Genomic DNA, 144,179 nt, shown 5'->3' with positions numbered 1-144,179 from the left:
CACTCAATAAATGTTAGTTGTTGTTATAAAGAATTCCCTAACTCTTTTTTAAAATTTAAATTCCATTTATTAACATACAGGGTATTATTAGTTTCAGAGGTAGAATTTAGCGGTTCATCACTTGCATACAACACCCAGTGCTCATTCCCACCAAGGGCCTTCCTTTAAAGCCCATCACCCAGTTACCTAACTCTTAAGTGAGGGCAAAGAAATGGAGAGACACTGCAGAAGATGGGAGAATTTAATGTCTTTGGTGATTGGTCCTGAACAGCTGGGTCTGTCTTAAGTATTTGATGAAGATCTATACACATTCTTAAGGAACCGTGTTGTCAAAAACCACCTTGCAGAAATCAAAGAAAACCTTGAGTAGGATCCTTTTTGTGATCCTTATTCACTTTTTCATCACCAATGAATTTTTACTTTACAATGCAAATTTAATAAACATTCCTTATTTTGTTTTATACATCCCACTTAAAAAAAAAAAAAAGAATTGGCCACATGTTCTAAGAAGAAAACCTGATTTTGTACTCTGTATGCAAAGCTGCTAACATAGTCACTGGTTTTGCCAATGTTTATTATGCATTATGTTTTGCTTCAGTTGGCATAATTTCATGCTACATTAGCCATATAAGCAGGATTTATGGTGAATGATATCTAACAGTTTCAATTAGCAAAGATGCCAGGTGTGTGGTGTTGGAAAATTGTAATGGGGAGATTCTAACCTTGTTCACAGAGCATCCTACTTACTCAAAACATTATTTTAACATCTGTTCAAGTCATATTCATTAGCAGTCATTTGCAGTATTGTGAATGGAATACTGATTTCCAAAGACAAGGCAATCAACAGTTGCTTGATTTGGAAGCGAAATGGTTCCTGTTATTTTGCATGACAGTGTCAGAGTGTGGCTGCAAAGCTTGCTGTTCTGGTTTGACTAAGAGAAAATGGAACTGACTGTGGGATTCTCTAGAAGTCTGGTATGCTGAGGGGAGAGCTGGAGAGGGTCTCCCCCTCCCCTCTGCATCCCATCCTTCACAAGTTCAGCGGTCACTTGCACATGGCCCCGGCTCCCACCTGTCCATCCTCTCCGAGGCCTCTGCGGAGTGTGGTCGGCCTGGGCTCTCTTAGGACTGTCGCACAACTACCTGCCGCTCGTCCCCCTCCAACCTTGTCCCCTCTGGCGGCTTGTCCACATGGCTCCTGCCCGTATGATTTTCCTAACACACAGATATGATTATTCTACTTCCCCTGTCAAAGTTGTTCAGCAGCTCCCTGCTCACCAGCCACATGATACAATGATAAGTTTTGCCCTTGACCTACGAAGACCATCAGGCTTGCCCCTGCCGTCCTGCTGAAACTCATCTCCCTCTGTTCCCTTCCCTAAGCTTCATCCTCTGGAGTATGGAGCTGCCTGTGGCTCCCTTTACTTGCCCTTCGTACTTCTGCTCAATTGCTTTCCTCTGTAAAGATTTCCCTGATCCTGCCGGCAGACCTAGGGAGCCCTCCCCTGTGCCCATACAGACCTTCTACCTAGCTTCATAAGAAATAAAATATTTTGGGGCGCCTGGGTGGCTCAATGGGTTAAGCCTCTGTCTTCTGCTCAGGTCATGATCTCAGGGTCCTGGGATTGAGTCCCACATCAGGCTCTCTGGCTCAGGGGGGAGCCTGCTTCTCACTCTGCCCTCCCCCCTCCTTGGGCACATTCTCTCTCTGTCAAATAAATAAATATAATCTTTAAAAAAAGAAAGAAAGAAAACATTACGTTGTTACTGGTTGTCTAGCAGCTCTCTCCACTGAGGAGGTAGCTCCTTGAAAGCAAGGGCGATTTCTTCCATTTTCATCTTTGAATTCCCAGGGCCTGGCATGTCATGGGCAATTTCACAATGATTTAATTAAAAAATAAGTAAAAATGTTTTTAAAATAGTTGCTATCTTTCACCACGTATTTACTCCTTGCCAGATGCTTAGGCAAATACTTTTGATTTTGTTACATGTTTCCCAAATTCCAATGCAGACTATTTTATTTAGTTTGACTCGTTTCTGCTAAGATGAATGCATTTTATTTTATTTTTTATTTCATTTTATTTTTTTTAAAGATTTTATTTATTTATTTGACAGGCAGAGATCACAAGTAGGCAGAGAGGCAGGCAGAGAGAGAGAGAGAGGAGGAAGCAGGCTCCCTGTTGAACAGAGAGCCCGATGCGATGTGGGGCTCAATCCCAGGACCCTGGGATCATGACCTGAGCCGAAGGCAGAGGCTTTAACTCACTGAGCCACCCAGGCACCCCAAGATAAATGTATTTTAAAGGAAATTTTATATTATTACCGCATGTGGAAAGCGAGTATTACTGTCATAAATGGAAATAAAGGAGTAAGCAATGTAATATAAACAGTAGTGTATCTAATTAATTTGCCAAAATGTTCTCCAAGAGAAGAAGAAAAGTATTTAAGATCAGTTAGGAAATAAGGATATTCAGCTCAATTTCACATAGCTTAAGAAAAATTTATGAGAATCTACATTAATGAGAATGTTTTAGTTTTGATGTAAACTTGCACCAAGATTTCTAATTCACGTGTATTCATAGCTTGAGAGGTGATTACATATAATTTACTCTTTTGATAGTTCCTAACAAAAGTGATGTAAGTGATTTTTGTTCAACAAATTTTAGTTAAAAGAAGCCATCTGAGGAGATTGGCAGAATTCGTACTTGTGTTATTTGGTAATGATGCCCAAAATGATGGGGAAAAAAATTCCTTATTCAGTCGAGGCCGCCAATGAGGTTGGAAAAACACTTACAAGAACCTTCTTTTTATGAAGTTGTTTGAATCTCTTTTTTGTTCAAAATTTTCTTGGCAACATCTTTGGGTGAGCTCAAAGCGAATTTGTTCACCTAACAAAAGGGATCAATCATGTCATAATGAAAGAGTGACCCTCCCTAGGTCTAAATTTACAGCCATTGTGTACGCTCTGCCTCTCCCGTGGCATGCTACTTTGTAGGAATACATTCAAGTTGTTCGGACGACCAAACGTGACTGAAATTATGCTAATTGGCGAAGTTACCCAATCACAGATATTAACTTGGAGAATAAAAGTTTCTTTCAGAATGACTTTGTCCTCATGGTTTGGATGGACACTGGGGAAACCAAAAAGCTTCAATGGGAACAAGTCGCTCTTTGGAGTCTCTGCCTTTCCCTACACAAGGCTGAAGAAAAGCTCAGAATTCAGTTAAAATGGACAAATTTAACAATTTAAACAGCTTTTAAAAATAGCTAAGTCCGGGGCACTTGGCTGGCTCAGTGGGTTGAGCCTCTGCCTTCGGCTCAGGTCATTATCCCAGAGTCCTGGGATCGAGCCCCACATCAGGGTCCCAGCTCAGCAGGGAGTCTGCTTCCCCCTCTCTCTCTGCCTGCTGCTCTGCCTACTTGTGATTTCTCTCTCTGTCAAATAAATAAATAAATAATCTTAAAAAAAAAATAGCTACGTCCTTCCCTTTCTCTTCACACAGTGGAGGGCTTCTCTGTGTTTCTAACAGTGGGTAGAGTTTTGATTTGACACCTGGAATAGTAGCTTGAGAAGACAGAACAAGTCCTCTTGGCTTTAGCCGTACGTGCGTTCAACATGGCATCGCTAACACTACAGTCCACACTGCTGTGCCAGCCCCACTGTGCTCCACACTCACACTTGTAAAGGATGATGGCGAAGAGTCAGTTCTTGAAGGTTCAAAATGTGTCATGTGTGGTAGGCAGAATGATGATCCTCCAAAAATGTCCACTTTCTAATCCCTGGAACCTGTGACCTTGTCTTCTTTTGGCCCAGTCTCTAGGCAAGGGCAGGGGCAAGGAAGGCGTGTGTGGGGGCAGGTGCAAGCCGTTCTGAAGGGCAGGGGAATGGACAGCCGGAGCTCATGCCCAGAGACCCCATCTTCTGCATGCAGGAGAGCTAAGTTCCGGTTAGACCGCTGCCGGGTCGTGAGACAGAGGGGAACGGCGGAGTAGGAGCCGCAAGTAGGATCGCGGAGCAGTGCTGGGCACGCAGCTGAGGTCGAAAACCGTAGATGGGAGGTGTGTACACGTCCGTCAGCAAAAGACCGTTCTACGTAAGCAGCCTCACACTTCCGAGGAGGTGGCACCTGTGGATGTTTTAGGGAAATGATGAGACTTTGATACACGGGGGTCATGATGGCCTCGAAGTTGCTGCTGACTCAGCACTCTTACCATACAAAACTGGACGGCAGCTACAAAACAGGTGGGAGGAGCAGGAGGCTAGCTCGCGGGAGAAGGGGCGTTTGCATCAAACACCCCGGAGAAGCTCCAGAGCTGGGGTGCAAGGGACCAGGGGTCTGTGAATGCCGGAGGGGCGATGGGGCGGCTCTGGCAGGTGGTGGTGTGGGCCTCAGCAGTGCAGGAGGTATTTTTTTCATAAGGCTGTCATCAGCGGTTGTCATCAGCGGTTGGGAGATACTGACTCATGGCTGGCCCCCTGACAGGAGGAATGGAGGAGGAGAGTAAATTATTTTCTTTTGGAGAATAAATATTTTTTGGCTAGTGAGTCAGAGGGAAAAGAATGCTATTTGGCTCTTCTTGTTTTCCTCTAAAGAAGTATCCTAATTTCTCGCTGTACTAAGTAGCTTTTCGCTAAGTCAAAAAAAGCTTCCATGATACAGTATATGGCGAGAGAGGAGAAGAGCCCTAGAAGGCGAGCTGCTGGGGAGATGGCCGTAAATCACACGCTATCCAGAATTTGCAGGTATCTCTGATATTAAGCAAATTTGTGCCCCAAAGTGAGAACTTATGCAGAACCCCGCCAACAGAGCTGGTGTCCTCAGCTGGCCCCTGGGCTACTCTATGAAAGCATACATTTTCCATTTGGTAGTTTCTTTCTGTTTCCATCTATGTACACAATGAGTTCCTTGCTCTTTTTCTGCTTCTTTGGGGGAATCCTTGCCAGGTCTTTTTTTTTTTTCCCCCTATCTTTGAGGTAGTGTTTGTCCTCAAGGTTATAAAATACAGTGTAAATTTTTTCTTCATCCTGATTTCCTTTTGATACTGTTTGATACTGTTGATACTTTCCTTTTGATACTGTTTTGTCATTTCCTATTTTCGGGGGGTGGATTTCTGTCGTGGGCATATCTTTCATATCTTTCACTTGAGAGTGCATAATTTAACAACTCTGTTTTTTGTTTGAGACCCATTCTTGCTAGACTGGTGGGAAATATATCACAGCCATTTTTAGGCTTTTATCAAGGTTCCTGGGGCTTGTTAGGATCTGTAAAAGCTTTGGGTAGAGTCTGACTGGTCCTCAAGTCACTGGTCCACACAGCGGACTGGGAGGTCCACTGTCCAACCCCACCCGGGCTTTTCAGCCTTTGTGTCTCTGAAGATTTTGTGCCTTACTTGTAATCAAGACTTGCCTCAGGCCAACTTGGCTCATATCTGCTATGCTGTAGCCTATGGCTCTGTGTCTCTCAGAGTTTGCTGCCTCTCTTCCCTGCTTTCAGGAACTGGGGCCCAGATCCCTCTGCTCTGGGAAGCATGGTCCCTTTGCTCTCATTTGCCCAGCCAGGGAAAATACCATTCTTGGATTAGGATGTCATTCACCCTTTGTGTTTCCAGTCATAAGGCTTATCCATGCTCTCCAACTCTTTCCAGCCTCAAACTTTTGAAAACAAAGTCAGAAGGAGAAAGTTACTTTTCTAGGCCTGGAATTTTCTCTGTGGGAAGGTGTTTTAGCTATGCACTCAATTTTTTCACTAGATCTAGGGCGATTCAGGTTATGTATTTCCTCTTGAATAAGACTTTGGTTATCTGTATCTTTCAAGGAAGTGCTTTGTTTTACTTAAATTGTCAAATTTATTGGTAAAAATTTGTTTATATATCTCCTTAATATTCTTGAAATATTTGTAAGTTCTTTAGAAATGTCTCCACTTTCATTTCTGAAATTAACATTTTTTTTGCCTTCTCTTTGTTACTTGATAATTCCAGCTAGCTGTTTATCAATTATCATTGATTGTAAAAAGCCAGCTTTTTTTTAAAGGTTGTATTTATTTATTTGACAGAGAGGGACACAGCTAGAGAGGGAACACAAGCAGGGAAAGTGGGAGAGGGAAAAGCAGACTCCCCACGGAGCAGGGAGCCCAACGTAGGGCTCAGTCCCAGAACCCTGGGATCATGACCCGAACCAAAGGCAGATGCCCAACGGCTGAGCCACCCAGGCACCCAAAAAGCCAGCTTTGTATTTTATTGTTTTTTCCTGGTTTTCTATTTTACATGTACTGATTTATATTGATTTTCACTGTTACCTTTATTTCCTTTATTTATTATTTATCTTTATTTCCTTCTTTTTGCTTACTTTGGGTTTACTCTAACTATGCTTTTTCTAGTTTCTTAACATGGGAATTTAGACTACTGATGTAAGAGATTTCTTCTTTTCCGGTATAAGCTTTTGATGGTATAAAGTTCCCTATAAGTCTTATTTTACTCATACTCCACAAGTTTTGATAGATTGTGTTTTCATTTTAACTCATGAATTTGTAATATTTTGTCATTCTTTGCTTTGATCCAACGGTAATGTAGAAAGCCTATTATTTAATTCCCAAATATTTGAGGGATTTTTTAGATATCTTTCTGTTACTAATTTCTAATATAATTCCATTGTGATCAGGAAATATATTTTGACTTCTTTCGTGTTTATTGAAACTTGAAATAGAACATGATCTTGCTCTATTTTTCATGTGCATGTGAAAGAGGATTCTGCTGTTTTGTGGTGGAGTGTGATGTCCATTAGGGCATTTGGCTGACACTGTTTTTCAGGTTTTCAATATCCTGATTGATTTTTTACTTGTTGGTTTACAACTGCTTAGAGGGGAGTGTTGAAATCTCAACTGTCCTGGAGAATTTGCCTGCTTATCCTTTCAGTGCTATCAGGTTTTGCTTCCTATATTTTGAAACTATATCATTAAGTGCATATAAACTTAGGATTGTTGAGTTTTATTGATGAATTAAGCTTTTTATCCTTATAAAATGTGCCACTTTGGGGGCGCCTGGGTGGCTCAGTTGTTAAGCATCTGCCTTCGGCTCAGGTTCCTGGGATCAAGCCCCGCATCGGGCATCTGACTCCCTGCTCAGCGGGAAGCCTGCTTCTCCCTCTCCACTTCCCCTGCTTGTAGTTCCCTCTCTTGTATCTCTCTCTGTCAAAAAAAGAAATAAAATCTAAAAAAAAAAAAGGTGTCACTTTTCCCATGGTAACATTTCTTGTTCTCTCTTCTATTTTGTATGATAGTTATATAGCCATCCAGCTTTCTTTCAATTAGTTTTAATTTCAATTAGTTTTCAATTGAAATTTGTTTCATTTGTTTGTTATTTTTATCTACCCTTTTATCTTGAACCTATCTGTGCCTTTTTTATTTAATATCAGTTATTATTGGGCCCTGATTTTTTTTTTTGATCCAATGTGAAAATCTCTGCCTTTTAACTAGAATGTTTAGACAATTATAGACAATAATTAGTAATTATTCGTATAGCTGGGCTCCAATCCACCATCTTTCTACACTTCTAAGTATCAATCACACCTGTTCTTTGTTTCTTTTCCTTTTTTTCTTGCTTTTCTTTGGATTATTTGAGTATTTTGTATAATACAATTTTATCTCCATTATTGGCTTATTAAGTTATAGCTCTCTTTATTTTTTAAGGTTCATAATATACATCTTTCACTTATCACAATCTACCTTCAGGTAATATTATATCACTTCACATATAGTGACGAATTTCCAACAGCATATTTTATTTCTTCTTTATCTATTGTATGATTGCTGTCATGTCATTTGCCTCTACCTGTTATAGTCCCAAAATACATTGCTATTGTTTCTTCTTAAATACTCTGTTATCTTTTGAAGAGATTAAAAATGAGGGGGGAAAATCTTTTATATCTGTATATATATAATAGAAAATACTTTTATATATATTTGCCATATCCTATGTTCTTCATCCCTTTGTTCATATTCAGATTGCCATATAGAACTATTTTTCTAAGTCTAAATAATTGCTTTAAACATTTCTTGTAGTGAAGATCTGCTGGTGATCAATTATTCTATCTTTTCCTTATTTGAGAATTCTTTATTTCACCTTCAAATTGAAATATATTTTTTCTGGTTATAGAATTCTAGGTCTGTTTTCTTATTTTTTTCTTTTCTCAAGATTTTATTTAAATTCAAGTTAGTTAAAATATACAGTGTCATATTAGTTTCAGGTGTTGAATTTAGTGACTTATCACTTAAATACATAAATGCAACACCCAGTGCTCATCACAAGTGCCTTCTGTAATCCCCATCACCCATTTAATCCATCCCCCCACCCACCTCCCCTCCAGTAACCCTCAGTTTGTCCTCTGTAGCTATGAGTCTGTTTTCTGATTTGCCTCTATTCCTTGCCCCTATGTTCATCTGTTTTGTTTTTTAAATTCCATACGAGTGAAATCAAATGGCATTTGTCTTTCTCTGTAGATCTGTATTTTAAAAAAAAAATATTTTTAAACATTGCTTTATTATTTTCTTATCTGCATAGTTTTCGGTAAGAATTCTGCTTTCCTTTTTATTTTTGTTGTTCTGCCGATAGTATCTTCTTTTTCCTCTCTGGCGGCTAATGATTATATTAAAAATTAGGTCCAAAACTTGTAGTGTGTCAGAGTTACTTGGAAACTAAATTCATAGCTCCAGGAAGTCTCCTTGACTAAAATAAGGATCCAGAGACGTGGGATGGCTACATTTGCAGCCGAAACATTAAAACACCTGAGTCTTTTCAGGAAGTCTCCTTGACTAAAATGAGGATCCAGAGACGTGGGATGGCTACATTTGCAGTCGAAACATTAAAACACCTGAGTCTTTTGTTTTCTTGCTGGAGAAGAGTAGATTCCTACTGCTTGTAGGTCATGCAAAGTTCTCATCCGAAGCAGGTGTATTACAAGATGATTCATGCCCTTCTCAAATCTGCCTGTGTTTAACCTCATTGCATCTAGACAAAAAACTAGGTTTCAGCCTCTGAATGAACTGAACAGAGAAGTACTGTCCCCGAAACGAGAGACAATGGATTATTTCCCCCATCCCCAAACCTGCAGGACTTGGCAGGAATCAGGAGAGTGAGTCTGGGAGTGCGTATGAAAAGTATTGTTTGACAGAGCAGGGAATGGAATATAATCTTGATGGGGAGAGTTTATCGATATGGGCGTTTCCATCAGATGAGTATCCCATGACTGATGATTTGACCTCCTGGCAAGGATGCCTAACATGCTGTGAGAATGGTTCCTTGATCTTTGGAGATCATGATGGCCCATGGTAGTGGAGTTCCCAAAACTTCCCTGACAGTATATTAGGAAGCATTTAGAAGGTTTAGAAAACTGGTCATTCTAGAATAGATCCATCATGTAGGACTAGAGGGAACACCCTTGTCTGTTTCCTGAAGGGACACTCCCCTCTCTGAAGTGGTAAAGGATGAAAAGGAATTATGAATAGCCAAGGTATGAAAATATACTCAGGCTATACACATTAAGGGCACAATAAGACACAACCTTATATTCATAAAAAGCCTGACAATTCCTTTCATCAAGCTGAGATGGTGTACTAGACATCATTTTCAATTTTCTTGAGGTCTTAACAAAGAGTCTTTATTTTATTTTATCTTAAAGATTTTATTTTTTTGTTTGACAGAAATCTCAAATAGGCGGAGATGCAGGCAGAGAGACAGAGAGGAGGAAGCAGGCTCCCTGCCGAGCAGAGAGCCTGATGCGGGGCTCGATCCCAGGACCCTGGGACCACGACCCAAGCCGAAGGCAGAGGCCTTAACCAACTGAGCCACCCAGATGCCCCAACAAAATGTCTTTAAAGTGACACTTTTCGGTTTGTGCTTTACACTCAAGGCATTCATTCTTTCTTGCAAATCTTTGTCAGATGTATTGATGTTTTCACTTTACAAACCAGGAAGTACTAGTTCCTCCATATTTTCTCCAACTTGTGCTTCTAGACACAATTTAGCTCATTTCTTGTTTTCCATACCTTTCAAGATAGTGTAGGAGACACTCTGGCTGATTGCTGAGCTGCTGCCTGACACAGGTCCCTATTTTTCTTGCTGTTATAGAGCAGTTTTCTCACTGCTTCTTCAGCTTCCATTAACAGTTTGCTCGCCATTTTTAACTCCCCTCAGAGTTTTCCACTACATTTCTAGCCTCTACCCACTGCCCAGTTTCAAGGCCATAAAATTTTTTAAAAAAGATTTTATTTATTTACTTAAGAGAGAGTGAGAGAAAGAGCATGAGAGGGGAGAGCGTCAGAGGGAGAAGGAGACTCCCCGCTGAACACGGAACCAGATGCAGGACTCGATCCTGGGATTCCAGGATCATGACCTGAGCTGAAGGAAGTCGCCTAACCAACTGAGCCACCCAGGCACCCAAGTCCATAAATTTTAAATTTGTGTTATAACAGCACGTCATTCTTGGTACCAGCTTATGTAGTAGTCATTCCTTATTGCATAACAAACACCCCCAAAATTAGGGCCTTCAAGCAACAACCATTTTTACTTAGCTCACAATTCTGCAGTTTAGCAACTGTACCTGAAGGGGCTTCCTGGTCTGGGCCAGGCTTGGGCTATTCCCAGGTAGGCTTCTTTGTATGTCTGGGATGGCTTGGATAACTGGGATGTCCAGAGCCTTCATTTTATAGCCTTCATTCACACAGTCCCTCATCTTCCATTAAACTAGGCCAAGCTTGGGCGCCTGGGTGGCTCAGTGGGTTAAGCCACTGCCTTCGGCTCAGGTCATGGTCTCAGGGTCCTGGGATCGAGTCCTGCATCAGGCTTTCTGCTCAGCAGGGAGCTTGCTTCCCTCTCCCCCCCTCTCTCTCTGCCTGCCTCTCTGCCTACCTGTGATCTCTCTCTGTTGGATAAATAAATAAAATCTTAAAAAAAAAACAAAAACAAAAAACTAGCCCAAGCTTGTTTCTATGTTAGTGGAAATATTGCCAGGAGCAAGAAAGGAAGTCCCAATTCACAAACTATTCATGTTGCTGCTTCCATAACACGATCTATTGTCCATGAGCCAAAGGAAGTCACCTGGCTGATAGAATTAAATACAGGGAGGGGAATTACAGTGGCCATGTCTAAACTGTAAGACACACTTTTCCTTTGTATTCATGTATCATCTATGGGATGATTCCTGGAAGTCATGTGAATCTTGTACCTCAACTTTTTTAACCTGAGGGTTTCATTTTATTTTAAAGATTTTTAAAAAAATTATTTATTTGACAAAGAGACAGAGAGTACAAGCAGGGAGAGCAGCAGAGGGAGAGGGAGAAGCAGGCTCCCTACTGAGCAGGGAACCCAATGTGGGGCTTGATCCCAGGACCCCAGAATCATGACCTGAGCTGAAGGCAGATGTGTAACCGACTGAACCACCCAGGTGCCCCTACCTGATGGTTTTAGTATCCATTGATATTACGCTGGGAGATACAGAATGGTGGTTTTCTATTTTATCATTCTTCCTGTATTTATTAACTGGCATGCAGTAAAGAAAAATTCTTTCCCCCCTCTTTTCTGTGTCTGTTTTTGTGACTATCCTTATGGATTCATGGATTGTTAAAGTTCAATAAGTTGTAATCAATAAACTTAATTATTCATTCTTCCTTCTTTCTGTCTCAAATTGTCTCAGATTTGGCTTACAGGATCTCCATCAAACCAACTTCTATGCCCTTTTTGACATGACCTTATTAGTCTTTGAGCCCTTTCTTCTTTTGGGAGCAAGATGTTGATGTTTCATGCTTACCTTCCACTTTCCCTGTCTCAGAGTCTGGAGTAAGTCAGAGGATTCCTAATTTCTCCAATTCCTTTTAATGGGCAATGGTATTTAGAAATCAAGAAATAGACATTAGATATGTTCAATGTTCTATAATGTTGTTGTTTTAAGACCATTTCTATGGACAGAGCGAGGAAATAAACACAAACAGATAGACACCTACACAAAATGTGAATTTATAGAAAAAAATGTATATTCTTAAGGATAGAGAGCCTTTTTCAGAAAGATAAAACTCAGAAGTTATAAAGGGAAGGTTGACATGTTTGACAATGAACAGCTCTGCACAATATGCTTGCAAGTTCAAGAAGTGATCATTGGATCACACTCCTTGTGAGTTTCCAATTTTGAGACATGGTGGAGGAGGAAAACTGTCCCAGAATTTGTTGGCTGCCCTTTAGCATTTTTGAAATCTTACACCTGATTTCAGGCTTGGTTACCTCTAGAAGTTTGATTTCTCTTTATTGAACCTGTTCCTCTTCCCTTGGAGGGAAAAGGGAAGGTTCCATCATGGACATATCTGGGTGCTGAATGGCCACTCAGTGGGCAGTACAGAGGAAGGATTAGAGATGCTAAATATTTTAGAGATAAAGTGATAAAATTCTCCCTTTGTCATTCTGCCAGGGTCAGCCCTGGGTTGAGGTGTTATGAAGTGGCCTTGGTAGCACCTGTTGGCATCTGTCCTTGCTCAGGAGTCTAAAGGACATAAGACAGTTCCTCAAAAGATTAAGCATAGAGTTGCCATTTAATCCAATTATTCCATTTCCAGATACATACATAAAAGAACTAACAACAGAGATTCAAACAGATACCTGGATGCCCATGTTCATAACAGCATTATTAGCATTATTCACAATAGCCAAAAGATGGTACAAACCCACATGTTCGTGAACAGATGAATAAACAAACAGTAGTATATACATCCAATGGGATGTTATTTGAGCTTAAAAAGGAATGAAATTCTGATCCATGCTATAACATGGATGAATCCTGAGGACATCATACTACACAAAATAAGCCAGGCATAAAAGGACAAATATTGTTTGTTTCCTCTTAGATGATGTTACAGACTGAATGATGTTCTACAATTCATATGTTGAAGCCCCAACTCCCAACGCTTGGTGATAAGACCTTTATGAAAATAATTGCAGTTAAAGGAGGTCGTAACAAACCATAAGAGACTCTTAATGTCACAAAACAAACTGAGGGGGGTTGGGGGACCGGGGGAGGAAGAGGGTGGTGGGGTTATGGACATTGGGGAGGGTATGTGCTATGGTGAGTGCTGTGAAGTGTGTAAACCTGGCAATTCACAGACCTGTACCCCTGGGGCTAATAATACATCATATGTTTATACAAAAATTTAAAAATTTTTTAAAAAGGAGGTCATAATAAATCTGACCCGATAAGACTAGTGTCCTTGTGAACTGGTCACGAGCACTGGGGTTTGTATAGAAATGTTGAATCACTATATTGTACACCCAAAACTAATATCACACTGTATGTTAACTAACTGGAATTTAAATAAAAACTAAAAAAAAAAAAAAAGACTTGTCTTCTTATAAGATGAGACACCAGAGAGTTATCTCTTTCTCCGTCTTCCTCTCTCTCTCTCTCACTCACTCTCTTCCTCTCCTTTCCTCCCTTCCTGCCATGTGAGAACAGGTGAGGAGGTGGCCATCTGCAAACCAGGAAGAGAGCTGTCACCTCAACCATCCTGGCACCCTGATCTCGGACTCCCAGCCTCCAGAACTGTGAGGAAATAAATGTCTGTTGGTTAAGCCACACAGTCTCTCCTATTTTGTTATGGCAGCCTGAGCTGACTGACATCTGAGGGACCCAGAGGAGTCAAATTCATAGAGATAGATTGTAGACCAGGGGTTAGCAGGGTGTAGGAGCGCTGCCAGCCCTGACGCCATCATGTTCTTCTGTCAGGCACGTGGATCAGACACCATTTTTGATAACTACCCTGTGGCCTCACCACCACGCTCCTCACTCTATAAAAGCTGTGGGTTGAGGTCTGGGCTGGGTGGGAAAGAGCTGTGCGGTACCACCTGGATTGTCCATCCATCTCCCCGCCCGCCTGATGGCTCCTGTCTGTAACTCACCCTAAAACAAAACTTGGTGTGAATGGTATGGAGCGGCTTGCTTCATTTTTCCACATTAAAGTGCCTTACTGATTTTTCTCTACCTTCTAACAACCGGAGTAGTCAGCAAGATACGGAAAACAAAATGAGAGTGGATAAAGGGGCTGTGCCTGGGGAATGCCCATTGTTCTTGGGTGAAGGAGGGGGGAAATCCATTGAATTGGAATTGGAGCTCTTGAGTTGCTTGAGCAAAGGGGCTGAGGAGGGTTGGCAGCTTGGGTGTTACAACTATGGGATACGGGTTGGGGGGGGTTGAAATGTTAGAGATGGGTTTGAAATGTTAGAGATGGCCTCAGTTGCTGCTTGGCCTGTCTCGGACACAGATACAGAGATTGTGTGCCTCAGGCAGGAGTGAGAATTGCAGGTGCTTAGCTAATTTAATTGACTAGATAAATGTTAGCATTGAGATAACCTAGACTAATGAAGGGGATGCTCCCTCCCCTCCATTACCCTGCACCTCTATGGAAGAACTACAAGAAATTGAACGTGAACTGGGAATGAAGTGCACCATTTATGCCCAGCATTTTAGAGGCCCAGACGAAGAATTAGTTTCCCCGGGGATGAAAGACGCTATGTTACATTCGGCCCTGGGGTCATGTGCGGGACGTTAGCATCTGTCATTGCTGCAACCGCTTGTGGAGGCCGACTTGAGTGAAACTGAAAGAATCTGTCGTTAAGGAAAATAGACAGATGGAAAAATGGAGAAGAACAAAACACCCTGCCACAATAAAATGGTGGAAAAGGGGCCCATTAAGGTCTCTCATAAACAATTATGGCAAGATCTAATATTATCTCGGACCTGGAGAGACAAGGTAAAGAAATAACCCAATGAGGTCTTCTAAGCTTATGGAAGGCATTGCCTAAGAGAAAGTTCTCCTTTGAAGGCAGGCTCAAAAAGCCAGATGCATCACCAAGTGCCCTTCCACTGATGGAGGGATTTCAGGATTGGCTATTCCCACCCCTAGAGACTGGGTGTCAGGCAGCATTGTCCTCTAGGGCCTGCAACAGCAGGTGACCGGAGGCCCCATGTTGAGTTAACCATTCACTGGTCTTGCACTAACAACCAGACTATACTAGCTCTAACAGACACTGGAGCTAAATGCATACTTATTAGGGAAAGCCCTCAAAATTTCAGGGAGAAATAAAGGCTTTCAGTGCTTATGGGGGAGGGGGGGATGCAAATTATCAAGGTTTGACAAACTAGTCTGTCCCCTACAGATTGGCAGGCTTCGTCCTGGATGTTTCCTAGTGCATATTTCACCCATTCTGAGTGTATTTTGGGCACAGATTTTTGAATCTAACTACAATGACTAGTGAATTCCGGTTGTGTATCCAAGTAGTGAAACTTGTCTTCACAGTTCATGCAAAATGGCAACCTATATAGCTGCCTATTCCCAGAGAGTAATAAACATAAAACAATATAAGCTGTGGGGTGGGGTGGGAAGGGCATAATGAGATTATGGCCATTAAAGAATTAGAAAAGGCAGGGGTAATCAGGACTACTCAAGCCCATTCATTAGTCTAGTTTGGCCTATAAAGAAATCTAATGGGACCTGGTGAATGACTATAGATTATAGGGAACTCAATAAAGTTACTCTGCCCATCTTTGCAGAGGTGCCTCATATAGACTTGTTAGAAGAAAATCATGGCATCCATTAAGACATATCATCATGTATTGGGTCTATGAAGCCCTTTTCAACATTCCAACGGGACTTGAACCTGGAGACCAATTTGCCTTCATGTGGAAGAGGAGACAATGGATCTTCCAGGCATTGCCCCCAAAGGTAAATCCATAGTCCCACGATTGGTCCCAGGACCGCAGCCAGAGTTTTGAAACAATAGATATTGGCAGAGGAGATGGTGCCTTTATCATTAGGAAGATGATGTCATGTTAACTTGGGATGATATTCTCCTTGTCTCAGTAGCTGTGTCATTACAGGCATACTGAAAGTCAGGAGGAGATCCATGGGCTGGACTGTTCAGGGAAGGCCCTAGTGTCATCTGGTTGGGTAAGACAAAGTGATGCCAGATGCGGTCAATGATGGGATACAAGCCTTCCCCACAGACGCTCACTGGTTTAATAGGTTACTGGGAAACCTTTTGTTCCCTATCAAGAGCAGATATTAAGACTTTCATACACCTTGGTTAAGAAGGGAAGCCGATGGGATTGGGGTACTGACCAACAAGAGGCTTTCTTAAAGGCAGAAATGGTAGTAAAACATATCGATGGGGGTACTGATGCCAGAGGTGAGCTGTGAATTCGATGTGGGTTCATACCCGGAAGGGTCTAGCTGGGGCTTGTGGCACTGCATGATGGGAAAGGAATCCCATGAGGATTCGGGTCTCATTTACCGAAGGGAACAGAAACCAGGTATCGTCCTCTCAAGAAGCAACTGTTAGTTGTCTATCCTGCACTGCAACAGATGGAAGGACCGACCACTGACCTGCCCGTGACGACAGGAACCTCCTTGCCAGAGCGAGAATGAATTAATAATACGTTTAGCGGGCCGAAGACTGCCTGTGCCCAGAGGAGCACCTGAGAGAAATGGTACATTTACCCCCCACAGCAGAGGAGCACATACACGCCACTGCCTGCCGTCTTGTGCCCTGGTTGCAGGGCCGGTCACTTATGGCCACCCCAACCTAGCAGTATGCCTGCCCCACGTAAAGGAAGGGGAAGGCTGGCCCCTGGGGAAAACGTGGCACGCTGATGGCAGTGCCAGGAAAGCCACCTGTCTGGCGTTTCTTGGTCACTGACTGGATCCTGATGATCCTGGTGTACTTTGCTTGGAAAAAGGAACTCAAAGTAGGAGCAGAACGGAAAGCAGTAAGGATTGTGTTGACAGGTGAACTTGTGCCCATCAGCGTGACCGCCGGCAGCCAGACAGTGTGGAAGGGCTGAACAACACAGCTGCTACCGTGGTGCAGAGAAGGCTGGGCTACATGAAACACACTCCTGTGGGGAGCAGGACTACGGAAAGGTACTGGGGAACATGCACCGAACCCGAGGCCGCTTTCCAAACAGGGCATGTGTCCGCTCGCTCTGCATCCATGCTGCATGGCCGTCGAGAGTCAGAGGAGTTAGCCTGAGCCCGAGCCCTTCTGCTGGAGGAAGGGCTGATCCCACCTGATGGAGCAGAATGGGCCCACTGTAAATCAGGACACTGCGATCCTAACACGACTCGGGGAATAGTAAAAGGATTAAGTTTGCCTTTAAAATCTGCAAGCTGGGGGCGCCTGGGTGGCTCAGTGGGTAAAGCCTCTGCCTTCGGCTCAGGTCATGGTCTCAGGGTCCTGGGATCAAGCCCCGCATCAGGCTCTCTGCTCAGCGGGGAGCCTGCTTCCTCCTCTCTCTGCCTGCTTCTCTGCCTACTTGTGATCTCTGTCTGTCAAATAAATAAATAAGATCTTTTAAAAAATATATAAATAAAATCTGCAAGCTGCTGACAAGGACTGCCCCCAGTGCCCCGCCACGGCGGTGGCTGTGGTGGTATATACCTGGGGTGTAAGGGGGGGGGGCTCTGTGCCCTGTTTCTCGCTGCAAATAGACAATATAGGCCCCTTTGCTGGTATCCCAAGGACACAAATAGATGCCGACCTGTGTCACATTGCCACAGGAGTTTACAGGACTTGGCCTGGAGAAGAGTGCATCAGGCTGCCCCTACAGAGGCTTGAACAAAACTAGAGGGCATGGGCCAACGCCAACTCAGATAATGACCAAGGGACATGGTCTACCAGCCATGATGCCCAAGCCTAGGCTGAGGCCCCGGACATATGATGGACTTTCCACTTGCCCTCCAATCCCACTGCTGCCGGCCCGATGGAAAGGACGAAGGGACTAATGAAAACCATGTGAAAGAACCGCTCTCCCAGAGGACGGTCTCCAAGACTAACACAGGCTGTTTGACTCCTTAACCTCAGCCGGGGCATGTGAACGTCTAACCAGCCACAGCCCCTCAGCTGGCTCCCTCTGGCCGCAGGTGCCGTGAGGCGGCTCAAGGCCTGTCCCTGGAGGGGGGACTCACTTTGCAATGGCCAGGAGACCTCACACATGGTAAGACTTCAGTGCATCGGAAATTAGTTTGGAGTGTGCCCCCCACCCAAACCAGGTGGCTTGGTGTCTTAATCCCTTGGGCCCAGGGCTCACGTCTGGTATTAACCCCTTGCTGTACATTGGTCAGGGCCCAAGACACACACAAATAACCGTTGTTGAACCTCTGATCTTGGCACTGAGGTAGGGTTGTCAGTACAGGTCCCAACTGAAATGCCTCTCGATATAGACGTATCCTCTGATAATATTAAGGGGCAAACTGCATGGTATTATCGTCCAGGGGAACTACCGAAGCCAAGGGTGGTGTTGGCTCAAGGGGACCAAACCACTACCGTGCTGTTGCTCAATGAAGATTTGCCGTCTCTGTGGCCTGTGAGCTGTTTGTCTTCTCACCTCCAGCCTCGCAGTGTGGATGCTCCCGATCCTGTCACATCGGGAAGCACCTTCTGGTCACAAGCCACCATTTACGATGAAGTTACAATTGCCCTGACTGTCGGGTCTGAGGAGACGACCTGTGTTTCAGGCCGCTGGGAAATCTCCGGTTGCTGTTTCTGTTGCTGCGGTAGCAAAGGGAGAGGGATGTAGACTGCCTCCTGCTATCGGGCCATTGGGTCATCGTGGCAGAGCTGTGCGCAAAGATTGTACAGGCCGCGAAGATGTTGGGGGTGGCACGTGGGGGCGCTGCCAACACTGACTCTGTCTTTGGCTCTGCAGCTCGCTCTCCCCTCTGCGGCACAGGGGCTCCCTCTGGAGATAACTATCCTGTGACCTCATCACCGGGCCCCTCCATAAAATCGTGGGCTGAGGGCCGAGCTGGGTGGAGAATGGCTGTGTAGTACCACCCGGATCATCCGTCCATCTGCCCGGGTGCCCCTGTCAGTAAGTTACAGTGAAACGGGGTGTAGGGCCTCCTGGGCAGCTCTGTCGGTTAAGCTTCTGCCTTTGGCTCAGGTCATGATCTCGGGGTGCTCCCTGCTCCCCTCTCCCTCCTCTTTCTCCCTCTGCCTCTCCCCCTGCTCTCGTGTCTTTCTACGTACCTCTCTATCTCTCTGTCTCAAATGAATAAATAAAATCTTTTTTAAAAAACTCAGCGTAAACCGTGTGGAGGGGCTTGCTTTGTTTTTTGATATCGAAATGCCTTCTCAGTCTGGAGGACACTTTACTGACACTCCTCCATCACAGGGTCGGGGGGAGCGGGAATGAATTTGGTACAGAGTTTTAGCGTAGGATGATGGGCGGTGGTGATGGTTGCAAATGATGAGAATGTACTTAATGCCACTGAACTGTATACTTAAAAATGGCTAAAATAGTAAATGTTATGTTAGGCATGTTTTACCACACTTTCTTAAAAAAGGGTCTTTAAAAATATATATATATTATTTATTTATTTGAGAGACACAGAGAGAGGGCATACAGGCAGAGGGGCAGAGGGACGGGGAGAAGCAGACTCCCCACTGAGCTGGGAGCCCCATGAGGGGCTTGATCCCAGGACCCTGAGATCATGACTTGAGCAGAGGGCAGACGCTTAACTGACTGAGCCACCCAGGTTTTTGTTTTTGTTTTTAATAGGAGAAAAACTCCAAAACAACAAAGAATGTAAGGCACATTTGGCCCGTCTGAAACCCCAATACTGCATGATCATCCTGGCCACAGTGTCGCCTTTCCCATCGCCTCACCATGGGCACAGTGAAGATGTCCTCCTACCAGGGCCTTTGGAATCACATAGCTCAGCAGATGACAAACTGGAGAACATTTTAAGTTCCTTCTAAATGAGCTCTAGAGCTCTGCTGTCACTGAATTTAAAAGTCTTTTTCCCAAGAGGGAAAGAAACATTGAGAAGAAGAAAATGTTTGCAGCTGGAGCCTGAATTAGCAGTTTTGTCTCCAAAGACCGGAAAACACCTGGTCCTAGCAGACTTTCTATTGAATTTTATATGGTTTTCAAAAATAGACTAATTCTTAGCTGACTGGCAAGATTGAGTTATGTTAGGTTGTCTAACACAATTTTATCTGAGCTCGAGCATCACACAATACTTTATTTTTTAGCAGGGAGAAGACTACACAAAATTACTGTCCTATCTTTCCTAGATCAGGTTGTAACTTTGATAACTCAGGAAGCTTATAACAGAGCAAAGCACATATTATTGAAGAACCCCCGAGGGCATGCAATTGATTTAAAAAAACCTTCAAACTCCGGAGCCTTGCTACTCTGAGCCGGTTCTCAGACCGGCAACGTTAGCAGTTTCTCTGAGCTTGTTAGAAGACCCACCAAGACCCACTGAATCGGAACCTGCATTTTAACAAAATTTCTAGGAATGCTCATTAAAGTTTGAGAAGCCTTGCTATCGATCACTGTTTCTCAGAGAGTGGTTTTTAGACCTCCCTCAGCAAAATTGCCTGGGAATACTTATTAAAAATGCATGTTCCTGGGTCCTGCCCAAGACTCATGAAAATCATCCCATATGATTCTTGGGCAAACTAGCTTGACAACCACTGCTGTAGCTGTAAAAAAAAAAAAAAAAAGTGGTTTAAAAAGCTACTCTGAGGGGTGCCTTGGTGGTTCAGTCAGTTAAGCTTCTGCCTTTGCCTCAGTTCATGATCATGGGGCTCTGGGATCAACTCCCACATGGGGCTCCCTGTTCAGTGGGGAGTCTGCTTTACCCTCTCCCTCTGTCTCTCCCCAACTCTTGCTCATGTGCTCTCTCTCTCTCTCAAAAAAAAATAAACAAAATCTTAAAAAAAAAAAAGCTACTCTGGCGATTCAGATACTCTCCCCCACCCTCCAAAACTCCCTCTTCTGGGAACTACTCTTAAGAACATGAGGTTTCTCAGTGAGCCTGCGATGGGGGTAGAGAGAAGCAAAACTCCCCGTGCTAGTGGGATCTGAGGGGCTCTGACTCCACCCACCCAGTGTGAATGAATTTTTAAGGATATTTCTTGGTCTGAGTCCATTTTCTCAATCTCAACTTCTCTCTCTCTCTCTCTCTCTCTCTCTCACACACACACACACACACACACACGCACACACACACACATGCCCGCGATGGGGTTAAGGTAAGACTGAGAGTCAGAGGCAGACGACCTTTGCACATGAACCCTCAGAGGGGTAATTCTAGGCTGACGTGGGGTTCAGCCCTGTCACCCCACTTGTGTCTGAGCAGCTGCCCAATGCCTTGTGAGGACTCGGTGTGGCCCTAATCGCCTTCCTCTCCCCGCGTTAGGCTGCAGCCTTCCTGTTCCTGATGTGGCAGCTTCTCCCTCATCACGTGTGTGATGAGACCTCATGAACACGAGGCAGCATCTCCCGCCAGTTTGCAGTCATGTCCATGTCACCATTTGGGGGTTGCTTTGTGCCTCACGTGGGGCACACGCGCACATCCGGGGAGCCGTCCTGCACAGGCCCTTTCAGCCAACGCTGCAAAATTCATTTGTTGACGCAGACCTTTCCGAGCCAGTCACCCCATTGTGAGCATCATCCTATTGGCCTGAGATAAAGGCCAGGAGCCTGGGAGGAGAAGGGCCTGTGGCCTCTGGACACAGCGGCGGTCATGTGGAGAAGGGGGACATGGCAGAGGTCGCTTACTTCGAGGGTTGGGAACCTTAGAGGAAGGCCTACGCTGGCCATTATTTCTCACCCCAGAACTCCAACTAGCTATGGGGCCTGGATCAAGGTGACAGAAAGCTGACTGGATGCTGGAGCCGGAAGGGACCATGCAGAAGGTCTGTCGGGCCCATCTTGAGCACAGGAGCACGCCGACAGCCTGAGGGGCCGGGCAACCGCAGTGAAGTGGGCTGCGGGAGTGTGTCGGAGGGGGTCATCCGGAGGACGTGCCCTCCAGTGGACCCGAGAGCTGGATGTGGGCAACCGGAGTCTCACCCCCTCCCTCATCCTTGGAACATATGTTCAGCCTCCTAGTCCCACCCCAGCAGCTGCTTCAAGGACATAGTCTTGAGAGAGTAAAGTGTTGAGACCATCTGGACACAATGCATGACTGAAACCAGTGAAGTCCTCTCTATAAACTTTTAAGATCCGGGTGCAAAATGTGGGTGCAAAAACGTACTCATTTTGTGACTACCCAAGACATGCCCCACTTGCAGGTCCCCTTGCTAAAACTGCCGCATACCTCTTGGGAGTGGTCTGCCTCTTCAGTCTCTCCTTGCCTCCTGGGTTTCAGATTTCATTCATCCAGTTCCAAACTGACACATGGGCAAAGAGTGACCAGAGCTGTGACACTGATCTCACAGGGCTGTGCGCCCTGAAACATATCTGCCTTCACGTGGAAGCCGGAAGACTGGCTCAGTAAGCATTGAGTCCTCGTCTCGCATATAACAGTAAATGTCATATCTACAACAGGATGGCAGTAGCACTTTGGGAAAATGGGCTTTAACGTTAGACATGGGTTCACATCTGGCCTTTCTAGTCATTTGCTCATGGGACAGAGGGCAAGTGACAATTCTGAGAGTTGCAGCCCCCACATCTGTAAAATGGGGCTAATACTGTTGTTGGAAAATAGTGTTGTTAGAAGAGTTAATGGGGTACTGTGTATAAACTTTGGTGTTTTGCAAACATGAATGAGCCTATGAATTACCTGCATTCTGGTTCCGTGCTGCTTTGGGGTTACCAAGAATCTGCAGTGCCGACAAGTTCCCAGGTGCAGCTAATGCAGCTAATGTACCTGGACACTCCAGGTAGCAAGGCTATAAAGCAATTACCAAGTGGGAGACCCAAGTTTCTTTTTAAATTTGTAACTTAAAAAATTTTGGAATAATGATGTCCTTGCAAAAAATAAAAATGAAAGCAGCACAAAGAATTCCCAAAAACCCTTTACCTAACTTCCCCAAATGTGAGTATCTTCTGTATCATCATGGCACTATTATCAAAACAAGGAAACTGACCTTGAAACAATACTATTAACTAAGCTTCAGGTATTTTTTAAAATTCCTTCAGTTGCCTCACTCGTGCCTTCTTTCTGGACCGGGATCCATTCAAGGTCACAAGTCCTAGGTCACTGTCTTGTCTGTTCGGTCTCCTTTGACGTGGGACAGATTACATGAGAGACTTCCGGTGCAGACAGCCATCACGACAATGACAACCCACCTGAATTTCATACTCATCTTTGAATTCAGCTGGTTTTCAGATATTAGTGTTCGTAAGAAGCACCCAGGGAGATTGTTTTACGTGTTTGTTCCCAGAGAAACGAAGTCTGTAAGGTTTGGCTCATGTTTGGGAATCCGCCTCTGGATGCTCCCACCGGGTAACGGATGCAAGCATGTGGACGACCAGATTCTGCGAAACTGCGCCCAGGAGCCGCTGGCTCTGCTTTACGGAGCACTTGCCGTGGGATCGCTGCTGATACAAGGACAAGCTGTCTCTGTTCCTTTAGAATATATTTTTAAAAGATTTTATTTATTTATTTGACAGAGAGACAGCGAGAGAGGGAACTCAAGCAGGAGGAGTGGGAAAGGGAGAAGCAGGCTCCCCACGGAGCAAGGAACCCCATGCAGGGCTCGATCCCAGGACCCCGGGATCATGACCTGAGCCGAAGGCAGAGGCCTAACTGACTGAGCCACCCGGACACCTCTTTAGAATATTTTTTAAAGCCTGACAGTGATATAGTAACATTTTTAGCAATGATATAGACCTCCTCTCCCCATTCTGCTTCCTTTCATAACAAAAGGGGAAGCCCAAGGGCGTGCCCTGTTTTGCACTTGCCCCCTCACTTGACAGGCCCTTTGGTTTTTTCCCTGTTTTCTGGGCAGTTCTGGGTTCGCACCTCCTCAAAGTTTGCCACAAGGGGGCACCAGTGACTTCCTCCCAGAACTCAGACTGCTAATCAAAATGGCCAAATTGGCAAGCAATTAGCAAGAGTTTGAAGAGTCATGGGATGTTTTATCAGGCCGTCTTTACTACCTATGGCCTTCAAGATCTGGATCTTTCCCCCACGGAACACACTAGGATGGATCCCAGAACTGCTGACTTCGGGCCACGGCTCCGTTGATAATGATTAAAGAGGTTATGTACATGGAGATGTGGGGTGTGCCACGTTGGGCTGGGCCTGGGGACTTCAGCCTGCGGGGTTTGGTCTAGGCTGTGCCGGGCAGAAAGGGTAGTTGTGAATAACGCGGCCGTTGTGTAGATGCTCAAATAAAGAATTGTGGGTTTGACACACTGTCTCCATCGAGTCCTAATGATCTTTTTTATACATTCTTTCTCCCTGAGACCAGGGAACAAAAATAACACTCTGCGTGGGATCTCAGCACCCACCTTCATCAACCCCTAGCACCGTCCAAGGGCCTTAGAAAAGAAGGGCCTAGGTCAGTGATTATGTCAGGCCATAGTCACCCTATGTCAGTAATTAGTGTGTTTTTAAGTGGCAGAGAGGGCCCAAACCTACCTTGGGGAATGTTGGGGTGTGCTGGGGAATGTTCACCAACCAGCACTCCAAACAAACGACTAACGATTTTTAGCCTTTATCTATTTCTGTGGGGATAAATACCTTCCTCCTGGCTGATTTCAAGCTGTCAAGGCGCCCTTACTAAATGCCAGGCTGAGAAGAGATGCAGAGAAGTCCCCCTGTATAGAGCGTGTTTTCCACAAAAATATAAGAGATGTAACCCCAAGGGCACATATTAGAGTAAAAACAGTAAAATAACTACAAAGTTATGGGGTCTGAGTTCCTTATTCTTTTTTTTTTTTTTTTTTTTTAAGATTTTATTTATTTATTTGTCAGAGAAAGAGAGAGAGAGTGAGCACAGGCAGACAGAGTGGCAGAGGGAGAAGCAGGCTCCCTGCGGAGCAAGGAGCCCGATGTGGGACTCGATCCCAGGACGCTGGGATCATGACCTGAGCCGAAGGCAGCTGATTAACCAACTGAGCCACCCAGGCGTCCCTGAGTTCCTTATTCTTAACATCTTTTGATGGTGCTAAACACACATGACATAAAAATTACCATCCTTACCCTTGGGGCAAATAATACAATATATGTTAATTAAAAAAAAATTACCATCTTAACTATTTGTAAGTGCACAGTTCAGTAGGGTTACGTCTCTTCCCCTTGTTGCACAATCCACCTGCAGAACCGTCCTCACCTTGTAAAACTCAATCTCAGTACCCAAGCAATCCCCCTCCCTTAGCCCCCGGCAATTACCATTCTACTTTCTGTTTCTATGAGTTTGACGACTTTGGGTACCTTATGTAAGTGGAATCACACAGTATTTGTCCTTTCATGGTTGGTTTATTTCACTTAGCATAATGTCTTCAAGATTCATTCATACTGCAGGATGGGACAGAATTTCCTTCTTTTTAAAAACGGGATTGTATTCCAGATTATGTAAATAACAGATTTTCTTTTCTTTCTTTTTTTTAAATATTTCATTTATTTATTTAACAGAGAGAGAGAGAGAAAGAGACAGAGAGAGAGATCACAAGTAGGCAGAGAGGCAGGCAGAGAGTGGGGGAGGCAGGCTCCCCGCGGAGCAGAGAGCCTGACATGTGGCTCCATCCCAGGACCCCGAGATCATGACCTGAGCTGAAGACAGAGGTTAAACCCACTGAGCCACCCAGGTGCCCCAATAACACATTTTCTTTATCCACTCATCTGTTCATGAACACTTGGGGTGCTTCTACCCATTGGCTATCGTAAATAATACTGCTATGTATATGGTGTATAACTCTTTGAGATACTGCTATACATATTTGTGTGTGTGTGTATATATACGTATGTGTGTGTATATATATAATAAATATATTATGTATATAATATTATATATATTATATATACATATATATTATGTATATATGTATATATATTGTGTGTATGTATATTATATATATATGTGTGTGTGTGTGTGTGCGTGTGTGCGTGTGTGTGTGTGTGTGTGTATGTGTATATATATAAAACCAGAGTGTGATTGCTGGATTATATGGTAATTCCATTTTTAATTTTTTGGAGGGTTCGCCATACTGTTTTCCATAGCAGCTGCACCATTTTACATTTTTTGCTAACAGTGCACAAGGGTTCTAATTTCTCTACTTTCTCGCTATTTGTTATTTTCTGCTTTTTAAAAAAAAATAGTCACTATCCTAATGGGTATGAAGTGGTATCTCCTTATGGTCTTGATTTGTATTTCTCTAATTCTCTAATTTCTCTAATTCTCTAATGATTAGTGATGTTGAACATCTTTTCATATGCTTATGGATATTTGTGTAACTTTTCTGGAGAAAAAGACTCAAGTCTTTTGCTTTTTTGTTTTTTGTTTTTTGTTTGTTTTCCATTTTAGTTTATTTTATTTCTTTTCTGTGTTCCAGCTTTCATTGTTCATGCATCACACTCAGTGCTCCATGCAATACGTGCCCTCCACAATACCCACAACCAGGCTCACCCAACCCCTCACCCACCTCCCCTCCAAAACCTTCAGTTTGTTTCTCAGAGTCCACAGTCTCTTATGGTTTGTCTCCCCCTTCAATTTCCCTCAACTCACTTCTCTGCTCCATCTCCCAGTGTCCTCCGTGTTTCTTTGTTTTTTTGATTGAGTTGTTTTTTTGTTGTTGTTATAGGAGTATTGCATATATTTTTGATATTAATCCCTTATCAGATATATGATTTGAAAGCCTTTTCCCCCATTCCCCCCATTCTATAGACTGCCTTTTCACTCTGTTGATGGCATCCTTTGATGCATAGAAAGTTTTAATCTTGATGAGGTCTAATATATCAATTTTTAATTTTGTTCCCTATGCTTTTGGTGTCATTTTCAAGAAATCATCGCTAAATCCAATGTCATGAAGGTTCCCCCCTGTGTTTCCTTTAAGAGTTTTATAGTTTTAGGTCTTACATGTAGGTCTTTGATCCATTTTGAGTTAATTTGTATATATGGTGTAAGGTCCCAACACTACTTTTTGAAAAGAGTATGCTTTTCCCATTGAATGGTCTTGGCACTCCTGTCAAAATTCACGTGGCCATATTAATGAGGGTTTATTTCTGGACACCCTATTCTAGTCCATTGGTCTATGTGTCTGTCTTTATGCCAACAACACAGCTTTGATTATTGTAGCTTTGTTGGTAACTTTGAAATCAGGAAGTGTGAGATCTCCAACTTTGTTGTTTTTCAAGATTGTTTTGACTATTCAGCGTCCCTTGAGATTCCATATGAATTTTAGGATGGACTTTTCTTTTCTGAAAAAATTGGCATTTGGAATTGGAGAAGGATTGCACGGATTCTGTAGGTCACTTTGGATTGAATAATGATAATGTTAACAATGTTAACTCTTACAGTCCGTGAACACAAGCTCTTCTTCCATTTATTGGTGACTGCTTAATGTCTTTCAGCAATGTTTTGTAGTTTTCAGCATGTATGTCTTTCACCTTCTTGGTTAAATTTATTCCTAAGTATTTCATTCTTTTTGACACTATTGTAAATGAGTTACTTTTAAAATTGATTTTCAGATTGTTGATTGTTGGTATGAAACACTAATACTTTTGTGTTGATTTTGTCTCCTACAACTTTGTTGAATTGGTTTATTTGTTCTAAAAAGTTTTTTTAAAAAAAGACTTTAATTATTTCTTTGAGAGAGAGAGAGAGAGAGACACCACAAGTGTGGTGAAGAGCAGAGGGAGAAGCAGAGTCCATGCTGAGCCGGGAGCCTGGTGGTGGGACTCGATCCCAGGACTCCAAGATCATGACCTGAGCCAAAGGCAGATGCTTAACTGACGGAACCGCCCAGGTGCCCTCTAACAAGTTTTTTGAGGAATCTTTAGAGTTCTCTGTGTAAAAAGTCATGCCATCTATAAGCAGAGATTATTTTATTATTTTCTTTCCAGTTTGCATGCATTTTTTTTTCTTTAATTCTTTTTCTTACCTAATTGCTCTGGCTAGGACTTCCAGTATTATTCTGAATAGAAGTGGTGAAAGCAAGCAACCTTGTGTTGTTTCTGATACTAGAAGAAAAGCTTTCAGTCTTTCACCATTGAGTATGATGTTAGTGGCATTGTCACCTAGATCTTTATTATGTTGAGATTGTTTTCTTCTATTCCTAGTTTGTTGAGTGTTTTTGTCTTGAGAAAGGGTTGAATCTGTCAAATGCCTTTTCTTTTTTTTTTTTTTTAAAGAATTTATTTATTTATTTGACCGACAGAGATCACAAGTAGGCAGAAAGGCAGGCAGAGAGAGAGAGGAGGAAGCAGGCTCCCCACTGAGAAGAGAGCCTGATGCGGGGCTTGATACCAGGACCCTGGGATCATGACCTGAGCCGAAGGCAGAGGCCTTAACCCACTGAGCCACCCAGGCACCCCAGCGGGAGAGAATCTTAAGCAAGCTCCATGCCCAGCATGGAGCCCCATGTGGGGCTTGATCTCAAAATCCCGAGATCATGATCTGAGCAGAAATCAAGAGTTGGACGCTTAACTGACTGAGCTACCCAGGTGCCCCCATATTTTCCATTTCTAATGTTCTTTATATGTATATATCCAGATTTTAATCTAATATTTTCATCTGCTTCAGTGAAAGCTTTAATATTTCTGGTAATGGATGTCTGCTTGTGATGAAGTCTGTCAGTTTTGTATGTCTGAAAAAAAATTTAACCTTCACTTTCAAAAGGTAATTTTGCTAAGTATAGAACTCTGGACTAATAGGTTTTTGTTCAGTAAAGATATTGCTCATCTGTTTTAGCTTTCATGTCTTCCAGTGAATATCTGCTGTAATTCTTATTTTTGTTTGTCTGTGTGGTGTTTTTTTTTAACTAGTTGTTTTATTTAATTTTTTTTACTAGTTGTTTTAGGAAATTTTCTCTTTATCAATGATATTTAGCAATTTTTTATGATATGCTTTAATGAAATTTCTTTCTTTCTTTCTTTCTTTCTTTTTTTTTTTTTGTTTGTGGCCTATTGATTTTCTTAGGTCTGTGAATTGTTTTGATCATATTTGGAAAGGTTTTGGTCATTATTTAAGTATGGCCCTCCTTTCCTGTCTTTTCTATACTTCAATTATGTATATATTAGAAATTATACCTCAGCTGACCCATTGTGTTTTTTTTTTTAACTTTTCTTCACCCATGTCTTATTTTGGATTGCTTTCATTGTCATGTTTTCAATTTCACTAGTCTTTTCTTCTGCAGTATCTAATCTACTCTGAATTTCATCTCAAACATTGTATTTTTCCCATCTTGAAGTTCTATTTGAGTCTTTGTAATATTTTCAATCTCTGCACTTAGTTTTCCTTTAATTTCTGGAACATTTAAAATATAGTTATAACAGATTTTACATTTTTAATCAATTAATTCTTTCATCTGTGCCATTTAAAACTCTTCCACATGATTCTTCTCCTGATTCAGTTGTATTTCCCTGCTTCTTTCTCTGCTTCTTTGCATGCCAGATAATTCTGAATTGGATGCCAGAAATTGTGAGTTTTACATTGTGGGGTGCTAAGATTATTATTTTTTTAGATTTTATTTATTTATTTATTTGAGAGATGTAGAGTACACAAGCACGAGTGAGCACGAGCAGGGGGAGGGGCAGAAGGAGAGGAAGAAGCAGGGTCCCTGCTGAGCAGGGAGCCCAATGTGGGGCTCAATCCCAGGTCCATAAGATCATGACTTGAGCTGAAAGTGGATGCTTAACTGACTAAGCCACCTTGGTGCCCCTAAAAAAAAAAACTTTTTTTTTTATTTTATTTTTAGAGATTTTTATTTATTCATTCATGAGAGACAGAATGAGAGAGAGAGGCAGAGGGAGAAGCAGGCTCCCCACTGAGCAGGGAGCCTGATGTGGGATCCCAGGACCTGGGGATCATGACCTGAACCATAGGCAGATGCCCAAACTTCTGTGCCACCCAGGCACCCCGCCTGTAAAAATTTTTAATTTAAAATTTTAATTTAAGAATTTAAAAAATTTTAAAAACTTCTTGAGCTTGGTTTTGGGAAGTAGATTTCTTGGAAATGATTTGATTCTTTTGAAGTTAGCTTTTCAGATTAGGCAGATCCAGTGCGGACAGTCTAATTTGCCCTACTATTGAGGCAATAACCTTCTGAGTACTCTGCCTGATGCCTCATGAATTATGAGGGTTTCTGCTGTGTGCCCACTAAGTACAAAAACTGCTCCCAGCCCTGACTAAGCTTTAAGAATTGTTGCCTCTACATCTTTCTGGTGGCTTTTCCTCATCCTTGTGCAGTTTCTTCACACACATGCATTGTTAAGTTTACCACTGAATAATCAGGGAGGACCTCTGCAAATCTCTGGTGTTTTTCTTTTCAGCACTCTGTAGTACTTGCTCGGTGAACTCTGGCCCTTGACCTCCTGGACTTCTAGTTCCACCTCCTCAACTCTCTCTCCTCAACTGCTAGGCTCTGAGTTCCTCCTCTTTGCAGTGTCCCCTCAGAACTCAACTGATTTTTTTTCTCTCTCTCAGGGCTCACTATCCTCTGTTGCCTATGTTTGATACCTAAAAATGAGTGTTTTATGTACTTTGTTTGGTTTCGTGTTTTAGGTGAGAGAGTAAATCTGATCTTTGTTACTCCATCTTGGCCAGAATTAGATACTCACATTCAGAGTTTCAAAGCATGATTTTAAAGACTCTAACAGTTTGATTTAGAAATACAGATTTTGTAATGCATAGTGGAGCACAGTTGGTAATAATGTTCCTGCTGAATAAATGAATTTTTGTACAAATTAGAGCTAATAAAATTGGTTTACAACCAGCTTTATGTCTTCATTCTAATTTTACCATGATATAAAGTACTAATTTGTACATGACTAAGTTTAGTTTTTCTTGTGATTTTAAACTCTTCGAATGTCCTACATTGGTTTTATGGACCAAGTACTCTATTATTTCCACAAAAATTTAGAAAACTACAAAAACATAAGATTGGGTTTTACTAAACGAGATTTAATAATTGTCTTTTTTATTTTTTACCTTTCAGTTCAGCCCCCAAATTCATAATAATCAAACTATCAGGATGTCATTTATGTCTCGACTATGAAATTTCTTGGAAGGCCAACAAGTAACACGAAGATTTGCTGCTTCACTTTAGAAAAGGGTGGGCAGTTGTAAGAATTTCTTCCACCTTCGAACCTGATGAAGAAAGAGGAAATATTTCTTCTTAGAAGCAAAAACTCTTTGGTTTTTACAGCTCTTAGCTTTGAAAGCACAAGATTCTACATATGGTTTGTATTATTTATCCACAAATGTGATACTTTGCACTTGTCCTCATGAAAGCTAGACCGTTACTAGACTGTTATTTAAAATATGGCCTTTGGTTACCTATGTGGACTCAGGAGTGAAAATGGTTGGGAGTTATATCCCACCTGAGGTAGGTTGCTTTCTCATCTGTAAACTGTGCAGTGGGGAGTTGGGAGTGTGTCATTTACATGAGCCCACATAGTTAATAGGAGCAGAAACCGAACAATTATACCCAGTGGTCTTGGTTGCGAGGATTACATGAGATGATGCAAACACAGTGCTTTAAGCAGTGCTGGCATTTGGTAAGAGCTCAATAACCATTGGCTATTATTACAGCCAGAGTAGAAAATGTGAAGGGGAAAATGGCCAAAGATGGTCTTTGATCATGTGAAGAAGTTTGGAACTCACCTCCAAGAGTATTCAACATCATCAGATTTGGGTTTTAGAAAAAAATGCTCTGGCAGCAGAATGAGATAGGGGAAGGTTTAGAATTAAGACTGGGAGCAAGAAGAGCAGTTAGGGAACCACGGCAGTAGTCCAGAAGAGAGATTATGGTGGTCTGAACAAGGTGGCAGTAGTAGAGATGCAAAGAAGTGGAACAATTTTTAAAAATCATTTCTACCTGATGAATGTGGGAGGTTAGGTAGAAGGAAAACAAACTCAGGTTTCTTGCTCAGTATGATGGGTAAATGGTGGTGCCCTTTACTAAGATAGAGAACACTAGAGAAGAACCAAATGGCACATGTGGAGTCTTAAGGGGTGAGGAGGAAGAGGAAAGATGACCTTAGGATGGAACATACTGAGTTTGAAGTGTGATAAAGGACATTCAAGTGGAAATGATTGATATATATATGGCTTTGGAACATCACTGCTTAGAACTTTCCGTAGTGATGTAAATGTGTCCAATATGGTGGCTACTATGCCAAATGGCCTTTGAGGATTATAAATGTGGCTTGTGTGACTAAGGAGCTGAATCTTTAATTTTGCTTAATTTTAATTAGTTTACATTTAAGTTGCCATGTGGTTAGTAGTTAGCATATGGAATTGCACAGGCATGGAATTTAGAGTCAAGAACTCAAGTAATAAATAGTAAAATCTGATGAGTCAAATCAGATTAGTTTAAGGGAAATAAGATGGTTTTATGATGGCTACTTGGGAATAAAGATTTATCTTAGAGAATCCCTAGTTTGACCATAACAGCATATCAGTTTTATTACATACATTAAATCTGTTTTAAACTTAATTTAGCTAACTTCTAAGCACAGTTGATTAAGTTAAATTCACTCACTGTAAGCTTATATAGTTCTTCCTCCAATCATAAATATTTTCTTGTGTGTAGGGGTGAGGTAGGGAGGCTCTCCTGTTTTCTAGAATTTTGGTATCTGGTGAACAAAATCAAGTTCATTCTTTGTATATCCATCGTAATGACTTGAGTCATAGCTTGTTTCATCTTTCCAAACTAGAGACCAAATGTTTTCAATCTATCCACAATAAAATTCTCTTAGATCCATGATCATTCTAGCTACTTTTTCAGGAAACCTAAGGATTTTTTTTTTCTTGAGATAGACAAATAAGAACTAAAAAAAAAAAAAAAAATCAATTCTAGCTACTTAAAACAATGGCTTGATACAAGGGTAAATTTTGTTTTGCTTTTTTACTATCCTTTGGTAGGATGTTTGGAGCCACAAAGTATGGAGGTATAGCAGGTTGAATGGTGGCCTCAAATATATATCCAAGTCCTAATCCCCACAACCTGTGAATATTACCTTCCAGAGAAAATGATGTGATTAAATTAAGGACTTTGAAGAGTTTATCCTGGGTCATGTGGGCAGGCCCTGGAAGCAACTGCATGTAAACTATAAAAGATGGAGGTAGTTTTCAGACACACCCAAGAGAAGGAAAGGAAATGTGAACACAGAAACGGACAGAGTCTAGAGTGCTGCTGCCATAGACGGGAATGCCAGGCAGCCATCAGAAGCTGGAAGAGGCAAGAAACAGATTCTCGCCTAGAGCGTCCAACGTAAAGGGTGCATGGCCCTGCGGACAAGCTTGATTTCAGCTCACCAAAAACTTATTTTGGACTTCTGGTCTTCAGAACTGTGAGAGAATAAATCTCTGTCGTCTTAAAGCCATCATTTGCTAATTTATTATTACAGCCACAGGTAGCTAATACATGTGGTCAGCAATCAAGTCTTCAGTAAAGATGAATGCTCTGTGATACTAATAGTCCTAAATACCAACCCCCTTTTGATTTATAGAACTACAGAAGTAGGGTGGATTGTTCTCTAAGACTGGATTCTCTTCCAAAATGCAGTTATACATTTGCCTATATGAAACTTTTTTTTTCTTTTGTGCCTAACTTTTCAGAATATACTCTTGTGAGAAAATACTAGAATTGTCATCTGGCTCTTTCAGTGATGACCAATGCATACCCTATGAAAATGTCCCCGACACTGAGGGTAGGGACTTCAGTCATTGCTGGGTTCCCAGCATCTAATAGTGCCTGGCACAGTTCATAAATGTTTGTTGTATCAATGTGCTATTTGTCCATTTCTCTATTGCCACTTTTTCCAAACTTTTTAAAAACAGCAGAATCCTTTTGTTGAATTTATATTTTATAAAGAACATCAATATATAAAATAGAAACAAGTAGATCTGTTCTTAATAAGGAGTATGGAATCCTGCAATCCTGCTTACCTGTCTGTAACATATTACACATTAATGTTGTAGCATATTATACATTATTACAATATTCACAGAACTCTTAAATCTGGGGTTCAGAAAACACTATTTACATAGTCCTTTTCAAGAAACAAAATTTATATTTATTTTATTTTTTTAAAAGATTATTTATTTATTTGACAGAGATGACAAGTAGGCAGAGAGACAGGCAGAGAGAGGAGGAAGCAGGCTCTCTGCTGAGCAGAGAGCCCGATGCGGGGCTCGATCCCAGGACCCTGAGATCACGACCCGAGCCGAAGGCAGAGGCTTTAACCCACTGAGCCACCCAGGCGCCCCCAAAATTTATATTTAAGTAAGAAGTCCGTTTGGGAGGATTTTTGGGCTTTTGCTCATGAAATGAACAAAAGTGTAACAAATACCAGTTCTTTAGGAGCACAACAGGAACAAAGGTTACTAAGAAATTATGTCAGAAGTCTGTTTCTGGGTTTAGCCACTAAGTAGGGGGAAGCAAATAGCAACAGCTTTGGAATTTGGCAGTTGAGTTCAAATCCTGGTCTGCCACTCACTGTATAACTTTGAGTGAATCTCACCTATAATATGGTGATAATCCTTGCATCTATATAAAAAGATTATTGTAAGGATTAAATGAAATAATGAAATAATTACTATGCATGGGATGTTACATTGTAAGTATTCAGTAAATGATAGTTGTTTTTCACTAGACTAGATGTCAAAGTTCCCTTGATCTATTTGTCTCTTTCTCTAAGATCTTAGTGTTTAAATTGTTCTGTTGTATTATTCTTCACTTTTGGCTATTATGAACTTGGTAATGAAGGCTATGAAAAAAAAACCACAAGAAATTTAGAGGCTGGAGTCTCCATTTTGAATAAACTTCATTATTTTAAAATGCGAACAATATGAATTAGTATTCTCTCTGCATCTCAGTGTTGGTATGCTAAAATGAAGGCGTGCCACATGGATGTTGATTTCTTGACTGTCACTTCCCTACCACACTGCAAGACTCATTTCAAATTCCTAAGGGTATGCTTGATGAAGACTCATTTTCTTGTTCCTCAATCCATTTCTAAATTTGTCCAAGAACAGTAGGCATTACAAGGGGACTTCGGGAGCCCAGGCCTCACTCTCTCAAACCCACTCCTTCCAGTGTTCTCAACTGTGGCCAATTGCTCAGGCTTAAAACTTGGGAGTCAGCTTTAAATCTTCATTCTCTCATGTACCTCACGTTTATTCAGTGAACAAAATTTACTGGGCTGAGCTTTAAAATATGGAGAGAATCCGACTACTTCTCACTGCTGACACAGAGCAAAGACTGGACTTGGGTCCTCTCAAAGCTGACTGTGAAATCAGCAGCCCTAGGCTGCCTCTACATTCAAAACAAAAACAAAAACAAAACAAAACAAAAAAAAACAAAATCCAAACCAAACCAAAACAAACAAAAATACTAACAGAAAAAAACAACAAAAAACCAACAACTCTTTGTCTCTTGAGTAGACTATTTTGCAGGAATGTGGAGGGAGGCTGCCTCCTGAAAGGCAAAGATAGGCAAAGACCAGACCAAACCAGCCTGCACCAAGATGAACCCCCGTGCTGACATTTCACCAACTTTCCTCATTATAATACTAAAACCATGCCTGGGGGGTAGAGCCTTAACATGTTAATTGGATACATGATGCACCAAGAAGCATGACCTTTAGGGGCACAGGTGCGAATAAATCCCTGCCTCTACATGTTGAGACATCACTCTTTACCCACCTGAGTTTCATCTTTAAAAAACTCTCCATGATCTCTCCTTGGGTAGTCAGCCTGAGGGTTCTTTCCTTTGTGCTGGAGCACAAGCCCGTGTAAAGCCCTGCCTGGAACTCCCTTTTGGCCTCTTCTCAATTTCTGTTGCTTAGACAGCCATGGGCCCACTAGGGTATCCTTACTATCCTTGTCACTCTTGTCTCTCGCCTGGATTTGCTTCCTCACGGGGCTGCCCCATAGTCAATTCTAACACCAAAGTCAGATGCACCTGTTCATATCACATCACTTCCCTGCTTCAAACTCCCTTCTCAGAGTAAAAGCCAAAGTCCTTAAAATCACCTACCAGGCCCTCCATCAGCAGATTTCCCATTACACCTTAACCGACCCGACGCTCCTCTTTCCCTCTGCACAGTCATGGTGTTGCTCCTTTAGCAAGCCAGGCACACTCCCAACTCAGGATCTTTGTACTTATCTTCTGCCTGGCATGCTCCCCCCCATTCAAGTCTCTGATCAATACTGACCATGTAGTCACCATGTCTGTGAGATTTTTCCTTGCCGACCTTGCTTGAAACAGAAACCTCTACCCCACCCTAGCACCGCTTCTCCCCATTCCCTGAATTAATTTTTTCCCTAATACTTATCATAATACAATTTAAACCTTATCAATGAGATTACAAACTCCATGAAGGCATGCCTTTTCCCACTGTTCCAGGATCTAAGCATATGTAATCATTTAATAATCATTGTTGAAAAAAATGAACTTAAAGTCATCACCTCCCATTCCCATCCCCATCTTTACCGAGTGATTTTAATTGAAGTCACACGAAGTTCTTGGGTTGGAAATAAAAGCAAAAGACCACTACACATTAGTTTGTCAACATGTAATGCCCTGGGTTTATTTTGTGAGAATTCTATCACAATTTTTCCAGGTGGGATTAAAAACCTTAAGGATAATGTATGCCATTGGACTGGGCATTCAGACTTCGGTACTGACAAAGCACTAGTAGTAGTCTGTTAAGTACCATTCTCTTCACAGAAGAGAGGTCAAATATTTCCAAAGGAAGGCACCCGATATTTGTGGTTCTGGCCTTGCAGCCTTCTGGAGAATCTTAAAAGGAAAAAAGCTGGCTGGCTGTTTTTAGAAACTGGAATGATGATACACGTACAGCAATTACTGCATTCTTCTCCCTTATATCCTTTTTATAAGAACAAGTAAAGAATGAAGTCTTTTAAACAATTCGACAATAAAAAAGTACAATTTTTTTTTTGTGCTAAAAAAAGGGCAAGACAACATAAACTCCAGTTGTAAGGACTCCATTTGCATACTTGATTTAACACTTTTTGGTGTGGAAGGAAATGGGACTACTGGGCTGTTTGTAGAGCAGCAACATAACATTAGTGCTTGAAGTACCAGAAACTGCCCACAGCTTTGTGGGCAAGTGGGGATGGGAAGATTCAAGAGACTTCATTTTTAGCTTGTTACTTGTCCTAATGATAGTAGACCAGGAAGATCCCCATTTAACAGTACATTCCCCATTTTTTTTTAAAAAACTGATGCCTTTTTTTTTTTTTTTTGTAAAATTCTGTATGTATGTCACCATTTTTTTCACATGATACACAGAAAACTCAGGGACCCAGAGGGGAACCAAGTTATGTTATTACCATTTACAAAATACCAAGGAGTCCACAGCTACCTAACACATTTACTACAGCACAGGAACCAATGAAGGTACAGTGTACAAAAAACTGTAAACACGGCACAATAAATAGATAAAACAGCAGGTTCCGCACCATGCACATGATGTGATGACACTTCATCTCTATACAATCTCACATCTCACACTCTTTGTTGCAATTTATTTCCCTCCCACCCCCCACCCCCAAGTGCAAAGCATCACAAATGAACATTTCTGTATTCAAGTAACATATATACAAGGGTATTACAAATATGCAGTACTGTACAGATAATTGCTGTATTCTTAATTTACAGATGTTGATTTTCTCCTATTAACAATAAGAAAAGAAAAACTGAAGCATGAGAGATGAGCATTGCTGTCAAGTCCCCACAGCTGCCACAGAAACGCATGTGCTGCATTCCGTCATCCCTTGCGTTCAAAACGCTACTGATGCATAGCACCGAGTCAAGTCCCCAGGCTGCAGCTCGGCTCCTGAGGAAGCTACGTCACCTCCATCGCTACTGTGTTGTCTGCTATGTTGTTCAGTGCTGGCTTTTCTGATTCATGATTTTCCCTGTTGAAATAAAGTTCAATTCAATTACCCATCAGCAACAAACGGAACAAAACACTAATTCAACAAAACAAGACTATCTTCCCTATAAAAAAAGGAAGTTTTTTTTTTTTTTAAAGATTTTATTTATTTGACAGACAGAGATCACAAGTAGGCAGAGAGGCAGGTGGAGAGAGAGGAAGGGAAGCAGGCTCCCCGCTGAGCAGAGAGCCCGATGCGGGGCTCGATTCCAGGACCCTGGGATCATGACCTGAGCCGAAGGCAGAGGCTTAACCCACTGAGCCACCCAGGAGCCCCAAAAAAGGAAGTATTTTTAATCAGAGGAAGAAATGTGACTCTCTCTGGGGCTAAGACACAAGTAGAGGACTATGGGCTTTTATAGCACATTATTAGGCATATACAACCAGAAGTCGGGCTGTTGTCTACCATCAATTCCATGGTCAATTATATGACCAAAAAAACTCTAAGAGCAGCCAAGCAACCCAACTGTCAAAAACATAAAGAATTCCCAATTTAGCCGGTAGTTTCACTTTCCTTCTTCTTTTAAACCTTTCACAAAAGTTTTGAAAAAGGAACAGATGTGACTGAGGTTCATTCCTGTCAGGACTTCATATGTGCCGCTGAGCAGGACAGCTACTGAGCTGGCAATTAGAAGACCAGGGTCATAGCCGTTCTAGCATCCACACTGCTGAGCGTGCTTGTAGAAATCCATTAACTTCTCTGGATCTCTTTTCCCTCATCTTTAAAACAAAGGGACTAAAATAGGTGAGTTAAACTTCACCATACACTGCGAGTGTTCCATGTTTATGTAATTCTATAGCAATGAAAACCAGGTATTATACATTTAAGAACTGTAACTGATTAGTTATGACTAGACCCAGAATGCTAGTAAGAATGGCTCTGAATGGAGCAGATGATGACTATTAAGCTGAGAAGCAGATAGGGATGCATGGGTTTGGAAACTTAAGGCTACTGTCTGTTGCTGCAAAGCCTGCTCCTCCTCCCTCCTGGGCCACTCCCGGCCGAGGAAGTCTACCTATCAGCCTGGCATCCAAGCTGTTCCAAAGTCTGCCCTCCTCTTACCATTCCAACTTCAACTACTAGCCTTCCCAAACCTCTAGACAAACTAGTCGTTAACCTCTGAACACATTTGTGTTTGTCAGATTCTCTTTTCTGCTCAACCAAGATCAAATCTGATCTTATTCTGTAGAACTTTCCCAGAATGCCACTGGTGTGAAAAGATTTCTCCTTATATTGAAATTATAGCAATAATCTATACAATTAATTTGACAAGGATACGATGCTTTGTAATACAGGAATGATTTTCACTTATTATTTACAGTCACCATTACTAAATTTTTACACTTTTATGCTTGTCTTCTAACTAAACTAAAAATCCCTTGTCTTTCTCTTTTTGTTTCCCTCATAGTACTTTGTAAATAGCAGGACTCTAATTACCATTAATAGTTAAAACAGGAGAGCCCCAGCAGATATTGTAAACCATCTACTGAAACCCAACAAGACAAACTAGCACAAAAAATAAGTCTGAGTAAAAGTTGACCTGGCATTAATACTGTAAGCCTAGGTTTTACATTATTTACATTATTAAGAGCAGCTCAGCATAAGCCTCGGGTGGGTTATATCAATTGTTCACATGAGAAACTACGGCAGAAAACAGACAAAAGAAACATTCTATTCTAAAGAGAACTCCCCCCACCCAAAGGTGGGAAATGAGATCACTGTAAACTGTCATTATACTAAGAAAGTGACGTCCAAAGCACATATGCAACATTCAGTACATCATTTAATTCAAATTCTCAACAATACTGAATTATAATACTTATCTGTTTAGCTCCTGAATAAGTAAGGAATTCTCATCTATCCATTTATAATGTAGATAAGGAAAAGAACAAAAAGCACAAATAAGTAGAGAGCACTGCCAGAGGATTTAAGTTTGAGCTCATATTTTGCAAACATTTTAGGCTTCAAGTAACTACTGACCTTGGAACTGAATCTACAGAGGACGAAGATGGAACCTTGGAGACTTGACAGTTTGCTGCGGCAGCCAGCTTTAAGGCAGACGATGGAACAGCACTTAAAGTCCTAGGTATATGTCGTGCATTTATAGGGGCAATAGAGTTTACAGTGGCAACTGATGAAGGGACAGTTAATCGAATGTTGTTCCCAATCAGAACCTGAGTTGTTGCAGAATTGGCAGCAGTTACTTGATGACTCAGTGCACTGTGGGAACTCGAAGTCTGTGTCATGTTTGAAGGCTGTAACAAAGTTGAACCTGCCGTCGATGGACTCGTGTGTACAAGTGCTGTTGGTGTAGTACTACTGAGGTGTAAGCCCTTGTATACTCCTAGAGAAAAAGAAAGAAGCATTGAAACAATGTACAACTTTGCTGTTTATTATAGATATGTTACAAACATCAGAACAATTTAGATGTCTTTGCCCTTTTCTTTTAAGATTTATTTATTTTAGAGAGAGATTTATTTTAGAGAGAGCGCGCGCGCTCATGTGCGTGCAGGGATGGAGGGGAGAGGGAGAGAGAGAATCTCAAGGAGACTCCCTGCCGAGCACGGAGCCCAAGGCAGGGCTTGTGGGGCTCAATCAAATGACTCTGAGGTCATGACCTGAGCTGAAATCAAGAGTCGGATGCTCAACCAACTGATCCACCCAGGTGCCCCTAAATGTCTTTATCTTTACCTGAGGCTGGAAGGACGCCATTCACCCCAATTCCAAGCACCACATCATCCTTCATCTTGAATCCCATCAGTTGTTCTGATGTCACCAAAGCAGAAGCAGCAAACTGAGCACTAGCAGAATCCAAAGTCTTGGAAACAAAACCCTAAAAAGAAAATACAAAACAAATCTAAGCATTGCTTGGTCTCAATGAATTATCATTAAAGCTACACAGGTAATCCACAATCAGTCTGAATATAAACCAGAGTAGCAAACCACTGAAATATATTCATTTCTTTTGACAGTCACAAATCTGAAGAACGCTCAAGTGATCTAAGAACTCAGACATTATGAATTTTGGTTTTCATGTGTGACAATATGTAATATGGACCAGTCTATTACGAAAAGAAACCTATAATGTGGAAACAGTAAACCTCTGACACAAAGTGTCAGACAAGAAATATGCTAGTAAAACATTTCAGTGATTTGCAAATACATAAAATGAAAAATGAGTATGTAAGCTTCTTTCACCTAACTTACACATATATACATACATAAACAAAGGCACCTTTGGGACAGTAAGGAAACTATCCCTTTAGAACAGAAATAACAAAATATCACATCATAACTTGGCCTAAAAATTAAGAGGCTCCTTGAGTTTTTATAAATGAATTTTTCCTCCAAGATGCTGAGATTCGAATTTCAGCCTTTAAGCCTTACGTGTGTTTAAATGGCAAACATTTACCATGCTTGAGGTTTAAAAGTGATTTCTTTTAATAGTAAAAGAGTTTTAGTATGATAACTTCAAATTTTAGTACTAATTAAAATATCCAACATTATGAGCTGGGTGGGATTATATATTAAAGAGGTAAATTCACAGTCTATAGCACAGACTTGGAAGACAGAGTCTTGATCTCATTTAACTATGCTTTTTCGTTTTTACTTTTTAAAATAGGGAGCAGAGGCAACAGCTTCCATACTCACCTGTAATGTTCTTTCTAAACCCTGTATAGAATGGCTATGATGTAGATTCAGGCGAAAGCCACTTTTCTGCTGGTTAGATGCAAGGTTCTATGACAACAGTTGGTAATTAGAGATGAACTCTGGTGGGAAACAATGAGGGATAATCATAAGACAGACAAATCCCTCACCTGTGCAGTGGTGGTGGAGGAATTACTATTTGCTTGCTGTTGCTGAATTTGTGCAAGCTGCTGTTTCTGCATTAGTGCCAGTTGCTGTTGATGTTGCTGGTATTGTTCGGCTGTAAATGCTGAACATAAAACAAGGAAAACACTTTATAAAAACGCACAGAGCACACACATCTTACAGTACCAAAACAAATTTCAGCATTAAAAAAACTTTTGTGCAAATTTAAAGTATCTGACAAAGGCTCATGATCCTGCTAAAGATCACTTCCATAGGAAAAATTCCACATTTTTACAACCACATTTAACAGGAGTGGCTTGAGTTCAAAGCAACACAAAATTATAAACTTCCCGAGTTATAACAACATAGGAAAGAGAACTCACTTCTCAAGTTCCAGAACCATTATTTTTGTAAGCTGTGACACTTGTGCTAGACAATGTAAAAAGGTAATCCAGCTTTTTAAATCCACTTATTTGGAATTCAACTTTGCACTGAGCTTGAGAAGAAATCTGATAGTTACCATTTGGTTTCTCGTTTACTCATATTACTGTCCCAATGCATTCAGATGATCCCTAATAGTTCTGTGTATCAATACTAATTGTTTGACATTTTTTCTAATTTCAGCCATTACATACATTCCCTCTACGTGGAATATAAGGTTGTTGGTTTATTACCTTTATTTTTTTTAAAGAACTCATCCTTTAACAGGAAGAAAAGAGGCTCCAAATGTTAAGGTTAATTAATTTTCCCCACCCAATTAACCCACCTGGAAAAAATCCAGTCAATAAGAACGGAGTTGTTTATGTTGATTTACTGTACAGAATGATGTCTGAGGAAAGACACTGTGTTATGCTACTTATGTTTGTCTATGGAGAGCTCAGTTCTAAAAAAAACAAACAAAAAAATGTTCATTTATTACCCCCCAAAAAAAGTGTGTGCAGTTTTTAAAAAGGAAACCTTTTTCTTTTCTTATTTTTGCCAATTAAAAAAAGGAAAAAAAAAGGGCACATACAATCACAACATCTGACTTTAAAGGAGGCTTCTTTAAGAAACCTGTGATGTTTGGGTAAGGATTATTTCAAAACACAAAAAAGGTTATCATGCATCCCTGAATACCAGGGAATCTATAAATCATGCAATGCAAATTTCCTCAATCTAAAGTTTAATGTTTTCAAAACATTGTCACCTAATTTGTTGTCTTTAGCTGCATTTTAATGATTTAGTTGAAGAGAATATCACTTCATCACGTTTTATAATTTTCACTCATAACTCATAAAGAATCTTTATCTTCCATGATACAGATTTTCTGAGTGGTACCACTACAAAATGTTTAGGTAGAAATTCTACCATATTCTGAATGGATCAGAAAATTATGAAATGATATTTAATAGAACTCCAGAAATTATTAGTGTTTATACAGGCTTTACACTTGAACTAAATTCTTGGGCTACAAGACCAAAAACGTAATTTGTTGTTGTAAAATAGTTGATATCCGTCCTTTGATGCGTTTCTTTCCCTACTATGTTGTAATTCTCAGATCTGAATACTACAGGGAAGACTTATTGACAATAAGATAACTTCTAAATATTGAAAGTAATTTTGTGTCAAAATGACCATTTCCATATAATAGAAATGTGCTGAATCAAAATTTGAAGAAAATACAAAAATCAATGCTGCCCTGATTCTTTATAATTAATGTAACATTTATCTATGTTTTAAAAAAATCCATAAAAAGCAACTGTTTAAACCTAAAGATCCTCAGTTTATTAAATAGTTTTTCTAGTATGTTTTTGAGATTTACACTTTAACTTCCTAAGTTTGAGTGAGTTGCCTAAGTCTTGAATTTCCTAGCAGGGGATGTTCAGTAAATTTTTTAAAAAAAGGATCATTCCTACAAGGTCAGGTCATTATTTATCTACAAAAACAGTAATTTAGCATTCACTGAAGTTCTATTTACAAAAAACTCCATTTATATGAATGAAAATACTATTTAGAACTTTGTGTTTGTGTATGTTTTATTAGCAATAATAAATTAGAAACTGACTTGGAAAAAGTTCCAAACATTTCTTCCCTAATTTAAGTCAACATTTTAATCCTTGGTCTCTGAGGGTCTTGTGAAGTACACTTTTAAACAACTATTAACTTCTTCCTAGTACAAGATTTAGAAATAAAAATGGAACTAATACTCGGCATGATTTGAGAACATTACTGTCAACCTACTGCTTAGAAGCATTTCTATATATATGGAGTCTAATTACGAAGGTTTCCACAGGCATTTTTCATAAATGATCTCGAATAACTGTATATACCGAGCAACATATAAGCTGAAAATGATGGTAATAAAATCCATGGGTCTAGGGGCCAAGAGACCTTGATTTTTTTTTTTTAAGCTCCCATCTCTTATCATAACTAGCCGAGTATACCTGGGCAAGTAACTAAACTTTTGGGGGCTCAGTTATGTTCATCCAAAATACTTAGATCTAAGTTAGGTGATTACTAAAGCCCTTTTCAGCAAAGTGATGCAAGGATTTTATATTTTTTCTGGGAAATAAATCTCCAATCCAAAAGGCTGTCTGAGTAAGCTGGAAAGCCTGGACAAAGGTAAGGTGTAAATCTGGGCAAATACAATCTGAACTGGGTTTTATACTGTTTTTATACAGAAAACTGAGGACTTCAGATGGCATTATAATTCAAAGTCTAATCAAATGCTAAGCAGAAATAAACAGAAATAACCATTATTTCCCTAATCTCTATCAAGGTAGAAAGTGTTACGGTTCTAGGTCTACCTCCAGATAGGGTGTGGTAGTCAAGTTTGCAATTAACATGAAGATGGACAGCATGGTTTCATGGACAGATGACCAAACCTAGAATCAGAAGCATTTCATAGAAACCCAAATTTTTAGGTCGGGAGACATCCTTGGTGATTTCCTCCTACAACTTCACACTAAAGATGAAGAAACTTTCATCTGAGGTCACAAAGATAGATAATAATAGAAGGGGGGGGAACCCACCCCCAGACCACTGAAATTTTAAATATAAAAAGAAACAGACCAAAGTTTTAGATTTAATATTATTTACAAGAAATAAACTCTTAATGTACCCACCAGTATGAATCAAGAGCTTAAAAAAAAAAAAAACACACCTCACATATATAGCACCTGACTAGGTGTCTAGGTATGGGAGAAGAGTCATGTGAGCGATGTGATTAAAAATTTATTCAGGATGCTTCTAAGGGCAAAAGAGGAACCTGTAGATTTAAATTTAAGGAGGCAGCTTTTGTTCATATATGGACAAATTTTTAAACGAGATTCCCAACTCTAGAATAACCTGATCTAGAAAATTGCTGAATCTCCCCTCCCTAAGGTATCTAGACAAAGGTCAGAAACTACCATTGTTTGGTAGTTGCTAACAATTCTCTGGAGTAGAAATTCAGGTGAAGTAAGTTAAGATGTTACCAGTCCACTTGGACAGGAAACTACAGTGAGGCACGCCAACACCTAGAATAGTTCAGGCTGTTGCCCTTTAAGTCACATTCCCACAGCTGGAGCAGACCAACGGATAATCAAAGTGGGAGTAGGTGAGGGTGACAGGTACTTAGAAAAAAATTAACAATCTGAAAATCCAGTTTGAGAAGACAGATTTAAGATCACTAAAATATATACTGTTTTGTTAGTAAAGAAAAAACCCCAAAACCAAAACCAAAAAACCCCAATAAACCTAAACACCTATTTTAAAAGATAACACTTGATTCGAAATTTCTCTGAGCAGTATATAGGCAGAAAATTATTTTAATACAGGAAAAGGTAACTTTAAAGAAATATAAAATAAAACGACTTCAGAGAGTATTAAAGTATGATCCCCTAGCCAGTAAGCTTGAATGATAGCTTTGAGGTTCATAAGCACTTAACAGCCACCCAGAAATCCAGCCTGAAAAGAAAAATAAGGTGTATTTCCTTAGATGGCCAAATATGAATTAATCTGAATTCATCTGGCTGCGAATTACTTGAACACGAGATTATCTGTGGTCTAATCTTGCACTTCAGCACAAAACTACAGAACTATCAATTCTGCTACTATGGGTGCTACTTCACATCCTGCTAAGGGTGTAATTTTGAACTGTGAAACACACTTGGATAAGGATTAAGGTCCTACGGATTTATAAACTCTAACCATGAAAATACTCAATGCTTGAATCTAGAGTTCCTCTGAAAACTGAATGTTACAAATTTTATGAAGTAAAATGTATTAAAGTAAGCTACAAATCCTGAGACATAGAAGTTATCATGCCAGCTACATATATCCTATTAATTTATGAAAATAAACCAAATCTTTAGTAGAGATATGTGAGCTTAGGAAAATTATTTAGAACACTAATGAAATCTCAGTGGGAACTGGGAATTAAAATCCTATACATATAATGGTGGTTTAAAAATCACTTTCCTATTTAGTCTTTCTAAATTATAGCGTTCTAAAATGTATTAATTCTGACATGTCATATGCCCCAAGCTTAAACACAAACAAATGAATAGTCACTGAACACTAAATTTTCAAAGGTACTTTTATAGATTAAAAGAAGAAAAAAAAAAAAAAACCCAGTAGACTGTATTCAGAAACTGTCCCAATCACATATTAACTCAAGATTATTAAAATATAATACATACATAATTTGTTCATATGTACTAAAATCTAGTCCTAGAAATTCTAAATACACATATATTTAAGTCTCCCCAAGTTCCTCAACATTGTGTCATTCTGTTGTGTGTTATCCAGATCAAGCACTCTAGCACCTGACTAATCAGGTTACCCATCTGGCCACACAACTATGCAAAATGGCCAAGACTGGGAAGCAAGCAAAAAAATTCTGAGCACCAGAAGCTACAAGGTTGGTGTGTTAAAGTTCATGCCCTTTACTAAAAATAATGGGCTCCTGATATCCTCATTTAGAATTTCCTATTTGAAAATGAGAAAAAATGGGCTCTTACAGGTGATATTTAGAAAAAGGAAAATCAGTCCAGAGGGCATCACTATGCCATAGCATATAGGTAAATATTAATATTTAAAATAATTACTAATAAAAAATGGCTAAATCAAAGTATTTGGCTTACGCAGCAGACAAGTATGTATCAACTGACTCCTATCTCATATAGTGGTTAGGTTCTAAAGTCAGTATCGTAAAAATTAAGCCTTGAATATTCCTTTAGAGTCTCCCACGATGGGTGTATCTCTTTCAATAAGCACAGCAAAGACTGTTTTTCCTCTGGTATCAGACTAGATCAGGTTCTGTGGCTGAGTACCAGATGACATAGTCAGGCTTGTATTTGGGGGCCATGCTATACAGAAAAATTTATCTTTAAAATTACAATTATACTGATGGAGGTGCAATGCCTAACCTCAGAATGAAGCAAAAATGGAGGCACAGACACTCTGAGAGCAACAATTAACAGATTCACTTCTGCCATTCCCAGAGTGGCCCACTCTGGACAATGTATTCTTGCAGTAGCATTGTATTTAGAACTCTGTATAACTTCTGAACTGTTAAAATTTTATTTTCTTCTCCAGGGACCTATAGCTGAATTCACTTAAGTTAAATGTACATATGATAGGGCCTCTACTAAAATATACTTTGTAGAGCATAAAGAGAAAAGCCTTAGGTTTTTGGAATATTCACAAATAGGAAAGAATAAAGCATTACAAAATAGCAATCTGTAGGCATCTATTCTCTAAGTATACAAAAGATCTAGTAAAAATTAAGGGAAAATTGAAAACAATTACGTGCAACAAAAAAATTGATAAACCCACTCTTTAAAGGTTGTATCACATTATATGGGGGAGGACATGATTAAAAAGAGAATCACACCATTACTAAAAATTGTTTTTCAGCTAAACTTTTGGTAATACTACTGGTTCAATGTTCACTTTTTAATATTCTTTGGAAAATACAAATCAAGTAGTTTCATAATATTGATGTTTACTTATGTAGTATACCAAAACAATTTACATAAAAAAGATCATTAAAAGATCTCTATTTTTTTTTTTTTTTTAAGATTTTACTTTTTAAAGTAATCTCTATACCCAACGTGGAGTATGAACTCACAGCCCAGAGATCAAGAGTCTCGTGCTCCACTGACTGAGTCGCCAGGCACCCCTCAAGTTCTCTACTTTAAGGGGCAAGAAAATGGGGATTGATCAAACATGCCAGTTTTCTACAAGAAATCTCAAGGAATTTACACAGCTTAAGTATCTACCAAGGAAAACATATCACAAGTTTACACTTTTAAAATCTCTAAACTCGCACACTATACGAATCATCCTCCATATTGAAAAGTGCTTTATTTTGTTTTTTAAGACTGTAATCGCTAAGAGAAACTGACTCTCCAAAGTATACACTCTGAAGTTAGTGGGACTATCCCAAACCATTAGGACTCAGGATAATTTAAATTATCTTCTAGTTGATTTCTGAAATGTGATTATTTTTCTTATGAGCTAAAGACTTAAATTTCACAGAAGTACTTGTTTTCCAAACACAAAGTAAATTAGTTTATGGAAGCTTTTCTGGAGATCTTTAAGAATAAGCAGCACATTTCGTATTTATTATAAAGTTTAACTATAGCCTTACCAGATAATTAGGGTGACACAATAAGTATCTTTACAGTCCCTTCAAAATCTGTATTTAAATTACCTTTACAAAAATCTGTGGTAACATAATTTTAACAGGGAATTTCTGTAGCCTACATGCCTCAAATAACACAGATCTATGCTTTCAAAGAGAAAACTAAAATTTTAAGAATATTTAAAAACAGCATTTATTTTAGAAACACTTCACAATGTAGTCATAATGCTAAAGTAGATGTTATCTGGAAATGTTTCCAAAATTACAATAATCCTAAAAAATTAAAATAATCCTTTAAGTATTGTTCCCTGAAAAATTAGTTTCTTTTATAAATTATTTTGCATTACTGTCAGCAGATAAGGCTTTTACACATCTCCTAACTTGCTGGTCTACTTTTAAACAGTTTAAATAAAAGACTAGATTAGTGTCCAAGCATAAAATAGTCATAATTAATGGCCCATTTTCTTTTCGTACTCTTTGAAAATACAGCTGCTGAATTGTGAATTGTGGGTTCACAGAGTTTATCCAGGAAACAAATGTCATACATTAAGTAGTAATAAATCAACTTTGCATGTGGGTGTGTTTAAGTGAAAACACATGTACAAACAGAATTCAAATAGATACTTAACCTAGGTCCTTTTTTTCTCATTATTTTGAGAGAAAGGAACTTTTAAACCACATATTCAGAAAATGGATGAACCTGACATTTCTATAGAAATGTACACCATAACAAATAAACATACCAAAATGTGCTGAACCACTGCTACTTTTACTTTGCGTGGAGGTACTGCATGTCTGGGTCCCGGGTTGTGCTGTTCCTGTTCGATTTATACTCCTATATAATTTTCTACAGGAGAGTTCATCATTGTCACTGTCATGTAGGGATGTTGTCCGAGGCCTAAAATGCCGCCATCTACATGATTTGATATTGACTAGTATCTGACTGAGGTCTTTAGAGAAAGATTTGTCCGAGGTATTTGTTTCTGAGGTATTGGCAAACTGATTGACTGGAGAATGTTGTGGAGAGGAAAGCATTTCCAAATCCAGATGGCGAAACATACTGTCATAGTCTGAGTGAGCTCTGTCCAGTAAGACCCTATTAAAAATAAGGCAGGAACATATATGTAAAATAGTTATTCAAAAATTATATAAAAAAGACCTTCCCAATTCCCCAAAGCCGCAAGCTGTAAATTTGATTATTTCAGTATTTGGCCCTGTAACAGCTACATTCTCAAATTTTTTTGGTAAATTCTCAATTTCTGATAAAAGTTCTTTTACTTTATAATGATCTGATTAAATAAGAGAGTAATTCACCTTAAAGAATAAGGTACACTATTCATTTTACATCAGCAAGTGCCTTCTAACAGTTCCTGAGTTGGTCTATCAGTAGAAGTTACTGATAAAACATGAGATTATTTTTCTTTCCAAACTGCTTTTGAACCAAAGATTTTTATTTCCATTACAAAGCCCCAAAACACTTTCCAAATATCTGTTCTCTATTAAGCAAAACTTTTTTTTTTTTTTTTTTTTTTTGCTGGGGTAGGTAGGGGAGGGAGAAGAAAAGCAGTAAAAGGTTATGTGATCTTTGGGATATCTTATGCCACTAAAATTTCTTATCAACAAAATATTTAAGATCCACTACTCTAGAAGATATATTTTTATGTTATTTATATACTTATAAATGATTCCATCTTAAAATACTAGAACGACTATGCTAGTATAGAATAAAATACAGCCAACATACAGAATTTTCACTACTATTGATGTCAACATAATAATGGGGGAAAAGCATTAAACAAAATATATTTCAGTGCCCAGACAATTCTAAACTAATGTTTAGTTGATTAAAAACTGCAATTAAGATTTGAAAAACGAAAGAAACATGTATAAGCCATAATTCACTATAAATTATGGCCTAAAGTTTCTTTCTGAATACACCCTGATATTATGTTCTTTTTTTTTTTCACCTACATGAGAGTATCTTTCTTTTTTTCACTTTCATGTGCTCTGTAATTCCTTCCTGCCTCCCACACAAATTCTCACATAAAGGCATATAGAAGTATAGGAGTTCTATCATGTTTAAACAAAAGAAGAAGAGTAATCAGATCCTGATAAACTGGGATGTCAAAGTCAGGTCGTGCATGGATCCTGGAGCTTTTTTTTTTTTTTTTTAAAGATTTTATTTATTTATTTGAGACAAGGAGAAAGAGAGAGAGACATACACAGCATGCGGGGGGAGGGGCAGAGGGAGAGACAGAGTATCTCAAGCGGACTCCGTACTGAGCCCTGAGTGTGGAGCCCCATGTAGGGTTCCACCTCATAACCCAACAATTATGACCTGAGCTGAAACCGAGAGTCAGATGCCCAACCAACTGAGACACCCAAGCGCGACATTCTGGAGCCTTTTCACTGAGGAGTTAAACAACTTAGTGTAATAGTTACATGACATTTCTTAGCTTATTCAACCCTTTGTCCTAATACCTCCCAGAACTTCTGAAACAACTTTCTGCAGTTTAAGTATTTCAGCCAAAAATCAGTTAAGAATAGAAAATGGAAACAAATGAGCTATTTAGAAGGATTCCCTCTCTTTAAGCTCTAGATTTGATTACCCTACTGTCTATGTCCCTACTGTCCCTATGCTAGGAATATAGAAATACTTACCTTCCACCACGCCCAACCCGTCTTCGTGCAAATCCAATACACCTTTGGGGTACGGTGAGGGTAGTTAAGCAGTATCTATATCGTACATCCCCTAATCCTCCATCTTTAGGACTAGTCCAAGGCCAGTTGCCAGTTTGGTCTAAATGAGGCTAAAAAAAAAAAAAATCCAAATTATTTTAGTTTGTCAGTTAAAGGTGAACAGTTTGTTATTTAAAAAGAGAACTTGAAACTTACAGCATAGTACTGACAGCCTGCTTTCCTACGGAAAGCAAAAGGACCATCGGGATCATTGTCTTCTTCAGCTTCCGAAGAGCCAGACAAAACCTTTAAAATAAAATGAAGTGAGTCGAAACATGTGACTTCCTCCATTTCTCCTCTATACTCACAGGGAAATTCGTTATCTTTACCTGGGAGAGAGGTTCTTCATCTGAGCTGGGAAAGTCATACTGATTTAAATCTTTAGCATTAAAGACTGGCAGTGCAGCAGGACTCGTCTGTTGAGGAGTAGCAGCAGCAGACGATGGTAAGACTTTGGGCTTCTTTTCATATTTACGTTTAGGTCGGATAAGATCAGCCTTATCTTGCTGCAATAAAGTCATATATGAATCAAAACTAGAAACCATGTTCAACAAACCTGTAGTTTGGGTTAAGTTTTAAAAAAAGAAGTTTAGAGCTGAGGGTGGCTGGGTTATGGACACTGGGGAGGGTATGTGATATGGTGAGTGCTGGGAAATGTGTGAGCCTGATGATTCACAGACCTGTACCCCTGGGGCAAATAATACATTACACGTTAATAAAAATAATGAATTTTAAAAAAGTAAGAAAAATTTAAAAAAAAAAGAAGTTTAGAGCTATAATGAAGTCATTCATACTCAGAAGACATGTAAAATGCTTATGTTTTGTCATCTTGTATTGTAAAATCTTATAGGTTGTTCTCTGTGAAACATGGGTAATGTTCCTACAACCTAAACATAATCTCATAAAATATTTTGTTGCAGTTGACGTAAAGAAGAGAACAGAAGTTCTTGAGCTTCTGAAATCCTGTAACTGCATTAGTAATTTCCACTGGCTCCTGTACCTTTTTCTTAATTTTCTATTAAAATTCTAGGAGAGAATAAAAAAAGGGGATCTAGTCTTTATTCTAAAGAGTAATAAATCAAGTTTGGGAAAATAATAATGCAAGTAATTTTACATATACATAAAGCAAATCTCAGATAACTTATAATGTGGAGGTGTTACGGGAAAAAAAAAGAGTAAGGATTTGGTAGCTAAATAATAATGGCTTTCTGGAGGGAATCTGGACAGTTTTAGGTGATAAAGAAATGAAATCATGAAATAGGGACAACACAAGGATAAAATACAGAAGCAAGAGTGACTGAGCTGATGAACACAGTGCTTGTTAGAAATATGTATCCAGGGCGCCTGGGTGGCTCAGTGGTTAAGCCTCTGCCTCTGGCTCAGGTCATGATCTCAGGGTCCTGGGATCGAGCCCCACATTAGGCTCTCTGCTCAGCGGAGAGCCTGCTTCCTTCTCTCTCTGTCTCTCTGCCTACTTGTGATCTCTGTCAAATAAATAAAATCTTCTAAAAAAAAATATGTATGCAGGTAACAGACAGCAAACAAAGGCTAGAAGAAGTATGAAGTATGTACAAGGCAAGAAAGCTCAGAGGCAAAAATGATACTTGTTGGGAAGAAAAAGATCATGGGAAGTTATCATGGTTGTGTACATATGCTAAATATTTGTATCAAGTTTTAGGTAGTTTATGGCATTATGGTTCTTTTTGGGAAAAGTAAATTATGAAAAAGTTCATCTATATGGTATCTGTCTTTACAATTCCTACTGGTGCATCGTTCAGTCCTGAATCAAAAGCTGACTTTGCAGCATATTTCATGGTAGGGTTTATATGTATTTTTCTTTTTCACTCTAATGGTAAAATGCCATTCTGTTATCAGCTATTATCACAAAAATGTTTATCACCTTATTTGCTTTGAATTCCTTCACATCCATTGCTTCTTGATGTTTAAATTGACTGCTATTAGTAATAGGGATGATGGGGATGGCATAAGTAGGTTTCATTGGCTGTCTCTGTGCCATAACCTCGGACACGATCTCTCCATTGTAGTCACCCAAATTATACCTGAAATTATAAAAAAGAAAGCTGCAAAAGTTAAAGTTAGTTCTGTAAATTCTTAGGACTTTCAACACCTGAGATGTGATTATAAACACCAAGTATACTTAAGGTAAGATTAAACTCTGACAATCTGCTGAATGCTTATTAAAAATAAAGATTACATAATCTTTTGGTTTTTTTCTGTTTAGTTTTTGGCTTACAGCTTTATCTTTGCACCATGAATAGATGACTGTGGGAAAAAACAAAGGTTCGAATTTTAACTTAACAATTTTGGTGAAAGATTTGGTGGAGATGCTGAAATTAATGCCTAAAATGGTGCTGAGGAACTTTCTGGTAATTTGAATTATTTGTGCCCTAAAACTAATTTTCCTAAAATGAATTATGAGAAACTTAATAGTGGTTTTCTTTAGAGATACTGACTAGGAAATAGGGGAGTGAGGCTTGAAATTTTCACTGTGTACATTGACAAATGGATGAATGTTAAGACTATGGGACTTTCCCCCTCCCTTCTTTTTACTTCTGTTGAAAATCCCAGCATGTGTTAAAAAAAATCAGTACCATCTAGTGAATAAATTAAAAACTTTAGAATTGACAAATGTCCTCTCCCTCCCAGCCTTGCTCTCAACTCAAATGAAGACAAAAGAGTAAGATTATACCTGCCATATTTTAATTTTACTGAACCCAATCAATTTTAATGAAAATAAAGAGAAACACATGTAAAATTATCCGAAGTGTATCATATCACACACATAACAGCCTCTACTTATTATTAAAGGAAGGTATTTCTACGGTTAATTGCTTAAGTACCATACCTTAATACACAAAATGCTAACGGCACCATAATTCCTGACCATATTAAAGTATACTTTACCTCTTTTCCATAATTTCCAGTGTTAAGTGCAATAGTTCCCTTTTACTCTTTTCTCTTCTTTTTATCATCTCTAGAATAGTAACAGCCCGACTCAGATCTCGTCGCAGTTTAAGCATTTTTTCATAAGAGGCTTCATCATTCTTGCGATTCTGCAAATACGAAGTTGCTTTTTGTCAATAACATTTCCAACTAGTGGCATTCTGAACACAGCTACTAACATATAAGAATATGTATATTTGTATGGCTGGTTAGAATTTAAAGACACTGAAAGGGAATATGGATCATCAGCAAATCAGTTTTATATGTGATTTTTAAATAGTTTAACATTAAAATTTATCATTGATAGCTGTGCAATGAATCCTAAGGTTGATTCATTTTAAATTAATACTTCTCTCATTATTTTGTATAGACAGTCTATTTAAATATAAATTAAAATACAACCTTCCAATGCAGAGATATTCATAAGTATAAATAATTTTTCTTACATAAAAAAAAATTACAAAAAAAGTTTTCTAAATTCACTTACTTTTCGAGTCTGCATTTTTTCAGTACGTCTTCTAAAAGCCACATAAGGATCATTTGTGCTGGAACCATCTCGCTTTTCTTGTTTTACTGATGGGATAAGAGATGGCCCCCGACAGTTTTTTCTCTTTTTAATCCAGTATTCATAAACTTCTCTAATTAATTCATCGTCTTCTTTTAGCAGCAGCTTGGCTTCCTGCAGACTGACTGGCTAAATGTAAAATCATTATGTCATTTTCATATAAGGTTCAAAAGTACTTCAAACTTTAATGACAATAATCAAAATAACAACTGTATTAACAACAGCAAACGTGCAGTGCCTTATACATGTCAGTCACTGACGCTTTATATACGTTAGTTTAGTTAATTTAGTTAATTTTCATGTTTCATGTTTATCATCTCTATTTTACAGAAGGGAAAACTGAGGCACAGATACTTTTTTTTTAAACTTATTGCTCAAGATTATACAGGTTAGTACTGGGCAGAAATGGGATGTGAATTCATGCTTGTTAATTCCAGAGTCTGCTCACTTATCCTCACCCCCACATTATCCTGTTTCCATATATATGGAAACACATACTTATATATACAGTGAAGTTGTACCTGCTGACCACTGCCTTTTTCTAGACGGTCAATCATCTCCTCAAATTGCAATGGGCAGATGTCCATTTTCTTTTTCAGTTTATTCACAAATACTTCATCTTCAGAATCCAAATCATAATCAGGCTGTTCAGCATCCAAACTAAAAGCTGACAGAAGAAACCATAAGCAATCATTTACTATGTGAATCCACTGACAAAAAACCTCTTGACAGATGTCTGGATAAAAACAAAATCTAGGCTTTCTAAAGAAAGAAGAAATTTATGCTTCCCACATTTAAAGTTACTGTAATACAGACATACAGTCATAAAAGACAATGGATGTGACCCTTCTCCCATCTCAAAAACAAATAAACTAGAAGCCCATTATTAAGAACATAAAGAGATTATTAAATATACTGGATTCAGCTATATGAAAATTTGATAGCTAAAAATGATAAAATATCAGCGATTTCGTATGGTTTGATATAATATAAAAGGTCTTTAAATAAGATTGTTTCTAGAATATTTAAATCCTACTTAACAGATTATATAACTACTTTACCAAATGCTTAGTGGATGGTATTTAAAGCTGAAATGTTAGAAGCCACTGCCAATAACAGTAATAGCTATCTCTCAACGTGTGCACTTCTGCTAAGAGGGCTTGTTTTCGCATGACAATCATTGTCACGGTGACAGAAATGTGATGTATTTCTTATATTTGTTAAGATTTGAAAAAAAGGCCAAGAACCACTGCTCTAAACTGTATTATCAAATGCCAATTATGTATCAAAATTAAACTAGGCTAACAATAAGTAAACTATTAAATAGCTTGATACCAAAATGTCTCACACCTTTCCCTAATATGTCTTAACTTCCCATCACCTCAGAATCCAAATCCTTAGCATTGTATGAGGACTTTTTTGACTTCATCTCTCCAGTCTCATCAGTACTTTATGAGGTAGCAGTATCAAATTTCATGTATTTCTTTTCTTTTTTTAAAGTAATTTCTACACCAGCATGGGGCTCGAACTCACAACCCTGAGGATCAAGAGCCATGTGCTCTACCAACTGCGCCAGTCAGGCGCCCCTCAAATTTCACCTGTTACATACAGCATGCTATTTATTTCATGTCTTTAGGCCTTTACATTGGCTGTTTTCTGCCTGCCCACCTAGCAAATGACTGCAAATAACCTGACTTCAAGTCCTGTGGAATTCCTTCCAGACTGCCTCCAATTAGGAAGTGGTTCCCAGCCACTTTTATCTTTTATTGATGCTATGAACCCTCTCCCAGAAAAAGACTGTGTGAACATGTAACATTCTGCATAAATTACAAGGCACTCAAATATCCCTAAAAACTGTGGCACCAAGGTTAAAAATTCCTATTCTAGATCAATGCCCTTCTTTTGTACTATTTTCTACACATACTTTATAATCTACTTGATAAATACTAGAATATGAGGGAGCTCCTTGAGAAGAGGCATTTTGACTTATTTATCTCTGCAAAGACAGTAAACATGTTCATCTTGTATGCCAAATCTGTTTGCAGTACTCTACTGAAAAGCATTCTGATACTGCCTCTATTAAAGTGGGGGGGGGGAAGCCCTCAAAAAATATGCACTCATCCATTAGTGATATTTGTGATAGGTACAAAAGGGGACCCTTTGGCTACCTCAAACCTGCCCTCCCTGCTTCAAGTTTAACAAGGTATTTGGCCTATAGGAATCCAATAAATATTCGTGGAATTGAACACATTATATCATTGTTCGTTTTCCACTCTGACCTATATTACACTCTGTAATATTCCTAATTAAAATATTTAGATTCCTTCATGAAAATCTCTGTATCTTAACACCTCCACACCCATGTTTCTTACACCCATAGGCCCTCCAATGACTTTCCATGATCTGTTTTTTCTGTTATTGCAATGTAAACAGAGCTTCTGCAGATCCTAAAGCAGATTAAATACTGTTTGTGAAATCAAAACACTTGTTTTTTTTGATCCCTAACCAAAACAATTCATATCTGCATTGTTCAACAGAGTAGTCATTAGCTAATCTAAATCAATTAAATTAAAATTTTAGTACCTCAGTCACATTAGCCACACTTCAATATTAAATAGCTACATGTGGCTAGTGCTGTACCAGAAAGCACAAATTATAAAACATTTCTATCACCATTTAAAGTTCTATTAAACAGTGGTGATCCTGACAACCCTGAAAGCCAAACTGATAGGGACCAACTAGCATTGTTCTGCTTCTTAAGGGCATATTTTATATATGTTTAGGGCCTTATTTATATATTACTTGGCATTTTCCACTATAAATTTTTTCAGATCAAATTATACTACAAAACTTAATTATTCACAAAACAAGCTAACCTAGTATCACCTTATCTGACATATATTATATCACGAATGACAAGTCACATCCAACATACTGGAAAAGGCAATCAAGACTGGAAAGGAAGATCCCTAGGTTAGGGAGCTCAGTGTCTTTTCTAAGTTAAGTTAACAAGTACCTGAGGGTCAGACTGCTCTCACCTCTGCAAGAAGCTTTCCTTTTACAGATGTGCAAACACATGTAAGATCTTAAAATATGAGAACCAAATCTTTTTTAGACAAAAATACTAAAGCCCCAGAAAAATGCTAACATGTAAAATTCACTTTCGGATTTCATTTGACCAAAAAAAGCAAAGCCAATGATGAAAGTGTAATTTAGCTTCAGCCCAACCTGCCCCTTCCAAATGACAGCTCAAATGCAGCTGATATAGATGTAACATAGCTATCATGGTCCTAGAAAGAGGAGAATCTTCAAATTTTCTGGGTCATGTTACTGAGTGTGTTCAAAGTAGAAAACAGGGTCTACAGAGAAATAGGCAAATGGATTGGATCTTGTAATTAAGTTCTGTCAATTAAAATGTGACCTAACTAGCCAATAATTGTTTAAGAACAGGAGCCATAATATAGAAGATAACTTTTTAAAAAATATTTTGACAGGGATAAACCCAGATATGTGTATGGTTAGACAAAATACAGAGGAGAATGTATCTCCTCCATACATGGAGGAGAAAATACAGCAGAAAATAATTCTAAGCAAAAAGAACACAACAGTACATACATATAAGTTGATTGTTTTTATTATTTTTATTTATTCATTTATTTAAGAGAGAGAGAGAACACAAGCAGGGGAACAGCATAGGTAGAGAGAGAGAGAAACAGGCTCCCCGGCTGAGCACAGAGCCCGATGCGAGGCTCGATCCCACAACCCTGGGAGCATGACCTGAGCTGAAGGCAAATGCTGAACCATCTAGGTCCCCCAGGAGTCCCTAAACTAATTATTTTTAAAGAAGACAGAATATTACACAACACAGTCCTTGCCCTTATGCTTAGAGTCAAATAGCACAGATGAAATGTATATAAATATTTATGTAACAAATGCCATATATAGCTCAGACTCAGTATGTACGTCTATAACACCAACAGTGGAAGGATATTTGGGCCCTGAAATGGCACAAATTGTGAATTAGAAATAGAATGTAATCCTTGGAACATTTCCATAGCTTTTCTTTGTCTTTTAAGACACTGATATTTTGAAGAATATAGCCCTCTCCTCAGAACATTATTATTATTCCCATTATGATTAGACTATGCATTCTTAGATGGCATACTGAATACTCAACTTTCTTAGACCTTCTCATGGTATCACATCTAGAGGCACACAATGTTCATCTGTTCCTCATAAGTGATGATAATCTTCATTACCAGTCGAGAAATTACCTAATTATTTCACTGCATAACAACTACTGTTTGTTCCCCCCTCCTTGTAACTGATGAACATTTGGTAGGAAGAGCTTAAGATCATGCAAATATCCTGTTCCTCATCAAAATTTCCTCTTATATTGAGAACACACTGATGATTCTTACACGATTCAATCTTGGTCACAATAATTGCAAAAATGATCTTCCAATTCCAGTAATCTCTTCACATTGTACCACTCAGCTTTTGGCTTTGTACTACAGAAGCAGCATGAGATTACTCTTCACCATTTTTTATTATCAGTATGGACTCCTGAATTCCTACATTTTTCAATGCTTTACAATTCATTATTATGTTTAATTATTCCGTTGCTGAAATTGTCCCAGAACCAGCCAGTGGAAGAAATTCCTATGTCCCTGTGATATGCCCGTCATTTTTTTTTTTTAATGGTTAATTTCTGATATAAGAAGTTGTTCCAGGGGGGCGCCTGGGTGGCTCAGTGTGTTAAAGCCTCTGCCTTTGGCTCGGGTCATGATCTCAGGGTCCTGGGATCAAGCCCCGCATCGGGCTCTCTGCTCGGCGGGGAGCCTGTTTCCTCCTCTCTCTCTCTGCCTGCCTCTCTGCCTACTTGTGCTCTCCGTCTGTCAAATAAATAAATAACATCTTAAAAAAAAAAAAAAAGAAGTTCCAGGTTCATCTCACCCCCCCACTCCTGCCCCAGGTTCATCTTGCACCTCCCCTTCCACAGTCCTGGAATTAGCCATTACTCCAGATTATTGGTTCTACTTAATGGAGAATGGATTAAAGAAGAGGTGCTAGGTGTGCTCATTGCTACTGAATAATCTTGCTTCTTGTCTCTGCCAGTGGACAGAGCTACAAATGTGTGTGTGTGTGTGTGTGTGTGTGTGTGTGTATAAACACACACATATATATGTATGTATGTATCTCCACACACAGGCATATATACATATATAAATGTACATCAAGATTACCCTTTAAAAAAAGGCTTCCTTTCAGGATTAACAGGTGAGCCTTGAAACTCAAATGCAAAAAGCAGGGGGTGAAAAAATTACTCCTGTCTATTCTGTTCAGAACTGTTTTGTCCTTTCTTCCAGTATAAATAGGAAAGAAGTCCTATCTGTATAATCTAGAAGCCTTACAGATCAGCAGCAAAAGAGAAACAGCATTATATGATCCTTGGGATCAGGGAGATGCTGAGTGCCAAGCACTCAGTGAAATAGCTTACAAAGTACCCAAATTCTGGAACTAAAGAAGGGGATAATGGTTATAATATGGGTTTCTTCCTCCAAAGCTCTGACTGGATAAAAGGAAGGAAATTATGATCTCTTCCCTAAGTCCCTAAGTCAGGTGAAGATAAAGACCGAGTTGAACTTTTCCAAACTAATGTTCAATGAAGTGTTAATAGAGAACATGTAATAAATAAAACTGAAAAATGCTGAGTTAAAATTCTTTTTTTTTTTTAAGCCACAAGACTCCTAGAGCCTATAAATATAAATATCGTAAATATGATAATATGCCTTATGACTCAGGGGGCAGGTAAGGGAATAAAATATGCAATCATTCTCAAACATGTTTGGCCACTGCTTTTTTTTTTTAGAGAACAGTAATTATCACCTTTTTAAAAACTCCCATGGAGAGTTTGTGTAACATTAGCTTAAGAGATTTACACAACAGAAATTCGGGAAACTAAAATAAACCAGTCCATATATAAAATTCAGGTAACATATCCTTCGTAAGTAATTCACTAGACCACCTGGCAGACAAAATTCAATTTTAACTTTGCAGAAATCTATACTCTAGTAATTTTTTTAATTTATTGTAGTGTATTAAAAGCCAGTACCAACTTTTAAAGAATTAACATAAATCTTATACAATTTCTTCTAGAAAACAGAGTAAGAGAATACTTTCCAACCTGTTTTATGGGGCCACTATCACTGATACTAAAACCAAATAAGACAGAACATGCACATATACATACACACATATACATAGCCAAACAATCTATCATGAACCTAGATGCAAAATTCAATAAAATAAAATAAATAAAATCCAATAAAATCCTTTCCAACAAGGTATAAAAAAAAAACACAAAAAAACCCACTACAGTCAAGTGAGATTTATTCCAGGTATGTGAGGTTGGTTCAATATCTGAAAATCAACCAGTGTAACTTAACGTATCAACAGGCTAAAGAAGAAAAATCACATGATGTTATCCACTGATGTAAAAAAAGTATTTGACAAAATTGAACACTGATTCATAATAACTCTCAGTACATTAAGAATAAAAAACCCAATCCATAAACCAGATCTCAGCAAAAAAACCTTTTACTCTGTGAAAGTCTCTGTTAAGAGGATGAAAAGACACATTATACACTGGGAGAAAAGATTTCCAAATCACATATATGGCAATCTCATAAAAAGCAAATACAAAAAAACCTACAGGTAATATAATACATAATGATGAAAGACTTAACTATTTCCTTTTAAGATCAGGAACAAGGCAAAGATGTCTGCTCTCACCACTTATATTTTAACACTGTACTAAAGTTTTAGCCACTATAGTAGTGGAAGAAAGAGAAATTAAAGACAGAGAGACTGAAAAGGAAAAACAAAACTGTATTTATTTGCAGACTTCCCCATGATTGTCTATGTGAAAAATACCCAGAGAATCTGCAAACATCTCCTAGAACTAATAAGCAATTCAGTTAAGGCCACAGGATGTAAGATAAACAATTTCACCTGCATTTCTGTATACTGACAATGAACAAGTGGAAACCAAAATAAAAAAATGCAATACCACTTTCAACTGCTCTAAAGAAAATAAAACACTCAGTTATAAATCTAAAGAAACATGGTCAGAATATATATGATGAAAATTATAAAGTGTTAATGAAAGAAATCAAAGAAGACCTAAATACTTGCAGCGTCATACCGTGGTCATGGACTGAAAACTCAACATAGTAAAGATGTCAATTCCCCTAAAGTGATCTATAGGTTTAATCTAATTCTTTTTTTTTTTTTTTTTTTTTTTTTTTAAAGATTTTATTTATCTATTTGACAGACAGATCACAAGTAAGCAGAGAGGCAGGCAGAGAGAGAAGGGAGGAAGCAGGCTCCCTGCTGAGCAGAGAGCCCGATGCGGGGCTCGATCCCAGGACACTGGGATCATGACCTGAGCCGAAGGCAGCGGCTTTAACCCACTGAGCCACCCAGGCGCCCCAGGTTTAATCTAATTCTTATCAAAATATCAGCAAGTTTCTCTGTAGACACAGACAAGCTTATTGTAATATTTATATGGAAAGGCTCTAGAATACCCAAAACAATTCTGAAAGAGAAAAATAAAGAAGGAATGACTCTCCCTGACATTAAGAGTTGCAGTAATCAAAGTTGCAGTAATCAAAACAGTGATAATATCTTGGAATAAACAGAAATCAAGGGAATAGAACACAGAACCCAGAAATAGATCCATATCAATATGCCTAACTGATTTCTGGCCAAGAAGCAAAAGCAAATAGTGAAGGAGGGATGGCTGTTTTAATAAATGATGCTGGAACAACTGCACATCCAGAGGTAAAAACCAAAACCAAACCTAAAACAAACTCCCCCCCACCCCGACCTAAACCTCACACTCTCAAAACTGATCATACACTTAAATGTGAACTGTAAACTTCTAGAACAGAACACAGGAGAAACTCAGACCCAGGGAATGGCAGAGTTCTTAAGAGTTGGTAACACAATCATGATCTGTAAGAGGAAAACTGATTAAACTTGATCTCATCAAAATGAAAAGCTTTTTCTCTGTGACAAACTCTGTTAAGAGAATGAAAAGACAAACTATATACTGAGAGAAAATATTTCCAAATTACATGTATGACAAAGACTTTATGTCTAGAATATATAAATAAAAGAATCCTAAAACTCAATTGTTAAAATAATCTAATTAGAAAATGGGCAAACACATGCACAATCATTTTACCAGATGGCAAATAAACCCATGAAAAGATACATAACATATCAGCCATTTAGAGAAATACAAATTTAAAGTATAATGAGGTATCACTGCATACCTACTAGAATGGCTAAAGTAGAAAAGTGATAACCCCAAATACCAACAATAATACAGAAGGAGAAACTGGATCACACACACACTGCTCGAGGTAATGTAACACTGCACAGATACTCTTGGAAATACTATGAAGTTCTTGTCAAACTAAAAACGGACCCAGCACCTGAACTCGAAGGTATTTATTCCAGGAGTAAAAACTTACATTCACACAAAAACTTGCAGATGAATGTTCACAGCAGCTTTATTTTTAATAGTCAAAACCTGGAAACTATTCAACTGTTTCACTGGGTCAATGGTTAAACAAACATATTATGGAGTACTACTCACCAATAAGAAGAAATGATCTATATTACATGAAACAAGTTGGACGGGTACCAAGGATATTACGCTAAGTGAAAAAAAGCCAATCTCAAAAGGAAATACACTGCATGATTCTGTTTATGTTATAATCATGAACTGATGTAACTGTAGAAATCGAGAACAAATTAGTGGTTGCCAGGGTCTAGGTTGGGCTATAAAGGAGTAACAACATGGAATCTGGTGGTAATGGTACAGTTGAGTTGTCTTGACTGAGGTATACAAAGCTACATATATTGTCCTGTGAATTTATAATTATTTAAAACAAAATATTAAAAGAAACTCAATGGTAGCTAATACTAATTAGCAGACTATCTTGATTAATATTCTAATGTATATATCTTTCCAGAGACAACATACTTCAAATTTGTACTACTTTTCTCCCCAAATAAACTATTAATTCTGCTGCCATTTTATTGCTGTTATTTGATTGCTAATTTAGTAATAATAATTTTATTATTATCTGTATACTATTATTTATAATAATAAATAATTTAATAATAATTTGATTAATATTGGTCAAATTTGTTTAAGATGTCTGTGTCTATGTCCTATATGTAATTAAACATGTGAGTGGGGAAGAAAGCACATGCCACTTTATTTTAGTTCACTTCAAAGTAACCTTTAGTAATTAGAAAAAAATATTTTCTTTGAAATGAAATCAATAAATTAAGGCGCAAGTTAGAATTAAAGAGGAAAAAACATGAAGTTAAAAATAGCAAATGCCAATACAGTACTGATAAGAGCCAATACAGGCACTATGTTTATTTTTGGATTTTCGTATTTAACAAATAGTAAAATAAATATTTAGAATCCATGACAGAAAGTATATCATATGGAGGAAAGGTTAAATGAGAAAAGTAGTTAGGTAGTTTTAAATAATTTCTAAAAACAGCACACATTTATATGGTCCTGAAAAAAGTTTAGACAGGTCACTGGAAAACCCTCTTCATTAGAAAGGTCAACAACACAACAATGAAAGCTGTCCCAATTTACCTTAGTAAACTTTTTAACAACTGAGCCACCTAGGCGCCCCTTACATTAGTAAACTTTCAACTATGTTTTAAAGTTGTCAACTACTTGGGGATTGAGTAAATGAAATGTATTCTCTGAAGTTTGTAAGGTCTCAGTTATTCACCATCAAATGTGATAGCCATCAAAGGATTAGTGCTAATGAAGAACTCATCACTACCAAGTGAAACCAGTTACCACCTAGAACACTAAAGGCTAGTAGGATCAGAGATCAGAGGTTGGCAAACTATTGGTCCATGAGCCAATACTAGGTTGCCATCTGTTTTTCCTCAATAAAATTTTCCTGAAACACAGCCATGCCCATTTGTTTACTTATTGTCAACTGCTGATTTTGTCTTTCTTTCAGCAGTACAGCTGAAGACCTGTGACAGACTGAATGACCCAAAAAGGCTAAGATAAATACTATCTGACCCTTTTTAGAAAAAGTTTGCTGATTCGCGACTTTTACTAAGATGTTCTTTAAGGCTACTCGTATCACTATTTCTTTTTCTTTTTTTTTTTTAAGATTTTGTTTATTTGACAGACAGAGAGAGACAGTGAGAGAAGGAACACAAGCAGGGGGATTGGGAGAGGAAAAGCAGGCTTCCCGCTGAGCAGGGAGCCTAATGCGGAACTTGATCCCACGACCCTGAGATGATGATGTGAGCCAAAGGCAGATGCTTAACAACTGAGCCACCCAGGAGCCCCCACTATTTCTGAATAGTAAGAAAACCATTTGTACATCTCAGGTATATTCTTTATCCTATTTGTCTAAAGTAGTATAAGATCACATGTTGAAATGAAACCAAAAACTTAGGATGAAAATGCCATCTCTTTTGCCAGGCAGAAATCTCAATTTTAAAAGTTGAAAATGGGCAACAAAAATGGCCTTGAACCGGTAAAAATGTGTCAAGAGTTAAGCAGAAAATAGCTATAGAAAATGTAATAATTAAAAGAGTAATTACTTACGCTGTATGTGAATGAGCTGCTTTGGCATCTTAAATTCCCCAGGATATATAGACTCATAGTAAGCAATATTACTTTCTGCTTCTGGGACTGGTATGACCATATTATCCCTTTTCTCGCCATACACCTGCTGTGCTGAAATAGCCCGCTGAAGATGGTGTTCCTAGAAACAGGAGAAATAGATAAGTTTGTATATTTAAAAAACAGTAAACAGAATGTATAGCCTTATTAAGATGTTTTTGTTCATATGTTTTAAAACCAGAAGGATTTTAGTAGCCTTGAGAGGATGCTAACAATACAATTAGTGGTAAGCACATTTTAAGCAGAATAAGGTTTTGTTAGATACACCACATACTTCCTCAATTTAGGAAATGTACTACACTGAAATTGAGTTAAATTACACTAAAGATTCCAAAAAACTAACTAAACTGTTACTTTGAGTTTGCATTTTACAGATGAGATTCAAAGAAAAAGGGTTAAAACATTTACGTTTGGATGAAGAAAGCAGGCCGTGGATGATTAAAAAAAAAAATTATTCTAATCTCCTTTACACAGAATGCTTCATAAATCTAGAAAGCACTTTCATACAAACCAACTAATACGATCTTTTCAAAGAAGGGCAGAGTATCCTTTCCATTTTTATTTGATGAAACTGATACATTCAAATCCGGTCTTTTGACTCAATAACCCCTTATGAATTTCCAGAGCCTAGTATAGGGGTCGAATGCATAGGCTTCAGAGTCTGTGACTCCTGGAAAGACACTTTAGTCTTCTAAATCTGTTTTCTATAGAATGAGAAAAATAATCTACTTTATAGTGCTGGAGATTTAAGTAAGATAAATGTGCAAAATATGTTTAGTATAATGCCTGGTATATAACAGGTACTCAAGTAAACTCTGGTTTAGTCACCACACAGGAAGATTTTAGCTGTTTGTGGTACCACCAGCTGCCATAAAAATATCTGTTCTCAGTCAGCCCTATCATCACTGAATTTTGGTAAACACTTCATTAAATTTAAACTAGCTTTTAAAAAATACATAAAATATAAGTTCAGAGATGAAAAATATTCCAATGGTATGAAAACAGAAAATTCCGGTTCTCACAAGTACCCTGTTTTAATTAAAAATATATATTCATATAGGATTTAAAAGTCATAAAGAATTCTACCATGCAACATACAGAGCTTTATCACTAGGGCTTTGGTTCACTAGCTAGATCCTGGAGATCCTTCTACACTGACACTTCTACAACCTTTGCAGCAGCTGTACTGCATTCCACTATATGGATGTACCATAATTTATTTAACCAGACACTAATTAATTGGAAAAAATCCCCTGGAGACAACCTAAATGCCTGTTCTTCTCCCTGAATGCTACAAAAATCATACCTGTACTATTATATACAAAACATCTTTGTGGATTTGTAAAAACATCTGTAGGACAACTACAAAAATGTCCTCAAAGGGCATATGAGGTTCTAACAACATACACTATCATTCCTTGTAATCTCTCTTTTTTTTTTTAAGATTTATTTGAGAGAGAGAGAAAGCATGAGCACACAAGTGGAAGGGACAGAGTGAGAGCGAATCTCAAGCAGACTCGGCACTGAGTGTGGACCCTGCGTGGGGCTCGATCTCATAACCCTGAGATCAAACCTGAGCCAAAACCAAGAGCTGAATGTTTAACCAACTGCACCATCCAGGCGCCTGTCCTTGTAATATCTTCTCAATGACTCTTTTAAATTTTAAAATCACCCATCTTGTCATTTTAGGTTAAATTTTTTAATAATGACGATTTTTTTCTTAAATGTTGCTGCTGTTGGCTCATTTTCAAAAGAAATACTTTTCTTCAACATTTAAATATATTATTTCCTTTTTAATATTAAGGAAATTAGCCCCCTGTAATAAATTTTCCAAATATTTTCCTGAAGTGTGACTTATCATTTTGTTTAGAGTATTTTTTCCATGCAAGAAAGCTCTTAGTAACATTAATCTTTTCCCTTATGATTTCATCATGCTTAATAACAGGTATAAATTGTATGGTCACAAACTAGGGTGTAAACAAATACTTTCTTTTTTATAACTCAATTTGATCTTTGATTTGGGCTCTCTAATGGCTAAACATACCCTCTTATACTTTGGTATAGTTTGTTCTTATATCTACTGGCCCTTATCTATTGACAAAGGGTGCCTCTGTAAGCTCCAGCTGGGAAGTCAGTCACATGTATACTTATTCTACTCTCAGATTCCTTCAAATGTCAAGACAAATTTTCTTTGACCTATGCCCCACATACATACCAAACTCAAGGAGGGCGTGGGAAAGCAAGGTACAGTATTCTTAATTTGCATTTTGTTCCTAATTCAGAATAATTAATCTATCATAATTTCTTATGTAAGTGAACATGTGAGAAATACAGTTTATCTTTTTATTTTTTGTATAAGGAGAGATAATGGCAAGCCACTTGTTCCACTGTCATGCAAAAAAAAAACAACTATTCCCTTTAATGATTATAAATATACCTGCATCATAGAATAAATTTCCCTTGCATTTGAGAGTATTCCTAAGCTTTTTTCCTACTCTACCCAAACTGTTTCTCATGCCAGTATTTAATTTAAAGTTTAGCCTCATACTACATTTTATTATCTAGTAAGGCAATTCCTCCTTGATAATTCTTTTTCAGAATATTCCTGGCTTTCTCGTTTATTTTTCTAGATGAACCATAAGTTACTTTCTAGGTGGGAAGCAGGACCTCTAAAGTGTTTTGATTTTTACAGGCAATATAGAAAGCTGGTTAAGAACATGGACTTTGGTAATCAAGAGGCTCTGGGTTTGAATTGTTGGCATGATGGTTTAGTAGCTCTAGAACTTTAGGACTTGAGACAAGGGATTTAACCCAGTATGTTTTATTACCTGTAAGCATACACTGTGTACCTACCATATGGAATAGTGGTTAAGACAAAAATGCCTGAGACCTACTAACTATCCAACATATGGTAGCAAATATATCTTTCATTATTAGAAAAGCTAAAGAGTCTTCCATATGCTTAGTAGTTACCATTTATACTTTCTCTAGTATGAACAGTGTTCTGTAGAAAGATTTTTCCTTATGGTTTTATCCATTTTCCCTAACTGTGAACTCAAATTTTTGTTTATCAATATTAGAGTGAATACTTACTGCTTTAAAAAAATCTTATTTGTAGTTTTTTGTTTTATAAAATATTTCACACAATTTTCTCCCATCTTTAACAGTCAAGAAAATTATTTCCCCTAAAGGTGGTGTCATGATGTGTACAACATATTTTCAAATGGTTCAATTATAAAAATATTTTATTACACAATAAGAAAAAATACAGCAAACATGAACAGTTTTGGAATCAGTTTGAGTATATAGCTGTTCAACTTTTCTCTAAGTTTGAAAATTCTTTTTTTTTAATTTTTAATTTTTTAAAGATTTTATTTATTTATTTTATTTTATTTATTTGACAGAGAGAGACACAGTGAGAGAGTGAACACAAGCAGGGGGAGTGGGAGAGGGAGAAGCCCCCGATGTAGGGCTCAATCCCAGGACCTTGAGATCATGACCTGAGCTGAAGGCAGCCGCTTAACGACTGACCCACCCAGGCACCCCTGAAAATTCTTATAATAAAAAGTTAGATAAAGAAGAACAGGGTACTAAGGATCCTAAAAGTGTATAATATACAGCATTTATGGTTAAGTTCTTCTGAGTCTTATGAAAGTATTCTTCAACAACTGAGGTGTAACTGTAACTTTATATATTCCTATTTATGCTTTCTCCATGTATATCTGCGAACTCTAAGACAGGAAGGCGATCAAACATAGGTCTGTATGGCTAGCACACAGTGAGTGAGGAGGGAGAGTAACAGATGCTATCTGCTCAGGGGATTAACACACAGTCATGCAGTTACTGATCATATTAAGGATCTGTCCTTTTATGAAGAGCAGGAGTGGCTGAAGGTTTTAAAAAGATCACACTGGTTGCTATATAGACAATAGACCATATTCTATAAAATGGAATATATGTAGCCTTTAAATGGTTCAGAATAATATTCATTATATGGAAAAAACCATCAATTTATTAAGTAAAAAAGAATCTGAAAACTGGATGTTCAGAGTATTTGTATTAATTACTCTTTTTTAAAGGAAAAAAATGCAACTGAACAGAAGCACATTCAGAAAAAAGTCTTAAAGTAGATGAGCATATATACAAAAGAATCCTTCTCTTTACACTCCTTTGTTCCTTTCCTTGCCCTATTTTTTCATAGCTCTTATCATTCTCTGACATGTCATATACTTGTTTACTGTTGTCACCCCCTTCTCCCCCGCCCCACCTAAGTAGCATGAAGGCAGGGATTTTTGCCTGTTTTGTTCACTGCTAAACAGCCACCCAAAAACAGTGCCGGGCACAAAGCACAGTGCTTAAATATTTGCTGAATAAATGACATATGTACATATCTATCAATTCATGCACAGACGTATACATGAAGTTTCAAAGTATGTACCAAGAAGTGAACAGATTATCTCCAGGTGGTACAATTTTGAAATGCTCTTTTGTAATTTTATTTCTCATATTTCCTAAAAGGTATTTCTAATACTTTTTGACAAAAAAATATGAGTACATTTCACTAAATGATTTCCTAAAATATCGATAATTTCTAGAAGACATTTTGGTTGAGTAAAACCTTTCCCATTTAAGTTTAAGAGTAAAATACACTTGTAGCTTTCCAGGTAAAGAAAGTATTTTTAAAATCCAAAATTATATTCATCTATTTCTAGGAAACAGAACGTTAAATTATATAACAGTAACATTAAATTATAAGTGGAAATGAGATTCTTGCTTTGAGTAGGAAGATACAGAATGGTGAAGCCAAATAACAAACGAAATAAAAAGAATGAGTTCTGAATTCAATAATTATTGAATGCCTTGACTAAATACCTAAAATATCCCTATTTTAAATTACAATTATGTAAAAAGTTAGAAGTTCCTTGAAGATACTGTCATTGAAATTTCTGAATAATCTACTTGCAACAACAGGCCAGCTGTGTTCAAATAACTTCAAACAGTCCAATAAAGAGTTTGATGGTTAAAAAAAGAATGCTGGATTCTAAACTTATATTCTTTTTAAACTTTAGGACTTCTAAGAGCATTTAACATGCTAATGTAAATTGTGGTTGTTCCAGAGTGGGGATAGTCATTCAGGCCTGTGACCACAGAATTATTTTTTCAGAAAATATCTACTAATAGCTCAGAGAACTTTGTAATACAGTTTGGGAAATGTTGGTATAGAACAAAAACTAGAGATATGGAACAGAATATCTAAGATTAAGCTTTTATTCATTTATTAACTTAGTCCGTATTTATTTATTGAGTGCCAACCATGTGCCTGGCACTGGGAACATAGTGTTGTAACTAAAACAGACACAGTTCCTAACATTGCACAGCTTACACTCTAGTAGGGAGAACAGATACTAATAAAACAGTCCTAAAAATAAACTGTACAGTGTGATAAGTTCTATGAAGAAAAAGTACAGTGTATTATGGTAAAAGGAAAAGGATTTCAAGGACAATATCATTTTCACTAGTGCCAAGGGACATTTAAGCTAATATCTACAGCAATGGGAGTTAGAAGATTATTTTAAGAAAAGGGGATAACTCTATTTGAAGACAACTTACATGTTTGACATAGTGGTTAAATAAAATTTCTTTATATTATAGGATATTTGTATTAAGCACAGTTGTAAGAACTGATCACCAAAACACCAAGAATAATTCAAATTTTTCATAAAATAACAGAGGCATAAATTCTCAAGTTAGGTTTTAGAAGAAACAAAGTAAATAAAATTAGATAATCTAAAGATTTCTTTAATATTTGATCTTACCTAAAATGGGATGAGATAAACTATAATTAACGATTAACTTATTCAGCAAATAAATAAATAATACAAATAAATAAAAAAAAACTTCTTGCACTGTAATTATGTTTTCTATATGCAGCAATACAAACAATAAAAGAGGATCAGAAAAGACTAAACAATGATCTTTAGACTGAAGCTCAGAGCACATGGTCATGTCTCTATGAACCTTGCTATTGGCACTGGGCTCCAAAAGTATTCACTCCTGTTACTTCAGCCTGCCTAGTACACCGAAAAGGGCATCGGTCTCACAGATAGACACCTACTCAAGAATCCTAGCTTCCTCATCAAACCCGAAATCCAGCAAATCACTCTGCTACCTATTTGTACTTTTTTTTTCAACCCTACTCATCCCTCCTTTTCTTCGCACCAGCAGTTAATGTTTTTTCTTTTAATCTCCTCTTTGTTATTTTTGTTTACCCGGAGAAAAATATTGCCCTTCCAGGTGGCTTTTTGTGGTCTTTGTTAAAAGCATTGGTAGTTAATGTGAAAGGGTTAACTGGCTCTGAACAGGGCATGTCACTTGTATTTGAGAAATCAGAAAACACCGTTTTTATTGATTAAATGAGAATGACATTAGCTACCTGTAGATAAAACCTGTCTGAAGAGACATTACTGCAAATGTATCTTAAACATCTGCTCTGTGCCTTTGCTCATATGGATGGATATATCCGCTGACATCACCATTCACCATGCCCCCACTCCACCATGGAAAATTCCCACCTGTTCTTCAAAGTCTGGTTTAAAATTATCTTTCCTCCCTCTCCCCTAAGCAGAAATGCTCCCCAATTTGTGCTTCTACAGTACTACAGTCTCTACTTAGAAACTGTAATTACTTGTTTATATACTGATCTCCAAAATGTAGACACTATGTTTAATTAACCTATGTATTTTTTCCTTTAAAAGATGTATTCTCTTGTATTATCTGGGGGCTCTGATGTTTTTTAAGGATGAAGATAATATAATTATCTTGTTAACCTGCTCAGCATCTAGTACAATATTCTGCCTTATTACAATACTTTATAAAATATCATTATAGAAAAATGGTATCAGTCTAAATAAAATGCATGAAAAAAATAAAAAGAACATTTCTATTTACTTTTTAATATCTAATACATATTAGCAAACCAGAAAAAGCTATTCAAAGTTATACTGTACAAATTCCTAAACAAAGATTAAATTATATTCACTTATTCATTAAGGTTTTATTTAAGCAAATAATGACCTTCCCACTTAGACTTATTAAGACTACATTTAGACCTTTTGGGTTATGGAATTAAAAACAGGTTATTATAAGCAACAATGTATAAGATTCCTTATGTGGAAATAAGTGATTACTAATTTGTAAAAAGCTACTCAAGAAATTTAATCCCGATTACTTATGCATGCAGAGCTAGACTCCACTGCTACTTGAACAAAAGCACTGAGCTGAATTACTTTCTCTCCTATTTTCCAATGACATTTCTAAGAACTAAAACATCAATGCCTGTTCAGGAACATGGCTCCAGCAAGGACTCCGTAGTTTTTCTACATCCAAATACCCTAATTCTTGACTGGCTCATTACAATAACTTTCTGACTGGTTTCCCTGAGTCCATTTTTGGCCATTCTTCTACAGAATAGTCAATCTGTTAATATATAAGTCAAATTATCCCATTATTCCATTTAAAGTATTCCAATTATTTTTACCTCATTCAGAATAAAAGAAAGGTTTCTTAAAACTGTTTATAAGGTCCAGCATGATTTGCATTTCCCTCTTCTTATTACCTTTCTGGCATCATTTACTATTCTCTTTACTCACTCTACTGTTGTATACTAGATTCCTTGCTTCTTCCCCCCAAACTTAAATAGCTTGCTCCCTCACCTTCTTCAAGTCTTTGTTCAAAGTCATCTTTGGAATAATTCCTTGTCACCTCCCCCACTATACACCCACCAGAATGGCTAAACTTGAGGCTGACAACATGGTGATGTTGTCAAATGATGGTGAGGTTGTGGAGTAACTAGAACTCTCATACACTGTGTTAGTGAGAAAAAGGTATGGCAGATCTCATAAAACCAAAAATACACAGTCCACACGGCCCAGCAATCCCACAGGTAGGTATCTACTCAAGCCCACAAGACCTGAATAAGACCATTTATATGGTTTTATTCAATAATAGTCTCAAAATGGAAACAATCCAGATGTCCATCAATAGAAATAGGAGAGATGAACAAATTACGGCAGAGTAATACAATGGAATATTATTCCGCAACAAAAAGGAACTAATACGTGCAACAATATGAGTCAATCCTAAAAACACTGCTGTGAGTAAAAATACGTTTATACAAGACAGCTCTCATTCTTTGAGTCCATTTATGTGAAGTTTTAAAACAGGCAAAATTAATCTGTGGTGAAAAAAATAAAAACAGTACTTGATTCTGGGGAGTGGCATCAGGGATTGATTGGAAAGGGGAATGAAGAGATTTTCAGCGATGATGGCAAGAATGCTCCATCTCTTGATGAGGGTTAGGCTATGAAAGTATATGAATTGTGGAAGTTCAGCTAATATTGACTACTTATTTGTGAATTTCTAGGCATGTAAGTTTTACCTCAAAAGAAAAAAAACAGTAAACACTGAAATGTAATTAATGACATCTATGCTGAGATATTTATGAAAACAGGCACTATCTTCAATTTTCTTTGAAATGTACCAAAAAAATGGAGATGATGGATGTGTGATAAGCAAGTGGAATAAAATGTAACAGGTGAATCTAGCTAGTGGGTATAGAGGTGGTCACTGTACATTCTTGAAACTTTACTGTATATTTGAAAATTTTCATAACAAAATGTTGCAAAAAAATATGCACTCTCTCCCCTCTCTTAACCCTGGAACACTTTATCTGCCCCCTGCTTTAGTTTTCCTCTACAGCACTTACCTCCTTATAGACTACAGAATTTACTTACTGTTTTATTTACTGTGTCTTCTCTCCTTAAAATATAAGATCCATGAAGGCAGGAATTTGTTTTCTGCTTAGCTTTACCTCAGGTCTAGAACTGTGCCTAACACACACAAATATCCAATAAATATATAAGCCAGAGAATTGTGCCTGTTGTTTAAGGTCCAGAAATACTGTTTTGGAACAGAACTCATAAAAAACAGAGATTAAATTTCATAAAAGCAAAGAAAAAATTAAGATGAACACACATTGCTTTTGTCCTTAAAATATTCAGGGTGAAGAGTCAAAACAGCCGAAGATATGGACTATTTGGGAAGAAAAAGAGCGATTCAATACTTACTATTTTCTATAAGGAATAAATGGTAAAAGGTCTTAGGACTATTACGCTCTACCCCTCCTCCCACTTAAAGCTCAGTATCCTGAAATTACCTTTATTTCTAGAGTATAAAACAGTAAAAGATTGCTAAGGTACAGGTAAAACAGTACAGTCTTGTTACTTCTTTTTAGTGTGAAACATTTTTCATTTTAGTACTTTTATCACAAAATATTCAGGACACAAAGTTACTAAGTAGCATGGTGGTCAAAGGCAGCCCTAGGCAAAATTCAGTTCAGTTTTGATGCCTTCTCATGTCCTTTATTTGTAGCCCTTACATCTCTTTAGACTTGCGTTGTGCTGCATTTACTAAGACCCTGCATACCCATGTGATAACTGGCAATGTGAAGGGGAAGGGACTAAAATTAGTTTCTTTCTATTCTCACAAGTGACAATCTAAGTGGAATGCTTCCCTAAAAATTAAACTTAAAAAGGCTCAAGAAGTTCTTATTTTTGGTTATAATCTTTATGCTGATGATTTCTAAACCTCCAACATCCTGGAGAGCTAGTCATCTGCAATTATTTAATGCCTTTTAACTTACGCAGTCAAATAAAATACAAACAATGTTTTTCACTTAATATGTTCATTTAACTTAAATCAACAGCCTGAGTAATTTAAGCTTGTCTAAAACTAAACATGTTTATATAATCCAACACAAACAAAAGCTATGCCAAGACTTAGTCCTTAGCCCTTGCACATACTCAACTCTTGTAATTTCATCCACTTTCATGGCTTTAACTGCCATTTGTGTGCTGATGACATGATTAGAAATCCTCATTTCTAGCCCAGATTTCTGCTAAACTCTAGGCATAGTATAAAGACCTCTTACTACATGTTCTACAAATAGACTTCATATAACATGAACATCCCGTCTGCTGAGTCTCCAAATCTGTTCCTCCTCCAGTATTACCTACAGCAGTGAATTAACTGCTTCCGACTTCCCCGTTTCCAAACAAGGCCATCCGATCCTCTAGAATTCTCACTCATTTTAGGTCTAGAAATTATTCAGTGCCTTTTTTTTTTTTTTTTAAATCCCATTGTCTTCAGTTCAGGCAGCAACTAGCCTCCTTACTTCTGGTATCACACTATTCTCCAATTACCTTCTATAGCTGTAGCTGCCAGGGTCTCTCTAAAGGTTGGATTCCATCGTTCTCACATTTAATCCTTGGCTCTCTACTGCCTTCATGATGAAATTCAAACTTCCTGGCATAGCAAACAGGGTCCTTCATGATCTAGCTCTAGCTACTTCTTTTGGTTCAACACCTTACCTCACCTTTGTACTCTGAATTTCACTCTCAAGCCACAGGGGACATCTAATAGACCTTTCTAGTAATAGCTACATGTAATGTTTCCTGTCTTTAAGTCCATCTAAACCTCTCTCTATTCTTTATAATTCTATTAGGATATCTACCCCTTTCAGAAAGTCTCTTACAACTATTACATAACACTATTACACTGGTAGAATAGAAAACAGGTATAGATGATTTTTTAAATATTTATTTCATAAAAATTCAATTAAAATTTTTATGGAATTGAACACTCAGCAAATCAGGATTCAGAAAAAAATTTCCTGATAGGAGTTTCATCCCTAAACTACTTGCCTCACATATACCAGAAGGGACAAGGCACAACAGACAGGAAAGAATACCAAGAGTGAGAACAAGTTCAGTAACATTTTAAAGAGTTATTCATCTTGGATAAAATATTAATCTACTTGGAAGAAAAGACTTTGTGAACTCATTTTTAACTTTGGGTTATAAAGCTTTAGGCTTTATTACTATGTCTGTTAATTCACCTTTCCAGAACTGAAATAGTAATAGCTAACATATATGGAGCACTTATCAATGCCAGGCCTAAGCTTCATATATCTTACTTCATTAAAAGCTCATAACAATATATATTCTCTCTATATTACATATATATATTGTAGAAAGACGTGGGAACTATCATCCCTATTTCACATATCACAAAACTTGCCTAAGTTCATATAATTAGCTGGATTCAAACCCAGCTGTGGCTCTAGAATGAACTCTCTCTTTTCTAAGATTTGAGAGACAGAGAGAGAAAAAGAGAGAGGGCAAGTGGGGAGAGGGGCAAACAGACTCAATCCCAGGACCCAGAAATTATGACCTGAGCTGAAGGCAGATGTCTGTTTCACCCGGATGTTCCTAGCATGAACTCTTAACAACTTCACTGTATTAATTCTCAAAAGGATGTAGATTCCCCATAGATTGCTTATTAGTTCCAAGGGAAAACTAGTAACTACATAGTGGAGAAACTGGCCCATACCTTGACTGGGTTATCAAAACTAACGTTACCAATCAGGGGCAGATAAATTATGTGTCTCAGGATGTGATACTACGGGACTACAACATCCTTTATGTAAAATTCTACCTGGGAGTGCAAAACTTGAATCTACTTGGGAAAACATCAAACTCAAAATGGGATCCTCTATTAAGAAAAAAATCAAAGGGAATGTAATCTTCAAAAACTGTCTGCATCGTAAAAGATTAAACTCCACTGAAATATTTAGGAATAAAACGCCATGATGTAAGCAACTTACTCTTAAATGGTTTGGAAAAATATGTGTTTGTTTACATGTGTCTATGTATAAGTTTGAAAAAAAACCAACAATAAAGCAAATTGGGCAAAATATCAACAATAGTTATATATGGGTATACTACTCTTTTTCCTGCAAACTTTTTGTAAGCTTGAAATTATTTCCAAATAGGTTTTTTTTTTTTTTTTTTTTTAAGGAAATAAAGTCTCCCTGAAAGTAAGAGGAAGAGACGGAAGTACTTCTTCCAGAATTACTACCAAGTAACTGCACAATCTCTGATCCGTAAGTCAGTGAAAGTTTTCTGGCTCTGTATTTCCTTATCTAAACTAGACATTACCAGAATACTGTCTTCTGAATAGTTGTTCTCGAGTTATCATTGTTATATGAAGAGTTCTGGGATTAATTTTGGGAAATGCACAGACAGATAAGCAATGTCGAACAGTTTCTTTACAGAAGAATCCTCACAGATTTTGCACGTATTAAAATGCACCATGATTTTCCAAATCAGTAATATAGAAGTCAACATGTCCTAACTATTCACTGACCACTGTTAGTGTGATTCATCTAAATGTTTGGTGGGACCCGGCTTTTAATTTTCAGGACTAAAGATAAGCATTAAAGTTATAATGTTAAACCAAGGCATATAAAAACCATTCTCTTCTAAAATAAGTCTATCAATTTTGGGAAACATAACCTTATGACTCCACTGTTCAACATCATACTGAGGTATTTTTCAGTAAGTTTATTTTTAAATCGGGGGGCTGTTTTTAGACTACAAAATCTGACAACAGAACTCTGCTTGATGGACAGTAATACAGATTAGTAGTTGGCAAATTATAACAGGGGGAATGGGCAAATCCAGCTCTCCATCTGTTTTTGTAAACAGTTTTAGTAGAACATAGCCACACTCATTTACATATTGTCCATACTGCTTATGCCCTACAATAGCAGAGCTGAGCAGTTGTGACAGACTGTAAGGCCTGCAAAGCTTAAAATATTATCTGACTCTTATGCAAAGTTTGGAAAATCCTGATATTGATATAGTTATTTCTGCTGTTTACTTTTGAAGATTCAGCAGTTGGGTTGTAGTAAGGTGGGTCACTGACAGACATGAAAGCAACCATGCTTTATTACTTACATGGTAAAAATGAGAGAAGAGGGAAGTAAGTTTATTATATAAAATTGTATCTCTATGTTCAGACCCTATATTAGATACGTCATCTTCATTCTTAAGATATATTATTATACCTATTTTACAGGGAAAGTGAAGCTCAGTAAGATTAAGTCACTTGCCCGAAGTGGTAGAAGTAGGATTTGGATTGAGGTCTGACTGCAGAACCCTATGGTCTTTCTACTGTGGCTTAATTCCGCCTTCTTGTCTTCTTTTGCCTTCCCCATGTATGGCTGAGTTCTGGTTGGTATTCAAGGGAGGACTCAATACTAAGAGAGAAGCAGAAAGGATTTTTAACAGCTGAAGAGATGAAGAACAACATTATGGCTTCAAGGATTAGTGGAAAGTTATAACCAGGTAACCTGAGAAAGCAACAGCAATTTCCTAACTTCTCTTACAGGATTCTCTTGGAATGCTTTACTAAATCATTGCTCAAAAAGGTTAACTCTAGTAATACCCAGGCACTGTGGATATGAAGAATGGAGTTCTGGAAGATTAAGTCTTAGGAGAACCAAGACTACATACATATGTTTCCTGTGTAATTAACTACTTTTAGTCATCTATCATTCCTACAGATACAGAGGTCTACAGTAAAGAGTAAAGTTTGTTTCCTTTTATTCAGTATTGTTTTGTTTTATCTTGCTGAATTAGACAGTAGAATTACATCAAAATTTGTACTACTTCTTCTGAACTTCGAAGACTTCACTTACTATACATCTGACACCACATTTACCAAATGTGGAAACAAAATCATCTTTTCACGGAAATAGTAGTAATAGGAGTTTCCCCTCTGAGAAGAGAATCAGCTTTGAATTAAAAGCAAATTGGGAAGGAATTCATTTTGGCTTTAAAGTACTTTATTTAGGTACAATTATATAATCTGCCATAAAAGAAGTCAAAAGAATACTAAATGATTTACCACCCTGGAGAGATAAGGATCTACATAATAACAGATTGAAACAGTCTCAAGTTAGATTAAATTTGACCATTACCTGTTCCTTCATCAAAAATAACAGATTTATCTATTTTATTTTCCCACCAGTCAAGGTACCAATTGAGACTTAGCTGTTACACTGTTCTTATTAATATTTTGTATTACCCATCAAAAATATAAATTTTCAGGGTTCGCATGAAAGCTAAGATTTGTCCATGTTTAAGGTAACTGTGGAAAACATTATAACATGGCTAATACAGGAAGAAATCATAGTTCATGATACACTAAACTAAATACACAAAATTTTCTCCCTTAACACCAAGTCCCTTGGTTTCACCAAAACCACAAAACCCCCAGTGTAATTTCTAAAGTTGCGTCTTCTGTAGTGGCTAAAAATAAAAGGAGCTCTGATAGCCTCAAAGCTTTCTTGTTTAATTATATGTCTGTATTCTTTACTTCCTCAAACTTAAAACTCCCCCTTTATTTAAACTAACACATTGTTAGATAAAAATAAATATTTTATAATCTCAAATTATTCTAATTAGTTTAATGCTATTTTGTGCCACAAATTATCTTCTTGTAAGTTATAAAACACTGTATGGAAATAAAATTTCCGATTTTTGTATTTATTAGAATACTCTATCAAACAGGAAGATATACAAGGCATACTTTCTAAAACCACACATTTTGATGTCAAAAACCTGAACAGAATCCCAATTGTGACAGTTACTAATTGTGACTTAACTTCCCTAAACCTACATTTTCATATTAGTAAAATGAGGTAACTGCTATTATGAAGGTTAAATGAGACAAGAAATGCAGGTAACCTCCTAGCATACACCTAGCACACATTTTTATTAGCTTTTCGTAATATAAATAATGACACCAAGTCAGCCTTTTTTCCTTATTAGTAAAGGGCAGAAAATGTTACCTAACTTATAAAGACTGCACTGAAGAGTGAGATTATGTCTATTAAGTGGTGGTGTATTATTATTATAATAGCAAATTTCAATAGATTATGGCCTACATTATTAGTAGAAATTACTTTAATAGCTATATTTGGATCAACAAATTAATAAGACTAAATCCAAATTTACCTTATGTTTTCTTAATGATAGCCTGTCTCCTATTAATCCTATAAATGAGGATATTTTATTTTATTTTAGTAGGCTCCAAGCCCAGCGTGGAGCCCTAAGTCAGGCTTTGAACTCATGACCTGAGCTGAAATCAAGAGTCTGATGCTTAACCTACTGAGCTACCCCAGTGCCCTAAATGAGGATATTTTAAAACTCCAGTTGATTTTTATTGGCAAACTGTCACTGTTAAAACAATTTTAACCTCTGAAGACAGTCAAATCTCATTCACTGTAGAACTTACATGACAATGTTCTTTAAATGACAAAGTTCAGGCACCATACTATAGTTACCACACTCACTTTTTCAGCTTTTGCAGAAGAATGAGGTCTCTCTAGACATTTTAAAGTACAAAAGGAAAAAAGAAACATGAACTGCAGTCGTAAGGAAACCCTGTCCTCCCAGCTTTCCTGATCAAGTTAAATTAATGGGAGTAATTCTTTTCAAAGATTATTTTTACCATACACTTCACCCCACAATGGATGTGAGATAACTCACTGGAACATTTTTAAACTAATGAATGCAATGCTACCTAAAATAAATCTGGTTTCATGGAAATGAGAGAAATATGCAGAACTTTTATTTGGGGAGAAAGGGCAAAAGGTTGCAAAACTTGAATAACATACCTAGAGCAGTTTTAGATTTAATTCTAACACATTTAATTGTTATCTCTATTTAGTTGGTATTTATAGCCATAAGAGAAGGAAAATTATATTCTTTCTTGCAAAGGTCTTTAGGCTCCTAGAAACATTATACAAATTCTCTTATTTCATAGCAGAAAAAGATGAAATAACTAAATAAAGCTTCCAATAATATTTAAGACAAGTTTCCTACAAAAGTATTATATAAATCATGCTAAAAAGTTTGTATCATTTCAGGAGCTGCATTAAATTTGATCAGAATGAAAGTCTGATTATTCTACACCTAAACAAGAGTAAGTCATATACTTCCATGACCTCATTTTCAAGAAGTAAACTGTGGCAGACACTGCCATTTTTTTAACCCCATAAAGGCGAATTAATTTTCCAGTAATAAATGGTAGTAGACACCTGTACTTATTTAGGAATTTATATTTATATTTTTTCCAATCTGATGATGACGACCAAAATAAACATCTTAGGTAAGTAAAATACTTATAATTTGACCAAACCATGGTCAGAATGCAAAATTTACTATTTAAATGGAGTGAAGGATAGGTTAAAAATCTTAAGTTCAGAAGAGATAAAACATAGCTTACTGAAGGTACTACCTAAAAAAAACAAAAGATTTATTTATGTATTTTAGAGAGAATGAGCAAGTAGGGGGAGGGGCAGAGGGAAAGAATCTTAAGCAGACTCCCTGCTGAGCATGGAGCCTAACCTGGGGCTTGACCCCAGAACCCTGAAATCATGACCTGAGCCAAAACCAAGAGTCAGCTGCTTAACTGACTGAGTCCCCCAGGTGCCCCTGAAGGTGTACTTTTTATCTGTCTCCACAAATGTCCTCAAATATCCCCTTCTTCATTTTCTTCCTCCAGTACACAAAGATAAATACTGAAAGTATAATAGATAGCCTTTGGTTTTGTTCATCAAATTATTCCTGGCTGGCTTCCAGACACACAATAATACTGCATTTTCTGGCTCTGTGGCTGGTGGGGCTAGGTGACTAATCCTGGTCAATGAGTTGTGAATCAAAGCAACTTATTATTTCTAGGCCAGAGTATTTAACTGATGGTGAGGATCTGAAATGTCCTCCCACCTGCCACCATACTTGACTGCTACATATGCCTGGTTCCCCAGCTGATCCATGAGAAAATGTTACATAATATAAGAAATAAACTTTTAGGGGCACCTGGGTGGCTCAGTGGGTTGGGGCCTCTGCCTTCGGCTCGGGTCATGATCCCAGGGTCCTGGGATTGAGCCCCGTATCGGGCTCTCTGCTCGGTGGGTAGCCTGTTTCCTTCTCTCTGTCTCTGTCTGCCTCTCTGCCTACTTGTGATCTCTGTCAAATAAATAAATAAAATCTTAAAAAAAAAAAAAAAAAGAAATAAACTTTTAAGCTTGTTTGTTATTACATCATAACCTAGTTGATCCTGAATGACATAAACTGGTTCCAGAAATGGGATACTGTTATAACACAAAGGCGAAAATATATGCCATTAATTTGGGGGCCAAGCAGCAAGGAAACTTCTCAGAGGATGGAAGGCTAGAAATCCATATTAGGCAGCACAAAATACTTGGTAACAGTCTATTATGATAGCTTAAGAAGCAAATAATGTACTTAATAAACCTGTAGCTCTAGAAGAGGCTAAAAAAACCCTAAACATTAAAATGTTGTGTTGGGTTGCTGTGTGTTTAGTATTATAAGAAACAAATTTTTAAAACTGATCAGTTGGTAAGCAGGAATGAAGAGTGCAAATATTCAGCGACTTGTAGCATTTTAAGAATGCTTCTCAACCCAAGCTGTAAGTGTAGTGTAAAAATTAAGAAGGCCTTTGGCTAACAAAGGAAGAGTAATCAACCTCGAGGGCAAGGCTTAAATCAGAGTACAGCCATGATACTTACAATAAAACATCTGAATGGATTAGAGTCTCAAAAGCAGAGACACAATTAAAACTGCATTCTTGCTTTCAGCTGAACATAATGCTCACAGGAAAAAGAGAGTAGACACTTAGAGTGTAGCTTTCCAGCAAAAGTTAATAGGTTTATGCTACTAGCAATTAGGAGACTGACATCTGATAAAGAACTATAAATACAGGCTACTGGCATACAGAACTAAATGGAAACACATTAGAAGCCTACCGAGTTGTGCTGCTGACAATCAAAAATCAAAAGCTGAGATTAAAATGTGATTTAAAAGTACACTTGCATTAGCTCCCCAAAGGGCTTATTTTCCAATATCTACTTCAGATGAGGTGAAGGAAGACCATGGAGAATGAAAGAATGTCAAAAACCACAAAAAACAATGGACTGAGGAGACCCTCCAGGAGAGATCTAGTATATAAACAAAAATATTCCGCATAGCCAGGGGAAGGGGACCCTTATAAAGTCAGCCTGGTGGGATTTTTGAGTTGCTATGGATTAAGGAGTGCTGGGTTTCTCTCAATTTTCTAGTATCCAAATGGGAGTGTTTATTGTGGTTATCATGGCCCTGTTTTTCTGATGTATATGGGGTATGTGTACAGCAGGGGCAGAGATGTATTTTCATTCACAGATCTCCAGATCAGGAGGAAATAGATCCAAACCAATGTAGAGAATTATGTGTATCACCTGGAATTCCTAATACTTCAAGCTTGATGCTGTTTAGCTGGGACTTTGGGGATGGGTTCACTGTGGAGTAGATGAGTATACTTTGTGGTAAAGACAGTGATTCAAATCTTTGGTTGACCAGAAGGGCAGATCTGTCATTAGTGTTGTTTGCCAAATCATTTTTTTTCTTTGCCTTCTGGTCATATGGTAGGATTGTATCTCTTGGTCCCTTCATAGTTAGTTAGGTGCAACCATGTGGCTCATTATGACCAATGAGCTGTGAGCCTAGGTGACATGTAATTTCTGGCCAGAGCATTTGAATAACTGACACAAGATAAGAGATCTTTCAGAGTTCTTTCCTCTATTACAGTGTCCAGCAAAGTTCAGGATAGAGGCTGCTCTGTCAGAGTGGGGTCACATAGAACAGAACCTCCAAATCAACCCAATGGACAATGAAGTTAGAAATCAATCTCTGGGGGCACCTGGGTGGCTCAGCTGGTTAAGCATCTGACTTGGCCTCAGGTCATGATCTCAGGGTCCTGGCCCATGCTGGGCTCTGCACTCGGTGGGGAGTCTGTTTGCCCTCTCTCTCTGCCCCTCCCACGACCTGTGCATTCATGCTCGCGCTCTCAAATAAATCAATAAAATCTTAAAAAAAAAAATCAATCTTTCTCCTGATGACGAAGGTGAAACCATTAACATCACTGGACATCTGAGTCAGAGCAAGCTTACAGATCAACTAGTTCTAGTTCCTTCTACAAATGATAAAAGTGAGGTCTAGTAGTTATATGACTTGTCTAATCACATAGTAACCATACAGCAGGAAAATTTGATGGAAACATCATTACTCTCATGTAATTCTAAATTACAACGGGACTTATGCTGTTCATCTCTAAACACCAATTCTGGGATAGATTGAATTAGAAACACATAAATAAATTAATAGGCCAATCCAGCCTTTCATGCAACAAATAATGAAGGCATTAAGTTCCAATGCTAAAGGTACTTGGAACTAAGAGTCGTATGTAAAGATTAATTAAATGACCACACAAATGAAATGGAAATTTATAACAGTAATTGCTAAAAAAGTTATGTTATGGGAGCATGTAACAGATCTACCCTAATAGGTAGATAAGATAACTAAGGGAGTGACGTAGAGCTGTGATGTGAGGATCTGTGGGAGACTACTAAGCCAATCTGTACAGAAATAATGAATCAGTACATGGCAATAAATGAGAAATGATCCTGTGGATGGTGGGACCTGGAAGGCTTTGGAGGAACTAAAAGCAGGCAGGGGCCAGATTACAGAAGGCCTAATATACATGTCACTTTAAGAGCAATGGGACCTCTTTATAGGTTTTCAGCAGAAAGTGACACAATGAGATCTCAGTTACCAAAGGACCATTGGTTTTAATACTGGGGGAGGCAGGAACTGCAGTCTTGGGAAGACTTGTTAGGAAGGTACTTAAATCTGGGCAAGAGATGACAGTACTTTGAATTAGGGAAGTAGCAATGGAGATGATAACATGTGAACTACTTAAGAATTTTTATTCAGGGTATTTTATGCTCTTGCTAGCCCATGTGACCTTTCATCCCCATTCTCTAACTTCTCCACTGTAATTCACAGTAAATCTGAGTGCATTAAACTTAGTGAAAGGACAGCATAACATCAAGATGTTATGGGTAGCATAACATATTGACATTGTTAAGGATGCCTCTCCAACAGGCCCCAGTAATATGTTTAGAAGATGCATATATACTAGGAATGAATGGTTATCTTGTTTCATGCCACTTTCTTAGAAATTACAGATCTTTTTTATTCAAACTTAAGATTTATTCCAGGAAGGACTTAAGATAGCTGGGCGGAATTAAAGAGACATTATAGTTATTTAATTGGTTTCTTCCAAGTGATGCAAAGTATTATGAATTCTTCCTAATATTTCTAGATATGAACAAAAACCGAGGTTCAACTGAGAAATTTCATATGAAAAAACCCAATCCTAAAAATATAAAGACCACCGGAGAATGTTAATCCTATCAAACATTTCTTTTCTCCGTCAAATCTTCAAACAAATACCAAGAAAATGTTTCATTACTACAGAAGTTAGGAGGAATTTCTACAGTGTATTCTACAAAATCACAACACAGAAGTTTGAACAACAAAAGAATTAAATAGATGTTTTTAGATAGTGACAGAAAAACTCAAGATGAAAAAACACACTTTTGTGGGACTGATTCTATGATGTTTACCGATATATCAAAAAAAAAAAAAAAAGACTGCTCTTATTTTATTAGAATTGCATTGCAAAGGAAAAATTCACTATGGGCAAAAAATTCATACAGAATTTGTATACAGTTCAAGATATCACTATGGGAGAGAAAAAGGAAACTTCAAAGAAGGTAATAAAGTGGTATTTGCAGCCAAAATCTTGGTTTGCAAGAATACTTTTAGATCAGAGAAAAGGCATTTCAATGTAAACACTGAATTAGAGTAAAATGATTGATTTTGATCTTACTTGATTTTACTCATATTTACTTCCAATGGGGGAAAAATGACATTTTAGGAACTTAATGTCAGAAGTTAGTTTCCACAGTTTTATTAGATTCTGAGTGATAAACTACCCAGAGTAAAAATAGGTATTTCTGATCATCAAAACAAGGACTTAAAACGACTGCCTCAGATTAGAGTTTATTTACCACATGAATTATAAGCCCTCAACGGAACATGTAGACATGTCTACAGAGCCCATAATATTTATCATTATACTCTGTAAGTATAAGCTTACAAATAGTTGATAAATCGACACAATATAAAATAAGTACTTTTAGCACAGTGTTTCACAACACATAGTTTTGGAAAGGTCATGACATTTTCTCTGGCTTAAACTTTTGGTGTAATTATTAGAATGTCTCATGTTCTTCCTAATCTGACAAAAATACACAAAAATTATAGCTTAAACCCGACTTCATTCCTCACTCCAAAAGCACAGATAGTTAAAACAGATATCTGATTATCATTTTAGAACACAAAAAAATCGTGAAATACCTAGATCTTCTCAGAACACAAACATTATTTGTGTCAGAACGATATTAAGTGTTTAAGATACAACTTTATTTCTGTGTTCAAAGGGCTTTCAGTATAAGAAAAAACGATAAGTGAATTTATTTTCCACAAGTTCAGGTTTTGTATGACAGGGCTTGGGAGGTGTGTCAAGAAAGGCTTCATCAAAGCTGATAGCAAACAGGAGTTTGTTGAGTGAACCCATGGAAAGAAAAGAGGAACAGTGTAAGCAAAGGCATAGCTAAGCAACTAAGAGAGTATTAAGAACAATAAGCACTTTAGTTTATTGAGCAGAGGTTTCTGGTAGCATAGAGCAGAGATGACGGTGTATCACTTCCAAGATAAGGTTATAAAAAGACTGCAGCTTCTGTTTTAGGCACTTTCTGACATAAGCACACTCTTTCTATTGCATCATCTGCTCTGGGGAAGCCAGATGTCAAGTTGTGAGAACATACAGGTAGTATCTGGCCCATGTGATGAGGAACAGAAGGCTCCCGCCAACATAAGTGAGCCTGGAAGCAGAATTTCCAGTTGAGATGACTGCAACCCTCAACAGCTTTCTGTAGATACCCAGCCAGAATAACATAAAAAAGCAACTCCTAGATTGCTAATCCTGAGAAAAGGTAGGTCAGACTGTTTTAAGCTGCTAGGGTTTGGATAAGTAGTTAGTTATGCAGTCACAAATAACCAACACATATGTTGATATTGGGTCCTCACTATATAACAAAAACTGAAAATGTTAGAATGGCTTTGGAACTAGACCACGGCCTATAAGGACAGTATTAGTGAAGAAGCTGTTAATAAAAGCTTCATGGTGTTTCCTTTAAGAAAAGGAATGATTTCTGCAGATGAGGGCAGGAAATTTAGTAACACTGTTACCTTTAGTTATGTGAAAGTAGAAAAATTTACCTAATAAAGCAGGTGATTTACCTAAGGAGATTTTAAACTGAGAGCTGAAAGTACTGACTTGTTTTTCTGCTTTATACAGTAAAAAAAATGACAAAAAATAAACTGAATGAAGAACTGTTAAAAAGCCAGGACTTGATGGTTTTGAAAACGCGCAGTTTCTCCAGGATGCAAACACTGAAATTTAGAAATGGACTCTAAGCCAAGATCAAATCCACAGCACTAACAGAAAAATGTGGTCTAAAACTAAATGGAGGGAGTGACTATAAATCTTTTGTTAAAAACCTCAGAAAGATCAAATACTGTTCCAGATAAAAGGCCTGGTAAAGAGAACTACTCACTTCAGATTCTCTCAAACAAAAAGGCTTTTTTTTTTTTTTTTTTAAAAGGAGGCTTAATGGTGTGGTCTCTCAGCAGCAGCTCAGGATAGTAAAAGGTTTATCTGGACAAGTATGCGTGTGGCATTCAACTAATAAAATAGATTCCAATAAAATACACAGAAGACTTACAAACTTTTAAAAAGAATTACATATTCTGAAACACAGCCAACCTGAACAATAGACGAGACAATACAGAATGAAAAAAGATCTTCAGAGTCCCAGAATGTTGTCAGGAAGCAAGCTAAGAAAACTCAGTAACAAACACATTCTACCTTTCATAAAAAAGGAGTGAGAAGAGGGCAGAACCAAATGCCCAAAGGGCAAAGCTGAGGGTCTTATATAAATTATACTCAAGAACTGACATCCAACCAAGGAACTACTGTAACTGTGTAACTGGATTTCAAAAATGCTTTGGACCAGGAACCTTCTTGTGTCTACCACGCTCCACCTTCTGCCTCCTGGTTTGAATGCGGAATGCTTTATTATCCTAAGCCTTACCCAGTGTAGTGTTTTGGGTATGTGAGGGAGGGGGCAGACATTTCTCTTTAGCTTAACAGATTGAGAGAAATTTGAGAAGCTGTACCTAAGGAACTACATCTGAGCAGCATGAATATATCTGAAACTGATTTGCATGAGATTCTGGACTATAAGCTGATACTATAATGGGATGAGACCTGTGGAGGCTTTGAAAGAGAGAGTGAGTATTCGCATGTGGCTACTGTGGTAGCCTGCCTCCAATGATCCCCATCCCCTGGCATTCACAGCCTTGTGTGGTCCCTCCTACATTTACTGGACTTGGTAATTCCTAGCCCTCAGAAACTGCGCAAGATAGTAAGTGTTTGTTGTTTTAAGCTACTAAATTTAGGAATGATTATACAGCAATAAATAAATACTACAGAATGTAAGCAGGGGAAAGGGAAAAGACTAGAAAAAGAGGTCAGATCATCAGGGCCCAGGAAACCCTGTTACGGAGTTTGTGCATTTTATTCTATCAGAAAAAGGAACAATTTATGGATTTTAGGTATCGAGCAACAACCAAATTCAAATTTTAAAAAGATCTCCCTGACAACTTTGAGAGGGGGTTATAAATTTGAAAACCAGAGTAGGGAGATCGAGTAAGAAGCAATTATAAATCTTTTAGACTAAGAGGCTGTCCTAACCTTTTAACAGGAATTTATAGATTCAAATGTGTAGATTTGTGTGAAGGAACAGCCTTAAAAACTATAAATCACTGAAGCGTACAGAACCTATTAAAAAGTGCAGAAAACTTTTTCACCTGATGAATTCTTCAAAACACATTTTATACATTTTAGCATTCACTAGGAAACCAATCATGCATTTAAGATGAGAAGACAATCCATGTGGCTGACACACTTGTCTACTTAAGGCCACGTTTTTTTGCTACCCTGCTTAGTATTTCACATTCTGTCATAAATACAGCTACAGGTGTATCAAAATCCATACTCACTACCAAAATACTCCATAAACAAAAATAATGTTATAATGGAAATTTGCTGAAATTTTTAAAAACAACCTAAAAAACATGTTTCTATCCTTCAAGGACTAAAAATCCTTCATGGACTAAAAGTGAAGCTAAAATAGTAAGTTAAAAAGATCTGAGCACTTACTATATGTAAGCCACGATCCTATACTTTACATAGGATCTCAATCATCAGACTTGGGGTTAATTGCACAACCAGAACTTTAACTAAAACCTAATCACACACCTCATGTTTTGAGACCAGTTGAGAAGGTATTTTCAACCCTATCAGACCTACTGCTCCTTTTAAAATTCTTTTACTATTCTATTTTATGTATTTTAAAAAGAATATTCAATCCAAGAACATAACTGCAAAACAAAGGAGAATAAAAGGAAAGTAACTTACAATAAAGTATGTACTACAACATGTAAATACTTGGGGTATTACCTAGGAAGACAAAATGAAGCCATCACAGATGCTACATGTCTACAAAGAATCACTGTGAACGTAACCGTTAAAAAAGAACAGACGTTATGCTTTAGGTCTGTTGACTCAAATCCCAAAAATGATGTTGACGAAGTTATTTCCAAAATGGTAACAACCTCTACAAAAGTTCTAAATGAAATATAACATTTTCCTACTTTATATATATATATATAACTTTATATACTAACAGCAATCCTAGAAATGTTAATACATGTGTAAATATATAAAAATAAATATAAAAATAAATATACTGCACAAAAAACACTTTACATGTAAAATGAAATTAGGTCCTAGACTCAGATAATTTACAAATGGAAATTTAACATGTTAGGATATTCTGGGGGATAGTCAAAATCGTAAGGGCAATTCTTTGCATTGCAGGGCTACCCTTCGCACAGTGGAACTCACAATGTTCTTGACCCCAAAAGCATTTCCCTAAAATTGTGACTATCAAAGGCATCCCCATAATTTTTCAGAATGTCCTGAGGATGAAGAGAATACTACAGTCCCCGTGGAGAACCACTGATGAGAAAGGAAAGTTCTCAGATGCTCAGTAAGAACCCCAAAGGTCCACTTACTGGATCCTCAATAAGCATACTGTACCAAAATCCTTCACTGTAAAGATGTTTACATAGAGCTTCACAGTTTTTACAAATTGAAGGTTTGTGGCAACCCTGAATAGATCAAGCATATAGGCCTCATTTTTCCAACTACGTTTGCTTATTTTGTATCTTTGTGTCACAGTGTGATAATTCTCACAGTATTTCAAATTTTTTCATTATTATACTTGTTAATGGTGATCTGTGATGAGTGGTTACAACTCACTGAAAGCCTGAATGATGGTTTTCATCAATAAAGTATTTTGGGGGGGATTAAACTCATGGCCCTGAGATCAAGACCTGAGGCTGAGATTAAGAGTCAGATGTGTAACCAACTGAGCCACACAAGTCCCCCAGTAATAAAGTATTTTTAATTAAGATGTGTACTTTTCTTTTGACATGTTATTACACACTTAACTGACCCCAGTATAGCGTAAACATATATAACCCACGTACTTAGAGGTGGGTTAACTATTCATCCTCCTTGCTTTTCACTGCCAATCCCATACCATTTTGTCTTCACTGTCCTTTTGAAAATCATAACCCCTCTGAAATTCACACCATCATTCTTCCCAAAGGGGACTTACACACTCTCTTGGTCAAGTCACAGAGCTCCCAGTCTTCTTCTCAACTACTAACACTCTTCTGCCATCATGACCTCACCCACATTAATCTTTTTCTCTATTCCACCTTGGGCACCACTTGTGATTATACTCTAGCTCCTGCCTTCACTGGTAATTGTGCCACCTCTGACATCTAAAAATCAAGCATCTCACTTTTTAACCACCACCCTCTCCTGACTTAGTTTCACCCAATCTAGCACGTCCCTCCCACAGAGCCTTTTATTTCAGTGACTCCTACCACTCTCCCACTATTTATCAGCTACCTGATGTCCTTTCCCTCTCCAACCAGCTTAGATTCCATGATTTATCATGATGATCTACCTCTCATTCCTCTCTCCTTCCTCTGCCCATGCTGGGCAAACCTTCACCCTAGAAAAACTCCTACTGTATTACCTAGTTGGTGCTTGAACTCAAGTTTAATGCTTGCATTCAATTGCTCAAGTGAGCTGACTGGTCTCACTCAAAATGATCACAAACACTGAGCTGTCAGCTAGTCCTTCAATCATACCACATTCCTCTAGTAAATTAGCTTTCCTACACATACCTTCGTCTCTCTCAAGGTCCCCCCCACTACTCTGAGGTGATGACCTCACCTCATACTTCACAGAGAAAACAGAATCATAGGATGAATTACCTCATTCTCTCACTGTCAATCCCAATAACGGATGCGCATTTCCCCATCACATATCTATCTGCCTTCTTACTTTTAAAGAGGAAGAAGTACTCTAATTAATGACCAACTGTTCTAATTAATGACCAATCCCCACCGTGAAATTGATCCAGGAGAGACAGTTTGAAGGAAATAGTTTTAGAAAACAAAGTGCCGAGCAGAAGAGGGGATAGGATGATTTTAACCTTTTTGACAACATCATTACAACTAAGTCTAATACCTACTTTAACATTTTTATCTACTAATTCTATTACCTGGGTTATTTCTGTCTTTTTCTGTTATTTTTTTCCCTTGGTTGTTGGTCGTATTTTCCCATTTCTTGCATGCCTGGTAAGTTTTTAATGGATGCCAAAAACTAAGTTTTATGTTGTATGACCTTTTAGTATTCCTTTGAACATTTCTGGGCTTTTTCTGGGACATAGTGAAATCCTCCAAAATTAGTTTGATCCTTTTGAAAATACTGTTTAATCTTTGTTAGGCTGTATCCAGAAAAGTCTTTAAAGCTAATTGGGGCCTACTAGTAAAGAAGTAACTCTTTTGAGATCTTTTATCTGACAACCTGTGTATTAGGATGTCTTTCTGCTCTGGCTATTGAAGACACAACATACTCCTCGCCCTATGTGAGCTCCCTGTACTGTCCCTCCGAGTTCTTTCCAACTGCTTTTCCCTCAGCCTCTTTAGTTTCCTCACAGATAGGCTCTGATCAGTTTTTAGCCACACTCAAGGGGATCTCTGCAACTTTGTGCATGTCTGATATCCCGCCCTAAAGTCACTTCAGCATTCCCAAACTCTGAATTTTCTCTCTTCAACTCAAGGAGGCTCCTGTCACGGTCTTTTTGGGATCTCCCCTACCTCTGCTTACAGCCTGTAAACTCTCCGGGTAGAGACAGAGAAACCAAGGGCTGTCTCTGCTTCCCTCATTTCTGTCCTATCCTTCCTTTGTGCCTGCTGGAAATTTGTGACTGATTTTTTAAAAAATTAATTTATGTTAGAGAGAAAGAGAGGGAAAACTCATGTGCACACACAGGGAGGGGCAGAAGGACGAGAGAGAGAGAATCTCAAGCAGACTCTGGAGCCTGGAGCGTGATGTGGGGTTCGATTTCACAATCCCGAAATCGTGACCTGAGCCAAAATCATGAGTTGGACGCTTAACAGACTGAGCGACCCACGCACCCTATTGTGACTCATTTTTAAAAGAAATCATTTGTTGCTCCCTAGCCCACTCCAGCCACTTTCCTACTTTTTTTGCTTCTTTTCATAGCAGAACTATTGCGAAGAGTCATCTATACTTGCCATGACTCTTTTATCTTTCATCATTTCTTCTATTCTCACTGGGTTTTCCTTCCCATTACTCCACCAAAATGGGCCAATGGCACACATCCGATTAAACAATCACCCTCCCCTTACTCATCTTCTCAGTGGACATAGTTAACCAATGTCCCTCTTTTTTGAGACGCTTTGATCCTTGTTTTCTTCCTACTTCTCTATTAGCTACTCCTCTAGCCAAGCCCCAAGGCACAGCTTTAAAAACCATCTATCTCCCAAAGACTTTCAAGTTTATAGTACCAACCCATGACTTCTAAATTTTACAGCTGTAGTGCAGACTGTTCTAATGCACTATGTTCTTACAGAGCCAGTTAGTTATGGACAAGAGGCACTTCAAACCAAACACGTCCATTCTTTCAGTATCCTCCCTCCTCCAATTTTCCCTATCTCAGTAAGTGGCCCAATCATCTACCTATCCAGGTGCTCAAGGTAAAAATCAGGAGTTAATCCTTGATTCTCTCTCTCCATCTAGTACATTCAGATTCACCAGCAAGTTTTGCTGGCTCTACCTTCAAAATATACCTCAAATCTATCCATTTCTCTTCATCTCCACTATCACCACTCTAGTTAAAGTCACCATCAACTCTCATTCCTGCCAATATGGCTCATTCTCCCACATGGTGGCAAGAATAATCTTGAAAAGACACAATTCATATCATGTCACTCCTTTGCCTGAAACGCTCTAATTGCTTACTTCATTTCAAAACAATACAAACTTCATGTAGTAGCCTATAATACCTAACCAAATATGGACTCCTGACTAACCTTGGTCCTCAGTCTCATACTACCCTACCCTTTTTTCACTTTGCTCTCGTCATATTGGACTTCTATTCCTACCTCAGGCTTTCTGCATCTATGGGTCTCTGTGCCTGGAATGTTCTTCATCCAGATCTTCACAAGGTTGGCTCATTCCCACCATTCAAGTTCCAGATCCGTGTTCCTTGACAATATATGCAAAGAAAACTCAATCTTCCTCCTTCCACCTGAAATTAGCTTGTTCTACAAGGTTGATTGATTTGTAGCTACAAGCTACAAATCAAACCCTTATTACATGCCAGGCACTATTCTGGGTGCTGAAAACACATCAGTTAAATAAAGCTAGACAAAAATTCTGGCTCCAATAGAGCTTACTATATTCTAGGACGTAAGATTCATGAAAAAATGAACCTTGTTTGTTCACCGTCATATCCACAGGGCCTGTAACAGTCCTTGCCTCAAAGCAAATGCACAACAAATATTTGCTACAAAAGTGAATGAAAATGGATTTATCTTCATTTTCTCAGTCTTTGTACAACAAAGATACCTCACCTCAAATACTTCCACTTATCTATTAGAATAATGATCACGTTCTTGCTTTAGACTTCCAAATAGCCATATTTATATTTTGTTTCCCTTCACCTTCCATTACATCACAGGTAAAACACAAATTTGCAACCATCACTATAAGATTCTGGCTCCAATTTTGAATTCTCATAACAATAAAAGCATTGTGACTACAGCACCCACTTAGATTCTTTAAATCCCTTATAACTTGTGAGCCTTCCTAGATTAAAATGAAACTATCCATGCACCCAGACTACCTTTATTTCAGTGTAAATTATGTTTATATAATATGCAAATAAAATCATTAACTAATTCAAGATTGAATGACTTTTCTATAACCACATAAAGCACATCTGGAAACAGACTTGAATTTATTGGTAACATAATATACTCATTACAACAGGAAATTATCATAGCCTTGCTTCATTTTGCAGTTATGAAAACCTCAATACTCGGGTGTGTACATGCATGCACTCAACTGTTGGAACCTGAATGAAGCCTTGGGTCTAAGGCTGATTTTCCCAATTATTACCTAAATTTAAAGACACCGTTTTTGCAACTATATATAACTGAACAAGCAAAAGAACACATCTAATAATGTGTTCACATCAGATAATCCCCAAACACAAGGGATTGTGTAAATGTAGCTGTTCTTCAGAATCAAGAAAAAGGCCATTCTAAACATTCAATTAGTACTTGGTAATAACAAAAGTCATCTACACAGCATTTTTACATACCCTGCCTTATTCACTCCTTGGAGCTACCTCGTAAGAGTAAATCAGAAGACCACAGACACATAAGAGACCAAAGTTCACTCAATAAGGTTAAGTGATTTGTCAAAGGCCACAAAAGCCAAACTACATTTTCTCAGAGAATATACGACTGCTACTTGTGATTTCACAATTATGAAAATAATTCATCCCAATATATAAAAAGATTTGAGACTGTATTAAATCATCAACAGGATGCTTTATTTTATTTTTAAAGGAGATAGAAGTTTATTGAATACACGGCAGGAAGCAGCAGGCAGGACAGCAGAGAGGCTGTCTGCCCATCCACAGAATGTTTTAAACCTCACATTATCTTTGCCCCTGGATTCACTCTAAGGCCACGTTCTATTTCTTCAGCCAGAACTTGCTATACTGAAATAAATTCAAACAAAATGATGTGCTTTAATATGTTGCAAAATTCAGCAAACAATGCCACCAAGTATAACTGAAACTGAACCAAATTTTCAAAGATAACTTCTTCAACAACAAATAATTGAGGAAGAGTTTTATCTTTTGAAGAACTGATTATACTTCCAATCATCACAGCTACAATTCAAATAATGGGTCATAGTACACTTAATTACAACAAGTCTTTGTTTTCATCCACCTATTACTAGGAAGCTGGTGGATGAAATTCACTTCATATACATTTAAAGGAACAAAGTTGGGTCTCCATTATGTTTAAAATAACTATAATAGCTCAAACTCACTACCTGTAATCACAGGCTTTAAGTTACATAAACTTGATTAGGAAAGACTTGCCCCAATTTGTAAATGTGCTTGAGACAACACAGTTAGCTTCAAGTAACTGATGGAAAGTAGTTTTAGCAATTTATTGAAAACATTTGAATCATTTTTCTCATTGATTTCCCAATGATATATTCTTACAGAAAAGGTATTATAAAATACTAACATAAATCACACCTTAAGGATTCAAAAGTTTACTTTAAAATGTAAAAGACATACTCTAATCCCTGTCTTTAGAAGTATTTCATATTTTCATACTTTTGCACCTAAAAACTCACAACTCATTTTATTCCCAAATTACAATATAAAATTCTCTTTTCCTTGCTGATTCTCTTAAGAAGCAGAATTACAAACTATGCCATCATTCTATGGTATTACTGCTCCTTTTATAAAGCCATCTTTTACTTTAAACTCACTGTTTTAATCAACTGCTTATAACAAATACCCCTAACTTTTCAGGAAAACTGAATCATATAGTCACACTCCACATTTTTATATATACAAACAAAACTTGTCATTAGCTGTGTACGTACATACACACATTAATCTTTCATCTGTTTAACTTTACTACTACCACATACCACGATGCAAAATGAATGCAAAATATAAAACTAAAACCTCGTTTTTAGGGGTGTTGGTTTAATATTCAACCTAATCACAAATCTATGAACGTGTAAACACAGGTTATTATTCCTTGTTTACAAAATTTAAGCTATCTTACATTTAGGTGGTACTTTTAATTAAGTATTGTTAATTAGGAAAAAGAAATGGCAGTTCAGCACAAACTCCATTACAGATCACAAAGCATTCACAAAACATGATTAGATACGTAAGCCTGTCAGTTTTCATTACTACTGTTTTATAAGAAAATGAAGTCTAAGTACAAATGGTTCTAACCCAAAATTTTAGATATCAAATAGTACACTGAAATAAGAGCTCTTTAGGCACCTAGGAATTATAATTTTCAAGAGGTTCCTTTGGCAGTCTCTTCCTAAGTTGCCTATTAGCTTTTTTCGATTATCCTTCTCCTAATAATAAGTCTATCTAATTGTCATACTGATAAAACCAAAATAACTTCATTTGAAATTTCTAGAAGTAATGCTTAACCTTGAGCTTCCTGCTCCACCTCATTACCAATACTTTGAGAAACTGATGACAAATAGGAACTTTTCTCCTAAAAAAATACACCATCACAAAATTGTATGTGCATACTATGGGAATTCATAACTTTCAAGATTATTTCCATTAACCCTTAAAACACCGACTTAGAAACTTTTACTTAAAAATATCTTGATAGGGGGGCACCTGGGTGGCTCAGTGGGTTAAGTCTCTGCCTTCATCTTGGGTCATGGTCTCAGGGTCCTGGGATCAAGCCCCGCATTGGGCTCTCTGCTCGGCGGGAGCCTGCTTCCTCCTCTCTGCCTACTTGTGATCTCTGTCAAATAAATAAATAAAATCTTAAAAAAAAAATCTTGGTAGGGAGTGGCACCTGGCTAGCTCAGTTGGTAGAGACATAGTTGAGTCTTGATATTGGGGTCATAATTTCAAGACCCATGTTTGGTGTACAGCTCACTTAAAAAAGAAAAAGAAATAAAATGTAAAAATTAAAAAATCTTGGGAGGGTAGAATTAAATTTTACTACTGCTTCTCAGTTATCTTTGATTTTAAATAGACTATTTACTACTTAATGCAAAAAAAACCTCAATTTCTTTCTAATGCAAATCATTTGAAAAAAAACTGAACCTTGCTCCTACAGTAACTGAGATTTCACATATTTTTCTTCACTTCCAAGACAGAAGTGAGAAAGCTAGATTAATTTTACAGCATCAAATACAAGGACTAAAAGCTCTTAGTTTATAAAATTTTAAAGAAAAAAAGATTCTTGGTTTCTTTCAAAAAATGAGAAATCAAACTTTTAAGCTGATCATTTAAAGTGATTTAATTTTTTTATAAAATAGAAAACTACTTTAAGTTTTGAAAATGTAGCACTTATTTTTCCTCATATCAAAGAGATGTACATATTTCCAATTTCCCCCTAATTAAAAATGAAAAAAAAAACCTGCCCGCTCTATAAATGGTCCTTAACTTGGGTTTAATAACATTGTATACAGGACCAATAAGAGGAGAGAAAAGCAGGTGTAGGAGACCATTTTGTCTGGTTAGAACCCTATTAAAACAAGGTGTTGGATTGCAATGGCTAGACCCTACTTCTGACAGTCTCAAAGGTGGCTGTATAAAGTAATATCAATGTGATATCATTAATATGTCAATTACATCACATACCCTACCCAAACCAGAGTAGGTAATAGAAGTAAAAAGGTTAACTCTACTCCTAATGAAGCCACAACACCCTAGACATCCCAATGAATATGTTAAACTACTGGAACCAGGTAGCTCCAATTTGTTGGAGTTTCAATATTACTTTAAAATCCATGTTTTCAGTATGTCTTTCCTAAAGGGTAAGTATCCATATGGGAAAATTATAATTTAACGTAAAGCTCCAATTTTGACTAACATAAATAAACTTTAATAAAAACCTATCAATAGTACTGACATCTTGGAAAAGCCATCTTTTCAATTAAAGGTGAAGCTATGGCACTAAACTCAGTATTTGAACATTCCTAACTTCAAAGTTATGATCTCAAATTTAAGATTATAATCTTAATAAAAATGTTCAAGTACTATAATGGTGAAACATCTGCCCTCTCCACTTGCTTAAACTTTTGTCTTTTTTAACCCCCAAAGGGACTCATTTATCTCATTTTAGAGCTGACAGTCTTTTGATTTCCTATTTGAAAATTGCCTCGGGGGCACCTGGGTGACTCTTGACATCAGCTCAGGTCTCAGTCTCAGGGTCCTGAGCTTAAGCCCCATGTTGGGCTCTGCCCTGGGCATGGAGTCTACTTAAAAAAAAGTTATTTTTTGATTTGACAAGTTATAATTTATTACAGTGTATCAATTCAAACATTTAATCCCCAAACGTCTAAAACTCAGTCAAGTCCTTCAATTTATTACAATCTGGAGTTATTTTTCAATCCTACAGTAATAAAAATAAATAAATTTTAAAACTGAGTTAAGTCATTTTTGGGTGGGGAATTGAGGATTTCTGCTTAAAATTGTTTCTTAAAAATTAAGAGGCAGAAAAAAAAAATTAAGAGGTAGGCCTAATTAAGTCAATGTGTTCAGCTTACATTACTAAAATTGGTTAAATGGGAGTACATTAATAAGTTTTATTTTCAGTGTTAAGACCTAGGATTTCTGTTATTCACCACAGAAACAAAATATGGTAAAAATTACCAGACACAGTTTACATGACAATTTTGCAGATACATTTGATCATGAAATGCTTTCTTAATCAAGTGGTGTATACAAAACCATCCTCATTTAAGTCTGCCCTATTTTTCATGATCGACATACCATTATACTTCTTCTAAACTAGACCCTCCATTCAGGTTCTAGAGCACTCCAAGAGACACCATAAATAGTGCGTCAGTCAAAGGCAAAAGTCTGTTTTAACCATCCATCTTTTTAAGAAGTATATCATGCTTCAGCAAATTATCAAGAAATTTTGTTTTTCTAAGGTTAGCTCAGAATTCAACTACATTTATGCTTAGTCTACATTTTCAATAGCATGTAACATGCTACTTTTAATAGTCTGACTTACATGGCCTGCTACTACTTCTGACAGCATGAACCACAGGACTGTACAGCAGTAGTTTACCTGGTACTGTTTACATTCTTTTATTAAATTCGGTATCTGTTCCTGAGGTCTAAGTTTCACTGGTCATAGTTCTGGTTGTATGTAAACTGAACCAAATTTAAATAGATGATGGAAAAAGAAGTCTGAAGGAAAAAAGTCCCTGATGTCCCTGAGAAATAGATTCCACATGTTACTAACTAATGATATCCACTGCACTATAAAATGTCAAAATTATTTCTGTGAACAAAATTATCTGTAAAATTTAACAAGTATTAATACTTCAGTTGAGCTCAGCTCTGATTTCAGGTTGTACCTCTTGGACTGTTCAAAGTATTCACAGAAGCAAGACTCAACTAAATGTCTAAAGTGTACTGTAGTGCTACTTTGCTTTTATCAAGGCTCTCCCCACCTTCCCTGGCTGCAAAACAAGAACTATAAATTAAATTCCAAGGCAGTGTAACACCAGCACCCCAACTTGAAAGTATTATCTGTAAAACTTATAAACAGAAACAAAAATAAAACCAAAAGACAAGATTCTGCAGTCACAAGTACTTTAATTTTTAAAAACAAATCACTTATTAAAAAATAAACAAATGGCACCAAGTCTACTCTAAAGTTGATACATGTAAAATAAATGAAGAGGTTCCGTCTCATAGATAAAGGGCTGAAAAGTCAGTACTACACTAGACAATCTCAACTACTACATAAACTTATCATTTAGCTTATCTATAAAGTTAGATTTAAAACACTACTCTCAAAAGTAATATTAACTGTCACAACTGTTTTACTTGAAAAGGTTAAGCAACCCAAACAGTTTAAATAGCTTTATTTTCAGAATCAACATTACAAAGCACAATTTCTACATTTAAAATTCTTACAGTACCAAACAGAAGTATTACAGTACAATTTTCCACAACAAAACTGTAGCACACAAATCCAGGGACTCCTTGATTTCTTTGAACTGGCAATACACTGCACCCTGTTTAAATGGCTGTACCTGAAAACCAAGGTATGCAATTCCTTAGGATTAGAAGTCATCAAGTTATACTGTCAAGGATCTGGGGGAAATGAGAGGAAGATTCTATTATCCTTGTGTCTGAACCCAATTTCTTCAACAAGGTAAAGCCACAGCTATGATAAAATGTCTACTAGGTGTAAACAGTTAAATACGGAAACCCACCCGATTTAGACATCTCAATGGTAAGATTTCTGTAAATGAACTCACTTAACTTTAGTTCGGTTATCGATAAGGAAGGACCCCCTCTTTCGAAATCTAGATATATAACATCTTCTTAAATTGGGTCTTTTCTTCCCCTATGTTGAGAAACCAGAAAGAAGGCGAACTTACACTTTATTAAAAAAAAAAAAAAAAGGCAGTAATAAAGTTACAGGCTTTAGGAAGAGCTACGTACTCCAAAATAAATCTGCAACATAGTTTCAAAGATCAAAGAAAAGTCAGGAATAGTTTATTACCCTCCGATTAATTAGAACTGGGGAGGATTAAATGCAAAAGTCCCAGAAAGAGGATATAGATATTAAGTCTTATCTTCTATGAAAGTCAGTCATCCGGGCAAACACGCCGCACCCTCGACATTCTACTGCAGGGGGTGAAGGGAATATAAACCTCACAGACGTGCTGTCAACATTACAGGCCCCACTGAGCCCAGCCACCTTTCCAGGCCAACGGGAAGTGAAATTCCCCCACAGTGCACGGAACCTGCGCTCCCCGGCGCCGGCAGCGCGCGAAGACCGAGGTGGCCTTAGAACGCCACCCAGCGGCCTGCGGAGAGGGCTGCAGGCGGGTCCTCCGCGGCTCCCGGCTCGCCGCACCCCCACCGCCACCCAGCCCGTTCCCCTCTCCGGATGCACAAGGCCCAACCCAAGAACTAAGACCACAAAATGGCTGCCGGCAGCTTCGTCACGTGACCCCTTTGTGCCTTTCGGGCTCCCGAACTCCGCGGGACCCGGGTACAAGTGGCCGGGGTCGGCGGGTGGCCTCAGAGGAGGCCCCGCCGGGCCGCGGCGGCCGGGGGTCGAGGCTGGGGGAGGCGGGGTAAAGGCCCGGCCGGCGACTGAGGGTCGGCGGCGAAGAGAAGATGGCGGCCATTTTGTGTGGGTAGGCTGCTCCGCCGCCGCCGCAGGCAGCAGAGGGAGCGGGGCCTGGCGCTGGGTCGGACAGGGGAGTTAACACGTACCGACTCCTCTTCCTTCTCCATTCCGGTGGGCATCTGCGGCACGGCCCGGTTTATCGAGGCGTATTCGTGCAGGTCGGGCAGATCCTCACAGCGGAAAACCGGCAGCGGCTTCGAGGCGTCTAGCGCCCGCGCCCGAAACGACAGTTTACTCATCTCAGGCGCAGCAGATACCTCTCCGCTCTGGGGAAACGGCCCCGGCCAGCGGGATCATGGAGAACCGGGGGTTCGGTCCCCACTCGCCGACCGCTGCCGGGGACTTGAGGGGCGGAGCGCAGAGCCCGCCGTCCGGGCACTAACACCAGCCGGGAGGGTGGGAGGCTGTGCCGCTCCGCTCCTCTCTCGCTCGCTCTCTTCAATACGCCATGGCCAACATGGCGGACATTAAAACTCCACTGTGCGCTCTTCAGCCAACCCCAGCCATTCCCCACACTGCATCGCGCAGCGGCGCGGGCACGCGGGGGGGGGGGAGCGCGGGCTCGAGGCCGGGCGCCGGCACGGAGCGCGCGTCCCGCCAACCCCCGGCGCCCGCCGGCCTCGCTGCTCGCGGCCCCCACCCTCTGCGGGCCCGGAGGCGGACGGGCGGGACTGGGCAGACTGGGCGCTCGGACGCCGGGAGCCGGCTCCTCCGTCCTCCTCTCCCTCTCGGGCACGCGCTCACTTTCTGACGCTCGCTCCCTCCCAGCGCCGTTTTCTGACAGGCGAAGGTGCAGGCAAACTATCTCCACCCGCACGCCGGTTTTGCGAAAGGCGACGGCGGGAGAATTGCGGGGTGGTGCTATTGCCCCGGGGTAGGCGGGCTCGGCACCTGTCACCCCCGCCAGCTGCCGGCGCGAGGGGCGGGGGAGACGCCCGGGGGCCAAAGCCGCCCTGGGTGGGGGTTATGAGGGGCGCTCCAGAGGCGCAGCGCACCGATGGGAAATTCAGAGGGTGAATGCATGTCTTAGCGGGCTTTTAGGTCTTTAAAACAAAAATACAAACGAAATTAGGGGCAGAATGCCTCTTCGGGTGAACTTTTACCAGCGATTATTTTTACGTCTAATGAAACTCTGGATTATAATATTTGACAGGCTCAGCCGCAAACCATTGGTCAGTTCCCATCCATTGGGCTCAATATAAACGGTAGACATCCTACTCTGCTCCAAAGTAGGTGTTGTTTTTTTTTTTTTAAATCTTGCATTTTATCTACCCATATTCACTCTTACTGTAATTGAAGCAAAAGGTGTTATTATCGGACACTGTTACCTTAGGGGAAAAAAATTTAAAAGAAAGACCTTCAGAATTTTAGAGCCAGTTCATTCCATGTAGTAGCTCATGATTTTTTTTTTTTTTAACTGAAGGAAAATGCTGCTTCAACATAGCCATGGGTTCCACTTGTCACTTGTTTTCTGAAAAACTTTCTAAAATTGAATCATATAAAGACCTGTAGTGCTCCTGTCAAATCAAAAAAGAAAAAAAAAAGGCGGGGGGGGGGGGAGACCGTGTTGTTATAGAAATTTAGACGGATGTGATCTATTAATATTTGGTTTATAATACATGTGAAAATTGGTATCTAGAAAGCTCTTTCCAGTGGGCTATTTAAAAAATCCAGAAAGACTGTTGTGGTGGGTTTAGTAGGTTTGCCAACAAAATTACAAACATTCACTGAGATACAAAAATGTTTTATAAGTCTGGTTTTCTTCCTGGGGGCTACATAGTAAAAATAGTCACTATTCTTAAATACCGGGTTGGATAGGAGCTGTTACTTGCTTAAGGCACATAGACAAACTGCTGTCTTCCAGGTTGGTTTAGCTACGCTCTACCAGGTGGGGAAAAGACAATGAGTGCATAGATTGCAGTTCTTGAAAATGACTCTGAAACTCTTAATACTGGCAACTTCCCTCTATGAGGCAGAGGGACTTTCATCTACATTTCCTATACTAAGACTGTGCATTTATTCAGTGAGCAAACATTTATGAGTCCTCATGGCCTCCTATGTATGCTGCTAATTGTCACAGAGCTCGTGGAGAAGGACCTTTAGATGACAACTGCCACACCTAGAGTGTTATGATGAAAGCGCAGGCTATTGTGGGAACAGGCAGGAGTGGCACCCAATGCACAGGCAGCAGCTCTAATGAGAGGATTCAGGGAAGGTTTTTTGGAGATGGTATCTGAGTCAAAATTGTGTAGGATAAGTATGAGTTAACCTTGCCAAAAAATGAAGAGAAGGAAAAGTATATTAGGCAAGGGAAGCAGCATGTGCAAAGGCAACCACGAAAGCCCATGTCATATTCTGGGAGCCTCAAGAATTGCCAAGCATACTGTGCAACAGACACGTATTTAGGCAGGTTTAAGAGTTCTGGCTCAATATTCGTAGAGTAGTCCTCTCCAGCCTGCAATATTAGATTTCTGAAAATCCGGCAAGTAGAATTCTGTTGATTTTACAGAAGACTTTGTAAATCAAAGTCTTTACAGACTTTGTGGACTAATAAGACTTTCTAGAACAAAACAGGGTCTTAAATTATGAATGAACCACCAAGGAAACAAATACAATATTTTTAAACTGCATTAAAATAACAGCTTATGAATAACATTTTCTTCATCCCTAATGGGCACTGTACAAATCAGTTCCTTGCTCCCTAGAAATTCTAGAATCACCCTCCATAGCAGGTTTGAAGATATTTACAAATATCTTACCTTTTTGCAGATAATATACCTGCTGAGAGACATTTTCTTTTTGCATCAATTCTCCATCCAGCTCAATGCCCTGGATTTCTGACTCCCAGTCCTAGTTTCCCAAGGACCCAAAGGCTGGAGTCCCAAGCCTTATAACTCAATTCACTTCCCTCCCTCCTAAGGGGGAGGAGTGCAGTAATAACTGTTCAGGTTTCAATGTAGGGAATACAAGTAAGATTCTGATCAAAGGATACCCAGTTAACCAAATGATCAGCACGAGGCAGTATGGTGAAGTACAGTGTTATGGGAATGCAGAAGGAAAAGTCAGTTCCCGCTGGGCTGATCGGACAACATGGAGAAGATAGTGTGTGATTTGGTTGTGAAGGATGACTAATATTCCAGTTGGCAATGGCAATGAACCGGTAGAAGAAAGGGTATTCATGGGAAAAAGCAACTGTTTGAACAAAACAGTGAGAGTAGGCAGCTGGCTGGTTTATGAAGATGAGAAGGCTTATTTGGCCAGAATTCAGTAGGAGACTCCGACAACAAACCAGGTATATGGTAAAATGGGTTGGGTTGAAGGAACAGGGGTAGAAAGTAAAGAGATAAAGTTTTAATGGTGGTAATAATTATAATATCATCATGCTCAAATGTGCTTCATTTCAATTTATACCAAATATGGAACTTCTGCTGAAAACAACAAAGAATGTGTGAAATGCAACTGCTCTGGCACTGCTGTTGGCTATATATAATAAACCTGAAATATGGTTCTGAATTTTAGTTCATGTCCAATGTGTGCCCAAGTCTTATTATTTATTCTTGGACATTGTACCCAGGATTCGTTTCCTTATTTCCATTTCCATTGTCTCAACCATAGTCCCAGCTCTCATCCCTTCCCGCCTAGAAATGACCTCCAATCCAACGCATCCTTTATTAGTGCATTCCTTTGATAAACTGTTCTTAACCACCTACTTTACAGGAAACTGCAGGTATTCTCATAGTGACTAGTGGTAACCAGTAGTGGCTGGACGAAGCTTTGTTTCCTGGGGATATCAAGAAGAGAGTACAAACTGCCCTTCAGGGGTTCATAGTGCATGCCACCAAATCAGTGTGCCTAAATCCCCATTCCATATGTATCCTCCCCTCCCCAAGTCACTTACTTATATCTGCTCTTTGTTTTGCCCATTAGATAAAGCCTTTTGGGGGTATATGGTTGTTAGGGTGCCTCAATAACTTTGACTAACTCTGTCTAACATAGTTTCCCATTACTGCCTAAGACAGGCTCTTTACTGCCCCCTAAGTCACACCACCATCTTTAGAAATCAGCATGTCTTTCCTGCCTCCAGATTTTTATTCATTCCTTTCTCTCTATTCTCCCCCATCCAGCTTCAGACTGACTATATATTTCTAGGTACCAAAATGCTACCTCACAGAAATGTTTTGAAATTCAATAAAACAATCCATGTAAGTATTTAGAATGGCCTGTGATCCACAGTAAACTGTCAGTAGTTGTAAACTATTGTTATTCTCCAAAATCCAATTCAAATATCATGTCCTCCATGAAATTTTGACTACTTAATCTCTCTGGGTTCTAATTTCCTAATCTGAAGAGAGGTTAGGTGAATTCAAAATAATAATTCTTAAGCTTACACCATTCTTTCTCCTTTCTGAACTCCTATTACATTTTCAATCAGTAAGAATAATAACCACATTTACTATGTGGCAGGCAATGCAGAAGTACATTTTAAATGCATTATCTCATTTAATTTTCATGGGAGTCCTATGAGATCTGTCCTGTTAGAGAGGTTGCAAGACCAATCTGTGGTCATGAAGTTGGTGAGAGGCAATGCTGAGATTGAAATCCCTGGTGTCTAACTCCAGAGTGAAGCACCCATAACCAGATTATAAAGTGAACTGAGGAGTGAATGAGAAGTGAGGAAAGATGTTGAATATGAGTTACCCTTTAAGAGCCTTAGCAAGGAAGGGAGGAGAGGCAGAGACAATGGGGTAACTATTTGGGTCACAAATTTTGTTGTTTTTGAAGATGGGAGAGATATGGGCATGTTTGTACGCTGAAAGCAAAAAATCATGTAAATGCACTAATTTTAGAACTATCTTCCTTTGAGGCAGGAAGGAAGGAGAGCAAGAATGGATAGTGATCCAAAGAAGTTAAACTCTCTGATGGGACAGTAAGATTTAAAAAATCATGATGCCAATTTTGCTAGCAGCAGTCTAGATTCTTCGTTCCTTCGAGCATTCAATAAATATTGACTGGATGTTTACTAAGAACTAGGTAAAGCAGCTTGTGCTGGAGAGCAACCTATTTAATCCAATGACTGGCACTTACTGACAGATTACACCTGTGTATAGGCCAGGTGTTAGTCCAAGGTTGTAAGGGGCAAAGGCATAAAAATGAGAGAGTTGGGGGGGGGCACCTGGGTGGCTCAGTGGGTTAAAGCCTCTGCCTTCAGCTCTGGTCATGATCTCAGGGTCCTGGGATGGAGCCCCGCATTCGGGCTCTCTGCTCAGCGGGAAGCCTGCTTTCCTTCCTCTCTCTCTGCCTGCCTCTCTGCCTACTTGTGATCTCTATCTGTCAAATAAATAAATAAAATCTTAAAAAAAAAAATGAGAGAGTTGGGAGACACCAGAGGAGCGGGCCGAGGGGAGGAGGAGGAAGAAAGGGGAGGGAGAAGTAGGGAAAGGGAAGGTAGTAACCCTTAAGGTGCTTTACAGTCTCAGTGCATAAAATGCATTATATTTTGAAAATTAGTTCTACTAAGCAACATACCCAAATCAGTATGGTATAAATGGTACATGGGGCGAAGAAATGAAACTTGGAGAAATAAGAGAAAAACCATTAACGAAGTAGAATTTTACACTGGAAGATTTAAGTCAAATTTATTAGTGTATGGTAGACCAAAAAAGATTGACAGGGAAAGGGGCTTTCCAGAGAGACTTATGTGAATTACTATTCCTTCTATGACCCAAGGAAGGAAGGAAATTTTCCTTTTGAAACTTGGGGCACAGAATTATATTCTCTATTACCTAATAAGTTAGGATTGTTGAAATTAAAGTTCTCCTTTCACTCTTTTTTATGATACCGTGAGTAACCGTTGTGCCAATTACTTAGATAAGCACTCTGGATCCAGTTTTTCCTCTCTTCCAGAATAGGGAAGGGAAAGTGAATAATTTCAACCCCATGGACTGTGATTATAGGTGTGAAGAATGATTCATGGAGTGAGAAGAGGAGGGCATGGAGAACAGAGCCGGAGGAATATCAACATCTAGGAGACAGCAGAGGCACAAGAGCCAGGGAAAGAACAGAGAAGGAGGGATAAGAGGCTGGGAGAAACATGAAGCAAAGCCAGCTGAGGTCCATATTTCAAGGACCAAAAGGGTCAATGATGAGGACCAAAAAGGCTAATGAGAAGGACCAAAAAGATGGAGGTTGTCACTGGAGATCATAAAAAGTATGACTTCTAGAGGACACTGCAGGCGGAAAATATACTCTGGTGAGTTGAGACGTGAATTGGAGGAGGCATGGCTGAGTGGTGCCTGAAGAAATGTTCATTAATCATTTACCAGGCAAGCCAAAGCCAAGTAGAATTTTGAAGCGATTTCCCAGTACTTTTCTGTGATACTATTATTGTTACTTGCCCACCCAAGTGAGAGTACCTCTAGGCCAAAAATCAACTGAGCTTCAGGACATACGCAGGGACAGAGTAGCTAACATCATCAGCACCTCCCACATTAGACATATTAAGAGAGAATACGTTCCATTTTTTCACAACAAAATCCTGGTTACGGGAGGAAGTAAAACTTATCTACCATCTTTAAAGTTGCAGAAGCCAGTGAACAAAAAACCGACTCAATTAGTGATAAGGATATATACGTCACATCCATATCTTCAGATTTCTTCTGAATTAAGTTTCCCAAACACTAGACTCATCAGCCAAAAAACAACACGGGTGCACTGTGGTAGAGCATGTACTTGGATATTATATTTTGGTTTAATTGATTTCTTTATAATCAGGTTAACACTTTGATGTTTTTTTTCTTCCAGTCTTTCCTGGGTTTTCTTTTATTTTTCATTTGCTTGTTTTGTAATATTGGAATAATAATGAATATTGTTTTGAAGTCCTCACTTCCAAATATAACCTTAGAATATTCTCACCTCATTAAATAGTTTTATAAGATTATTTTTTGATAGATACTTATCCTATGTATATACCATAATTCCTTAAGCGCCCCCTCTTTGGGAGGTTTACAAAGTGTACTGACTTTTCTTTATTATACAGAACACATATTGCCTTAATAGAACATTTAAAATAAACCATGGGTTTGAATTTTCATGGCTTAAGGCTCAGAACAAATATCTGCTGTTCTTTATTTTTTATTTTTATTTTACTTTTAATTAGTTAATTAATTAATTTTGGTGGGCAGCAAAGAAAGGTTTAAGAGATAGCAAAAGGACAGTACAAAGCTGGGTTGCCCTGTTTTTTATTTTTTAAGGATTTATTTATTTATTTGAGGGGGCAGAGAGAGGGTGTGAGCGCATGGCACATGCATGCAAGCAGTGGGGAGGGGCAGAAGGCAGGGGAGAGAACGGGAGAGAAGTCAGGCTGACTCCCTGCTGAGCACGGAGCCCCACTCAGGGCTGGACCCCAGGATCCTGAGATCATGACTGAGCTGAAACCAAGAGCAGGATGCTCACTGACTGAGCCACCCAGACACCTCTACCTTTCTTTGAATAACAATATGGCCAAATCTGCGCAAATGAAGGTGGACGATTTTACTGCCATTCAAATACAGGTCTTCAATATCTTAAATATCAATATTTAAGGTCTAAAATTTTAGTATTTCTTCCCAGATATTAGTTCAGCATTTTTCAAAAGTATGATCCATAAAACATTAATCCCAGAGGTTACATTCTGAGATGAGGTACATAAAAAAGTTACATATAAAACCAGTAAGTTAGAAAAATACTGTCTATCATGTTTCTTTTACAAATATGGATGGGCTCACAAGGCGTAGGATCAGGACAAGTCCTGCAGAAAATAAATCTATTTACTAATGCTTATCACAGTATTTTTCAAATTTATCAAACCATGCAACCTCTTACTATATACTATTAACTATTACCTTTAATTCTATAAAAGTACACTTTGGGAAATTCTATCTAGGCAACACAGGGAAATGAAAGTTTTTCTAATCAAGTTTTTCATTTAATTACTTAAGAAGCCTGACATGCTAACTTTGAAAGAAGCATAAAGATCTTATAAATGCAAAGTACTATCCTTATTACCAGTTGAGATTTTTATCCTGCTAAACAGTGCAAAATAAGACATTTAAGTGTAAAACTGAACAGAATTCTAACCAACACAGAGTTAAGCAGATTGCTACTCTTTAGCAATATATTTGGTATTTAATACCAAATTAACCAAATTTTTCAGCCACTTTTCTTTCCAAAAGTTTCTCTATTAAAAAGAACATGGTAAACCACTTTGATTCAGATTTTTATTCTAACTTAAGCTCTTGGAGCTGCAGTTTCTTCATCCATACGATAGGAATCAACAGAATCTACCATATAGGTTGATACATTGATTCAATAAAATCATTATCATGGATAATGGATGGATCTGACACAAAATATCTGACACAAAAATAACGCTCAATAAACATGGGTTATTTTTAAGGGACATTTTAATCCTATTTTATCCCATAGATCATCTTATTTTTCTGAGCTCCCCCATCCCCCTTATATACAGTATAAAACAATATTAATTGTAAAGGCTTTCAAAACTCTTAGCTGAGGCAACAAAACAAAACCAAGCTAAAAATGTCCTCAAATGAAACCAAAGACCTATACTTGAGTGTATATACATATACACAGATACACATATATAACTAACTTATATAAAACATTATACTCATTTTCTAGAGGTTTTTTTGTTTGTTTGTTTCCCTTTAGTAGCTTTGTATCATTCCTATGTTTAAATCTACAAGGACCCCTGGCAGCCAGCATCCACCCTCTCCCCACCCCGCCCCCTTGCCAAATGATTCATTAGGTTGGCTGCCCAGTGACTGCTCAATCTCCTAATCTGGTCAAGCAAGCTCCCCAGGGGGTCAGGGCCTCTCTGTACAGGCTGCTACTGTTTCCCTTAGGGTGAGTGCTTTGTGTAAAAACAGTCAAATGGTAAGTAACATTTTGCATTCAAAGTAGCAATGTGGTGCACTGAGACACAGTATTAAATCTTGAAAAGAACACTGGCTTCCGTGTTTGAAGAGCTAGATACTAATCTAGTATCTACCACTTACCAACAGTATGACCCTATAGAAATGATTTAATTTCTGAGCCTTAAGTATCTCATATACTCAGTCTAAATACTTGTTTTCCCCTCTTTCAGGCCACTCTGATGAACAAATGAGATAATATAGTGAAAAATCTTTGACAGCTGCAACTTCAAATATAAATATTAAGGAAGAATATGTTATTTCAATTCCACCATAGTGGTTAGGAAGGGCATACGTCTATACATGCCCCAAAATAACACATTGGAACAGAAAATCTATGACCTATCCAAACTGCAGTTGATCACAGAAGATTTGATTGAGAAACTAAAGTGCTTTGGACATTGCCATAAATAGGAAATCTCTAACACAACACTGAGATTCACCCATTTATTTATTTTTCAATAATCTTTTTTCACCCCTTTTAATTTATCTGGCCATATTTTTTTTTCAATTATTCTAAAGAGTGTCTAGCACAAAATAAAAGTTCAAAAAAATCTATCATAAGTTTGAATTATTTTGAGAAATGTACCTGATTATAATTTTTATAATTATAAAGTTTTATAATTTTAATGTATTTTTCTAAAAAATCTCTCTTCCTCATCATCCCCTTAAGAACAGAAAATCAATAAAAGTGGGTTTTTTTTCCTGAATCTTCTCTGCTCCCTAATTTCCCCCATTTTAAAAGCAGCATTCCAGGTTTTTAGCAGATGACATGCTAAGAAAACAAATGGCTAAAATACAGTGGTTAAAAATACTAGCTCCAGAGTCAGACATGACTTGGCTTTTACAGCTCTGTGAACATAAATAAAATTATTAACTTCTATGAATTGCAGTTTTCTCTTCTGTAGCATGGCGACAGTTTGGAATAGATAAAGAAGATAAATAGATAAAGAAGCCACGTGACCAAATTTACTGAGTTCTTACTTTGGCTGGGCACTTATATATACTATCTCATTTAATCCCTATAAAATGTTATAAAACAGCTTCAGTGCCTGTCATTATAGTAAGATTTCAGTAAGTGTTCTTAGATAATACTCTTTCACAAAAAAGCTGAGCACTTTTCTCAAAGAAAGATTAAGCAATAGTTGTCAGTATAGGGTGGGAAGTTGGTTGCCCGAGTAGACTGAACAGGTCCTAATTATCTTCATTTTAACATAAATGGTAAACTGGGTTTATACTAGCTGTTCAGTCCTTCTTTTCATTGAACAGAAACACTCAAAACCCAAACCTTCAAAAGAAGGAAATGCTATGTGAATGAAAAAGTATTCCTTCTTGAATAATTTTTCAAACCCTATTTTTTTGTCCTTCCATTCACAAAAATGCTAATATGTATACATACACACACACTTTTTATATCAGGCTCATAGATGACACTATTGTGTGTCTCTTTAGTATCTAGTTTCATTCTCCCATTCTCCCATTCAAACACCCATCTTAATAGAACTCCCTGCCTCTATTTTTTTGGGTTGTTCCAGAATCTGTGCTTCTTCAAATAAACTTTCATGGTCTACTTGAAAAATAATGGCTCTTAAGGAGTAATTTTGAACTATATTCTGTCTAATGGCCTTAAAATTCTATTTTGTTAATTCTCGGAATAAAAGACTAAACAACTTTAAGTGTAAATAAAAGGATAACCTTATGATAGTATTGCCTCCATCATGTGGGTTTTTAGAGGTTTTTAAAAAATTTTTTCAATTAATTTTTTTTTAAAGATGTTATTCATTTGACAGAGAGTGCACAAGTGGGTGGAGCGGCAGGCAGAGGGAGAAGGAGAAGCTGGCTTCCCACTGATGTGAGAGCTGATCCCAGGACTCTGAAATCCTGGGATTATGACCTGAGCTGAAGGCACTTAACCAACTGAGCCACCGAGGCGCCCCCAACTAATTTTTTAAAAAGATTATTTGAGAAAGAGAGAGTGTGCACGCGTGTGTAAGAGCACGAGCAGGGGGGAGAATGGAGGGAGAGGGAGAAGCAGACTCCCTGCTAGGCAGAGAGCCCGTGGGGGTTCATCCCAGGATCCCAGGATCCCAGGACCCTGGAATCATGACCTGAACTGAAGGCAGACACTCAACTGACTGAGTCACCCAGGCACCCCAGGAAGTAAAAGATTTTTTTTAAACCATGTTATATTTTTATAATTGAGTCATCAGTGAATTAAAAAATAACACATGCTTGGCGATCTCACCTGTATCAAGTGGTTATTTATGAACATTTTATGTTAAGAGATGTAGGTTCCAATTCTGCTTCTATCCCCAGCTTGCTGCATGATCTTGATCTTAATGTCCCTTGGCCTCCGTTTCCTCAACTTTGAAAAAAGGACCCTGAAAAAAAGGACTTTGAAGAAAGGACTTGATGGTCCCTCCCAACTTTTCCAACTGTCGAATTTTATGACTATCTCCCTTTTCCTAATAGTTGGTAGGAAAAAAAAGGATATATGAAATTTTTTAAAAGTAAAAAGCGAAGAAAAGATCATTCAATTTGAGATGTATAATTTCTATAGTAAATGTGCCTTTAGTGTTTCCTGGCTATATGTTTACATAGTATAGAAAGCCCTATGAAGAGTGTAAGAGCAAATAGAGTTCTGGAAGATATGCCCTAGAAGAGTAATTTCACTGAGTGAGTCAAAGATGTAGTGCTCTGTTAGTTGGTAATTAGTAACACTTGATGCTTAAAAGGTTCTTAGAGGATGCTTAGTAAAAGTAGCTTTGTCATAAATATGGTCAAATGTGATCTGAGAAATCCATGTAGCTCATATCATTAAAACTGGAAAATAAAGATTCAGAATTAATATCAAAAGGAAGAGACAGACTTCAAAATAAAAGTTGAAGCAGAAATGATTGAAATAATTAAGCCTAGTAATAGAAGATCTGCAATTAACCTGAAATTCTCACTGGAAAAGGGCAGGGAATTTCTAGGTAACAAATTGAGAAAATAACACAATGCTACTATCCAGGCACTGAGAAAAATACCAAATAGCAACAACCAGAACAGTAATAACAATTTAACCAGTTTAACAATTTGAAAAATACGATGAAAGTATGAAGAGAACATTTAAATCTTACATCAAAGAACTAGATTGTGTTACATATACTTTAATAAAATTTCCTAATGTTTCATTTATTGGGCCCTGCCTCTGTGCAAGCATTGTATTATGAACCATAGGAGACACAAAAGAAAAAGATACTATTTTCCTTAATGGACTTAGTTCCTGTAAAAACAAACAGGGCATGTCCTGTGTACATCCTGGTCACCCTAGCTTGAAAGGTAACATTTAAAATAATTTTTTTATTTTTATATTTTCAGATTTACAAATGATGGAAATAAAATACACAGGAAATGCTTCATAAACTTATGAAGTTGTTTGTTCTCATTTCCTTTCATGATATTTAAGAGCTAATTTTTAGGTAAACTATCTCTTTTTTTTTTAAATTAATTTATTTATTTGAGAGAGAGAGAGAGAATGAAAGAGAGAGAGCATGAGAGGAGAGAGGTCAGCGGGAGGAGGCAGCCCGATGTGGGACTTGATCCTGGGTCTCCAGGATCATGACCTGAGCTGAAGGCAGTCGCTTAACCAACTGAGCCACCCAGGTGCCCAAGGAGAGAGAATTTTAAGCAGACTCTGTGCTGAGCATGGCACTGGACAGGGGGCTTAATCCCACGACCCTTGGATCATGACCTGAGCAGAAACCAAGTCGGATGCTTAACTGACTGCAGCACTCAGGAGCCTCTCAGGTAAACTACCTTAAACCAAAAGTTTGTTCATCATTTCAGATGCTCCTGAACGAAGGTGGCAATCAATATTCAACAAGCATGGGATAGTCAGCCATCAGTTTATGTGGCTATTTAAAGTGACAAGTATAACATATGCCAATACATGGAGAGAAGCATCTACAGAAAGGTGAAATGAGGGGACAAAAAGCAGCACCTGAAGGATGACACATGCAAGGGTCACAACTGCCTAAACACGTGTGATGGGCATTGAAAGAATCATGAAGGAACAAAGAAAGTTTCTATGTGTGTTGTGTATGAGCATTATTATACCTCTTCCTCACATTATTATACATCTTCCTCACACAAGGAGAGAAAGAGCTATTTTCTGGTGGGTGTAATGTAGCATTCACAAAGGTAAATCCCAGAGCTAAAAAAAACAAAACAAAAAAAAAAACACTACATGGAAGCTTCTCATTTTCTACTCTTACTATCATGAACCATCCAAACTTAAAGTATATTTTATTTACTTATTTATTTGAGAGAGACAGAGCATGAGAGAGAGAAAGGGAGAGAGGGTGCACACAAGTGGGGGGGAGGGGCATAGGGAGAGTGAGGAGCAGACTCCCCGCCAAGCAGGGAGCCTGAGGTGGGACTCAATCCCAGGACTCTGGGATTGTGACCTGAAGCCGAAGACAGACCCTCAACCCACTGCGCCACCCAGGTGCCCATGAACCATCCAAATTTTTGAACAGGTTAGTAAGAGGTGAATTTCACCTGAAAAATATAATGTAGATATATAGTGTAGATAGTATAGATAGTCTCAAATTTTACTTTATTTTTTTAAAGATTTTATTTGTTTAACACAAAGAGAGAGGGAGCTCAAGTGCCCCGCAGTGGGAGAAGCAGGTTCCCCCTGAGCAAGGAGCCTGATGCGGGACTCAATCCCAGGACCCTAGGATCATGACCTGAGCCGAACGCAGACGCTTAACTAACTGAGCCACCCAGGTGTCCCATTGAATTTTAGATATATAAAAAAAAAAACTTCATTTGGACATCCAAAAATTTCATAAGCATAAAAGCCAAAATTTAAAATTCCATATATTTGGTATGTAAAATAGGGTGTGTATTAAAATTTCTGTTCATTATCTAAGTACAATTTTATTTTCAAGTGTTTTCTCTTTCTCTCTCTCTCTCTCTCTCTCTCTCTCTCTTTTTAACTAGTTTCTTTAAGGAATGCAGGGTACCAGTGTGGCTGAACAAGGGTACTTCAAAAAAATGTAGAATCTTTAAGAGTCATAAAAGTTTTCCAAATGAAAACTTTTAAATGAAAATTTAAATTGCTTTCCAATTTAAATTTAGACATTTTCAAATTTATATGAACTCTGAAAAGAAATAACACATAGACAACTGTTCATTTCTATGCTCTCAAATAAACAGCAATGTCATTCTGCCATCAGCCAGCCTGTTACTTTTCTTCTTCTCTCTTTTAATTTCTCTTCATTTTGGGGGAAAGAATGCTAAGTTATTATTAATATAAGTAGCCTATATTATGTAAATTTATAATTGTCAAGCAATATTACAGAAGCAAATGCCCTATGCATTCTTTTGACTTTTAGGTGCCCTCCTGCTGCCCCCTGCTGCCCAGTGTCCACACTTACTAAAAACTGTCCCAAACTTTTCAACCTTTCCTACTTCTTTATGTTCTCCCTATCAAAACTTACCTACCAAGAGACCCAGACCACTGAAGTTTTCCTCTACTCAGGTTAATGGGTAAATGGTAAAATAAGAAAGAACTAGTTTCCTCCTATTTATCCCATCACCATGTTTTGGCTAATTACAAGAACTTGAATTGGTGTTCTATTAGAAATGACTGACATCCAGATTCCCTAGCTTGGGATCCCTTGTGTTGGTTCCAAGCTACCATCGCAGGTCCATCTCTCCCAGTCTCTAATCCCCACACATTATAGCTAACTTTCTACCCACACTGGACTTCCATCTGGTATTTCCAAATGCCATGTGTTTTCTCTCCTCCTTGCCCGTGCCCACACTACTTCTTTCCTTACCTGGAATGTCTTCTCTCAATTTCTACATATCGAAAGTCTATGTGTCTTTCAAACCTCTGGTCAAAAGTATCCTCTCCATGAAGTTCACCCCAATTCCCAACTGCTTCTCTTCTCTCTAATCTGTTAAGTCTCAGGATAGTGTTTTTAACACAACAGAAGCCTGATAAAGATTTATTTAGTGAGTGAAGAGCAGGTAACAAAGAAACCTTAATCACTGGAGAGGCTACTGGATTTACTGACTTTTGAGAGTAACTGCAGAGGATAATGAGAGCCTCTCTAATAATATTGTGATACCCATATACCTAAATAGGCTGACCTTTTTAATTCTTAACACACTGTGTAAAGCCTGTTTGGGTCCTTGAAATCAGGGGTGTCTATGAAAAAATGAACATATGGCATATACTGAATGTTTATGACATATCAGGCACTTCTTGGTGCTTTCTTGGTGCTTTAAAGGCTTTAACTCATTGTAGTCTCACAACAGCCACAGGAGGAGGGTAACTGGCCCAAGTTACTTAACTGTGCAGACCCTCAGTTTCCTCTTCTTTGAAACAAGGTAATACTCCTTCCTCACGTGGCAGTTGTTAGACTATAATGAGTTAAAGAGCAAAGCTAGGAACACAAACAGATCAGGCAAAGCTGTGTTCTCATAATGTTTTCAATAGAAATGTGGACATACGGAGAGGCTTCTGGTCAGCTGTTCTAGGAGTTAAAAAGAAAAACAACTTGTCAATAGAATATGCTTGGAAATTGTAACCACATAGACAAAGTCATAGAGAGATTCAGTGTCAGTTAAATATCTGTTAGCATCTCCAAGAGCTGATTGTCCTGTGAGACAGAATGTGAGGGATTTGGCCAAGTTCAAAAGTATCTAGATTTAGAAAAAAGGACAGTTATCTATTCTAAAGGATTAAGAAATGTACAACATAAATATTTGTTCATTGTTGTAGCCATTTGTGTGTGTGAGGATCAAAGATTCTACCCTGACTTGGAAAAAGGTAAAGATATGACTCACTATCTTGGGCAAATGAGCTTACTTTTTGTGGGGTGGGGTGTAGGGATACAATGAATATAAGTAAGGTTCAGAATGTTACATCAGTGTCTCAGCCAAGGATCTAGTCTGTTCCAACCCAAACCTCTGCTCATCAAGAAACCACAGTTTATTGAAAAGGCAGATCGAAAAATTTACTTGGGAAGGCATCACCCAAAATTGTTTGGTAGGACATAACTGTTTTCTTAGCAGGTAAGAAGCTTTTAACTCCAGAAAGATGTAGAATAAGTACAGAAGTGTTTTTTAATGTAGATTAATTGTTCTGTTTAAGAACACTTGACCTATTGGAGTAAAAGGTCAACCTATTAGACTTTAAAGTACAATTCCTACAAAATTATATATAGTGTTGAAACATTAAAGAGAACTTAAGAATCACCATATTTGTAAGTTAAATTTATTAGATATGTAAGACTTTCTTGACTTCTTGAAACTGCTTCTTAGATACCAAAAGAGGCAGCTGTATGCAGTAAATTTATAAATGCAGTATAAAGGGGAATACAAAGTTGGAAGGTATTTAATCAAATAATAGTATAAATAAGACCACATTTTAAAGGACCGTGATTTCTAAAATTTGCCAGATTTATAAATATGATAAGATTGGTGAACTAAATTTAAAAACATTAGGAAGAGCTTCCTTGGATATTAACATTAATAAATTCCATATTACCTTTTGAAAACTCAAATTAACTTCAGAATGGTCTTTCAGTATGCAAAACAAATAGTGGTAACTGGGCTGTTTTTCTCCCAGCTAAAGCTGGTGTTATTAGGCGGTCAACTTAATGGTTTATCCCACAGAACTGGCCACACTGTCCAGTTATTCTTTACCTGGGTTTGAATCTTCCTCACTTTCTAGGAGATGTGACAGTAGGTTTTGAACTATTGAGATGAGAAGTAGCAGCACTAATCGACTGACATCTTCATTTTTTGGTTTAGTGGCTTACTTCAGTAGAGGAACTTAGCAATTCTCAACTCCAGCTGTATATTGGAATCCTGTGAATAGCTTTTGGAAAATGCTTATGCCAAGATCTGATCCCAGGCCAATTAGAATCTCTGGGCATGGGGTGCGGGCATTTTGTTTTTAAGTTTCTGGATGATGGTAACTACAGGAAGTTGAGAAGCACTGGTGTAATAGTAATGTGAGCCAAGCACAGTCTGGGGCACCAGTGCTGTCCAATAGAACTTTCTGCAATTATGGAAACTGCTATAGACTGAATGCTTATATCCCCCTCCCCTGCAAATTCATACACTGAAATTCTAACCCCCAATGTGATGGTGTTTGGAGGTGGGACCTTTGGGAGGTGTTTAGGCCATGAGGGTAGAAACCTCATGAATGGGATTAGTGCTTCTGTAAAACAGACCCCAGAGAGCCCCCTCACCCCTTCGGCTGAGAGGACACAGCAGGACATTATGACCGTCACCAGACACAATCTGCCAGCACCTTGATCTTTGACTTCCAGCTTCTGTAATCATGAGAAATTTTTGTTTATAACCCACCCACACTATGGTATTGTTATAGCAGCCTGAACAGACTAAGACAGAAATGTTCCATAAATCTGTTGTCCAAGATGGTAGCCACCAGATAGGTGTAGCTTCTAAATTTCTAATTTCAATTCAAACTTAAATTTACATAGCTACAGAAGGCTAATGACTACTGTGTTGGACAGCACAGTTTGGCAGGCTTAGACCATTTAAAATGATCTGAGTTTATTATATACAGCAGCTGACCGACTCTTTTTGCTACTGAACCACACCAATCCACACTTAACTACTCTTGTCTCTTGGGGTACTTCATGCTAGTTTCTTGACGAAGCCTTTAGTGCTATGAAAGGATAGCTCAAAGTTTATATAGGCTCTCGGAACATTACGACATTGGATTTGCTGATTGTCTTTTACTCATTTATGCTGGCAGTTCGTTTCTTGGACTCTAATGAAAAATGAGCAAAGACCTTCAGAATTAAAAATTTCTTAAGTGTCAAAGCAGTGGAGCCATTAAACTCTTGGAAAAAGTAAGTCTTCTTCACTCCTTGGCATATGATAGTGTTTTTCAACTGGAGGTTATGACCTTTGTCTTGGATGATGGAGAGTTTCCAGTGGATTGGGGCAGTGGCCTGAGTTTCAAAGCTAAATATAGGCCATTGGCGTGGCAGCTTCTTTCTCAGTCTCATCGAAACCATGTCCCATTAATGAATGTGGGGCATTAGTGGCTGGGGGATAAAGTCAAGAAAAACTAGAAAAATGCCAATACAGAAGTCTTTCTTGGATGTGACTTGCGATTGAGCACAACTAAGTTCTATTTTTACCTGCTTTTAAAAATAATTTGTAAGTTGTGGATTGCTATTTTTTTTGAAAAAAGGGTTAAAAATACACACACATATATGATTCACTGGCAAATCTGAAATGTGATATTCGTGCTGAGGCATAAGAAGAATCGTCCTTCAGGTCCCTGCTCAACTCTTCCCTTTTCAGGCCACTGGGAAAGAATTTCTTCCTTTATTTTTTTTTAAAGATTGTTTTTGTTTATTTGACAGAGGCTATCCTGACAACCCTATTCAGTATTTCAATATATGTGTATTCCTATATGTGCCAAATATTAAATGACATCCTTTTAAGTTTGGCATATTTCAAAGTCAAAATACTTATCATGGCAGGTGCCATCTGATTCTCTAGAGCAGGGTCTCAAAGGGACCAGCAACATCACTAGCATCTGGGAGCTTGCCAGAAATGCAGCTTCTCAGGCCTCAATCCAGACCAAATGAGCCAGGAACCCTAGCTGTGGGGCCCAGGAATTTGTGTTTTAGGTGATTCTGGTGCACAGTGACATCTGAGATCCACTGATCTAGAGTACACTGAATCCGCCCAAAATGTCCCAGAGGGGTAGACTTCCATTCATCCCAAACTTGGTTAAGATAAAACATTTTGTACATAAAACTAAACTTGTAAGTTGTAAAACAGATCCCAATATTCTATTTGGACCTAGTGTGATGAATCATGAATTTATCCAGTTTAACTAAGCCTCACTGAATCTCTAGTCTTTGATCTTTCTTTTCTCTATAAAATCAAACTTCTGAAAGAATTTCATGAGATGTTCCTGAAGAGATAAGATGCAATACAAGTGTGCCTTCAGCAAATTCAACATACAAAAATTCAGATGTATACAACTGCTAAGTTAAGTGGCCAATTACTGTTTTTATGAAAATACTAGATTTATAAAATGATTCACTAGAGGATTCATTTAAACAGTGACATTGTATAGTGCATTTAAAATATGTCCATTTACAGAACATAAATTTTACAAATGTCTAATGTGATAGTACAGAAGTACAGGTAAGTACACTGATTTCAAATGTCCTCTGATTTCAAATGTCCCAGATTCAAACTCCAGCTTTTTCATTTACTGAGTAACCTGGGTCAAACCTTTCTAAGCCTCAGTTTCCTCATCTATAAAATGGGTATAATAACTGTCCAAAATTTGTGTGAGAATTTAAGTATATAATAAAAGTAGCATTTAGCTAGAAGCTGGAACATGGTGAGCTCTGATTAAATGTTTGTTTTTAGTGTAGTTTTGTTTCTAGTTAGCTGCCTCGTGTCCAGTCTGGTCTCTATGAAAACAGATATTTATGTTTTATCACTCAAGAATGTTCACACAAAACAGTTAAAGTTCATACAAAGCAAATAGGAGCTAACCATACTGAGTTATCACACTGGATACTGAGCTGGTATTCACCCTTCCAAGAACTCTTCTCTAGCCAAACTAATCATGGGAATTTTAATCTCCTTGTCCATGACTGGGTGAGGTATGAACATGTCCTATAAACCTAGTCAATGAGCTCTAAGAAGCAGCATGCTGTGGGCCACTGGGAAAGAATTTCTTCCTTTATTTTTTTTTAAAGATTGTATTTATTTATTTGACAGAGAGAGAGATCACAAGCAGGCAGAGAGGCAGGCAGAGAGAGAGATGGGGAAGCAGGCTCCCCGCTGAGCTGAGCCCAACTGATCCCAGGCCATGACCTGAGCCGAAGGCAGAGGCTTAACCCACTGTGCCACCCAGGTACCCCAAGAATTTCTTCCCTTATAGAAGGATGTATTAAGAGAAACTATCTCCCCTTTGGAAATTGTAATATCAGGCTATGGTGCTTGGAGCTGCAGCAGCCATATTGTTACTATGAGGAAAGACAATTGCTGACATTGTGGCAATGTAAAAGAATGGAACCTGCTAAGGACCTTGGTAACACCGTGGAGCTACTGAACCAGATGTAGAACTGGCTTGCTTCCTGTTACTGATTTAGTTGAAATAATACATGTCCATAATTTTTTTTTTTTAATGTCACTATCAGGAAGGTTCTGTGTTAGTACAAAAGCTAAGTGCCATAATACATCTATAGCTAGTATGGATTAATTGGCTCTATGACAAAATAATTTGATGACTTTATTCTCAAGTTCATCTTAATCCACGTATAGAGAATCCTTAATGAAGAGATCCTTAATTTACATACAACAGCAGGCTTACTTTCCTGCTCCATGTCTCATGTGCTTAACTAATTAACTATTAGCTAAATGTGTGATTATGTTATTTTTGTAAATGAAAATATTTGTTTTTATTTTAAAAATCCTGTTTTATTTATCATTAAAAATATTGCAGATTTTAAAATGAAAATAAATATTTTAATTTTGATATAATCCTTTATACTGTAATCATATTTCCCTGCTTCATTTCACAATTAATATTTACATTAACAGTTTTTTCATGACAAAGTAAATAAAATGTACAAAATGAGGCTCTACCACATTCAAAAGTTTTCATTAAATGGACCTTACAAGGACACACCCCAAATTCCCACTACCAGAGTGACCTCCATCTCTCTTCACAAGTAAGTAAGTTTATGTTTTATTTCTCATTTTGCAATAGAAATTGGTATTGGTTAACTATTTATATAGCATCTATTTGGGCTATATCTAAAATCTGAGGGCTATTTCCCCCTCAGTGTGTGAATATTTGGTGCCCAACTAATGGCCCCTCAATAGAAGGACAGTTGTTAAATCATATGATTATATTTAAATTAAAAAAAAATGTTTTTTACTCCAGAAATCTCATGTGGTCTTTATTTCCAAATGGGAGGCCCCCGTATCTGACACTTTAGATTAAAGCTTGAACCTTCTTGGACAATAAACTCCATGAAAGCAGGGATGCTTGTCTTGTCTTAATATTATACCCCAGCATCTTAGCATGGCTGGAATTAATAGGTAGGAAAAAATCTAAAATAAGTAAATCTCCAAATAAAAATAAATGTTGAACAAATCAAGTAGAAAGTAAAACCCTTTTGTCTTTTTCACAAAGAAATAATTTCGTTGCTTTATTTTCTCTTTAGACTCTTCATTTAAGAATCTTTTTGCAAATATAAAAAAATTTATGCTGCAAATACCCATTTTGTCTATTACTTTCCCCTTCTCTTTCCTTGCACAACCTGACTAAGGACAGCAGTGAATCTGTATGGTCTTGTGGAAAGTAATGATATGTCCAAGAAACAGCAGAGGTAAATATGCACAAGAAGTGGGTGGAATTAATACAATTTCAGGTCTGTATTGAACTTGGTTTTCTGAGAACAAAATTTTTAGCTATTTTTCCTTCTTCTAAAGAAGTTCATTCCAAGGTATATTAGATTGGCCCTGGCTCATATTTTTAGCATTTATATTAGGTCATCTTAATATTTCTTCCCTTTGTCATCTCATCTTTCCTAATAGGTTTGGTTAACCTGAAAATTTCCTCAATTTTTAGCAATACTAATGAGTACAAATTAATAAATTAGGAAATTGCATCGGTTCATTACATTGTCATAAAAAAATTTTCATCTTATTTCTGTTATTGACCAAACTCCGTAATTTCAAATTTACTTTTCTGAGGTTTATTGTTTAGAATTTGATTTACAGATTCTCCATGTCTTTGGCACCATTTATTTATTTTTTCTGCAACCTGTTTTTGGCGATTTCACTACTCATTGACCCCTCCCTTCCACCAGAGGGATGGGCAGAGTAAGAAAATAGGATATGACATTTTAATGTAGTCAATTTTGCTACTTGTTACTATCTCTGATAAAATGGTGTGCAAGAAAGAAATAAATGTGTAATTATTAACTGAAATTGTATTTCAGGATTTTTTTAAAATAATTTTTTTATTGTTCATGATCTAGCAACTGTTACTATGGAAAACTGAGTTCTCTCTAGACTACATTTAATAAATAAAGATTTTTTTCATGATAAAAACATAGTTTATAATAATTCTAATCTAAATCACACCAAACTCATGAACTAATGCCCATAAAAATATTGCCAGTTAAAAAAAGAATTGATGTCCAAAGAATCCAGACCTAAAATGAAGCACAAGGTGGATTTAAAAATGGAGAATAATATAAAATAATAAATTATTTTTGCCTTATAGATTTAAACCTCCTTACCTACCTAGTGATGTAAGAGGAACATATAAAAGAATATCTTGAATATAAATATATACGGATGATTTTAAAAAGTGAAGATTTAACTCTAATGGTTACTTCATAATCAATGATGTAATAGTCAATGATGTAGGAGAACAAAGAGCATTGCATAGCTACATATGGACTTCATAGAATCAGTTTGTTTTTAAAAGGGGGGCTACAATATATAAACATTTTTAGTTTTTACAAATAAAAACAAAATATATCACCAGCTGAATAACAGAATATTTTAGCAACAAACATATTGGGAAGTATATTTTATTCAGTAGATCAACTTCGGAGAACTAAACTCTCCAGAATAACCAGAGGGTTCAATAGTATATTTACACCTGCTGTATTTCATTCTATAAATAATCTATAATGTCAAAACTAGTCTTGATGGGGCATTTAAATTGTATAAAGAGATAAAATGTTACAGTGGACATTTTAAAATTTCTACAGCATGGTATAAACAAAACTATTGATGTGATACATAATTATTTCTGAAGTTCGAGGAAAGAGTCCTATAGAAATAAATTATATGGACACAAAAATGAGAAATACTATTCTTAGACATTTTCACATATTCTTTTACTTAAGAATTGTAAATGATTAGTGAAATAAGCATTTACCTATTTCAAAGTGAAAAAAAAAAACAGTAACTCCAGAAATCTTCACTCTCTCAAGAAATTATTCAATCATACGTTAAGGTGGTCTAGGATAGTATTTCAGTTGTTTTTATTTTATTTAGCAAAATAATCTGTTTTAGGTACAGTTATTGATTCCTCCCACTTTCTTTTCGAACGAAGGATATACTTACTATCTTCACAAACAACTAAAAGGTTCAGAGACGGGTATAACCTATGTCATATCATAATGTACATTTTGTTCTTGGGAAGCTTTGGGCCTAAACCCCATATTCTCTAATCAGATAATTCTCAATAAGAACAAAGATGAAAAACATTTTACCTGCATTCAGATACACGAATACCAGTATTTTTAAAGTTAGAAACAGTTGTGTACATGTTCTCAAAAAATTACCTTATTCCAAAACATTTGCTCTTTTCAAAACAAGGATATACATAAATTCAATTGAAGTATCATTTCAAAATAAATAATAATGTAGGCATTATTACATGCCAACCTAATAGAAAATTCCCTGGAGAAACTTAGAATAGTTATTTAAGAAATCCCTAGGTTCAAAACAAAATTCAACTTTTACAATGTTGAGTGCACTAAAACTCAAACATTTTGTTACATTGGAAAAACATTAACATGCATGGTATTGTAATATAGAGAAAATGCAAAATGTTACGAAGGCAAGAGAAAGTAAACCAACAACTAATTATTGAAAAATTCTGATCTAGAGATAATCAGATCAGATAAAACAAAACTGCAAACTGCACGCTTGTCCCTGATGCTCCCTGGACGGGTTGTGACGACATGTCTGCTCTCACCCACGGTTCACAGTTCACAATAAACATTTAAATAATACAACTGAATAATTCCCCTGACCAAATTGAACTTTCTTTAAGGAAATAAAGGGATAAGATAATAGATCAAATCTTGCCCCACCTCTTTTTTTTTTCCTCCTTTTTTCTTTTAGTGAAACTGACATAAATTGTTGAGGAGCACTACAGCGCCACCAACACAGATCAATGCAAAACAAAAAAGATCTCCCACCGTGTGCAAAAAGAAAAAAAAATTAGAAAAATGCCAAAAATTACAAAATGTCTCCCAAATGCACCTTTTTGGAGAAAAACAAGCTAGATCTGCAAAGATTATCTAATGAAGAGCTTCAAGGAATTAATATCATGGAATACAAGTTTAGATCTGATCAGAAAAGAAAAGATCCACTATTTAGTAACAGCCATAACTTAATATAAACCCGGTTATGTCAATCTCCACCTTCATTATACCAAGGGCAGCTTTTCTGTAGTTTGTATCCAAGTAATCCATCAAGAAAACCACAATAGGCCTATTTAAAAAAAAAAAAAAGAAAGAAAAGGAAAGAAACAAAACTACATCCATAGTTTGCCTGCTGATAATTTAGTCCTGGACAAATTAGGTAATACATAATTTTTATAAAGAGGATATGCACATATTTGGCATTACCAACATTGCTGGCACAAAACAAGTCCATCTTGAAATAGCTGAGTTCCGCTGTAGTTCACAGTAATTAAAGTATAATTTATATTACAAATATTTGGCTTTAATAATGGAAAAAAAAAACACATTTTTTTTTCTTTTAGTAAAATTTTACCAGACAAGATTAGGTGGAATATGCAGAGACCAAAGCTAAAAGAAAAATACAAAGATTGGTTTTGTTAGAAGAAACACAATGAAAATCCTCTTCATCTGGAGGCTCATTCAAAGATTTAATGACATAAATGTTTAAAATTACAAACTTACCATTAGTGTAGGCAGAGAAGAAGCCAGTTCTTGAAAAATAATTGTAACAATATAGGCTGAATACTTGTGTCCCTGGAAACAACAGCCTCCAGGCAGCATATGGATCTTCAAACATCTTTAAAATATTTGGTAAATAAAAAGTAATACTTTCTTCCATGATCAGTGGCTGAATGGGGTGGCTTCCCCCAGGATCTGTGGGCGTTTGGAAAAAATCGGAGAAATATCCACGAAGATTAAAAGCAGAGGAGGCAGCGGCAGCCAGAAGACTCTGGGGTTAACAACTTTGCGATGGCAAGCAGGCGTGCGCTGATTGGTTAGGAGGGCAGTGTCCCTACAGTCTGCACTATCCCCCGCTCCCCCCGCCTCCTGCAGCTCGGAAAAAAATGCAGTGTGTGTGCCATTTTACACTGGGCTTTTAAAAGCACAGCCACCCAAATGACAAAAGTCTAAGCTCGCTATTAAGTGACACTGCAAAACAATAGCTCCCACGACTGCCTGGGAGCTCGGGAAAATGCCCTTTGAACGTCTCAAGGAACACTCTTCCCTCCTGCGTGTGGGTTTTTACGGAATATAACGCTTTTCCATAATAAGCAAATCGTTTATCCCTTCCCGAACGTCGATATGTAATTGGGGTACAAATATGGCCATTTGAAAACTATGGCCATCAAAACAGTTTTGATTTGACATCATTGGGTCCCTAAAGAAGGCGGTAATCCGTGAACAAAATTCACGACTCCTGTAGCTCGGGGAGCTTCGATTCCTTGTAAAAACAGAATTCGTGAGCCGCAGTAACTACCATTTGTGCAAGGAACGAAAATAAAAGGGCTTTAGTGGTTAAATTTAAAACAATAGGCATACTTTTTTTTTTTTTCCTCCTTAAAAATTCTGTTTCAAAAAGCTTTACTGGCTGACAGAATTCTACCACTCTGCCTTACAAACAAAATGGCTGTGGTACTGAGTTTTTTTGGATCCTCCCACTGTGCCTCCTCCTGGCCTCCAGGAAGTGGTAAAAATCCAAAATAAATACAGTACTAAAAGTACATTGTCCAGGCTCAACTCGGGTGAAGCCTTTGGTAAGGGGGGGGGGTGTCTTAGAAATGTGCTGCTTTTATGAGTTTTTTTTTAATTGTTTTGAAAAGAACATCAATCACTAGAGATTTACTTGACTGTAATTCGAACTTCCTGCTTTACATATTTATAAGGTCTTTCACCTATCTTGGCAGGCTTTCAAATTAAGTGGGCTGGGAAATTTGATGCTCCGTCTCTAGTCGTGAGCTGAGTCAGGTATTCGGTGGTTGCAACTGGGCTTTTAAATAAAAACGAAGTCTGAGACTTAAAAAAATGTAATACAAAATGAATGCGACACGACGTTTGAAAATGTGAAGTCAAAAAGCCAGCAAATATCGAAATGTGTCAAATACTGCATATATGTATTAATTGAACATGTTAAGGACAAAATTCTTTGCATTCTTTGCCGACTAAATTTCTAATGAGGTAGAACAAGGTTTAAAGGAGTTGGATGAAGACAGAGGTGGGGAATTGCCTACCTTTCCCCATACACACACACTTGGTCTGGCATCCCTATCCCTGCCTGGCATTTAAGGAGCTATAGCCAGGGTGACTATATAATTTACCATCTTAACCAGGACACTTGAGAGTGAAAGGGGACATATTATTAGTTATATGACTACTGGAATAAACAGGGACTGTCCATGGTAAACCAGGAGGTAGAGACCATATCAAGAGAGACCTTTAACTTTTGCCAGAGAGGGTGCCTACAGGCATGGGTTCTAGGCCAATTTAGATAGAACCTGAGCTAGACCCCTTCTATGTCCTTGCTGTAATGTCTACTGAAGGAGATGAAAAAAGACTTGGATTCAGATATATTTAATGAACAACTGTGGTAAAAAGAATATCTGAACACCCATTTTATTTTGTAATCTCATCAGTAGTGACCCGATGAGAGTAAAATTCGGTAATATTCGATTATCATCTGGAAAACATCCTTAAGAAGTCATCTAACAAGGAGAGTAGACTAAAATTCTTTAGGAATTTTTAAGCAGTTTTCCTTTCAATAGAAAAAAATTGTTAGAGGCCAGTTTCACTATGCCTTTTGTCTTTCTACCACCCTAGCCCTGTTCTTTTCTCTCCCATCCCTTCCACCACCCCTATATACACATGCACATTCGTATTTGCATACATACAATTATACATATATGATTATATATGTACATCCATATATGCGTATGTAGATATGCATGCAAATGTATATTTTTTTATCTATAGATTAGAATCTTCTGTTCATATTCCACAATGTGCTTATTTCTAATTGTATGCTTTCTTATAGGAGAATTTTCTTCAGAGTTTTTGAGCTGATATTCATGATTTACAAGATTTGAACATCTTTTGTTTCGGTAAAGGTAAAATGTAGAGTGAGATGTTTTGGAAAAATTATTACCGAAAGACATAGGATAAATTATTCTCATGTTGTTTATTGAAATAGTTCTTAAGAGTTTAGAATGTGCCAGGCATGATGCTTGGTGCTACATATATATTAATGAATAGGAGATGGTTTATCATCCCCTTCAAGGAGTTCACTGTCTAGTGGGGAGACAGAGAAATAAGCAAGCAAATTATAAGTACTATTAAAAAAATAAACAGAGTGAAGTCTTAGTCGAAAATAGGCAGCGAAACATATAGAAAAGGTGGTAAGGAAAGTTCTTTCTAAGCTGGTGACATTAAAGCTAGATTTGATGGATAAGGAGCCAAACTTGAAAAATATGTGAGAAACAGCATACCAGAAGTAGGGCATGACATGTGCTAATGTCCTGAGGCAGAATGGAGCTTGAAGTATTCCAGAAAGTAAAATGAGGCCAATGTGGGGGCAGCATAGTGAGAGAAAAGGAAAATGACATCAGATGAGGTCAGAAATGAGGTGATACCTGCAGAGGTTTGTAAGCTACAGGAAAGAATTCCATATTTCAGCAAGTGAATTATATTCAGGGAGTAGAATGTTGGAATTTGAGATTTTGGAGGTTTTAGTGGCTAAAAGATCCAGAGAAACTTTGGTGAAGTGGAGAAAAAAAAAAAAAAACTAAACTAAACTAAACCCCATGCAAATTGTGAATTTGCAAAGCTGGATCACAGTGTTTTGGTATTATATTTTTTAAAAGCTACATTTCAGGGATGGCTGTGTGGCTTACTCATTTCAGGGTTAATTGCTTGCTTTGGCTCAGGTCTTGATCCCAGGGGTCTGGGATCAAGTCCTAAGTTGGGCTCCTTGCTCAGCTTTTCTCTCTGCCTGCTGCTCCCCCCGCTTGTGCTTTCTTTGACAAATAAGTAAAATCTTAAAAAAAAAAAATCTACATTTCATCTCCATCATTATAGCCATTGATTGATTATGTCTCAGTTCATAAATGAATATGAACAAGAAACAAACATCTAAGACCATACATGTTAGTAATAAAATGAAAAGAAAGAATTCAGGCATCCACTTGCCTCATTTTCTGCTTCTTTTCAAGTGCTGATTTTGGTATTTTTTATTCAAAAACCCTTGTATTTCTTATCAGTTGAACAAAGCTCAATTAACACATTTTTTTAAACAAAATGAGCCAAAGCATTATTAAAGCTAGAATTTAACTAATACACTTGGAATCAAAACAGATATCCTTTTTGAATTTACTCTTTGTTAGCAAAACAAAATGCTGTGTATTCATGGGCAGAAATAATGTGTTCGACTTCTTAGATTCGAAGACTTAGAAAAATTTTGACAGCAATGATGTGTAATTCCTTCAATGAGCTTTTGTAGTAATAGGAATCTCTGAACACATCAAATTGTGAACCAGTTAGATAACGCAGTTTTTAAGATCTTTGCCTCTCAGAACTGTGAGGTGAAGGAAGCTATATTTTGGAACTCAGAGTTTTAAAATATAGTAGTCCCCCTTATCCAGTATTGCTTTCTGCAGTTTTTAGTCAGTCACACGGGACCTACCCTCTGACAGGAACCAGATGATCCTCCTTCTGACAAATGATCAGAAGGTCAGTAGTTGCCTGACGCTATGTCACAATACTTCTATCACTCACCTCACTTCATCCATAATGTAGCATTTTATCATCTGACACCATCATGACAAGAAGGGTGAGGATGGTACAGTGAGATGTATTGAGAGAGAGAGACCACATAAATGTAGCTTCTATTATAGTATATTGTTATAGTTTTCCTATTTTATTATTAGTTATTGTTAATCTCTTACTGTGCCTACTTTACAAATTTAATTTTATCAAAGGTATGTATGTGTAGGAAAAGACATAGTATATATAGCGTTTGGTACTGTCTGAGATTTTAGGCATTTTTTAGGGGTCCTGGAACATATCCCCCATGGATAAGGGGGGGGTGATTTCTGTAATTTTAAAGTAGTAATATGATGCAGCACCCCATAACCAAATATAATAAAACATATGACCAATCATACTAAATGGGGTAAATAAAGACTATAAGTAGCCCCATGTCATTTCAGGTCAACTTTTGTCACCAAACAGGAAGTACAACTTGTGAAAAAGTTTTCAGTTTTCAAATTTTGGAAATTTGTAAGTATAGATAAGAGAGTGTGCATCTGTAGACTCTAGCCCCATTCAGTTTGTTGAAAAGAAATCATTCTTAGTTTAAATCAAAGTTCATAATCCTCATGAACAGCGTTACAGATTGAAAATGACCAAACTTCCATCTGTGGGTCCTAATGAATTAATGTATACCTGCCGTCAAATTCCTTTAGTTATTTGTGTGGTCTTAAACAAATTCTTTTAATTTTACCCTTTAATATTTTCCCTGTATTTTCCTTCTTAAGAATAAGTTATACTTTCTTGGGAAACATATTTTTGAAGCAGTACCTCACTAGATTTCTTCTTTTCCAAATAGTTAATATTTTATCTGTAGCAGAGGTTATAGGAATGTTTATTTCGGAACACATTGACCATTGTGGCATGATTTCAGATTGCATTTATCCATTACAAGCAAAGTGGTATTTTCAAGGAAGGTCATTCATGGGAGCAATTTGTGACCATTGGTGTGGCCGGACTGCCGGCTGACCAATATCCATCCTTCCTTCCTTTCTTACTCATAAATTCCCATTTATTTTGGGTTTGCCACCCAAAACTATTTGCCATGCAGTTTTTGCCAGTGAGGTTTAGGCAGCCATGATTTGGTGGGGCTTCTGAGAAAGCACTGACAGGGGCCTGACTCAGCAGGGAGGGCCTTTTCCTCCTCAACTTCGCCCTTCGTCCCGCTTCGAGTGTGGTCATCATACCTGGGCAGAGTCGGAGCTACATGAAAACCATGATCACTCATGGCTAAGGGTAGTGGCATAGAAGGAAAAAAACTAGGTCCTCTGGAAACTTCACTCCATCTGGACTTCTTTTCACAAAAGGGAAAAAGAATATCATTAATTTGTCTGAGGCACTGTTTTACGGGGTCTCTTCTTCACAGCTAATGCTGTTTCTGGTGCAATTAGTGTGAGTAATCTTCAAAGTATTTTCTCTGTTATAATCAGCTACTTTTTAATTGTTGTGTATACTAGACTGAGAAGGGGAACAAGGGGACTTCGGAATACAAGAAATCTTCAGTCTTATCTGGGCTGTGGTTGCCAGTATACGAGACATGCACATATGTATGTGTATAGATGTGTGTCATGTATGTACGCATATGGATGTCAAAGTTACTGAGCTATACATTGATTAGTACACTGAATCTGTTTAATTGTATGTATGTTCTCTCTCTTTTTCCTAGGGAGTCTCTATACCCAGTCTGGAGCCCAAGGCAAGGCCCAAACCCACGACTCTGAGGTCAAGACCCAAAGCAAGATAAGAGTCAGATGCTTAGCCAACTGAGGCACACAGGCTCCCTGTATGCTATCTCTTAATTAAAGAAGTTATCTTAATTATTACAGAGCGATGGGATCTGATAATTTCTATGTAGACATACATAGTAAGAAGCTGGACAGATATAATTCTTTTAAAAATATTAACCTCGGTTCTAAGTGCCTAAGATGACTACTCATTTCTCTCATTAAAAAATGGCTCTCCTATATTTATACGTTACCCTGTAATCATGTTGCTGGCAAGCATTCTAGAACTCAATTTTCCATCACTATTCACTTAGTATTCTTTTTCTTATATACTGTCAAGTGTATAAGAACACATGCCTTCTTCAGCAGCAGCCATTTTCATTTTATGAAGCTTAAATCTTGGATGATCTCAGCTGGTGCTCAAGCTTCTCATTCCTATATGGTTTATTGGAATTCTAGACTCTCTGGTGATTGACCTATTGTAGACCTGTGGACATGAATTGGTTAAACAGTAAGCTTAACTCCTAGCTTGGAGTTTTCTTATACTATGCTATAGGAGTATCATAGTAACAATACAACCAAGAGGAATTTTTCATCTAGTATTCAATAGGAAAGTTATTCTTTTTTTTTAAATTAACATATAATATATTATTTGCTTCAGGGGTACAGGTCTGTGAATCATCAGTCTTACACAACTCACAGCATTCACCATAGCACATACCCTCCCCAATGTCCATAACCCAGCCACCCTATCCCTACCTCCTAGGAAAGTTATTCTTTTTGTTATTAAAAAACCCCAGGACTAACTAGAGGGTATCATGCTTAGCGAAATAAGTCGATCGGAGAAAGACAACTATCATATGATCTCTTTGATATGAGGAAGTGGAGATGCAAGGGGGGGTTGGGGGGAGGTAGGAAAAGAAAAAATGAAAAGTTGGGATTGGGAGGGAGACAAACCATAAAAGACTCAATCTCAAGAAACAGACTGAGGGTTGCTGGGGGGAGGGGGGACAGGAGAGGGTGGTGAGGAAATGGACATTGGGGAGGGTATGTGCTATGATGAGTGCTGTGAAATGTGTAAACCTGGCGTTTCACAGACCTGTACCCCTGGGGATAAAAATACATTAAATGTTTATTAAAATAAAAAAATTAAAAAAAAAAAAAACAACCCCAGGACTATAGAGAACATGCGTCCTTCCATGATCCCCACCACTCCAACTTCAGATTAGTGACGAAAAAAATCGTACACTGACAGAGACTATCCTGCTTAAAATTTAAGCCTTATATAGATTGAGGTAAAAGAGGGACTAGACTAGCCAAAGCAGTTGAAGCCCACTTGGCAAGGACTGCTGCTTAAAGTATGAACTTTGAATAATCATAGAAAGATAAATGAAAATTTTCTGTAAGAAATCATTAAAGCGTCCATACAAGAAAGATCACTTACTGTTATGGAACATGAATTACTACTGGAAAAAAGTCAGCAAAGTAATACAGGCCTGGGATGACAAAGGAAGAAGGGTTTAATAGGATCAAATTGTAAATAATTTCCCTAGCTCTGTCTAGCTAAGGATTCTTATAACTCCTCAGTGTGGGGGGCATGGGGGTGGATTTTCATGACAGAATCTACGCAGGTGGTTTATTGTATTTTAATATTTAGTTCAGTTATTCATAATGAATTTCACTGTCTTTGTCTTGTACTGCATGAAAAGAACCCTCTAGGCCTGTTACAAGTTAGATTTGGGGACTGAATAGCACTCAACCGACCATTGCTATAAAAATTCTGGTGCTCAGAGTAGAAGGTGCAGAGAAACAACATCCCTTAAAAATGTGCCGTTACAAGGCTTACTCCTGTCTGTCTGGGTTCACACCTTAAGGTGCCACACAGTGAGAAGCGGGGGAACATTCTCTTGCTAGTAAGGGTAACTAATACATGAGAGGCAGTTCTTGCAAAGCTGGATTGCTAGGGTGATGACTCACTTTAACTTTCTGACCATTGAAAGAAGCATTATTTGATATATACATGGTGTAAATATATGTACTTATAATCAGCAGACTGTTATCCCATGTCAAATCTAGCTTTTGGGTTTTCTTATTGATAAAAATAAGTAATAGTTTAAGTGACCTTTACTTTTATCTTCTGTACTATTCTCTTCTATTGTATCCATTTTCCCCCCAGATGGTAAAAGTAATATAAACTCAATTCCAGCCATTTGGAAAATATGGAAATGTGTAATAAAGATTATACTAACCACTTGTATGCAATTCTGCTTCTCTGGATCTCTTTCCAATGTCTTTCCATGTACTTGGTTTTGTGTCGGCAAACTTTCAGAATACAGGGTGCCAAGTCAGAGATCCCTATTATATAACTGAACAAGTGTATATGTAATAGCAGTCACAAAAATAACTCCGACAGAAGTGATTACATAATTAACACAACTGCACCTTACTTTGACAAATGGCAGAGATTTTGCATGAAGCATTAGAAAACTGTCCCCCTCTCCCACAGTTGTAAATTATTTGTAAAATCACGGATAGCACAGATACAAACTACTTCACATGTAATAATCAGATTGCTTGCCTTCTAATCATCTACCAGGATCACTTGAGTTGAATGAATTGGATTACATGGGAGTGAAGAGTGAATATGGAACAGAGGGGTGACTTTGGAATATGAAATGCTTGGAAAACAGGGAAAGACAACCAATGGGCAAAAAGAAGATAAGGGCTTCCTAGAAGATCAGAAGAGGAAGTGGAGCATAAAGTAATGTGAGATGGTGCCGTAGATAAGCTGTTTAAATCATTTATAGTAAAACCCAGAACAGTTTGGAGTTCAAAGAGTTTAAGGAGTGCAAATGGTACTATTAGTAATTGTACTGGTACAACAGGCTGGATTATACAGGGAAGATCAGGAAGTATGGTCATTTTAGATCAGCTTTTATAAACATGTCTATAGCTCTGGTGAGAGCCAACTGTTTGTCACCTTTATTATATATATGATAAGTTCTTGATTTTGCCTTCCTTAATTTTTGGCTCACCATCATTTACCCTTATCAGTTTTCACTAGCAAAAGAAAATGCCAGGTGGGTGTTATTTATCCTTACTGAGGGTTCTTTAAAGAGATTGCTGATGCAGGAGTTAGTGTAAAATGTGGATGAGGCCAAGATCAGGTTTCTATCATCATGAGATTGAGTTCGTCACTCTATTTTAGGGCCCAGACTTTATTCTCAGAACTGCTAGTAAAGATCTGTGCTATTGGTTCTTTATTTTCTGGTAGTTTTACGCTGAAAGCTGGCAAGCTGGACTCTTGTATTTGCTTCTCTGTGGAGATTGTTGCAATATATTTGCTATCCTTACAGATGTCTTCATATGTAATTTTCAGTAGCAGGGATCTTAACCTGTTTGCATCTTCAAATCTGTATGCTGTGTCCATTGTATGTATTTGGAAACCAATACATCAAACCTGAGTTCGGAAATCGTAATTTGAGGAGTACTTACACTGGACAACAAGGCTCCTTTCCTACCTGGAAGTAGTGCTTCTGGACCTGATTTCATCCTGGGGCTGAACTGTTCATAGAGAACCAGAACCCTTCCAGCTTGGAACTCAAGCTGAGCATGATGCTGGGACTTTGCTGTTGCCCAGAGAACCCCAAAAGAGCCCTTTGTCGGTCTGAGTTCCCTTAGGGTCAGTGTGGGGCACGTGGTACCATCAGAACAGATTTACTGTGACCAAGTGTCTCCCTGGTGTCTCTCTTTTCCCCTGGTCTACATCAAAATAAAACTCAGACTAGCCAGACTCCCCACCTGAAGATGCCCCCAAGGAGCCCTGGGTACATGATAGAAAGAGGTGGAAACTTGGCGGAGTACAGGCATTGCTTAGAGACTTTCTTCCCTTATCGGCAGGAGGCGGTGTTCCCATGCTGGCTCTCTGGTGATGGACTGGGGTAGTGCAAAGAGATCATCTGCTCACCTGGTTTTTAAAGACTACTCTCTGGCGGGATTTCTCCAGCGAGAGACTCTGGTGTCTGTGAGCTCTCTGTGAGAGTTTAACAAATTTTAATTTCCATTTAACAATAATTTAAAAGTAATAAGCATATTGTGGCTCCTCTGAATGACCTCCTTCTAGCCAAGAGCTACTCAGCAATTTCTGTAAAAAACTGTAAAAAACTGTTTTTATAGTTGAATTAGCACCAAGCAATTCTAGTTTAATCAGGGAACAAATGAGGAAAGAACCAAAGCAAACTTAATATGTCAATGATGTGTTTATACCAAGTGAAGGGATAATATCACCACAAGCTGCATGAACAAATGGCTTACGGTAATTTGGATGAAACAGAGTGATGAGGTAATGTTGTTTCACAGCACCTGGTTTTGACCTGACTGTCATAATATCAAAATCATGCTGCAAGTGGTGATGAGGAAAAGAGTATCTTCTGTCACATAAAATTGAGGCTTGTAATTTAAAACTTACTGGTTTTATTGCTTGGTTTATATTAAATTTGTAGATTGGTATTTTTTGTAGTTACATGAGCCCTAAGTATAAGGGCTTTATAAGTATAAGGAGTATAAGCCCTAAGTATAAGGGCTCCTAAGTATAAGGAGTTTATACCTAGTTGTATTTGTGCACAAGGATGGTTAAAAGTAGGCACTCAGGGGCTCCTGGGTAGCTCAGTTGTTAGGTGTCTGCCTTTGGCTTGGGTCATGATCTCAAGGTCCTGGGATTGAGCCCCACATCAGACTCCCTGCTCAGTGGGGAGCCTGTTCCTCCCTCTCCTGCTGTCCCTGCCTGTGTTCCCTCTCTTGCTTTGTCCCTCTCTGTCGAATAAATAAAAATCTTAAAAAAAAAAAAAAAGTAGGGACTCGGGGCTAAATTTCTAAGGTACCACTCTTAACACTGCCACCTACTAGCAGAGTAATCTTGGGAAAGTCACTTAACCTCTCTGTGCCCCAATTTCTTCATCTGAGTGGGGAAATAAAATAGTACCCACTAGTACTGTGAGGAGTAAAGGGATACATGTAAAGTGTTAGAGTAGTACCTAGAAGTGCTAGATATTCCTATAGTAAAAACAATTTAGCTCAGTAACTTAAGATCCCAAAGTGTGAGAAGCCTGCTCCATTAGACAAAGTACAAAGAACAGTAAGTGACGTTTCTATAGCACGTTGAGTTATAAAGTCCTTTTTCATATGCATTATTTCACTTGATATTCAGCGTCTAACACCACTTTATGGATGAGGAGATTAAAGCCTTGAAAATATGATCGCTATGAGCATTTGATATTTTTCTCCCTCTTGGAGAATGAAGGGACATTTTATAATCAAACGGTTTCCCATTTTCTTTTGGGTTGCTAGGAAGCCCAGAGCTAATTTTGTACTTTAGTACACATTAGTACTTGTGAAAGACTTAATGGTCTGAATGTCTTGTTATACTTTCTCTTCTCATCTTGGTTTTTCTATTCCAATTTATATTTTCCCTGATTCTGAAATTTTATGTATACCATTTTGTTATTTGGACTTTTTATAAACTGCCTCATATACATTTTGGAGGATTTTGAGCCATTCCAAACTGACCCATGGTCAGATTCAGATCTTGACCTGAGTTCTTTTGATTTCGTGGGGAAGTCACATTTATTGAGCATTAGTGTGACCAGGTACTTTATATTCATTATCTTGCATAGTCCACACAATAATTAGCGTGAGGTATGTTAATTATTGCTGTCTTTATTTTCAGATGAAGACTTTGAAGCTTATAAAAGTTGTAAGACTTTCCCAAGGTTAATATTGTTCTAATTTTTGGTATAAATTGTTCTTCAACAAAAGCATGAGCTTCCTCTTCTAAATTCTGCTCTGTTGGTAAGGGTTTAGGGCCAGATCTTTGTATCAATCTCCCTACCCCTTCCTCTTCCCGTCTCCCACTTATGGCTTTGGCAGGAACAAAACTACCATTCCAGCTACTGCCACTTAAATAGGATATTTATCATTATTTTTAGCTAGAAGGAATACTTGCTATAACAGAAATACCATAAACACCAAGCAAGAGTCCCCAACTTACCATGTCCTTAGTAGACTTTGAGGGTTCCCCAGAGCATAGAACTCTTTCTATCACTGTTGTGCACTTGCCCGGGATCCCATCTGCCTTTTTGAAAGAGCCAAAAAAAAAAAAAAAAAAATCCGAGACCACTGCCCCAAATGTGAGATGGGATGCAAATCTATGCTCCCTGATCCTGGCCAACTTACCTGTTCATTTACTTGGGTCAGTTTTATATTTTATAAAAGGACTTGGAGATTGTCTCTCAGATTGGCTCCTGTCAGCATATTTTCTGGCTGTTCCAAACTTGTGATAGGATTCCTTCTCTAACTGACAGCCAGCGAGGAGGGCAGAGAAGTCAGCTTTTGGGTAGATTAAGGCATGGGATTGGCTCTTGCCATCATGACCGAGATCCATATCATAAGGAACCACAGGAAGTATCATTAACTACCATTCAGAGAACAGAGTAAATGATACTTGACTCTCAATTGCCCTGCCATCATTATACACCAATCTTTTTTTTTTTTTAAAGATTTTATTTATTTATTTGTCATAGAGAGAGAGAGAGAGAGAGAGAGTACAAGCAGGGGGAGCAGCAGGCAGAGGGAGAAGCAGGCTCTCCGCTGAGCAAGAAGACCAGTGTGGGACTCGATCCCCGTTCCCTGGGATCATGACCTGAACCAAAGGCAGCCACCTAATGGACCGAGCCACCCAAGCAACCCCATACATCAGTCTTTATAATGTTTCCCAAATAGTGATGTTTCCCAGACCTCAGTCATTTATCACCATTTTTGCCATAGCCTTGTATCACTTTTGCTATGATTTATTTAAATTTTCTTTAATATAATGACATTTTTTAAAAAAGATTTTATTTATTTATTTGATATAGAGAGAGACACACAATGAGAGAGGAACACAAGCAGGGGAGTGGGAGAGGGAGAGAGGGAGAAGCAGGCTTCCCACTGAGCAGGGAACCCAATGCAGGGCTCGATCCCAGGACCCTGGGATCATGACCTGAGCCGAAGGCAGATGCTTAATGACTGAGCCACCTGGGGCACCCATAATATGATGACATTTTTACTGAGATATCTTATTTTAAAGGGAGACTTTATATTGCCATCATTAATGGGAGAATAGTTTCACTTATTATTAATAGAGGATAATCTTAAAACTAAATAACATGACAGTAAGACAAGAGTATTGAATTCTTTCCAGACCCAGGGTTTGGGAATTAGGAGGCCTGTCATTTATTTCTAACAATCTCATAAATTATTACATATATAGCACAATATGCAATTAATATTACTTTTGGTGCTATCATTTCCCTCATTTGAAAAAGCTTCAGAACCATTTACCATGTTATCTGTGAGGAAAGAGTAGAGATTTCCTATGTCAGTTGCAGGCAATAAGTTGAGACTATGGGGCGTTGGGTTGTGGAGTGAAGGAGCTAACAGAGGTTTGAAAGTACAGATAAAATATCAGCAGCATGATACAGACTAAACCAGAAGCTGCCAGATTTGACAAACTGTCCCTTTGGTTACACCTAGAAAGTTTGTGAAACCCTACTTGCAAATTTTGAGTATTTTTTATTTTTTTAAAAATTTTATTTATTTATTTAACAGAGAGAGAGATCACAAGTAGGCAGAGAGGCAGGCAGAGAGAGAGGGGGAAGCAGGTTCCCTGCTGAGCAGAGAGCCCAATGTGGGGCTCGATCCCAGGACCCTGAGACCATGACACGAGCCGAAGGCAGAGGCTTAACCCACTGAGCCACCCAGGTGCCCCTCAAATTTTGAGCATTAAGATGACTAATGAAAAGCAAAAACAGGGTAAGATCTTAGAATAAAGAGCTTAGAAGCTGTTCAAATGAAGGGAAGAGGGGCGCCTGGGTGGCTCAGTGGCTTAAAGCCTCTGCCTTCGGCTCAGGTCATGATCCCCGGGTCCTGGGATCGAGCCCCGCATCGGGCTCTCTGCTCCATGGAGAGCCTGCTTTCTCCTCTCTCTCTGCCTCTCTGCCTACTTGTGATCTCTGTCTGTCAAATAAATAAATAAAATCTTAAAAAAAAATGAAGGGAAGAATCACAGCCGTGGAGAAATTAAAAGAGTAGAAGAAAAAAGGATAGCATATGTTGTCAGTGTTAAAAATGACAAGTCTCAGTTCCTAAGTAAAATTCTGCTTCAGATGATACTTCAAGATTACTCTCTTGACTTTGAAAATATATGCACATCCTGAAGTGTTCCTTTATTTATTTATTTTTTTGTGAGCTTATAAAGTAAACGAGATCCTCAGCTTGTAGCTACATTTGTGGATATTATTGGTCACTGGATGAACAAAGAAAGGCCAGGAAGGAGTCTCTTAGGAAAAGTACACAGATCACAGAACCATTCTAAATATAATGTTATTCAAGAAAAATTCAAATAAATTATTCCTTGCCCAAATATAGGGATTATTTTATGAAAGCCCTGATAAAAATGTCCGTGGGAAGGATTATCTGACACATTCTTTCAATGATTCAGCTGTCAAGAATGCAAGACTATAACTTGATTAAGCCTTGGATAACTCGTTGTGATTTATTGTGGAAAAAAAATATAAGGAGAAGAAAGTGAAAATTGCTAGTTAGATATTGTGGCAGCTATATGAAGTGGGCTGGGAAAAAGGAACGTTTACAAATAACAAAGGAAAAATGCTGCAAAGATGACATAGTAAAAATGAAAAACGAAAGGGTCTTTAAATCAGTTGAGCAAGATTTGGGGTGTGAATAGGTGTGATGATAGTAACAGTAAGAATAAGCAGGGCAAGACTTCAACTTGCAACTATTATAGGGACATTCCGCTGGAATATATTCAGTAGGAGCGTATCTTCATTAAGTGTGGATAGGGAACAGTCAATATATGTGTTATCTTCAGGTTACATTGCTTCCTAAGAAGATAAACGGGGAGTTCAAAAACGTAAGAGATTAACATTTTTTGATTCCTATGGAAAAAAACCCACAAACTTTATTTATCTTTTTTTCTCTTCTCTCAAGCAACAAAAATCCAATTTTCCCTACCAGTTTTGGCCCCATAAGTATAAATGTGGTTGTAAGCTCACATCATTTTGAAGGGCAAGGCATCTCTTGGGGGTATGGGGAGCTTTCAAAACTTTCTGCTACTTAAAACTAGAAAATGGGATATGAGCTCAAGATTTCTGGACGTTGGAAATCTTAAATTCAAGATATTAAGGAAAATTGTTGCATTTTCCGGCTTTCTAGAGATGTTTACCTGTCATGATTGCATTTCACCACCTCCTCAGGATGAATAGTCTCCAGGCCCTGAATGTGCTTTGGTGTTCAGTAGGCTCTCAGTCAATTATTGGCAAGTTTGACTTGAAGAGAGTCAGCTTTCTCAAAAATATAGGTGTAAGCACGGAGGTTCCCTCACCTCCAAAAGTCGTCTAGTCATTAATGGTACCCACATGGTCTTAGAGCTATCTGATTCAAATCTATAGGACTAGAACCAGAGTAAGCTGGCATTGGAACAGAGGAGAAGACCACTGCCATTGCCAAGGGATTTAAATATTATGACCTACATATAATATACTAGATATGTTAAAAAGCGACCCAAAAGTGGTCTTTTGTCCTTGAAAACTTCTGGATATTACTTTTTTTTTAAAAGATTTTATTTATTTATTTGACAGAGAGAGAGAGAGAGAGAAAGGGAACACAAGCAGGGGGAGTAGGAGTGGGAGAAGCAGGCTCCCCACCGAGCAGGGAGCCCGACACGGGACTCGATCCCAGGACCCTGAGATCATGACCCGAACTGAAGGCAGATGCTTAACGACTGAGCCACCCAGGTGCCCCACTTCTGGATATTCTTAAGAATCAATGGTGTTTCACTCAAGGAGTCTTTTGAGGTATATTTATTTTATTGAATTTATCATACATACTAAAAATACACAAATTGATGAAATTTTAAAAAATGAATAGGACCCAGATCAAGAAACAGAATAGCATTTTTTAAAACTTTTTATTTTTTATTAACATATAATGTATTATTAGCCCAAGGGGTGCAGGTCTGTGAATTGCCAGGTTTACACACTTCACAGCACTCACCATAGCACAGTTTGTTTTGTGAGATTAAGAGTTTCTTATGGCTTGTCTTCCTCCCAATCCTATCTTGATTCATTTTCTCCATCCCTACCCCCCAAACCCCCCACATTGCTTCTCAAATTCTTAATAGCAGGGAGATCATATGATAATTGTCAAAGAAACAGAATAATATTAGAATTCTGGAACTCTCCTTTATGCCCTCTTCTAGATATTCCCCCATGAGTGACTACTGTTCTGACTTGCAGCACCATGCACTGGCTTTGTCTAGGTTTGAAACTTGTATATAAACAGAATCATACAGGATGTGTATTTGCATGTTTGGTTTTGTTTGTGAGATGCAGTGTTGCTGCATAGTTGTAATTTACTCATTGGTGTAATACTTCACTTTTGAAATACTGTAACTTATTTCTCATCTCTATGGTTAGTGGACATTTGGGTACCATTCTAATCCCTTACCAGACAGATTTGGTCCAGAAATTTGGCTTCTGGACTTTAAAGAAACATTTCTAAATTTGGCTTGAATGTCCAGGAAGGCTTAATATTACCTGGACTAGAGATTTCTGTGAAGGGTAAGTTATTATCTCGGGAGGGATTCAGATTTATCAACAGAGTTTGCCACGAGTGCTCTAAGAGGAAGTGAAGAATGTTATCCATATATCGGAATTTTGCTGAGGTCTTCTAAGTGTAATCAAATAGTCATACTCCTCACATGTCTATAAGGTAGTTTCCTACTTCTTCTTAAATGAAGTTATGTGTGCCCTGGAATTTTGTAAATTGCAGAGCCTGTTATGCATCATCATGACCCTGAAAAAGTCAGAAATTATCACTATTTTTCTCTAAAAAAGAATATCAAGACATTTTCTAAGGAGGATAAAGGCTGGTAACTTCTCATATAAGTATTTGTGTCTTTATATTTCGTCCCCAAGAGCTTGAGCTTTCCATATAAAAACTTCCCTGGGGAAGAGTGGGGTTTGGCACTGTGTGTAGGTTCCTTTTAACACAGATATTATGGCATGGTGGTTGATCATGAACAGGTGTGTGAGGATTAATTAGAAGAAATATAACTGGGGAGCCCAAATGGGGACACTACTGTGGCAATGGTAGGATCCCCTCAACCATAATCACAGTGTCTGTAGAAAAGCCTCTGTAGGACTCTTCGAAATTATTATTGACAGGAGTTTTGGGTTTTCTGCAGGAAACACAGACGGCTAAATAGTGATCAGACTCCATTTCTTTTCCTATCTGGCATTTGGAAACACAACTGAACACTTCCCTTTGAGTAAGCCCTTGGTTTTTTTTAACAATTTGTAGATGAGAAGCCTTAAGATGGAATTGGTCCCTCCCTCCTTCCCTTCCTTCCCTTTCTATTCTTTCTTCCCTTCCTTCCCTTTGTTTCCTTCCCTTTCTTTCCCTCTAATTAGGCCACTCTTTCTACCCATTCTTCTCCCTTGAAAGAAGCGGTTGCTGTGGAGATGGCAGTCCCTGGGGTTGAGCAGACAACCGACATGGTAGACAGATCAATTACATATAGGTAGATTGAGCAAATAAATAAACACATTGAGGATCATGGGAGTCAGATTTCTCACCGTTGGAGAAAGAATTTACTAATATGGAAAGAGGGAGGCTGGAGAGAACCCTGAGGTGCTGGATTGGAATCTTAAGTATTAATATGTGAACTAATCAGTTAAAAAATATATTTACATGGATAAATACAGAAATAGATATAGATGTATGTGTATATACGTTTGTATGTCTATGTGTACACATTTATATATTTCC

General features: G+C 38.0%; 1 protein-coding gene across 2 annotated transcripts; it reads right to left on the bottom strand.

Moving 5' to 3' along the window:
• Positions 1–36,503: 36,503 nt before the first annotated feature.
• Positions 36,504–102,255, bottom strand: EPC1 (enhancer of polycomb homolog 1). 2 transcript variants are annotated; one of them, XM_080810998.1, is made up of 15 exons: positions 101,804–102,255; positions 65,275–65,434; positions 55,118–55,263; positions 54,519–54,725; positions 53,993–54,141; positions 52,968–53,127; positions 51,397–51,573; positions 51,224–51,313; positions 50,990–51,138; positions 49,072–49,424; positions 41,724–41,842; positions 41,557–41,643; positions 40,597–40,738; positions 39,886–40,249; positions 36,511–37,887 (listed from the first exon to the last, which is right to left on the bottom strand). In XM_080810998.1, the coding sequence occupies exons 1-15, from the start codon at positions 101,954–101,956 to the stop codon at positions 37,815–37,817; spliced, it is 2,529 nt and encodes an 842-aa protein (XP_080667124.1). In that variant the 5' UTR covers positions 101,957–102,255; the 3' UTR covers positions 36,511–37,814. The 2 variants fall into 2 exon arrangements, with proteins under 2 accessions (XP_080667123.1, XP_080667124.1); XM_080810997.1 differs by lacking the exon at positions 41,557–41,643 and having other exon boundaries at positions 36,504–37,887.
• Positions 102,256–144,179: the final 41,924 nt, after the last annotated feature.

The sequence above is a fragment of the Martes martes genome (assembly GCF_963455335.1).
Source record: "Martes martes genome assembly, chromosome: 8".
Classification (NCBI taxonomy): Eukaryota; Metazoa; Chordata; class Mammalia; order Carnivora; family Mustelidae; genus Martes; species Martes martes.
This window is presented reverse-complemented; position numbering and strand designations above follow the sequence as displayed.

Coding starts and splice junctions, on each gene's coding strand:
- EPC1 (XM_080810998.1), bottom strand. CDS start 101,956: ATGAGTAAACTGTCGTTTCGGGCGCGGGCGCTAGACGCCTCGAAGCCG. Junction 54,142..54,518: donor AAAAAATGCAGACTCGAAAA/GTAAGTGAATTT, acceptor TCGTATTTGCAG/AATCGCAAGAATGATGAAGC. Junction 51,139..51,223: donor CAGGCTGTCAGTACTATGCT/GTAAGTTTCAAG, acceptor TTTTTTTTTTAG/CCTCATTTAGACCAAACTGG.